The sequence below is a fragment of the Podarcis muralis genome, chromosome 12 (genome assembly GCF_964188315.1).
Source record: "Podarcis muralis chromosome 12, rPodMur119.hap1.1, whole genome shotgun sequence".
In the NCBI taxonomy this organism is placed as follows: Eukaryota; Metazoa; Chordata; class Lepidosauria; order Squamata; family Lacertidae; genus Podarcis; species Podarcis muralis.
In genome coordinates this window covers 52,005,832-52,148,787 of record NC_135666.1, presented here as the reverse complement: position 1 = coordinate 52,148,787, position 142,956 = coordinate 52,005,832, and the positions used below count along the sequence as shown (strand labels likewise).

Here is a 142,956-nt window from a genome sequence, read left to right as displayed (position 1 = left end):
CTTTCAGAAGGGAATCTATTCCCCAGAGGCTCCTGGAGCCACAGTCCTTACGCTTCGATGGCTCCTCTCCTCTGACTGGACAGGCAGGATCACATGAAGATCCTTGCTGGGGGACAAATCGCCCCACACTCTCCAGACTGGCCCTGTCTTCCTAGCTAGGCAGATAGGTGTCCCCCCCCCCAGCGCTGAATAAAATTTGGCAACTTTTACATGTGTTTGGTCTATTTCATTTTTCTTCTCAACCTTGCCTTTTCCCTTCAAATCCCCCTTCCCACAATCTTCGTACAGTGCACCAGAGCAGAGATCCAGAACAATTTACGGGCATCAGCTATACACAATTGTTTAGAATTACATTCCATTGAACAAAGGGAAGTTCCTTTGCAGCTGTGGCTATACCTGTTCCATGCTTGATGTCATATGAAGGCTGAAGTTCAACTCTGTATCACATGACAGATTGAGGTTGAATCCTGACAAGACAGAAGTACTGTTTTTGGGGGACAGGAGGCGGGCAGGTGTGGAGGATTCCCTGGTCCTGAATGGGGTAACTGTGCCCCTGAAGGACCAGGTGCGCAGCCTGGGAGTCATTTTGGACTCACAGCTGTCCATGGAGGCACAGGTCAAATCCGTGTCCAGGGCAGCTGTTTACCAGCTCCATCTGGTACGTAGGCTGAGACCCTATCTGCCCGTGGACTGTCTCGCCAGAGTGGTACATGCTCTGGTTATCTCCCGCTTGGACCACTGCAATGCACTCTACGTGGGGCTACCTTTGAAGGTGACTCGGAAACTACAACTAATCCAGAATGCGGCAGCTAGACTGGTGACTTGGAGCGGCCGCCGAGACCATATAACACCGGTCTTGAAAGACTTGCATTGGCTCCCAGTACGTTTCCGAGCACAATTCAAAGTGTTGGTGCTGACCTTTAAAGCCCTAAACGGCCTCGGTCCAGTATACCTGAAGGAGCGTCTCCACCCCCATCATTCTGCCCGGACGCTGAGGTCCAGCGCCGAGGGCCTTCTGGCGGTTCCCTCATTGCGAGAAGCAAAGCTACAGGGAACCAGGCAGAGGGCCTTCTCGGTAGTGGCGCCCACCCTGTGGAACGCCCTTCCAGCAGATGTCAAAGTGATAAATAACTACCTGACATTCAAGAGACATCTTAAGGCAGCCCTGTTCAGGGAAGTTTTTAACATGTGATATTTTATTGTATTTTTGGTTTTTATGGAAACCGCCCAGAGTGGCTGGGGAGGCCCAGCCAGATGGGCGGGGTATAAATAATAAATTATTATTATTATTATTATGACACTGCCTGCTCTGGGGCACTGGGGAGTGTGATAAGCCACTATCTTCTGGGTGCTTCCTGCATACCATTCCAGAGAAGCCGCTTTGTTCAACAGGTTACATTTGCCTTTGCTTGAAGGCAAGTTATAATACTATGGCCTGTTCAGGTTCTGTAGAGCAACTGTGCCAACAGCTAAATACATTTTTGGTTACATGTGTTAAAGGTTTTCCCCAATGATCTTTAATACTTAAACCATGGAGGTGCAACTAACTGTAGGGTTCTACTGTTGGTATTTTGTTCTGATAAACTTGACACTCATATCTCCACACCAGATAGTACACGTTGGCACTGCAATGGCAGAAATGCTAGAGGAGAATAGTCAATCCAAGTGCCAACACTGTTTCATATCTGCATGATATTTTACCTGTAAATTAGCATTGGAATTATGACCAGTGCAGAATTGGATGGTTGGAAAAAACAACAACACATTGTTTTATAGCTTAACCATGGTTGCTCCCAGTCATTCATTCTTTCATCCAACATCTTCAGTGCAACTCTTTACCTGCTAAAGAATAATGCAGCATCGGCAGAGTTGTTGGCGAGTGCCTCCTACAGAAGGAGGCGGAGTTACTGGAGCAAAGTAAGCATGGACTTTCACATCTGGTAGATGAGCCTGTAGGCAAAAATTAATACTCAATGAAGTGGAACAAGTTACCATGCAACTTGCATCCCAATATAGTAAAACATCTGCTTTGCTGCTGAACCCTCCCCTCCCAACAGGACCCCAACCCTCAGTTCTGCATTGCCTTAATAAATCATGTCCACTTTAGTAATTTCACTAAATTGCCAGTCCTGTTCAGACTGCTTAGGCAGTAGTACGGGACTCCAGTTTCCAGGATCCTTTAGCAAACAATCATTACTTGAATTTTTGCTGGAGCTCATTCCAGAACAATCCACTTTTGTTCATCTTGCTCTGCAGAGCTAATAACTGCTAATGAAAAGCAGCCAAATATCCAGAATTCAGCGGCAACAGTATCAAGGTGATCCTGCCAGCCTTCATCCTAGCTTTATGAACTCACAGGAGAACAAAGTGTAGCTGCAACCAAAGCAGTTTTTCCACCTTTTCAAAAAATTCTGTAACCCACTCTGGGACTTTAAGGTGAAGGACGGGGAATTTTTTAAAATAGTATTTCCTCCCAACCCTTGATAGAGACATCTGAAGAAATAAGCTGCTCATTTTTTTCACAAATCCCTTTCTAGGAAGAAAAATGGATATGCTGCTTCTGTTGCAGATGCATGGTGTTCTGCATAAATTTAGACGGCATTGAGTTAAGTATTGTGCACTCTTCCTGAATGACAGCCTACGAATAGACACTTTATTAAATGATACGACACTGGTCTTGGTGTGTATTAAAAGTCATGCCAGGAGCTACCTTGATATATCAACACTGAGGCTCTGCATCTCAGCACAGTTGTGCAGTACGTACTCTTATTCTTTTGATGCCTGCACGGGTGACTTGCTGACAGTCATATAATTCAATTCTTTCTAAGTTGTGGCAATTTTCAAGATGCTCTAGGGTCACGTCTGTGATTAGAAGGCAGTTGTCCAATTCAAGTACTTGGAGTCTTTCATGTCCACATGTGCTGCTGCTCAGATGCAGAATCCCATCATCCGTGATCAGTTCACAGTGGGACAAGCTCTGTAACAAAGATGAGAAATGCAATGTCATTAATGCATATTTCTGTAACGGGTCAAATCCATCTCCTCTCATTTAGGAAAAGGATTTTTTTTTCTGAGATGGGTGACTCCACTTATTCAGCTGGAGACAGGGCTTACAGAAATGTTTATTTCCCTCAAATTTTGACCTGCTTCAACTGAAGAAAGCAGAATTATCCATGGCTCTTGAGAAACTTTCTGTAGATGAAGTGAAATAGAAAGGCTAAACAAAACAGGATTTTCTACCCTTTTTGCAAGTAAAATAAACAAGTAAATAAACAGGAACTTACCAATGCTTGCAGTTTAGGGCAATGAATGGAAAGTTGTATCAATGTGTTATCTGTTATCTAGAAAGAAAGAAATTATATAGAGAACAGTGTCAAACTCAGGGACAGGCAAAAACACATATCAGGTAGTTTTTGTAGTCTGTAGGTTTTTCTGGACACAGAAGAGCATCATCTTTTAATGATACTTTTACTAGATCTGATTCAAAGGCCTTGTACAAATAGGTCTCACCAGAACACATTCTTCTAGGTCCATCTTTTCTAGTTCATGGCAATTCTAAAAGTGAGGAAAAAAAGCATTCTACCATTAAAAACAAGGCTAAACTGAGAACTTAAGATTTTATAAACTTCCAGTATGACGTGTATACTTTATTGACATGTCAGGGGCTGACTAGATGAGGAACAGTTGGATTCAGACTCCTGGTGGTGGACAACCAGACACACCCCGGAGGGAAGAGCTGGGAGGTACTAGACTGGGAGTTTGGAGGACAAGGAAAAAGGGGCGACAAGCAGGTGCCCCAGCACAAAGCAAAGGCACCTCCTGCCAAGCCACCCCAACAATGTTTCTGCTGCCAGCCTGCCAGCTCCTCCCAATCCCAGAGCACGTAACAAAGCAGAGAGCCAAGCAGAGAAAGAAGGTACCTTGGGGCTCACACAAGAGAGGGGCATGAGACAGAGGGGATGGAGTGAAGTGGGAGGTGCAAGACAGTCTGAGCAACGGCTTGCTATGGGGGAGTACACTGTTGGAGTCTCCATGTTTTTTCTGTTCTGATTTCTTAATAAAACAACTAACTTCAAGTTAGCTGGTGTTGCTTTCTCTTTTCTGCTCTGCAAAGCATGCTACGTGTCAGCTCCCTTGACAATACACGACTCATATGTACTGAATATGAATAACTGTGGTTTGTTTTTCCTCTTATCCAAAACAGGCTAAATACTCAGTGGGTGGAGATACAGTGAAGCAACCCCTCCTTAATCTGGAAAATGTATATTAATTTTGCAATCAGCTTTTTTGAGACCTGAAACAAGGGAACCTGACCCTCATGCATAGTTGGGCAAAAGCAAGGTCACAACCAATTCAAGGGTTACCTAGTCAAACTCCCTGAAACAGACAGATTTCCTCCTTATATGCAGATATGTACTTGTGTAAGATACTTTTTTAAAAATGTGTGGTCAATGTGGTACAAGGGCTAGAGATGTGTCTGGCTGTGTGAAATGGAGTTACAATATCCATCCATTTTTTGAAACTTAATCCACCTCAAAGGGTTGTGAGGCTAAAAGTTCTACTATAAGATACTTAGAGGAAGTATGGGATAAAAAGTTAAATAATATTAACCTTACCTACCCGTGCTAGAAGTGCAAAACCAGCATCAGTGAGATGGGAACACCTTGCAGCCTCCAGAATCCTGAAAAATAAACATTTCTGCAGTTGAGAATAATCAGAAAGAAATCCTTGTGATGACACCAGGAACCTAGCATGTGATTCTATGCAATGGAAACAGGAATAAATAATACATCTACTATCCTAGATTATTTTATTATCTCTGTTGGCAATGAGACTACAAATTTCAAGTTCTGCATGACTAAAATCCTGTTTCTATGGCTGATACACTATAAGAACTGAAAATCTTGACTGAGACCTGAAAACATTTTAGTTGAGTCGGGGGGGGGGATGAAGAAGGCTGAAGTCTGTGACAGCTGTCATGTCTTGTGGATGTGGATGGACAGAGGTCATTATTAGCATTCTCTCATCATTACCAACATTCGGCCACACCTTATTGATCACATTCACAGTTCTGATGACCTGGAATTGACTATTTCTTGGAATTCTAAACTGTTGAAGGCCTGAAGCAACCCAGGGCTATAAGCCAGGTGAAGTGTCTCCATCCATTTTTGTTCCTTTCAAGCAATGAACCATCATGCCATAATGTACAGTCATACCTCGTGTTGCGTTAGGTTCATGTTGCATCTTTTCAGCTTGCGAACACGGGAAACCCGGAAGTGTATACTTCCGGGTTTTGCCGCACGCGCAGAAGCATTCTGTGAGCTTTGCGCAGGAGCAGAAGCGCTCCATCGTGCTCTGCACTTGCGCAGAAGCACCACTCTAGTTGCGGACTTTTCAGGGTGCGAATGGCACCCCAGAACGGATTGTGTCTGTAACTAGAGGTACCACTGTACTTAGTTTTTAAATAATTTTTATTAACAGATCAATCAAATCACAAATCACATTAATTCCAAATTACAAAACCGAATTTTAAATTTTTGTTGGGGGTACCCATGCTTCAAGCTCAGAAAGGGTCCAATCATCTCTTATTTCTATTGCTTTGATGTTCACAGTTCTGTCCATTCATCTCTTTATTTTCCTTTAAAAATCATCTTCCAATTTTCTTACTGTTATCGTATTTTTTTCCCTTTCTTTATAACCTCTGAAAGTCTCCACGAGCGAGTTGAACCAAACCTTGTTATAGTCCTGTGTGGATTTTCACATTAATCCAAAAGACATATTCAAACAGCAAACGCCATTTCGACACTTCCATGAAATACTGTCTCAGCGTTTGCTCTTTAACTTTCGCAGGCCTGTTGTTCCGACATCAATCTTTTCTGGGGGTTCTGCCTGATCAGACACAGAGTCAAGTATGATAACAAAGTCATGGCTTTCTCCCTCTCTTGACCGTCAATCCTACAACAGAGTCTGTCATGGCAAATCTCTTTTAGAACTGCATCATCCCAAAAGCCTTCCATTTCTTTTCCAGATCTTTCCCAAAACAAAGCCTTTAGAGTTAGTGATTCATTTCCACACAGTTCATTAATGTATCTCACTTGTTGTCGATTATTGCAACGGTTCTTCTTTGGGGGGGGGGTGTTAGGCAATCACATAGAGGGGAAAAAGTTCCCCCCTTTCCGCCCCATTCCAACATACCGACATCTTTGATGTAGTCCTCTTTGATTTATTTTCCTGTTCAGATCCAACCCGTCGCTCAGCTTCACAGAGGTCGTTTTCAAATTAGCAATCAATACTCCCTTTTCTTCACTCGAAACATGTGCATTTGCTCTTCTCTAATTATTTATCTTGAGCTCCTGCAACTAGGGTTGCGATTAGAAGCAGCGTCCAGGAGAGCGAAAAACTGCATACGAGGGCTTTCCGTCTAGGGCCCTCACCCCCTCCTTCTTTCAAACTCGGAGGTGATTTATAGGCAACCGCAGACGAGGCAGCGTTTTTCCATTCCACCTGGAAAAACCTCGGGAGGCTAATTACTCCCATATTAGCCTCTTAATTACCTTGTATGAGCCGGAGAGATGGTATTGTCGGCCATCTTCCAATGCGCCCCTAGCGGCCCCCCAGTATCACTGTACTTAGGAGGACCAGATTAGGAGACCCAGTTTCAAATTCCTATTCAGACAAGTAGTTCAGTGGGTGTCCCTGGGTCCATCTCTCTTCCCTCTATCTGATCTACCTTACAGGGTTGTTGAGAGAATAAAGGGCAGATGAACCCTGAGCTCCTTGGGAAAAGGGTAGGATACAGATCTAAAAATACAGCTTGGGTGTACACAATTACTTTCTGACAGGCTGCCTCCTGACAGTGTTTGCTGTCCAACAGCACATCACAATAGTGCTATACCCGTTCGCATCCTGAGTAGAATGCAACCCGCAACTGCGCGGGTCGCGATTTGCTCTTCTGCGCATGATGTCATTTTGAGTGTCTGTGCATGCGCAAGCAGCGAAACCCGGAAGTAGCGCGTTCCGTTACTTCTGGGTCGCCGCGGAGCGTAACCTGAAAACACTCAACCTGAAGCATATTTAACCCGAGGTATGACTGTACTACATTGTAGTGTGCCATTTGTACTAACCTTGTGCTAGCTTTTTGGATGCAACCAATTCAGACCATCTAAGTTTGTGATATATTAACTAGCATTGGAAGAATACTGATGGGATGCAATGAATATTATGTAGTTTAAGCTTGCTGCTTTTTTATTTAGGTAAAGTCAGCAAACAGAACTATCTTTTTCTCTCCTTAAATGGGAAATAGGCTGCTCGTTCACTTCCCATCTTGCATATACCAAGTGTTCTGTTTTTGAATCAGCATCATTCAAAACTATATTCACATCACTGATCTCTTATGCTATTGCGAAAGGTTCTATTGTTACAAGAATAGCTTGGTTCCAGTTTCTAGAAAGGCTAGAATACATCTAGGGTAACTTCAAGGAATCCCAAATAGCCTGGAAGAAGTTGCTCATTGTGGTGGTGGCAATGTTTCCTAGTGATTAGTCTGTTTTTATAACAGAACAACCCTTTTTACCTTGTTATGGATGTGTTTTGGAACTTGATTTTACACTGATGATGTGCTGAAGAAAGAGAGTTTAGAAAAGGAACTTTGGCTTTCACCCAGCATGTTACGTTTGTTGATCCATCCCTTGAAGTAGTTTAAAATTAACAATTTTAAAAACTGAAAAAAGCAGCAGGAAAAGAAGAAAAGTGCAGCCATAATCATCAGGAAATAAAAATTGCAAAACAAAATATAAAATGCACCAACCTTTCTATATTCACCTTAAGGGAAATAATGCAGAAATACATTGCAAAGAAAAATTCACCTCCACAAACAGACCCTAAGAAGAAGTGGGAGGGGAACAATATCAGGAAGAGGGAGATGCACAATAAACAGAACTGCCAATAACTATCATTTTTATTTTAAGACTAGCAAGTATCTGAAATTATGTGGGCAGGAGGGAGAGAGAAGGCCCATGTATTTGAGGGCCTCCAGATGGAGTGGGGTCAACGGCGGAGCATATACCTGCGCTGCCCAGGGCGGGCGTGTTCCTGAGGAGGGCATGGCACAGAGGGTGTCCTCCCAGGCACAGAGGGTGTCCTCCCAGGCACAGAGGGTGTCCTCCCAAGCCGCCCATGGAGGACATTCGGTGCACCGCCCACCCACGACTCCCAAGCCTCTCCCAAGCTGTCAAAACAAAGGGGGAAGGGGGGAATGCTGCCGGCAAAGCTCCCCCCTTACCCCGATGGCTCGGGGTGGGCTTGGGAGTTGTGGCTGGGTGGCGTGCCGAATGTCACCTCCCCCTCAGTGAGGGCACCTGGGGCAGTCCACCCCCCCCTTCCTACACCCGAGTGGGATGGGAAATGCATCTGTGTGTGCTCCCTGCAGAGTCTCATTTAATGGAGACTCTGCTAGGAATGGGAAGTAGGCTTTACCTGCAAGTATACCCATACTGATTTTCTTTTTTTGAGGAAAGGGGGAGGTTAGATGCCTACACCCACAGACACTGCTGGACTCATGAGCCTAACCAACACCACTGCTACTCATCTTACTTTCTGTTCCCGATTTTGGAAGATGTCTTATTTTTCCAACTTCTCTTAAATTATTAGCTTATCCTATAAGATTAAGTGGAATCTATCTTCCCATGCTAAAATTATAGGAGAAAAGCTGTTCCCCCTACCATGCAGCTTGGTTCTCTTTCCACACTGTCCCTAGTGATGTATAAACAATGTTTTGCTTGCCCATCCTCCTAAATCTTTATATGAATGTCTGGGGGAAATGCACAATTACACATTCCAGGCAAAATATACAAAGAAAGCAGAGAAAGATGAGGGAAGGGTTAAAGATAAATCACTACTTGCATATTGTGGTCTAATTAGCAATTCCACACTTTTTTCAAATGGGTGGCTCTGTTAAGTCTATTGCAGCAAAACAACAAAGTTTTGTGGCACCTTCAAGGCCAGCAGATTTATTGTAGAATGAGCTTTTGCAGACTACAGTCTACCTTTGGCACATTTAAGTTAACAATGAAAAATATTAAATCTAATCAGGTCTCAGAAATTTATCTGTAATCTAGGATTACATTTTCTGTTAGTTTTCAGGAATATGCAAATTTCAATATATGTGACTTTAAAAATACTAAAACCACACAGGGGAGTATCCTAGCCATACTTACTTGGAAATAAGTCCTGTGGAACTTACTTAGAATAGAAAGTTGCCTTCCATTGGGTCAGGTCCACCTAGCTCACTGAGTCGCAGAACTTCTCCAAGGTTTCAGACAGGAGTTTTTCGCAGCACCACCTGGAGATGGCAGGGGTTGAATCTGGGCCCTTCCCCATTTTCCTGTTTTGCTTTTCGATAAATACGCATTGGACTGCATCATAGCTGTCACTGAAAACTATTAGGCACCTGCTAGTCTGATGACGATGAATGCAACTTCAAAGCAGAGGGAGACAACCACCACTCAGTAATGTGTGAACTGAATAGTACTCACTTCAGTCTTGGACAGTTCAGACCAAGTGCTACGAGGGAAGCATCTGTAAGGTTTGTACAACCAGAAACACAAAGCGACTGGAGTTGGTGACATCCTCTACAGATACCTGCTATGCCTTCATCCGATATTTGCTGTAGCAAAGAACAGTGGAAAGTTCTGTCATCTGAAGTTAGGCAATTTCTCTTAAGGTGTTATCAAGTTTACACAATTAAATAACAAATGTTAACAATTATCATGCAGTTTGTTCCATACTGTTCATTTTCACTACAAAGGCATGCTAGTCAACTTTTTTATAGATTCCGCTCTATAGTCATCTGGAAAGGAGTTTCCTCAAACACAGTGCTTTATCTTGCAGTTTGGTGCACTATTTCAAAGACTGATTTCCTTTCAACCTTGATAATGTGCATTTTGCTGAAGGAAGCAAGTATACTAGCAGCCAAAAAGAAAGAGAGAAACTTGCGTGCAAACATGCCGAACGATAATTATGTCAAGAAATCACTATTACAGTCAAACCTTGGTCCTTGAACGGGTCCGTTTTCAAAGGTTTGGCTCTCAAACGCCGAAAACCTGGAAGTAACTGCTCCGGTTTTCGAACAATTTTTGGAAGCCAACGTGCCACACTGCTTCAGTTTTGAATTTCACTATTGCACTGAGGCTTCCACTTTCAGTTTTCGGTTGTCAAACATTTCGGAAGTCGAACAGTCTTCTGGAACAGATTACGTTTGACAACCAAGGTTTGACTATACAGTGGTGCCTCGCAAGACGAAAAGAATCCGTTCCGCGAGTCTCTTCGTCCTGCGGTTTTTTTGTCTTGCGAAGCAAGCCCATTAGCGGCTTAGCGCTATTAGTGGCTTAGCGGATCAGCTGATAAGCGGCTTAGCGGATCAGCTGATAAGCAGCTTAGCGGCTTGGGGAAAAGGGGGGGGGGGAGGAAAAAAACCCTGCAGGAACTTGCAAGACATTTTTGTCTTGCGAAGCAAGCCCATAGGAAATTCGTTTTGCGAAGCACCTCCAAAACGGAAAACCCTTTCGTCTAGCGGGTTTTCCATCTTGCGAGGCATTCGTCTTGCGGGGCACCACTGTAGTTCATGATTCTAGGAAAGCAAGAAAACAGCTGGAAAACAATGGGAGGGCACTGATGAGACTTTTTTGTGAGCTCTTATAGAGAAGGGGAAATATGAATCACCTGGCCCCCACTCCACATCTCATTTTTTAAATCCATCAGCAACCATGCTGGGTGATTGATTGATTGATTGATTGATTGATTGATTGATTGATTGAGATCCAGCGCTGAGGGCCTTCTGGCGGTTCCCTCATTGCGAGAAGTGAGGTTACAGGGAACCAGACAGAGGGCCTTCTTGGCAGTGGCGCCCACCCTGTGGAACACCCTCCCTTCAGATGCGAAGGAAATAAGCAGTTATCCTATCTTTAAAAGACATCTGAAGACAGCCCTGTTTAGGGAAGTTTTTAATATTTAATGCTGTATTGTTTTTAACACTTGATTGGGAGCCGCCCAGAGTGGCTGGGGAGACTCAGCCAGGTGGTAAAGGTAAAGGTAAAGGTACCCCTGCCCGTACGGGCCAGTCTTGACAGACTCTAGGGTTGTGCGCCCATCTCACTTAAGAGGCCGGGGGCCAGCGCTGTCCGGAGACACTTCCGGGTCACGTGGCCAGCATGACAAGCTGCATCTGGCGAGCCAGCGCAGCACACGGAACGCTGTTTACCTTCCCGCTGGTAAGCGGTCCCTATTTATCTACTTGCACCCTGGGGTGCTTTCGAACTGCTAGGTTGGCAGGCGCAGCCAGGTGGGCGGGGTATAAATAATAAATTATTATTAATTATTATTATTGATCCCTTCCTTTCCTGCTAGCTGGGAACTGCTCTGGAGCTCCTAACAATGGCGTGGCACAAGTTGTTAGGTGTTATCACTGCTTTGGTGGGAGACGGAAGGTTAATTGTTATGATGTGCCCTTTTGTGTGTGTTGGCTATAATGGATCCATAACTGAGTTGTTTGGCTGAGCACCTGCTACCATCTTCATCTAGGTGTCTAGGGAAAAGAAATCTTGCAGGAACCATAGTAGGACAGCCTCTCTCAGTGATAGAGGGAAGACAGGCATAGCTAGAAGAGGGAACACCAAGATTACAGGTACTTGAGGACTGTGTCCCTCGCCAAATTCAAATAATTATTGACTACTGGTTGTGCTGGCTCGAGTTCATGGTTCCTCATCCGAACGGCCACAAGTTCCCTACTTTTGGCATGTCATGTGCACCAAATTCCTGACCTTGGAATTGATTATTTGCCCCTTCTTTGATATGCCCTAATAACTTTAGGCTCCTATTTTTGATATCTTCTTTTATAAAGTGGCACTTTATAAAAGAAAATGGAACAACCAGGACAAACTGAACATTAGCTGTATGACAATATTTTCAAAACTGTGAATGCATGGCAGAAGCTTGTTTGGTACATGTGTATTCTCAATATTAAACTGTGAAGCCTAGCATTAAAATTTTCTCAGAACAGAACCCAGAACAGCTTAAGTTCGAGAACCAAGGTACCACTGTAGTTTTCATCCTAGGAGAATGACCTTTTCCATCTAATCATAGAAGCTACAAAGTGCAAAGAGAAGTACTTACCATGCATGACTGCAAGTTTAAGATAACCAGTTCATGGCAATGAGTCTCAATGTGGTGAAGCGCCTCATCTACCAGCTGTATTAATGAAGAAAAAATAAATTGGCAGAAGAAGTGGACATAAGCAGTATGGCATGGCAAAATATCATGTCAATAAATGAATACTGCTTTACTATTCAAAAAAAACAACAAAAAACTTTGTCAGATACCCCAATATAAAACTAACTCTTATGGGTTCAACTTGGTACCTTAGCAGGTTTGTACCTGTGTGCATCCTCTAAGAAATAGTGCTTTTAGTCCATTGCACCCTTTCACCAGTGCTTCAATGCCATCTTTTGTAATCTGATCACACCAGGAAAGATTCAAGAGTTCCAGATTTTGGCATCCCTCACTGCAACAAGAAAGAAAACAAAGCATTGTGTTTGAGTAGTTATTATAGCAGCAGAGACAAATTAAATTCTTCTTAACAAATATTAAAGGTAACTGCCAGCCAGCACAGAACAAAAACTTGAGGGAAAGGCCACACACAGTCGTAAAGATTTAAACACCAGCAATACTAGTAATAGGCAGCACCAGTCGATTTCCAGATATAAACTTAAATCATTTCAATGCAAGTTGAATAATAAAAAGCTTTACCTTAAACTTCTCAAAGAGTTGTTTGTGATGGAAATACAAGATGTCAGATCCAGATGTTTTAGCCTGGGGCAAAATTTGCTAAGGCTAAAGCAAGTGCTGTAAAGGAAGAGAGGCACTAAAAATGAATCGAACTAATTTTTTAAAAAAATCAGTTTTCCCATCCAACACCATTGGCTTACCTATCAGTAATTTTTGTGCATCCATTAAGGTTCAAATGTTCAATGTTTCTACAGTTCTGTGCAAATGTTCTGCAAAAGCAATAAAATTAAAAAGCCCAAATAAGTAGAGCACATTTTTATGTACTAATGCACTCTCCCATCAGGCATTTACAATACATCAAAAACACAGTTGGCTGTGTTTGAGATAATATTCAGGTTCTGTCAGAGCTTTCAGGCTAAAAAACTATTTGCAACTTATTAATCTCATATCCATTCCTTTAATTATTATGCCATCATGTGAAGGAGGAAGTGTCTCTGCACAGCTGTTCTGCAATTCCCCAAACAATTAAAGTAAAATGTTAATTACGGTAAGAATTTCTGAATTATTTTAAATGACTTACAGTTTGATCCTATGATGACTGGAGAGAAAGGGACTTAAAATGCACATGACCAGGTTTTTAACATCCCATTCACAACCTTGTTGCCAGACAGTTCTAATAGCAATGTTAGAAACTGAGATATGAAAGCTAGGAGCTAAATGGCACCTTAAACCTAGGTTATGGGTGCAACAACGGAATGTCTAGGCATGCTTTTTTATAAGAAGAATACAAAACCATAAATAAATGAACTGCAGCTAAATTATGATGTTCATTTTTCACATGTTCTAGTCCTTCCCCTGCCTACCCCCCTAATATTCTTAAAAGGGTCTCTTCTCCAGTCTTCAGAGAGTAGCTCAAAGTGGGAAGGGAGAAAATAGTCCTCTTTTCCTTCCACTCTGCAGTTTTAATCTGAAATCTTAAGCACAGTACTGCGCCCAGAAGCTCAGAAACTGATTGCGCTAATGAAATTCCCTGTGACAAAATGCACCTAGAACAATGGGAGTTTCCAACACTGTCTAACAGGTGCTGCACTGATGGGGTCTGGCAGGCCCTATACCCCTGAGACACTGGCATTCAAAAGTTGTACACCCTACATTCTTTCCAGTGATGGTACCGCAGGTGAATAAAATGAGCTTCTAGCCAGGACCTACAGGTTTATTGTACCTTATTCCAGACAAGGGACTGTCACAAAACCAGCTAGCCAGGAAATGTGAGTAGCGGGTCAGTGGCTGCAAGATGTAATGCTTGTGACAGAATAGCTACTTATAGGGATACTGTAGGCAATGCACCTCTCACTGTCTAGTTTGTTCCAGTCAGCAATGGCAGACTCCCTTTCCCCTTTGACTAACCAATTCTGGGTTCAGAGCTCAGCTGCACTGGCATTTTCATCAGTATCGTTGTACTCATGATCCAGAATTGGTCAATGTGGTACTGTGTATTCTACTCAAACACTTGTTGCAGCCTCCACCTTTCCATCATGGTTGATGCTGAAAACTGTAATGCAATTTTAAAAGAGCAACTTTTAAAATATTACTTACTTTAAAGAAGTATCTCCAACCCCAAGACAGCCTCTCAGACTCAGTTGTCTCAGGAACCCACCACATCTTTTGGAAATATTTTCTAAGACCCGGCCCTTAAACAGATGAAACAAATATCAACTTCATATCTAACCAGATGCCTTTCAAGAGGAGCTCCATGCCAGGAAGAATAATGTCTAAAACAGACAAAAACAAAACAAAAAATGTTTTTATTGCTGAAGACCTCAAGCCAACTCTGTTTAAATGAACTGCCAGGGATACTGGGAAGAGCCATACATGGACATGGCAAAATGATCACTTTTAGCATACACAGATTTCTTCAAAAATATATAAAACTTACATGGTGGTGGAAATCTCACACCACCTAAGTATGTAGGCTCCAGTATTGGAAATGCTCAACTAAAGTATAAAGAACCTGCTAAATCAGGGCCAATTTAAACCACAACCTTTCCTCTTTGCCAGGACGGAAATGCCCCATTCTAGATTTCTATATCTCTGAAGTTTAGTTCTTTGTTAACCTAACTGAATCATAACAACCTGGAATCAGGACAGTATGTGCAGGATTGAGATCAATGTTAGGAAGTGCTTTCTGTTGCAACATTTGAGATACAATGCAAAAACCTTTAAAACTCAATGTCCATTTATCTCCCATAACAGCAGAGTGCATCATGATGCAGGCCATGAATTCAAGCAGTACCCAACCTCAAGCCAGAGGGTACTAAAGAATTTAAAGATCTTAAAGAGGGTTAGCCTCTCTAAGAATCTAATGTTATCCACAATGGGATGGAGCCTAAGAGAGGTAGTATGAAGGCAGAGCCTTAAAACAGGCTCAATATGGGCTCAACTTTTGTCAGAGCAAGCCACTCATTCAGAGCTATCTGTAGTTCTGATCTGCCTTGCCCTGTGGGATCCAGCCCCAGACCAGAACAGGACATCGTTAGGCTTCTTCTCTCTCTTTTTTAACTATGTGACTGGTGCAAAGAGGAAAAAGATGCACTATAGCAACAATGATGGAGCAGTCCTAAGCTTCAGTGGTATATGGAAAAACATTTCTTACAAAAAGTTTCATTGATTTCTGTTAAGAAAATACAAAATAAAAGTTTGCAATATTTGTTTTAAGAAAATAATAATAATTGAATGCCTTAAAAGAACTATGAAGTGGAGACAGCGAAAGCTCAAGGCATTGTGTAATCCCCTCAGCTGGTAAAACCTGTAGATTTAATTCTTTTTCAACCTTTTGAGAAAGCTGCCTGCCCATCATTTGTTTTATGTACAGAAAAGTAGTTTTTCATTATTATCCCTTACTTTATATGCAATGTAGCAAAGTAAGAAAATGAAACCAGACATAGTGCAATCAGTGGGCAAGAGGTCAGATGAGGTTTTGCCTGTTGCTCTAAAAAAAAAAAAAGATAATTAAAAGCAATTGACTACTTTCAAATCAAAGTTCAATCAATAATGCTAGATAAAAAGGTAAAATTAAATCAAATCTGTACTTCAAAGTTTCAGTTTTACATTGTTTTTATGATAGTGAAAAACGTTAAGTGTTACGAACCTCTACATCTGTCTGAAAGTTAAAAAGGTCTATTCTTTGCCAGTTACTCCCATCCAGGGCCAACACATTCCAAGACTGAAATAAACAAAGAACACATATATGCACATTATAGATATAGATATATGTATGTATGTAACATAATAACCAATGTCTTTTCAAAACATCACTCACAAAAGGTATGATGAAAGCATGAAGAATTCAGAACTAGGATTTTTCCATGTTTAAAATGGTTCTTAATTGAGGAAAACTACTTTTTAAGCAATATTTTAAGGCCCAGTTTCTTGAGAGATAAATATCCTGTAAGAGTGCAAGAATATTACCTAAATGCAAAGTTAGATGAAATAATACTTACTTGGTATGATAAAGTAGCTAAGAGTGCAACTTGTGAGCCAACTTTTAATTTCACCTCAGTTATGAACTCACTAGGAAGTCTTAAACAAACCACTATTCTCTTTAGCTTATCATTTGCAGATAAATAATAGATAATAATAATAGGGGAAACTGGGAAGGACTGTCCTACAGTTTATTCAAAAGGTCAATCAACTTTCAAATGCAGCCCAACAGAACACCCTTTCGCAGTAAATATTCTGCAGAAAGAATTTAAAACAGAAGCATATCTTAAAAGGCAAAGGTAGGATAATCACGGTAATATGCTACCTTCCAAGAGAATCTCATTCTTTTGTGATTCAATCTCTGCTTGCAATTTGTGTGTGTGTATTCTACAATCACATTTAACCCTGGAGAAGAACCAGCATCTGGTATATACACTTCAGGTTACAGTCTCCACTAACCCAGAAATAGTGCTTCAGGTTAAGAACTTTGCTTCAGGATGAGAACAGAAATCATGCTCTGGCGGCGCGGCAGCAGCAGGAGGCCCCATTAGCTAAAGTGGTGCTTCAGGTTAAGAATAGTTTCAGGTTAAGTACGGACCTCCGGAACAAATTAAATACTTAACCCGAGGTACCACTGTACTGAATAAGCCTCAGGCTCATCACCTACCCTTGCTCCTTCACTGATGCAAGGAGGCGGCTAGAAGACTTTGCTTCCGTTTTTAGTTAATCACAGTTTAGCATTGTGTTTTAAATAAACGGCTGTGGATATTTACTACAGTTTACCAAAGCAAACAAACTTCATATTGTGGCTTTTAAAGTTTGTTTGCTTCAATAAACCATTGCTATTATTAACCACAGTTCAGGATTCAGACATCACACTAAACAATGGTTAATTGAAAAAGGATCCAAACTCCCCCTCATGGTAAAAGAGGAAGAAGGACCATTCAAGCTTTGCAACCAACTCTTTTTTCTGCTATACAGTGAAAACAGTGAGATTCCAAAGACAATTAATGTAAGTGTACATTATACATTCATTTTTTTACTTAGAGAAGAAATGAAATTACAAAGCAAATACCTAGCAGTACCTTAGAAACTTGTGCGCATCGACACAAGGTAATTACATCCAAGAAGGAAAATATTCTATAAGAAAGTAAAAAAGAAAGAAGTAAAACTGTTCTTCAACAATCCAGTCTAACATACTCCTGTAAACATATTAACTCAAGTTAAAAACATATAGATCAGTCAGATCAGAGTAGTATTTGAAAGCTGCCAACCAAAGATGTTTTAAAGGCAGTTATAAGAACTTTTCTCACATATAATTACACAGCTTGAAGAATGTTACAGCAAGGTGCAATACAGGGGTAGTCAACCTTTTTATACCTACCTCCCACTAATGCATCTTTCTTGATAGTAAAATTTCCTTACCGCCCACCAGTGCTAGATGGCTTGTGTCGCAGAACCCCCTACCGCCCACCTAGAATCCTGAAACACCCACTAGCGGGCGGTAGGGACCAGGATGACAACCCCTGGTATACCATATACCTCCAATATATATATTTATTCCATACAATTCTGGATAAGCTACTAGATTTTATTGTTTTATTGTTGTTAGCCGCCCTGAGCCCGGCTTCGGCTGGGGAGGGCGGGATATAAATAAAATTTATTATTATTATTATTAGATAAACTCTCTTTGAGACCTTTCTGTTCCCATCAATCTAAGGGTAAGAAAACTATGATTAGGAAATAGCCTACTAGATATTGTCATGTAACTCAGGACCCTTCTGCCAAACTATGCTGTTCTGCGTGCTTAAGAAGAAAATCAAAGTCTCAGCTGCCACATTCAGTGCACAAAGTTAAGCCACACAGAAGAGTCTAGAAGTCCCACTTGATTGTATCAAGCAAAGGAGAGGAATAGAACTTTTTTTATTGTCACTGGTACCTGTAAATGCAAACCAAAAAACAATTTCGCTCAGCAGAGGTTTATGGTGGATAGTTGATTTTAACTTTGGAAAGAGTTATGAGAACATTATATCTGCAGCAGCTCATACACTCAATATGAAACTCATATTTCATGCCTATATTTTATCTGCTACAGGGGTAATAGCAGCTTGAGAACAATGGTGTATGGAGGATGAAAGAATCCCCTTCTTCCACTGCTCTGATCAAAATTGCAACTTTCCCCCCTCTCCACTGATGCTTTAAAATTTAAAAGGGCAAAGTATGGGGGAAGTGAGCCAAGAGATAATGGAAATCCAGCATCAACTCCAAGTGGACACGAGTAGTCGATTCTCTGTTAGTTCTTATGCAAATTCCCTCCCATTCCCATGCCATAATAAAAAAATATCCTGTATTTACCAACTTTTCTAAAGTTTGATTTTTTCACAGAAAATTCCAAATTGACAACAATGAAAAAGCTATTGTTTCCTAGCCGCATTGGTAACGCGCTTTTAAAAAACTATACTCAAACTACATACTGACACATTTTTGCAACAAATGAAGTTAAAACTAGGCATGTATAAGTTTTTATAAAACTTAGATTTGAAACGAATGAAATCCATTTTATAAGCAATAATCAGATTAAAACTATAAACTTCTAATGTAGAATTACCTTAAAAGGAGTTCTTTTGGTAACTTTCTGTTAATAAGAGCTTCATCATCATTTGAGAGTGCCTAAAAAGAAAGAGAGAGAAACCACAGTATTTTGGATGACTGTTCCTTTAGATCAGTGGTTTCCAACCTTTTTTGGGACATGCCCCACCTAAGCATCTCTAAAATCCTGATGTCCCTTCTGTGATATGTAATTCTTATTCAAAAAGTGAACTATTCACATGGAGGAAGCCTAAAAGGCCATTAAAAGGTAAAAGGAACCCTGACCATTAGGTCCAGTCGTGGCCGACTCTGGGGTTGCGGTGCTCATCTTGCTTTATTGGCCGAGGGAGCCGGCATACAGCTTCCGGGTCATGTGGCCAGCATGCATAAGCCGCTTCTGGTGAACCAGAGCAGCACACGGAAACGCCGTTTACCTTCTCACCGGAGGAGTACCTATTTATCTACTTGCACTTTGACGTGCTTTCGAACTGCTAGGTTGGCAGGAGCAGGGACCAAGCAATGGGACTGATCGGCAAGTCCTAGGCTCTGTGGTTTAACCCACAGCGCCACCCGTGTCCCTTAAAAGACCATTAACTTGGTCTAACTCATTCTTGCCCCCCCCAATCAAATCGGCCCCCTGTGGGGTGTGTGCCTCATGTTGGGAACTATGGCTTTAGATCATGATGCCCTACAGATTCAGTTGTACTCTAATTTTCATTAATCCAATGGCTGATTGTCAGAGATGACAGAAGCTGTATGCCAACAATATCTGAAAGGCATCACACTGGCTATTTCTGCTTTAGGTGAGCCATGTATTTTTTTTTTCTAATGGGAAATCAACAAGACCATTTCAAGCAGAGTTGAAATGAATAACTTTGAGATCAAGAAAAAAATAGATATAAATATGGAACAAACATATGTTAGTCAGTTCGTAAGTTTATTGTTTTAGCCAAAGGCTGTGACAAACTTGTAGAAATAATAATAAAATAATACAGAACACCCATAATATATAATCCAACATCTATGATATAAAAGAGAGAAGATACCAGAGACACCAACAAGTCTAAATCTAACTTAATTTCAGATTAAACCTCCGAGTCACCAAAACAATTTATAGTGATTTTATCTGACTCATTTTTCCTGATCTTTTTTGTATCCAGTGCATAAATGGCCGCTCTCTGTGTTACGAAGCTTTTATTGCCATTCAAAAGAATTGAAACATTTCTGCTGGGGAACACCTGCTTGCTTCTGAGAATGAAGGTTTCAAAAAAGGGTTTTCTTGGGTCTCTATATAAAGAATAGGCTAACAGATAATGAGTGATGTCTTCCACCTAAGGCTGACCACAAATACAAAGCCAATCTGCATATGGAACCTGTGGTTGCCATCACTTGGAAACACAGCTCAATAAGGATATTTTAAAGGAAACTGGTGAGAGTTTGGTCAAATAACTAGCTCTAAAATGCTGTTCTCAGGTGTGGGGGGAAATTTGGTGTTCCTAATTAGTTGCAGGTCCCTTCTGGATTCTAACCAGAAGAGCCAATCCCTAAATTGACACTTATTCAATGTCAATGCAGAGCTCAGTTCTGGAAAATAGTAATAGTCTAAAACAAATTGACAAGCAGCTTTTTATATTTAATTGGGAAGCAGCTATCAGGTTCAGAAGGCCACCTCCATATTACCTCTGTTGCCACCACCAAAGTCCACATTGGGTTCCTTTGTAATCTTTGTGCTGATAAAAGAAAGTATCAACTTTTAAGTTTCATAACTAAATTTAAGTGTGTTCTCCCTTTTGCAGCAGTGGAAGCATGAACACTGCTATAAAACATAAATATCGTAGCACAAGCATTTGTGAAATTATGCTATTAGCCAATTCCACCCCCACCCCCTGGATACAATTCCCTATTATACACAATGCATTTAATCCTCTTAAAATAGTAACGTTTAGGGTCTGTTTGTTTTTAAAGGATTCCACATACTTATCCCCCCCGCCCACCCCAATGGCAGTTTTTGAGAGGGTGCCAACTGGGAAAAGTCTAGAAATTCCCTAACTTTAAAATATTCATTTTAACAAACTAATGGAGGTCTTTATATGTGAAAGCTTGAAAATCACATCAATTGCAGTGATTGCTTTGATTCAAAATTGCTGAGTAATTCAACAGCTTCATTACTGTGAATAGGTTGGTTGTGCTACTCTACTATAGCAAACCAAGATTAACAAATGTATCGTGACAAACATTTCTGGGCTAGAGATAGTCAAAGTCATTTATGCCATGTCCCTGAAAGATTATGCTGCAACAAATTTGAATTTTTAGTGTTTTATGGTTTCTGGTATTAGCACAATTTCCTCCAAAAATTACCCAAACTACATAATTTATTTTAAAATTTAAGACAGGGTTAAATGGCACTGAAAAACGCTTCTTAAATTACTTATAATTACTTCAAGTTATGAAGACAGGAGTGTTCTATGATATGAATTCCCTGGCATTTTGAAGTCAATTTTTTAAAAGCTGAGGGCTACAGTACAAAACCTGGATCTGTGTCCGTTTCACAAGCAGAGAAAGAAAATTGACAAAACATCTGCAGCAAGGCTTCTCTTCCCTCCACTTTCCCAAGGGGGACTGGCTATAACACTGGCTTACAGGAGGATCACAGACTTGAGAGTGGTTGGAAAGCATTGCAGAATACTGCTTTACATATTGAACAGCTTACAGCTAGAATAAATAATAGAAAGAAAAGAGCAATTCTAACCATTGTTGCCTGGAAAACTGTTCAGAGGGTAACTATTAGAAGAAAACAAGCCTAGTTTCCCAAATGATTAACCTCAGCATAAACATGATCTAATCCCTGAAGTTTTTAAAGATAACCTGCTGTATAATAGAGAATTTTCTTCCAATTACACTATTCCTTTCTAGTTTTATATCATCAGTGATATTCATATGGAGAAGGGCAGATAATTTACACCAAAGGGGATGTACAAGTGAGGGGAGTGAAATCTCCTTCCCACTTTGCATCCCCATATGCCATTACTTCCTCTTCTCTTCTCCCCAGGCTCTCAATATTTTCAGCATAGCAGCACGACTGGAGTTAAAAATGCCCTAGTTCATAGACTATTCATTTTCCCCACTTAGCACTGAAGTGATCACACATGTCTGATTCATTTGTGTAAAAAGTGAGTAGCTATGGTTTAAATTTATCAAAACGGTTATGTGGTTAAGGCAAGCTGAAGCCCCAAATCCATTATCTCAGCAACTTTATAGAATGTCCCTGTATATTATATTCCCAAAATAAAACCTTCCATATATTAACCACTAAGGACTATTTGGTCAGCTTTAAAGGAGCCAAGTAGGATTTTAACCTTTTTTTTTACTTTGACTGTTGACTGTTGGTCAGGGTCTATGATCTACTTCAGTCTATCGGGGCTGCGTGGAGTGGGGTGGAGGTAAAGTTAGTTCTGGTCAGGGAATGAACTAGACTAAGCACACCAAGACATCACTGTGGGTAAGGACTGCCCCAAATCATTCTCTCAAAGCTTACCAGCATGAGGGAAAGTGAAAAGAGTATTAACAGTCTTATTGCTCTCAAAGGCTTAGCACCTTAAATGCCACAATGCTCCAGGAGTCTCTTCAACATCCACAAAGGTGTTGGCAGACAAGATAATGGATCAGGTTGCTAGGAGCATTTGCTAGGAGCCATTGTGAGGACAAACAAGCAAAGATGCCAACAGGCAATACACTGGACTGTTCAGGGCTACATAGTTGTTGCAGGTATGCTAAAAAAAAATAGTCCCAGTTTCACTCCATATTTGCCTGTCTTCAGTCCAGTTTGGGGTTGGAGTCAAACAAGACTCCTACAAACAAACAAAAATACAGATCACTCCAAGCTGTTTTTTGCCCTCAGTTGAATATATGTACAGTGGTACCTCCGGTTGCGGACTGGGATCCATTCCAGAGGTCCAGCTGGATCCCAAGGTTTTCGCAACTGGAGACTGTTTCTGCGCACACGCACTCAGTGATAGAGCGCGTCTGCGCATGTGTGCGTGGCAAAAACCCAGAAATATACTTCCGGGTTTACCGCTTACATATCCCAAAGTTTACATAACTGGAGGGATACGTAAGCGGAAGTACAACTGTGTACTTTACACAGGGTAAAATAGCAGCTTGCCAGTTGTGTGATGTAGACGGGAAAATGTGGGTGGAAAGAATCATATCTATCCCCTACAGCAGGGGTCTTCAAACTAAGGCCCGCAGGCCAGATCTGGCCCAATAGGGTCATGAATCTAGGCTGGCCGGCCAGGACAAAGCCTGCTCAGTCTCCTCCCCCATCTCAGCGAGAGGCTGGGTCTCCCTCGCTCCCTTCCCCACCTAGGGAAGCCGCTCTCGACTCTCTAATGCGCAGGTGTGCCGGCAGAGCCCCTCCTGCCCACCAGAGGAGAGTGCTGCCTGAGACCAGAGGAGGCTGGAGGCCAGGGGCCGCCGCCTCAGCAGCCACCCATGGCTCCCACAGCAGTGGGGGACTGAGCATAGAGTGACGTGGGAGGGAGCAGCAAGGGGGTCGGCGGGGAGTTGTGGCCTCCTCCCTCTATTAAGCAGCAGACCGAACAGCTGCTGAGCTTTGCGCGACTAGGCTGCCAGCCCCCTGCCCGGCAGCCTCCCCTTTCCCCTGACAGCTCTGGGAAGGCCTTTGAGCTTCGCGCCGCACGCCGTTGCCTCACACTCCCAGGCTGCTCTCTGGGGATGGGGGAGCTGCGCAGCTCCGGGGATGTTGGTCGGAGGCTAGTGACAAGAATCCGCTGCCGAGAGAGAGGAGGGGGATCGAGAACTGGGGCATCGGGAGAGGACGAAGGTTGCCTCGAGTGGAGGGTCATGGCAGAGGGCAAAGGAGAGGCAGCAGCTTTTCTCTCTCTTCTCCCCGAGGTTTTGCCAAGAGCCTGCAGCCAGCAACTGGTGTCCTTGGACACCCCCGGGGCTTTACTCGCCTCCTTCTCCCCCCGGCAACCACGTCTCCTTCTCCCCCCCCCCAAACTCGCATGTAAGCCTCCTAGAGCTCAGGAGGCACATGTATCCCCAAAGAAAGAATTGGGGAATGGGGATTTGTGTACAGGAGAAAGATTTGTCCCCTGTTCTCTCTCATGTTTTTGCTTGTGTAAGGCTGGGGGTGTGCAGCGGCTGCCATGTGGGGAGAGCTGGGGGGAAACTTTCTGTGAACAAATCGGCAAAAAGCTGTAGGCTTTTATTGCAAACACACACCCCCACACACACAATTACAATTTAATTGTTGATGATTTTCAGGGAATCTGGGTTCCTGAGTTTTCCAAACACAGAGAGTCCTGGAATGCAGACATCTCATTCTTTCTTTAAACAACTTCAGTTTTGGCGCAGTTGAAAAGTTTATGTTGATTAAAATCATTCTTCATTTTAAATATTGTATTGTTTTTTCCTGTTTTTTGTGCACTACTAATAAAATATGTGCAGTGTGCATAGGACAGTGAATTGTCCCCCTGTTTAAAAAGTCTGAGGACCCCTGCCCTACAGGCTGCACAGAAAAAGCATTTTGGTTCCTGAAATTCATTCCTATTGTGCAGATGAATCATAATTAATATAATTCTACAAGTTGTAGTATTACTGTGAGAAAGCAGTCAAGATCCAATGATCCCCAGGCATGTACCTCCAGATGGTGATGTCAGGCAACACCCTGGCATCAAGTGGCTTGGTCTCAAGTGGCCAATAGTCAGGTCAGGTGCACACAACACTGCACTCAACATTAATTTAATCTGCTTATAGTAACTGACAGGTACTTCAGTCATACCAGAACCTGTTTTGATCAGTGAAGAGATTTGGTAGAATATTGTCAGCATTATCTTTTCTCTTCATACGCTAGACTTTTAAAAAAAAGAATGCTGAAATACTAGTAAGGAGCCTGGAATATCCTAGAGTTTATATCTACTCTCCTGTCCCCGCCTCCCACCTCAACAGCACAACTGCATCTTTTCAAGCATTTTATTGCTCTGGTTCAGTTAGCTTTCAGGGCTTAGGATGCATTCAAGATGCAACAAGGCAAGACAGCAGTTCCATATAAAACAAGAATAACAGTAACCCTCATGTGTTTCTCCACCTAAAATTGCTTTTTCAGATTTTTCTCCTCATGGGAGAAGTTTACTATGTTAAAATGACGTTTTAAAAAATGATTAAGGGTGAAGTGCAGAGGCATCTGCTCCTTTCTCCCACGCACTGCATTTAAAAACTTTGACAGTATGCGTGATTCTGCACAGGGATCTGTTGCTGACATGAGTTTGCTTAAATGTGGGTAATGCTTAATCAAAGATATGAATAAGCAACTATGCTAAAAAAGGAGCAACAGCTGATTCTAGCTTCCTAATGAGTGTGCCTGTATGAGGTTTTGTAAGTTTATATTCAATGTAAAAAAAAGAAACAGGTTGATTTAAAGATGACAAAAAACCAATAACAATAAACAACCAACCAAGAATGCCTGCACAAAAATAATTTTGGGGAGAAATAAATCTTGCCAGATAGCAAAAAAGACAAGAGTAAGTATCAAGTGAACCTCTTTGGGGAGAAGGTTCTAAAGGGGAGGGGGTCACATCCTAGAAGATCACTGCCATCTGCCTCACTTTGGATGAAAGGCACCCAAAGAAAGACTTCCAAATATTTTCAGTGTACAGACAGGCTCCTGTTGCAGCAGGTGCTCCCTTAAGTTTCCAAATACCAAACCCTGTATCACTAGAAGCAAGCACCAGCATTTTGAATTGTACTCAGAAGGCTGCTAAAGAACTGGAAATATGTGTCCGCACTGACTGCTCCCAGCCTAGTAGCAAATACCCAACACCCATGCTATCCATTAACCAGCCTTTTTATTGGCATCTCATAAAATGATTACTCAACAAACAGGTGACTTAAATAGGGAGGCTCTCTCTCTTTTACTAATCTCATTTATAAAGTCCACCACCTCTGGACCATTCAGAGTCAGAGTTCAGGAAATGTTTATCTTTTCTTCCAATGTTGGAAAAGACCATTTTAACTGCAGAAACATCTGCATTTTATTTAAATGCATGAACTTGATGCAATATCAGAATGAAGTTTCCAGTGAACTGCTTCCAGTAAATAACAACGGGAATGTTGCATGCTTTATCAGACATGGGGTGACAATACTTGTAGCAGACCAAAAATGAGCGAAGAAAGCTGGCAGCTACAAACATACAAACCGCTTCCCCACATAATACAAACTGTTTTGATTTCCAGCTGTACTTCAGATACAGTATCTATACTGGACAAGAACAAAAAGTTTTATTTGATGCTGCTGTTTGCCGTGCAATAAACGTCCACACATGCACACAAGCTTTGTGAAAAACATACAAAAAGGTGCACAGAAAGGTGCAGGAAACTACTCTCCTAAAACTCGTGCCACACTCAAAAAAACAAGGTTGGGAAGTCAACGAAAGCCATCTTAAAATTCCCTTTGCTGATGCATCTACCACACTCCACCCAGGAGCGGAAAAAAGGAGGGGGGTTCATCTCCTGTCGCCGGAGATCTTCCTTTTCCTTTTCCCAAGTCCTCCCTACAGAAAACAGGCGCCAACTCCTAGGGGCAGAGGTTCATTCGTGCCCTCTCCCTCCCTATAAAATATTTTATTTCCACCCCCCCCCATTGGGCATTGCCATTCAAATGGTGTGGGTGCACCTCGTCATGCGATCGATAATGCAGGGCGGGGCTTCCTCGGATATTGTATTCTAGTTGGCGCCCCTGCTAACAGAGCCTCAGAGACAGGGTGCCGGGCGGTGCCTGCCACCCCGCCCTCTCCCAGCTGCCCGTTCTCACGTGCGTGCACGCGCCGCCGCCACCACACAGCGACGCTGCCCCGGAGCTCGCCTTTCGCCTCCACAAGCACCATTTTTCCTGCCGGGTCCCTGCGGACGTCCCCACCCGTCCCCCTCCATCTTAACGCCGCCCTGCAACGCTTGTGCCGTGAGGCGGGGAGGACGACGCCCGCTCCTCTCCCCCTCCAGGAACCCCAGCCGCCGCCCTCCACCCACCCACCCCGTCCCGGACACCGTCTCCACAAAGCCGCTTTCGAGCCCTTCGCAGCCCCCCGACCCCAAAGAGCCGCCGCCCTGCCGCGCCCCTCCCTCACCGCCACCTTCCTCGCACCCAAACGCCGTCCCCGCCGCCTCAGACCCCGCCCTACCTACAGCCGTATCTGTATATCTCTACCTATCTCCGCCCATATCGAATCTCCACATAACGGCCCGCCTGCTTTCCCGCGCGCGAGGGGCAGGCGGCGGTTTAACGGCCCGTCGGACGGGAGTGGGGGGGGGGAGAGGTGAGGAGAGACTAAAACGACCCACCATTGTGAGGCAATAGCGGGCCGCCGGTTGTCCCGGTGACGAAGGAGCCGCTCGAGAGGCCGGCCGACCGACCAACCAGCTGAAGCGGCGGCGGGACCTGCGCTCTGCTCTCGCGCGCCGCCCAGCGAGCGAGCGAGGGAGGCGGGGAGAGAAGCCGAGTGAGAGGCGGCGGCCGCCCTGAGGCGCGCGAGAGCGAGGAGGAGGAGGGACCTTCGCGGATTGGGGGAGCCGGCGGCACGTGACTCTCCGCCGGCGCGAGCCGCTCGAAGTGGGCGGGGCTTGCATGAGCTGCGGGGGAGCGGGGGGGGGGGGTAGAAAGCGGCGCTTCGCTCAACTACCTGTTCCCGGATGTTGAGCCCTAAGGGGCGCTTGGTACCGTTAACGGAATGCGAATCCAGAACTTTCCTGGAACGCTACACTTCGGAACGCGGGGCGGGGGGGGGGGGGGAGCCGGTGATATGTCGGAATGCTCCCTGTAAAGACGGTGCGGGGGGAGGGGGAATTATGTGGACCAGCATTCTGGCCCTCATGCGCTGTTTTCCTTAGGGAAGCGTGGGGGGGGGGGGAGCCCTGCCTCGGTCTTGCCGTCCGTTGCAATGGGGCCGGCCCCACCCGCGAAGCAAAGTGAGGCGGCCCCCTCTCAGGCAGGAGAGGCAGCAGGTCCGGCCTCCAAGGAATGCCGTGGATTTATGTAGACCGTTCACCCATTATTATTATTATTATTATTATTATTATTATTATTATTATTATTATTAGCACAATTCTTGATTACTATTATTATTATCATCATTATTTATTATTATTTATTATTACCATCATCACTATGATTATTACAGTCGTACCTCGGGTTAAGTACTTAATTTGTTCCGGAGGTCTGTTCTTAACCTGAAACTGTTCTTAACCTGAAGCACCACTTTAGCTAATGGGGCCTCCTGCTGCCGCCGGAGCACAATTCCTGTTCTCATCCTGAAGCAAAGTTCTTAACCTGAAGCACTATTTCTGGGTTAGTGGAGACTGTAACCTGAAGCGTATGTAACCCGAGGTACCACTGTACTATCATTCTTTTTTTATTTTTTATTATTACATTTATTTATATTTAATTTGTATACCGCCTTTCATCCCAGGACACTTCGCAGCAGAATCATGCAAAACGAGAAGACAAAGTACCATGCAAAACCAATCACTCTCACCCACCAAAACACATTTAAATAGCCATAGAATGTGAATCAGCCCAAGCCAGACTTACCTGGTTATTCCCGTTGTAGATCTGGAAGGTTGCCCATGAGGAGATGCACAAGGAGATCCTCACTCTTGCCCTAAAACAGGGGTCGGCAAGATTTATGGTACCTTGCCTGGCCCGGTTCACTCCAGCGGAGATCCCTCCATGGACCAGATTGTGTGCACGCGCAATTTCTGGCGTCTGCACAGATGCGATTTCCAGCATCTTCATCTGCACGTGCAGACGCGATTTTTAGCGCTGCGGAAGTGAGTCGCTGCGCTGCACTGGTTTAGTGCAGTGCATGGGGACTCGCTGAGCGGGCGGCTTTGTTCAGGAGTGGCTTGTTGGCCGGTTAAATGACCTCCATGGGCCACTTGTGGCCCATGGGCCTTAGGTTGCCTACCCCTGCCCTAAAACGACATATCTTTTCTGTCTCAAAGCAGTGTTTGGAGAGTGCCATTTGAAGCAAAGACATGTCTGAGGAGGGTGCTCAGCCTTTCCAATTGTTGCTTCTTTTTAACTGCAGCATCAAACCACGCAGCCTGTTTTATTCCTACCGAATCCTCAAGTTCCAAAACAACTCCAGATGTTTTGCAGCATGCCTGCTGGTGCAAATCTCAACACGGTAATGAATTATTCCACCCCCCACGCCCCTGCCCCTACTTCAATCCAGAGCAAGAAATATTAATGCTCATGTCATTCAGTCTTAACCGTAATGCCACACAGAACCCCCCTTTGTGTTGAGACGGAATAAAGGTAAGAAACAGTTGCTGGAAGAGGGCACCCTGCCCTCTCTGGGTGGTTCATGCATATGTATGGGTGTCTGCATGCATGTACACGGTTGCAAGGGGTGTGGTTTTATAGTGTGTGTGTGTGCTTGTAGCATATGCATCTCTACATTTGGTTGTGGGGTTTTGTGCGGTTGCAGGGATGGGAGTGTGGTTGCAGGATGGGTAGTCAACACAACAGTTTCTCAGGTTTCCAAATGTGCTCACATTCTCCAAAGGATGGCAATCCCTGGTTTCATCACTGTACAGTACTGTCATCTTCCACAACTAAAGGAATAAACATTGTACATTTGTTGTTGTTTAGTCGTGTCCGACTCTTCGTGACCCCATGGACCAGAACACGCCAGGCACTCTTGTCTTCCACTGCCTCCCGCAGCTTGGTCAAACTCATGCTGGTAGCTTCGAGAACACTGTCCAACCATCTCGTCCTCTGTCGTCCCCTTCTCCTTGTGCCCTCCATCTTTCCCAACATCAGGGTCTTTTCCAAGGAGTCTTCTCTTCTCATGAAGTGGCCAAAGTATTGGAGCCTCAGCTTCAGGATCTGTCCTTCCAGTGAGCACTCGGGGCTGATTTCCTTAAGAATGGATAGGTTTGATCTTCTTGCAGTCCATGGGACTCTCAAGAGTCTCCTCCAGCACCATAATTCAAAAGCATCAATTCTTCGGCGATCAGCCTTCTTTATGGTCTAGCTCTCACTTCCATACATCACTACTGGGAAAACCATAGCTTTAACTATATGGACCTTTGTCGGCAAGGTGATGTCTCTGCTTTTTAAGATGCTGTTTAGGTTTGTCATTGCTTTTCTCCCAAGAAGCAGGCGTCTTTTAATTTAGTGACTGCTTTCATCATCTGCAGTGATCATATAACCCAAGAAAGTAAAATCTCTCACTGCCTCCATTTTCTCCCTTTCATGGATCACTGCCTTGTTGTGGCGAAGGGGCCTGAATAACTCAGAGAAGCTATGAGCTATGCCGTGCAGGGCCACCCAAGGCGGACAGGTCATAGTGGAGAGTTTTGACCAAATGTGATCCACCTGGAGCAGGAACCGGCAAGCCATTCCAGTTTCCCTGCCAAGAAAACTCTATGGACAAAGACAACAGGCATATAAAAGCATTGTACATAGCAACCACTAGATGGGTCCCTCTGCAAACATCGGCATACAATACTGGCAAAATTCTACTTTCAAAATTTAAACTGCATGCATAGCTTATGATTCTGCTTAATTTTACTGAAGTTTTGACAAGCAACTGTATTTAGTAGATAATTTTATTGTGGGACTAGTGCCCCTCATGTATGTGTTTTTACAGCATCCAAACAACAGTTGTTGGCATCAAAATATCAGCCCTTATTTTCTTCCCACTTAATCCAGATTCACCCTTTACTCAGATAATTTTTCCATCACGTTGCCATACATCTGGGTTTTCTATGACATTTTGCCATTTTAGCAAAATACCCCCAACGTCATTTTTACACCCCAAAACCAGGACATGTCAGGAATTTTCCTGACATATGGCAAGCCTAGTTTTGACTATACTGTACACAATTTTGGCTTTATGAGCTATTCCCAGAATGTCAGTTGAGAGTCACCTGTACAACAAATCTAAACAATAATCAAAACACAAAAACTGAAAGACAGGAGGAACTGAAAGGTAGCAAGAACTTAAAATCCAGGAAAAAACAATCACCAGGATTGTGATTGTGGCTAAAAATGACTGAGGAAATAGATAGATCTTTGCCTGACACTGAAAGGACAACAATATAGATATCAGCAGGATCTCCCTTGGGGAAATACTGTATTCTGATGTTAGGGCCCCACCACTGAAAAGGCTCTCTCCTTTATCTTTTTCTATCTTTTACAAAGGAATGCTTTTTAGCACACTAGCAAGAAACCATTACCTGGCTGTGATTTGTCCTACTTCACTTTCCTACTTACTAGCATAGAGCTGTAAAGCTAGCTGTTATGTAGGATCCACAATATTATGTCACAGTGTATTTTCAGCCCTAACAGAAGTGTTCCTATTCACGGTTTCCAGCCAAAGGAATCTAGAACTTACAAGAGGGGGAAAGTTTCAGAAGAGGGGAAAGGAAAAATTGCACTTTCCCCCCCTTGCAACCTCCTGAAACCTTCCCCCACTGTGCTATAAATTCAAATTCTGTATTTCTTTCCTCTGTCCTCCATTTGTCCAATTTCCCTCAATTGACTATGAGTGGAAACCTGCATTTTTATGTTGATATAAATGTCTGGTTGTTAGTTCAAAAGGGGAAATTAGTTCTCCTCTCATTTACACAAAGTTGTTGTTTCCTAGAAGTCTGTCTTTTTTTTGACTACTAGGAAAAAAGGAGAAAGAAATATTCAAAAAGTGAAATAAACTAGATTTTTATTTAATATTTTACTCCTGCCTTTCTGTCAGCTGCAATAACACAGAGAGAAACAACCAGTAAGTCACATGAGTAAAGCCAGACAGAAACAACTGCTGTACCTATTACTGCTGTGTGTGAGAGAGGCTGGAAAGACTTCAACATGTCCAAAAATTATTATAATAACAAAAGAACAAGCTATGAAACCAGAACTGTAGTTTTAAAAACTCTACCTTCCTTGTACAAAGGATTATTTTTCATCAGAATACATGTTGTGTAATTTATTCCTTCATTAATTGCAATATTAATGTCAAAACCTCAACTTCTTGATAAAAATATATTCAGTAGTCCCATAATAATTCAATGGACAGTTTTTCACTGTGATGCAATAACAACTGCCACTCCATTCCGCTGAATGGTTTGTCTAGAAATTGCTCAATTTTACATAACTATTCTCCTTTTAAAAGTGCATATGTGAAATAAATTATACTAGGGAATGCAGCTGTCAAATATTTATTTAGCATTTTAGTTCTTGAAACTCTCTTGCCAATCAGATAAAAGTCATTTTCAATTCTTTTCCCCTGACATCATACTCCTAGTGTGCAAATTCTAGACACAGAAGTAACAACTATGTTGGTGTTGGCTTGTTGTGAAAATACGCAGGAATTTTAATATACATTTTAATGTATTCCAAAAGTCAGATTAACCACGGCTTAGTTTTGCCCTTAACAGAAAGTACTCGGTGTATTATGCTATTTATAATTCAAGCTAAGTCTGAATGTTGGCTAAACTCAAGAGCTTTGAATAATAATAGGGGCAGGGAATGAGATCCAGCAAGTGGGCCAATATTTATTTTGAATGAATGAAATACTGTAGATCATTTATAAAAAAATCTCTCATGAGGTGTTATGTAATGAAGATCTGCCATTCTACAAAAGAGCCGTGTCTTCAGAGAAAGAAGAACCTCCCTGAGATGCCAGCCATACTGTAGTTTGCTGGTGGTCCCAAATTGTCCCAGTATGGCCAAAACCAAGACCATCTTTTACCTGCCCGAATTGACAGATACAGCAATAAGTGGCTTTTGGTATCAGCCTAATAAAAAAATGTTTCCAAAGATCTTTCTACACCTCAAAGTGAGCAGTTGTGTTCTGTCTCAGACCTGGATGTTTATTCTTACATTAAGCAGTGTATAAATTTTATAAATCAATAAAACTCCCCCCGCAGCTGGAAATGTAATCCTTTGGGAGGGGATCTGATAGTCCAGCACTTGTTGTGTTTCAGACTTGATCCACAGTTCCCAGTCTCAGATACAGGTCCAGAGAAAGACCAGTTCACACTGCCCTTTGCATTACTCTCAGTATACACAAGTACAGTGGTACCTCGGGTTAACATAGCTGTCAAGTGTCCCTTATTTGAAGGGACAGTCCCTTATTCCAGCGCCATGTCCCGCTGCTGTCCCTTATTGATTGATGTCCCTTAAATGTCCCTTAAATTTCAAAGGAAGCAGCTCCTCTCCCTCCCTCCCTGCCGGCCAGGGAGGAGGGAGGCTCCAACTGTGTTGCTTGGCTGTGTTGCTTACCCAATAAGAAGTCTAAGAATGACTGGGGGGTGGAGCTTGCATGCCTTGTGTGTGGCTAGTTAATGCAAGCTGAGGGGGTTTCTGAATGCTGGACGCCATTTTGTTGCACGTGCTGCTGCAAATTTTGCAGTGCAAAGCCAGGCTGGGGAGCCATCTTAAGTTGAGGCTGCATAGGCCTTGTGGTGCATGTGATTCAGATTCTATTCAGTTGAACTCTGGTTACAAAGTTGGTTGGACAGTGTTCTTGAAGCTACCCAGCATGAGTTTGACCAGACTGCAGGAGGACAGGAAGACTGGAGTGCCTGGAACAGGTGAGGCTGCAGGTCCCTTATTTTGGCTGCTGGTCCCTTATTTTCAAATCTGTAAGTTGACAGCTATGGGTTAAGTACTTAATTCGTTCCGGAGGCCCATTCTTAACCTGAAACTGTTCTTTAACCTGAAGCACCACTTTAGCTAATGGGGCCTCCTGCTGCCGCTGCACCACCAGCGTGCAATTTCTGTTCTCATCCTGAAGCAAATTCTTAACCCGAGGTAATATTTCTGGGTTAGCGGAGTCTGTAATCTGAAGTGTATATAACCTGAAGTGTATGTAACCCGAGGTACCACTGTAGGACCTTTGTCTCTAAGAAACGCTGCAGGAACACCCTGAACAGAAGATTATGAACACAACTGCTTCACATCACTGTGTTATTGGACCAGAACTGTCAGTTTTAAGACCAGCCACTTTACCGGCTAATGGCTGAGCTATTAAGTGCTCAACTACACCATCCTGTGTCAATATACCTGGGAGTGAGAGCCACCAAATACAACTGGGATTACTTCCAATGAAAACTACACAGGATTGAGATGCAAGTCTGCAGTCTTGGAGTAAGAACAATTGTGCTGTTAATGTCCACGTTGCTATGCCATCATTTCCTCTATTTCACATCTGGTTGTGACTTGTTCTAAATGGGTTTGCGTTTGAGCTTTACAAACCCAAAGCACATGCAATAAGACAAAAGTTAGAACGAATACAACATTTTATATGCATAATTGAAATAAACAGGGAGTGAGTTTTCTGATAACATGCTGTGGTACACAGGGCAAACAAAATGGAAGTGGCGAACAATATATAGGAGCAATTAGAAACTTGTTTAAATATGAAAACTAATGTTCATATTATTCCAGTGGCTGCAATCCTATACATGGGGCAAATCCCATTGAACTCAATAGAACATATTTGTGGGTAGACATAGTTCATTAGTTTCACGGTGGAATCCTATCCGGCAGAAAAAAAATCATACTAGGATGAAGCAGTTCCAAAATGTAATCTTTTATTAGGATATACAGGTATTTTTTACATCATATAAAAGAAAATAAACGTCAAGGAGCTGGTTTCATAGTAAATTAAAAGTCTTTGGTTTTGGCAGTATTGAAAAGTATTCTTCAAAGCTCACACACACTTTACATTTTCTTTTTTAAAAAAACATTTTAAATATGTCTAGCTTTTGGTGAGGCGTTCCAGACAGTCTTCGCTTTATTTTCTTGGGACTAGCCAGTGGTCCTTCATTGAAGTGTGACTTTTTACTGATGACATTGCATTGCTGTGATTTATATGAGGTCATGATCTGTCCCAAGATGCGCTTGACCTTACATAACAGTTATCAGAACGCCATCCTGCCCCGGCATCGATAGGACCACAACACAACCACCAATGTTTGCCATGCCACCCACAAACAGCACATATGCCCTTTTTTATTATGCCTTTTTTTAAAAAAAGCCAGTTCCCCAGATTTTCTGGTAGCTCTGCGTGTTATGGCTTTTCATTTAATTGGGTGAAAACACTGCATAAATAAAATAAAAAGTTCCCTGCAGCTACCCGACTGTTCTGACTTCCAGACGTTTTAAAAAAGCTTGCCTGCATCTCCTTCCTATAGGTTCATAATTCAGATCCGATAAACAAAGACACCTTTCATTCCCACCCACCCCCCAACTCTGTCCTCTAACTTCAGAGGCAGGGGGGATGTGGAGGGGAAGATTAGAAGCTTCGGTAGAACTGCAAACAATTTCATATCCCAGTGTACGGTAGGTGCATAATAAATTCGTACAATAAATGTACAGTGTTAGGAGAGTTTTCACCTGGGCTCCATATTCCTGAGGACTGGGGTAAGGTGACTTCACTCTTAAGTGGTCTCTTTCCACCCACCCTCCTTGATGTATTTTAAATTAAGCAAGCAAGGGAGCATACTTAACACTTCTTAAAAGTTAAGACATAACTAAAATTTGTCAGAGGATCCAGAGTGTGCATTCTTGCTTAAGAACTGAAGAAGTGCCTTGATAGAGCAAGTCAAGGTTGACCCGCTCCCATAATCTGTGCAAATTTCCCAGCAAACCACAGGAAAGCCAGCAAGTTGTTGTGGTAAAGGTACCCCTGACCATTAGGTCCAACCGCGGATGACTCTGGGGTTGCGGCACTTATCTCACTTTACTGGCCAAGGGAGCTGGCGTTTGTCTGCAGACAGCTTCCAGGTCATGTGGCCAGCATGACTAAGCCGCTTCTGGCGAAGCAGAGCAGCGCATGGAAAAGCCATTTACCTTCCCGCCGGAGCGGTACCTATTTATCTACTTGCACTTTGATGTGCTTTCGAACTGCTAGGTGGGCAGGAGCTGGGACCGAACAACAGGAGCTCACCCCGTCGCAGGGATTCGAACCGCCAACCTTCTGATCAGCAAGCCCTGGGCTCTGTGGTTTAGACCACAGCGCTACCTGCGCCCAAGTTGTTTCAGGGCTCTAGGTAAATGTTTCACTGTCTTTGGCTATTGCAATTACATTTACATTAGATTCGCTGATCAGAAATACAACCACTTGCCCACCAAGACCAGTAGCCAACTTCTGTGAAAATGGATCTAGATATAATTTTTTTCCTGAATACCAGAGCAGGGAAACACCGCTAAAATGTAATAACTGCAGTGCAGTTGTGTATTGTGGTCATAGAATCATAGAATCATAGAATCATAGAATCATAGAGTTGGAAGAGACCACAAGGGCCATCGAGTCCAACCCCCTGCCAAGCAGGAAACACCATCAGAGCACTCCTGACATATGGTTGTCAAGCCTCTGCTTAAAGACCTCCAAAGAAGGAGACTCCACCACACTCCTTGGCAGCAAATTCCACTGTCGAACAGCTCTTACTGTCAGGAAGTTCTTCCTAATGTTTAGGTGGAATCTTCTTTCTTGTAGTTTGGATCCATTGCTCCGTGTCCGCTTCTCTGGAGCAGCAGAAAACAACCTTTCTCCCTCCTCTATGTGACATCCTTTTATATATTTGAACATGGCTATCATATCACCCCTTAACCTCCTCTTCTCCAGGCTAAACATGCCCAGCTCCCTTAGCCGTTCCTCATAAGGCATCATTTCCAGGCCTTTGACCATTTTGGTTGCCCTCCTCTGGACACGTTCCAGTTTGTCAGTGTCCTTCTTGAACTGTGGTGCCCAGAACTGGACACAGTACTCCAGGTGAGGTCTGACCAGAGCAGAATACAGTGGCACTATTACTTCCCTTGATCTAGATGCTATACTCCTATTGATGAGGCCCAGAATTGCATTGGCTTTTTTAGCTGCCGCGTCACACTGTTGGCTCATGTCAAGTTTGTGGTCAACCAAGACTCCTAGATCCTTTTCACATGTACTGCTCTCAAGCCAGGTGTCCCCCATCTTGTATTTGTGCCTCTCATTTTTTTTGCCCAAGTGCAATACTTTACATTTCTCCCTGTTAAAATTCATCTTGTTTGTTTTGGCCCAGTTCTCTAATCTGTCAAGGTCGTTTTGAAGTGTGATCCTGTCCTCTGGGGTGTTAGCCACCCCTCCCAGTTTGGTGTCATCTGCAAATTTGATCAGGATGCCCTTGAGTCCATCATCCAAGTCGTTGATAAAGATGTTGAATAAGACCGGGCCCAAGACAGAACCCTGTGGCACCCCACTAGTCACTCTTCTCCAGGATGAAGAGGAACCATTGATGAGCACCCTTTGGGTTCGGTCAGTCAGCCAGTTACAAATCCACTGAGTGGTAGCATAGTCAAGACCGCATTTTACCAGCTTCTTTACAAGAATATCATGGGGCACCTTGTCAAATGCCTTGCTGAAATCAAGGTAGACTACATCCACTGTGTTCCCTTCATCTACCAGGCTTGTAATTCTGTCAAAAAACGAGATCAGGTTAGTCTGACATGACTTATTTTTCAGAAATCCATGCTGAATATTGGTGATCACAGCATTCCTTTCTAGGTGCTCACAGACTGTTTGCTTAATGATCTGCTCCAGAATCTTCCCTGGTATTGATGTCAGACTGACTGGGCGGTAATTATTTGGGTCCTCTCTTTTCCCCTTTTTGAAAATAGGGACAACATTTGCCCTCCTCCAGTCTGCCGGGACTTCGCCTGTTCTCCAGGAATTCTCAATATTTTGCTTGATACTTCTATGCACAAAACCCCAAAATATTTGGCAAAGTATTTCATTTCAAATTGTGTTTGGTGCATGTTGGTTGAGCAATGTGGGGCTGCTGTCAGTGTAAACTGTTAATCAAGCATTCTGAAATGATCAGTCAGAAACTATGCATAAGTGTCTCAATTTGCATTCAGTATGTGTCCAATATGTATTTTGTACATAGTAAGGACGCTGAAATCCACCTGTTCTTAATTCTAAGCCACTTGGAGCAGGCTGTAGTTTAGCACTAAAGGAACAACAGTCTGTACATGCTCAGAAGTACCTTTATCTAACCTTACTTCACATCTGTCCCATTATATATGATCATTTACTGATGTGAGATCAATGAGGACCTGAAACAATGCATTTCTATGCTAGGACCTACATTACTGAATGCCTTTTCCAAGGAGATCCATCAAAAGACATTCCTCTGTGAAAAGATGAAAACTATTATTTTCTTTGGGGCTGCTTTTCCCTTAGGAGATCATTTTGGGTTCAGATATAACATCGCTGGGGGGAAATGCAACCCAAATAGGTGAACCGCCCAAGATGCTGAAAAAATAGGTTTGTGATCATCACTAGAGAGCAAACTCTGATTTGTACAAACCATAGTTTGCTGGGGTTGGACAAAACATAAAAAACAATGGTTTGTTGAAGCTGGTCTGTGGGAAAAATCATCAATATACAGTATTTTCTAGGAAACTACAGGATAAATACTCTTGTGCACCACCCTGATGTCCGAGATGTGCAAGATTTCAGAGGTTCCATGGTTTGGATTCCTCGGAATGAGGGACATCAATGACTGTGGTGTCTTTGTGATATATGGCTTATTTGCACATATATCCTACCTGATGATGGAGGGGCTCACAGCACTAACATCCCCAGAAGGTCTTCCTTCTCCCTTAGCTATATATATCCTTGGATTCAAGCAGAAATCAAGCATGTCTCTCCCTCCCAGGCTTCTGCCTTTAGCCTGCTTCTGGCTCCCCTCTCTCACACAACTCTGCTCTGGCTTTTGTCCTTTTAACTACTAGCTAGTTTGGGGGGAGGCAGTGAGAGATTTTACTTTCTTGGGCTCCATGATCACTGCAGATGGTGACAGCAGCCACGAAATTAAAAGACGCCTGCTTCTTGGGAGAAGGGCAATGACAGGCCTAGACAGCATCTTGAGAAGTAGAGATGTCACCTTGCCAACAAAGGTCCGTATAGTTAAAGCCATGGTTTTCCCAGTAGTGATGTATGGAAGTGAGAGCTGGACCATAAAGAAGGCTGATCGCCGAAGAATTGATGCTTTTGAATTATGGTGCTGGAGGAGACTCTTGAGAGTCCCATGGACTGCAAGAAGATCAAACGCATCCATTCTTAAGGAAATCAGGCCTGAGTGCTCACTGGAAGGACAGATCGTGAAGCTGAGGCTCCAGTACTTTGGCCACCTCATGAGAAGAGAAGACTTCCTGGAGAAGACACTGATGCTGGGAAAGATGGAGGGCACAAGGAGAAGGGGGCGACAGAGGACGAGATGGTTGGATAGTGTTTTCGAGGTTACCAGCATGAGTTTGACCAAACTACGGGAGGTAGTGGAGGACAGAGGTGCCTGGCGTGCTCTGGTCCATGGGGTCACAAAGAGTCGGACACGACTAAACAACAACAACAACAAAGTTTTGGGGGGGGGGGAGTTGTCATCTGGCACAGAGCCACTTCCTTTGTTACCTTAACAGCCCATACTTAGGGTCCATTAATTCACCAAGAAGCTATTCCAACAATTGAATCCTTGCTGGATCCAAGAATTAGAAGGCATACGGCCTAACCCACAACCCCCCAAAAACTCACAACAATACAGATGTTGGCTAACCAGCCGCGGAAGAGCGCTATATGCAGACTAAATGGGACTGTGTACACAGCCTTAAAGCCAAGGATGCTGAACTTTCTCCATATTTGGGTGTCTATCACTTGAATAGTCTGGGATTTGGAAGGAGGCGCTCTCTATATGAAGTCAGCTCCTGCTTTGGGTTGTTATTCCTTTCCTTGCCCTCTCGGATTTTCTCGAAGGCTCACGCATTCCTTGCCAACCTCACATTTCTTAGGGGGGGGAAGAAAAGTCTAAAGAAGCCGTGGCAAGGACGGAGGGGAATATGAAAAACATTATTTCCGAGCTCTGCTGAGTTCCAACAGAAACAGCCATTTATTTTGTCCGTGTGTTTTAACCAAAAGGATTCTGGCAGAAGTCAGGGTAGGTTTCCTTTTTGTGAGGGGGGTTTTCCTTTGGGCAAAAGGCAGTCAGTGCAGGGAAGCAGAAAAGTCAAATCTCGGAGAATGAAGATCTAGAAAAGAGGCTACTAGAACTGGCAATTGCTTCTCCTCGCCGCACACCAAGTCTGGCCTGTTGGCAAATTTGTGCCCCCACCTCAACAAAACTCCTTCCTGTGGCCAGGTGTGAGAGCCATTGTGGCATAATGGTTAGAGTGTTAGACTAGGAGCTGGTTCAAATCCCCACTCAAGAAAAAGGTAGTATATAAAGGTAATAAATAAATAAATAAATAAATAAGGCCGTATATATGTACCTATGGTTATTCATAGGTTCAGGGGTGATTGCTTACTTCTGTACTATTCACATGTGCATTATGTACCCTAGTGCACTCCATACTTTAGTTGCCAGATGTGCACTCAAAGAGTCGACTGTAGAGTTGGAAGGGTACCCTGAGGGTCATCTAGTCCAACCCCCTCCAACGCAGCAACCTTTTTGCCCAATGTGGGATTCGAACCCATGAGCCTGAGAATAAGAGTTTCGTGTGCTGCTGGCTGAGCCAGTCAGTTCTCACGTGCAAGAAATGTAGCCAGCTTCTCCCCATCTGTGTAGGGTGGCCATCCGCCCAGAATTTCCCAGACGTATCCAGAATACAGTGGTACCTCAGGTTACATACGCTTCAGGTTACATATGCTTCAGGTTAAAGACTCCGCTAACCCAGAAATAGTGCTTCAGGTTAAGAACTTTGCTTCAGGGTGAGAACAGAAATCGTGCTCCGGCAGCGTGGCAGCAGCAGGAGGCCCCATTAGCTAAAGTGGTGCTTCAGGTTAAGAACAGTTTCAGGTTAAGAACAGACCTCCGGAACAAATTAAATTACTTAACCTGAGGTTCCACTGTACTGCAGTCAGCAGTATGGGAGAATCCGGACTTAAGGTAGCCATGTCGGCAGTGCCAATTTTGCAAAAAAAAAACACGCTCCACAACTTTACTGTCCGGATTTTCACCTTTTGAAATATGGCAACCCTACCTGTGGTCAATGGGACACGGGTGGCGCTGTGGGTTAAACCACAGAGCCTAGGACTTGCCGATCAGAAGGTCGGCAGTTCGAATCCCGGCAATGGGTGAGCTCCCATTGCTCGGTCCCTGCTCCTGCCAACCTAGCAGTTCAAAAGCACGTCAAAGTGCAAGTAGATAAATAGGTACCGCTCCGGCGGAAAGGTAAACAGTGTTTCCGTGCACTGCTCTGGTACGCCAGAAGCGGCTTGGTCATGCTGGCCACATGACCCGGAAGCTGTACGCCGGCTCCCTCGGCCAATAAAGCGAGATGAGCGCCGCAACCCCAGAGTCGGTCATGACTGGACCTAATGGTCAGGGGTCCCTGTACCTTTACCTGTGGTCATGTACACAGGTAGTCTCATGGGGGTGTGTGCAAAGTTAGTGCGAAGTTTGCCAGTGTGGTGTAGCGGTTATAGTGTCATACCAAGACCAGTGAGATCAGAGTTCGAATCCCCACTCAACCAGGGGCTGGTCACTTCCACTCAGCTCAACCTACCTCACAGGGATGTTGTTGTGCAGATTAAACGAGGGCGAGAGCCTTGAAGAAGAAGGAGGGAAATAACTAAATAAATAAGTAGGTTGGGGTATGTTGTAACACAGAAAGAGGCCGTGACCATGGCTGGACGTTTTTTCCAGCAGCTGCAACCATCGAAAGGTCAGCTGGGGTCCCTATGTAAAGTAAATTTGCCCCCCTTTGATACGAATATTTCAATTCACGCGTGTGAACGGCTCTTCCCGGATTAAGGCTGGGACTTTCCTCCAGCTGCTCCCTTCGTCACCCCTTTCCACCCTCCCTCTCTTTTCCCTTATATGCGTTTGATTATTATTTTTCAAATTCTTAAAAAAAAATAAAAATTTCCCCCTCTGATGTATGCAACATTTACTGACAGGGCAACGTGACTTTTCACACCGGTTCTCCATGGGCTGGAGAAAAGCTCTCTCCAAAAAAAAACCTCAGCTGGCAGATCAACTCGCGCGCTCCCCCTTTCTTGCCCGGGGCAGCCTTAGGGAGATCTCCTCCTCCTGTCGCTCCATCCCCAAGGCGCCAGGATCTTGCAACTTGGATCCCTCCACCTCCGGATCCTTCAAGCTCAGAGGGGCTTCTTTGCGGGCGACCTTCCCTCCTCTCCTTGCCATGGCTCTAGCTCCTACCAGATCTCCTGCCACTTTTGCCCAGGCTGTGGGATCCGCGCTCCTCTTCCTCCTCCTCCAAGACGCCTCTGTCGAAGCGGATGGTGAGTCCTGCTCAGACCTCGCTTGTCGCTCTCCTGCCATCCCCAGAGTGCTTAAGGGTTTGTGGATCGCTGCCGGGGGGCGGGGGGTGGGAAATCGGGAGAAAGGATCTGCGAGATTCAAATATCTCGCAGTCAACGTTGCACGTCGCCAAAAGCAAAAGTCTTTCAAAGCCTAAGATAGGGTTTTGGTTTTTTTAATGCCCTGTGGGAAAAGTCAATCAAAACTTTATAATGCAATTCTGCAGCAGGACTGATGCTAGATTTGGAAATGTTTCCCTACAGCTTTGGCTTTTGCACATCGATTTGCAAAAAGCATTTTGGGATGCTGGGTTTTTTTTTTGTGTGTGTGTGTGTGTTTTTGTGGGGGGGTTATTGCAGGGAAAGTGGGTGGAGACACAAATCAGTGTGTGGTACTGTTTACTCGCATTGCTTTTTGGAAGAAAGAGAAGGGGTCGCCTAGAAAAGCATGCACTGGATATTGAGATGCATTTATGAAAGTTTAAAAAAAAAAAACAAGGTCCAAATATTAGCAGCGTATTCCTCTTTAGGCTTTCTCCTGTCAGTTTCACCTCCTGTCTCTGCTGATATACTTGGGATAAGACTGAATGGAAGAAAAGGACCCACAATGTGATGGTGTTGCAGCCATTTGGACCGGCATAATTTTCCCTCCCTCACACTCCCCAACCCCTATTAACGGTCCAGGCATATATATATATCTTTTCATATTCAAACTGCCTAACGGATTCATTTACCGGTTGCTGTGTGATGTGAAGGGAGGGGAGGGGAGGATCCCACAGGGAAAGAGCAGAGTTTTTTGGCCAGAGCATTCACTGGGAAGGTGTGTGAATTTGAGGTTTGCTGAGGCTGAGTCCCTCGGACAGAAATGCAAATTCCTTTCCCTCAATTCTCCTTTTAATTTGACGGAACTGCACAGGGAAATTAGAATCAGTGGCAAGGCATGTCATGTTCACGTTTGGGAATTTCATTCTGCCACTCAAAATTGAGTGTGGGGTCTGAACTTTTGATGCCAAAGTCATCAGGTCTTTCGCCCCAACTCAACCGTTTACCAATTTTTAAAATCTATTTTAAAATCTGTTTCTATCTATTTTTTATTTGTGGGTGTGTGACTATATAGATATAGATATAACTAAGTAATTAGAAAAAAAATATCATGGTGGTGTAGATTAAAATCACCAAATTATAAAATATGGAACAACTGGCCAACGCTGAATCAAATTAATGATCTAAAAATGCTTGTTTTCAGTTGTTTAGTAGATACTGGTAGCTACTGATTAGCCCCAACTGACTTAAGGTCTTTCCAAACTTACCATTTATAGCAGAATAGTTCCTGCTTTTCGTGAATTTTGGGGTATGTTACTATACAAAGGCAGCACAATTCAGCTAGTATTCCAGAGTGATGTGCTCAAAAACTTTCTTTTTAGTCTACTGACTTTTGTGAACGATCTAGAATGGATCCTCAGAATTCTCCTTTGTGTATAAGCATCCTCCTCCTTTGAGTGGCGGTTGCAGGGTGGTTTGAGGAGTTTGGATTTGATATCCCGCTTTATCACTACCCTAAGGAGTCTCAAAGCGGCTAACATTCTCCTTTCCCTTCCTCCCCCACAATAAACACTCTGTGAGGTGAGTGGGGCTGAGAGACTTCAGAGAAGTGTGACTGGCCCAAGGTCACCCAGCAGCTGCATGTGGAGGAGAGGAGACGCGAACCTGGTTCCCCAGATTACGAATCTACTGCTCTTAACCACTGCACCACACTGGCTCTCGGATTCAAAGACACTGGCTCAGTTGTCTTTGAGAGACAACTGATTCATGCCACTGTCAGCGAGGTGTCAGTTTATGAGCCCAGTTCAGAGGAGACATATGACAGATAGATATGGTACTCCTCATGCAGACAAAATGTCATCACAATAACCAGGCTTGCCATAGCTCAGGCAGACATCTAGTTCCTCTTCTAATCTCCTGTATCTCCACAAATGCAATAATGTGGAGCACAAGGCAGTAATTAATTTAAGAAATCACGAAAGGCCTATGTTTGTGCGCATGCTCATAACTCCAATATATCAGCCGAGGGAGCATGAGGGTGCATTAGGGGTGTCGCTACAGCCTTTTCTCAATTTGGGCGCAGACCACCATTGGTGCAGAAAGGGGCTTGGACTAGATGACCCTGGGTTCCCTTCCAACTCTACAATTCTGTGAGTCACTCTCTAATAATGGGAACATTAGGTGCAGACACTCCGTGACAAATTCACTCTTAAAAATGTCAGATCAAACAGCAACTAGAAATTGTGTTGGAAAGACCCTGAGTTTGATGTCCGAGTATGCTGTCGTCCAAGTTTTACAGAACTCTTGTCGGGTGGGGCAACTATAAGTTTTGAGGGGGGGGGCAATTATAAACAGGAAAATAACATGGTCTGAGTGTTCATCCCTCCTCCCAGTATAAACTGGGATTCCCCACAACTTTTGCTAACATAAAAATAAATAAATGATAGGTTATTTTCTTAATGGTTCTGCCTCATCCTATCTAGTTTGGCCTTAGAGACAGACAGGAGTGCAAATTGCTACAAGTCGCTATATCTCTTGCCCTTTCTGACTGCTTAGTAATTTGCATTTCTGATGCTTAATACATGTTCTGCATGCTATGCCCAATACATGGAAGTAAATTCCCATAGAATCTGCCAAATAGATATGCTAAGAAACAGGACCAGTTGCAATCTATCAATTTCAGTGGGGCTTTCTTTTGGATTGCGACTTCTGGCTGCTGTCCTTATCACATTTATTAGGGAGTAATTTTCACTGTATGCAAAGAAACAAACTTAGGGGTTATCTGTTACACAAGCACTAAATAAAAGCTTCAGAATATATTTCCTTTAGGGTGCAGATTTATTTACTACGCAAAGAATGACAAAGCGTGAATGGAAAAGGTAAAAGTACATTTCTAGATTCATAAAACTTTTCGTTTTAATATGTCCTTTTCTGATGAAGCCACAGCATGAATTCTTCTGTTACAACTGCAGTCTATAAGGCTGTATGCAAGAGACCAAGGACATCCTCCAAACTGAAAGGTTTTTATAAGCACAATGTGAGTTTTTTTAATGGTAATCTGTACAAAGATGAGACAGATGGGTTCTCTAAAGACTTATTTCTTCTTTCACTTATCGTGCTATAGAGTTTTATGGTAAGTCTTGGCTGACTCGCTGGAGGTTACTACAGAGTTGTTGGGTTTTTTTAAAAAAAAATGAGTGTGAAATAAAATTGTAGGGATTGTAAATTCTGTTCTCTTAGGACATTTATAGTGAAATGCCAGACTTTTGAATTTTTATGAATGGGCTTCATAGTCTTACTTCTGTGCAGGGGGATTTGTTTATGTACCCAAGACAATAAACGCATGTTAAGTCTTTTGAAGGTCATAAAAAGTTATTCCAATTATGTCATGACAGTCATAATTGTTCTGAGTCATATAAATTGCATATACTGTTCTGCCGGGGCAAATAGAATAATGAAACAAATGGAAATAGAACCTGACTTTGAGAATCTAGGTGTAGTAGGTGGTTGTTGTAACTGTGCCGATACCAGAGAGAAAAACATGTATATCAGTTCATGCATATCACTGTGCGCAAGTACACATTGACCCTGACAATCCATGAGGGTGTGTGAAGACATCTCTCACTGGGCTTGCCCCGTTGCCAGCCACATCCTAAGTCTAGAAAAGGCATGCCACTAGAGATCCAGCAACTACACTGCAGTTTTAGGCACCTGAGTAGAAAAAAGGTTGTGGCTTCTTGTTTTCCCCAGTCTCCTTCAGCTCCCTTCCAACACCTCAGAGTGGTTGGGTGGTTGAAGCAGTAATCCCTGGTGAAAGGAGGTTGCATTTTAATGTTTTCATGTCGTATTTTAATCTTGTTTTTAAGTTGTATTTCAATCAATTGTTTTTATACCTGGTGTCAGCCGCCCTGAGCCCAGTCTCGGCTGGGGAGGGCGGGGTATAAATAAAATTTTATATTAGTAGTAGTAGTAGTAGTAGTAGTAGTAGTAGTCGTAAGTGCTACAATATTTCAGACCATCAGTTGTCTTGGGCAACCACCTTCCCCGGCTGCAGCCTATTGTAACGTTACCAGATTTTTTTCAATGAATCCAGTTAGTTAGTTAGTTAGTTAGTTAGTTAGTTAGTTAGTTAGTTAATTACTACACGTTCAGGACATTGATGCTGCAGCAATGGTGGTGGCAGAGGGGCGGCCGCCACCTTGACCTCAACTGCCACGTTTCCCCTTCCTCCGAGGCTTCTATCTCCCTTCTCCATGAGCCTGGCCAGCCCCTGAGTTGTTGGTTGTTCAGTGGTGGTGGGGAAGCGGTGCGCAGTGGGTCAGGCATGGAAGGCGGAGAAGGAGGGCCAAGAGCGGCGGCAGTGAGGCTTGGGCAGCGCAATGCCTCCCTTCCCATCGGAGCAGCCCTAATCCCATTCCTACTTGTGTGCAAGCTGGAGGAGGCGGGGATCCCTCAGCTGGGAAGGGAGGCTTCCCCTTGCCTAACTGAGAGATCCCTGACCCCTCCTGCTTGCATGCAAGTAGGAGTTGGGAGGCTGCTCCGATAGGCAGCATGAAGCCTCCCTTCACAGCTTAGTTGCTGGAGTCAGGGAAGGTGGAGGCAGCCCAGAAGCTGCCTCTTAGAGCCCCTGCACCACCATCATATGGGGACTTCTGAGCAGCTCCTGAAGCCAGCCAGAGCCAACTGCTCCGGGCTGCTGAGACTGCCACTGCTGCATTTCCCAGGGACATTAGGTGAAATCCAGGGACATTCCGGGGATGGAATTTGTCCGGGGACTTATTCACAAATCTGGGGACTGTCCCTTGGAAACGGGGACGTCTGGTAACCCTAGCCTATTGGCTCTGGCCAGATCCTCTGAAAAGGAGTAATCTGGAGTTGTTTGGGGCCCCGCCTTTGCCTTTTAACATTACATTTCAATGCACCTACCCAGACCAGCTCCATGGACTTAAAAAACAACAAAATTTATCTACCGCTTGCTTGTGGTGTGTATGTATCAAAATACATTCTGATGATATGCACTGTCCAGACTCTTTATATTTTTTAAAAACAACAGCTTTCCTTTCATAAGCATATAACTTGGAAGAACATATTTACAATCTCGTGCACAGGTTTCACCCTATTAATGTTCAGGGATCTTCTCTGTATGTTTCACTTCAGACAGATCACGCAAACCCACGCTATTTTCAGCGGTCTCCTGAGAAGTCTCTCTTGGCAGCCATTCTCCTTACACACACACCCATGCACACACACAGAAGCAGAAAATGCAGTTAGACCAAGTCATCTCATGCTGCGCTGTGTCTTTTGAATTGCAGGGAAATTGTTTGCCCTTGGTCCCAGGAACGGCTCCCAGAGTCTGGACTTAGCAATGGCTAAGGAATCATGCGGTGCAGTAGGAGCTCGATTAGCCAGCAGAGAAGAACTAAGGAGAGCCATAAGAGATTGTTCCTTTGCTGTGTGTACCAGGGGCTGGCTGGCAGATGGCACGGTCGGGTAAGGAGCATTAAAATAAATAATAATAAAGTTTAATTTATACCCCACACTTCCCAGTTCAGAAAACCGGGCTCAGGGCAGCTAACAACAAATTTAAAACACTTAATTGATGCAACAAAAAACAGCATAAAATACAGTATAACATGTGAATAACAATAAATTCAGAATTAAAAAATCAATTTAGGGGGGGAAATCCATCCAATAAACATTAGATGATCACTAGGGCTAGATGGCTAAGTTAGTCCCACTTGGGCCAGCGAGGAGACCAGGGGAGAATTAACTGTGGGATCCCAGAGCGGGTAATCTTCATAAAAAGGGGGAGGGGGAGGGAAGGAAGGAATGGGAATAAAAGATCAGGCTAAGTTCAAATTAAAAGCCAGGTGGAATAGTTCTGTCTTACAGGCCCTGCGGAAGGAAGTTAAATGCTGCAGGGCCCTGATCTCATGAGACAGAGCATTCCACCAGGTTGGAGCCATCACTGAGAAGGCCATGGCCCGGATGGAGGATAACTTCCTTAGGGCCCGGGACCTCTAAACTATGATTATTCATGGACCTTAAGGTCCTCTGCAGGGCATACCAGGAGAGGCGGTGAAACCTCCTCTAACCAACACACACGACTTATCTCCAAATAACATGGTTGGGCTACTTTGTCAGGGGCAGACTTTGGCCTTCCAAATGTCAGCGGTGCCCTGTGTGAGGCCAGAATTTGACATGCCCCCCACCCCCGGCCTCCTCTCACCTTTCGTTCAGCTCAATTCACTACATCATAGTTGTAGGCTTGGCACCCAGCACAGACACACAGCCCTAAATCCGCCTTTGACTTTGTAATAGTAGAAGTAAGAAACACTGATTTTCAAGAGAGCATTTTGCAACTCAAGGTACCTGCTGCTGCCCCCCCCCCCCCCGGATTTGTCTGAATGTTCAACCTTGCAAATTATGTTTAATATGGCCTATAAGCCCTATTTGCTTCCATTAGCCAGGTGCTTTATGAATTTGACTGTCAGATGTTAAAAACGAAAGGCGTTTGAAGTGCAACTGTACTTCAAAAGAAGGTACGTTGCTTCAAATGGGGGGGAATCTTTCTAACAGTACCCTGAGAGTTTTCACTTGCTTGGCATATCTCCCCTACCGCACTGAAAAAGCAAAACACTTTAGGCTACCACACTCTTCAATGATATATTTCCACTTACACATTCCAAAAGAGTCCTTGCAGATGCACTTATTTTTTGCTCTTATGTCCAAAGTGTCACCTCTCTGGCAAAATTCGATCGTGCTCGAAATTTAATAACCAGGGCAAAGATGGAGCTAAGCGGTATGACGCAGGATAAGACTCCCAATAAAGGAACTGGAAAAAATAATGATTTCATTATCTACCACATTAAAATGTGCTTTGATACCGCCATGTGTTGATGAACCTGGAGTCTTAGGGAAGTTTCGTAACGGCTGACCAAATCATGGGAGATTCAGCACACGAGAGAGAGAGAGAGACTTTTAAATGGGTGTTTCCCTGGATGTCCGGATACAAGAGCGTAGGAGTGCGTAAGCACCTTTAATAGTTGCCATTTTTAAAGATGCAGGAGTCATTTCCACTTTTGCATCTGGTCATCCTAATAATGTCTCCTGCTCAGATGTAGAGAGAAAGACAGCCTGAAGCATGATGGTATGTGCTTCGTGCAATTCAGAAGGAGCACAGAAAACCCCACAGAATGTGGCATTATGCACAAAGGTCAGCTGCTTGCGAATCTCAGCTTTTATTTATTTGTTTTTAAAAACCCTAAAAACCCAGAGAACACTTAGCTTCTAGCTCAGTGTTGTGACCTGCCCTGAGATCTACAGGTATAGGGCGGTATGCAAATAAATAAATAATAATAAAATAATAATAGCTCCAATCTAACACTTGAAAGTATGCAAACAATGGGAACTGAAGAATCAGAAGCCGGAGGGATCACTGAATAATGCTTCCATCGGCTGCATCCGAGGGCTTTAGTGCCCCAGCAGAGCTCCTTGGCCTTCCTCATGGCGAGAACAAATTGTGCATTATTATTATTATTATTATTATTATTATTATTATTATTAAAAGTCACGCATATTGGTTTATTTGCATCATTTATACAGATCTTAGAACTTTTAGTGCAGAATTTAGGTTACCCTGCTGCAGAATATATTTCTTTTTTTAAAAAAGGTGTAGAGTGTAGTGGTACCTCGGTTACAGACACTTCAGGTTACAGACTCCGCTAACTCAGAAATAGTACCTCAGATTAAGAACTTGGCTTCAGGATGAGAACAGAAATCGTGCTCCGGCGGTGCGGCAGCAGCAGGAGGCCCCATTAGCTAAAGTGGTTCTTCAGGTTAAGAACAGTTTCAGGTTAAGAACAGACCACCAGAATGAATTAAGTACTTAACCTGAGGTATCACTGTATGTTGCTCAAGCCTGAGGATTTCTCAGTCAGACAGGTGCTAACATACTCAATAATTCTTCCTAGCTGCTATCAAGGGAGAGAATTCAGAGAGCCCCACTGATGCTTTGCCTATGAGCAATTTTGAACAATTCAACATAAAAAAAGTTTTAGTAGAGACTTGCATGTAACATCAGCGGCACTTTTCACATGAGCCAGCCATGCCTTGGCTATTGGTAGCTCAGTATGATATGTAATGGCAGTCAAACCAGAGTCATCCCAGTTTAAATTCATGGCAATCATCTGCCCACCTGTCAGGTGTGGTCTATGGAGAACTGGACACAATTCAGAGCCTTACTAGCCCAGCTGCTGATCATCTTTTTGTCTCCTTCCTCTGTTTTAGGACAACTGTGTGCAACAGGACAGGCAGCAAGCCACAGAGCGTGAAGATTATTGATGTCCAGATTGAAATGGATCCCTCTCCAAGTGGCAGATATGATGCTCTTTGTGTGAAAGTTGAAGGTCAGCATTGGTGGACCACAGAAATAATCACTACGGCAAGCCAAATCAAATATTTTTTCTTGTTCTTTCTGAAATGTCCATTAACAGTTGGGAAGGAATAATTTGCCACGGGCGTGAAATAGCATGGGAACAAATTGCCTCTTCTCAGCTCTTGCTAGAATATTTGTCGTGTTCATAAAAAAAGAAAAGGAAATATAATCTAGAAGCAGAGAGGAGTCTCCAGCGCTACAACCCAGCAGTCGCTCACAGTCCAGCCTGTGTTCCAGATCACATTGTGGCACTAAGCAGAGAACAAGTGTGCTGTAGCAAAGGATTTATAGAACAAAACCCCCTGACGTTGTATCTGCATCTACTAAAAAAACAAAAAGAAACAATGCTCCAGCATAACATGAATTGCACATCATGCAGAGTTAGAATCGGTGACCTATATCAATTATGCAAATCTATTCATTTTGCATAATTGATTAAGCAAAGGAATACACAGGATATTGAATCTGAACCCCAGACGCTTGCAAATCCAACTCAGATGCCCCTTTCCCAACTTTTGAACTTCCATCAGGGATTGCCTGCATATCTTTAAGCAGCAAGAAACAGAAACTTTTAACATGAAAGGTGATATTTTTTTCTGACCTGAATCCTGTGTTCATTACAGCCATTTCTGTGGCTTGCAAATGCTCCCTTGTCTGGTTGCCTGGAGGCAATTTCACAGGTAAATTGCATGACTGGTTGAAGACAATCTACAGATTTTGCTGAACTCTTATTTTCATTGGAGCTTTTGGAAGATGATAGGCCTAATTTCTGAAAACATCACCAATTGTAACATACGTTTGGGTGACTAGACAGGCATAGTGAAATTGTTCTCTCAGCCTCACTTTGCATAAATACAGGGTACACCTATGTGCTTATTTAAGTTTTATGTTTCCGGGATATGGAACTCCCTGCCACAATATCTCTGAGTTTCTTGATTCATTTTATTCTGTTCAACAAGCTTATAAACCACTTCACAGCATAAAGCCATAAAAATGGTGTACAGGGTAAAAACAGAATAAAGCACAGAAACTCTAAAAGCGATAAAATCAATCCGGCAAACTCTAAAAGCTCTTTGAGTTCATCAATACAAACTTTTCTCCTGGTTACAATAGGCTTAGTCATGAGATGGACACCAGCACAGAAGAAAGGTTGAACTAATATTGATTATTATAGGGATATTATGTACGAAAGGAAATACAGTGGTACCTTTGGTTGCGAACGGAATCCATTCCGGACCCCCGTTCGCAACCTGAGAAGAACGCATGTGCGGGTCGTAATTTGCCGCTTCTGCACATGCGTGTGATGTCATTTTGAGCGTCTCTGCATGCGTGAGCGGCAAAACCCAGAAGTAACCCATTCTGTTACTACTGGGTCGCCACAGGACGCAACCTGAAAAGATTTAACCCAAAGCGTCTTTAACCCGAGGTATGACTGTACAGTGGTACCTCGGGTTACATACGCTTCAGGTTACATACGCTTCAGGTTACAGACTCCGCTAACCCATAAATAGTACCTCAGGTTAAGAACTTTGCTTCAGGATGAGAACAGAAATTGTGCTCCAGCAGCGCGGCAGCAGCAGGAGGCCCCATTAGCTAAAGTGGTGCTTCAGGTTAAGAACAGTTTCAGGTTAAGAACGGACCTCCGGAACAAATTAAGTACTTAACCCGAGGTACTACTGTACTAACACTTACATTTGGGTCTTAAATGTGATTTATAATAGTTTATGAAGTCCTAAGAGTATCTGAAGAGGGACGCGGGTGGCACTGTGGGTAAAAGCCTCAGCGCCTAGGGCTTGCCGATCGAAAGGTCGGCGGTTCGAATCCCCGCAGCGGGGTGTGCTCCCGTTGTTCGGTCCCAGCGCCTGCCAACCTAGCAGTTCGAAAGCCCCCCCCCCCGGTGCAAGTAGATAAATAGGGACCGCTTACTAGCGGGAAGGTAAACGGCGTTTCCGTGTGTGGCTCTGGCTCGCCAGAGCAGCGATGTCACGCTGGCCACGTGACCCGGAAGTGTCTCTGGACAGCGCTGGCTCCCGGCCTATAGAGTGAGATGGGCGCACAACCCTAGAGTCTGTCAAGACTGGCCTGTACGGGCAGGGGTACCTTTACCTTTACCTTACGAGTATCTGATTATCCCAAAACTCTCTCTCACAGGACAGCTAAGTCCCAACGTCTAACTTTCTAACGTCTGTCTAACTGACAGTTAACTGCCCTTCTTCCCCGACTAGAACCTCCAAGCCATCAGAGTCTGCTGTTTCCCAGAACAAACTAGATCCAGACTCCATCTATAAATCTTAAAAGAGGTTGTTTCTCCCCTTTCAGAACTTGTTGTAGGTCTGCTAGCACCGAAGGAGAAAGCCAGGAGTGGGCATTTAGACTGAAGATACATTGTCCCCTGCTTTTCCCCCTCTGTAATTGTTCTTAGAAAGAAACTTTGGAAAGACTTGTTGCACCGATCGCCTGAACTTTCCCTATTCCCTCCGTGTTTGAGTGATTCATTTGGCTGCAAGACAAACAAGTCTCTATTCCACAAGTTGACTGCAACTTGTTACCATTGCAGAAAATGCAGTGGTTTAGCCCAGGAATGGAAATTCGGATTTTGCCAGGTGAACGTCTGGCACAAATTCCTCATCAAAAAATGACGGATTATGTAACCTGGCCTTCTCTTAGCAACAAAAGAGGCGGGGGGAGAATCACCAGGGGCTTTTAAATACAAACATAAACCACATGAATTTAGGCTAAAATAGCAAACAGAACCGAGTTTGTTCTGTACAATGCTAGACTGTTCGTAAGGCTTTCCCATGACAGCTTTCGTTTCTGCAATTTTTATTTTCTCCCGCCGATTTTGAGCATTGAGTTTAGCGGACAGTGAATTTCCAGTTATCTAGTAACATCAAGTAAAGTCATAAATTAAGTTATTCGAACTAGCCCTAGATTGATTTTGTCATCAGTGGTATACGAGATGGGCTTTATTTGGCTGGACTTGCACTCTGGAGTTTATCTCCCACAATATCATCACCTACAAAAATCTGTGAAACCCCACTTCTCCCAGGTTTCATTTCCTATTTAAAAAAATAAGATGAAAATGTGCTGTAGAGTATACAAATGGGACCTGAAACAAAAGATTGCAGCACCGAGTCCGCTGAGTCAGGCATTTTAGTCATTAGTCATTTTAGTCATTTTAGTCCCTTTTACATTCCCCAAGCCCTTCAGCTAACCAGATACTTAAATGTGTTTGCTTCCTGCTTGTTTATCTCCTCAGGCAAACCATGTGGAGACCCCCCTTCCTTTCCTCACACAGTTCTCCACGGCCACACCGGGTTTGAAATGGGTGACGAGCTGCACTACGTCTGTGCTCAGGGATATGTCATGAGTAACAAAGATGCTGCTTTTACTCTGCTCTGTCACACCTGTGGGGAATGGTTTGGTCAAGTCCAAGCTTGTGTCAAAGGTGAGTTCTATCGATTCAGGATTATCATATCTTAATTTTTTTTTTATTGTACTTCAATGTCCTCATGCAAACTTGCAGTGGATCTCCACTTACAGCGTTGTCAAACGGGATCTGATGACAATGTACATTGTCTGTATACAAATTATTATTATTATTATTATTATTATTATTATTATTATTATTATTACACCCCTGCCCATATGGCTGGGTTTCCCCATCAACTCTGGGCAGCTTAAAAAACATAATAAAAACATCAAGCATTAAAAACCTCCCAATACTGGGCTGCCTTCGATGTCTTCTAAAAGTTGTGCAATTCTTTATCTCCTTGACATCTGAAGGGAGGGCTTTCCACAGGGAGGGTGATCACTGTTGAAGAAATAAAGACATGAAATAAAACTAAAACAGATAAACCACAGGTATGTGAATACAGTGGTACTTTTGTTTTCGAACCTAATCCGTTCCGGAAGGCCGTTCAAGTTCTGTAACATTCGAAAACCGAAAACTCAATAGCCAACAGCTAGGCCTCAGGATCTTGCACTCAGTGGAAGCTGCGTGGCATGTTTGACTTTTGAGGCATGTTCGAAAACCAAAGCATTTACTTCTGGGTTTACAGCGTTTGAAAGTTGAAATGTTTGTCAATGGAGACGTTCGAAAACCGAGGTACCACTATATATGCAAGGTAGAGACTAAAATTGTATATACCATAGACATAATGTCTCCTGAAGTTGTTAAACTACAAATGCCCATTGTCCCTGACCATTGGTCACCCTGGCTGGGGCTGATGGGATTCTAAGTCCAACAACATCTAGAAGGTTATATGTTTCTACATCCCTGCTATACATGCTGGGGGTCCTGTCCTCTGTCCTCTCTAAGGGCTGGGCAAATGAGCCAGAAACCTGGTGTTCAAGGCTGCAACCCATGTTAGAAACCATATGCTGGGGAAAGAAGACAGCCTATTCTAGACACTGCAGAGGGCTTCCCCTGTGTTGTGATGGTCAACTAGTCTCAGTAGTTATTTACACCATGGCTCAAGCTTTCTCTTTTAACAAGTGATCTTTAGGACAGTATAATCACGCAGCATCCAAGTAACTATAAAGGGGCAACGTGAAGAGGACTCTAGTATGTTGTCTCACGCAGAAAGGTGAGTCCCTGTTAGCATTTGTGAGAAACAATGACACTTGCAAGTGAAATAACAGATCTTGACATGAGATATGGATTGCGCCAGCTCGCCACTGTGCGCTGAAAAGCATCATCATGCAAAACACAGCTGAGCTGGACCACCCTTAAGCAGCTGAAAGCCCTAGTGTGGAGAAGGTATTCTGTCTCTTGACAGATGATATCTGATGTTTCCATCAGTGATGTCCTGGGTGCTTAGTTCACTGACACACTGCTGTATAGTGAACCCTCTCTAACTGGTTGGGCAGTGTGTTATTTCCAGAACGCAGTTGCTAGGCTCAAGCCAAATGCCTCATGCGTCACAAGTTGCGAAGCAATAATACAGGTTCTTGGAGCAGTTTCCTTGACAAACGACAGTTAGAGGGTATCCAGAACATTTCTATATTAGGTAGCGGAGGAACACGGCTCTGGGAAGGAGGAAATTAAAAGGGGAGCAGAAAGAGTTCGGAGAAGAGATTGTATAATTGATCCTGAATATAAAATATATAGTGCGCAAGGGAAAATTTGAGGACAAGGCGTGAATGAATAAGGGGCAAGATATTATTTTGGATCTGCCATGTTGTCCTCATATAGGTGTCAGGATGCAGGGCTGTCTTACCCATAGGCACTAGGGGTGCGGGGCACCTAGGCGCCAGGCTCTTAGGGGCACCAGGCCGAGAGTCTGGGGCCTGAGAGTTGAGTCTGGGGAAGAACCCGCCCATTGGTCGGAGCACGCTCTTCTGCTGTGGGTGGCTCTGTGCTGTGAGTTTGGGGGCGACTGAGCCAGCGAGACGCTGAGGTTTCTGCTGCCAAAATAGCTCCTCCTTCATGGCCTGGGTAGGCCGGGTCTTCCTGTTATATACCTGCTGGGATTGACAAGGCATATGACCCTCACCTGAATCTCATTTAACTCTTTGGGGGGAAATTAGCATCAGGTGTCATGTGCATGGAAGTTGCCAAATCAATTAACCAACTAGGGTTACTGTTAATAGCACCAGTTTTCCTATAACTTGATATTGCTGGATAGTTCTGCTGAACTGCAAAAGCATTTTTAGTTTGCTTTCTGTTGCCACCCTGGAACTTTTCTTTATTAGTGCCACTTTGTTTTGTATGATTCCTTGCAAATGAAGGAAAATAACTTTTCTCCTTGTATATGTTGATAATATGTTTTTGGTTACTGAGAACAAACAAGAGTGTACAGAAACAAGATTGGGTGCAGGCCTGGCCAGGACATAGGCGTGACACACCTGTGACACAGGTGACCTGTGTGCTTGTTTGCTTGACTAACAGCTGTTGGGAACTTCAAGGTCCCTGCGCTCCCTTCTTATGGTCTTCATATTGGACCTGGAGACTCCAATAGAGAGCATTCCATGTCAAGAAGGAGGGCAAGTGGGCACCCTATCAAATGACAAGGCAGGAGCTACATGGAGCAGGGCCTTTTCACTGTGGTGCCCATTGTATGGCTCGCTCTTTCTAGACCTGCTCTCTTTTGGCCTGTATTTTGGAGCTTTACAATCTAGGTAGACTTTGGAATAACAGGTTGACAAGTCTTATCAGTTGCTGACGTATGAGCGGATTTTATTTGCTAAATATTTGCTGTTATTCTGGGTTCCTGGTGCACCAGGGTTTACACCAGCATAATAGAGTTGGCCAGGACGAACGAAGGGATACAATTTATGAGCTTTCTCTATTATCTGCACAGCAGGGGGTGTTCTGTCAACAGTGCAAAGGCTGAACTGAAGCGTTTACTGCTGGTTACCTGCTTTCAGCAATAGGGGTCGCTGTTTGGTAGTACCCAATTGGTTAGCTGTCAGATTCTAAAGCTTTCTTAAAAAAAACACACCATGATCTGCTTTTTGCCCCTGGGCAATTTGGCTCCAAGGACCACACATTTGCTCCATAAGACACACAGACATTTCCCCTTACTTTTTAGGAGGAAAAAAGTGCATGTTATGGAGCGAAAAATACGGTACCTTACCCTTGATGGACTGAGTTGATTATGTTTTATTGTTAGTGTACTGACAAAGCTTCCTGTTGGGGTGGGAGTATTGCTCTGAATTATAAAAATATTCATGTTTTATATGGCTAGTCTTTTTCCTTTATGGTAATTTTTTTTATGCAAATTGCGCCGATACCTTCTGAGGTAACCAACGGCTAAATCATCATCAGAATCAACATCACAACAACAATTTCCACCTCTTGCTGCCATCCCCAACATTTCCAGTATTGAGTAAAGTATTTGTTACATTCAGAGTAAAGAAAGGATGAGTCCCTGGCAGCTACTTGAGTTACAGCCTAGAGTGAAATCTGGCTGGCATAGTTTCACGCTGCTTTTATATAATACCTCAGTGAGATTTTAATAGGGGTGAACATGTGGAGGTTATTCAGAACTGTCTCTGAACTCTGACATTCTCCCTAGCACCTCAAAGCAGGCAATACTTGTTGAGAAGGGCTGAGTTAGTCATTCCACTTAGCGGTCTAATAGCCCTTTAAATTAGATTTATGTAATTATGAAAGCAATTTTTAGTCCTGTTTCCTGTCTTTTGCTCTGGAAGTCTGTGGCTTCAAAAATAGTAGGCCAAATCAGTGTAGGTTTTGGCCTCAGCAGAACCAAATCAACATATGCCAGCTAAGAAATGACCTTATAAAGCCACATCCTGATACCAGCATTTATTTCTAAGAAACATAAAAATAACTTAATCCAAATGGTACAGTGACTAGACTTGCAGACACAATAACTTTCATAAGAGTTCCTTTGCTTTCCTCTCTATTTCTGTTACGGTGCACAATGCTGTTCAATCGCTAAAGTCTAGGATTGAAAGAGTATATTTTAGAATTTCCTTGTCAACATCACTGTATTTTTTCTCTAAAAAGTTATTTCTGGCAGAACTTTCTGTCTTCTTCAGGGGAAAAAAATTATGGTAGCCATGATACAACCAAGACAAGTAAAACAGAACAAGCCTTACAGTTTGGAAAGGAATGAAAGTGTGTATTTGTTAGAATGGTTGCTTCAGGATATAAGACGCTTGGAGAGTTTATTGGACTAGAATGTTTCAGGTTAACAGGAAAAAAGAGAGAGGGACCACAATAAAAATCCTATTTTTGGTTATTCCAGGGTTAAACCGCAACTGCAAAGCTCATTATTAATTCTGTTCTGTATAAATTCTACTCCCCAAATATGAAATTCAGCAACCAAACTATGGGTTGTATCCAATTAAGTTATATTCAAAGTAGACCCGTTGAAATTAATGGACTAAGTTAGTCATGTCTGTTATTTTCTGTGGGTCTGCTAGGACTAACATTAAATCCTCTGAATTTATGTTTTATTCACATTTACCGGTATATACTTTTATATTGCTATTCTGGTTTTAGGTTGTGTTTTTGCTTTAAGGTTTCCATTGTATGATGTTTGTTTTTTGGACTATACCATGCCAAAAGCACTGTACAATTGTGGGTTTTGTTTTTCAAACGTCCGGCAAATAAAGACTGGAAAGACTGGGGAAATGGTGTTGTGGGATGAAAATAAAGCACAGCTCAGGGTCTGGTTACAATGACACATGAAGCAGTTACTGGGTGTTAGCCTGCCTGGTTTCTATCACCCAGGCTAGATTTCTTTCAGACACTGGCTCTTCCTTTCACAGCAGTCAAATTCCTTGATCATTTCTGTGATCACAAAATGGTAGAGCCTCTATGAAAGATCATGGCAGACCAGAGATGTAATCTGAACAAGGGACCTCCTCCAGCTGACCTATTTATTGAGCATTCATCCAGATATATGCACAACTTACTGTCTTGTGAACTGCAATGAAATGGGAGAGTTATTGCCAGTGCTTTTTTCTGGGGGTACACAAGGGTACGCATACCCCTAAACATTTTGTGAATCTAACGGGAGAAGAAACTTAAAATCTTTAGTTTCTTCTCTGGCACAGTGAATCGTCAGTTCTGTTGCTACCATCAATGGCGGCCTCATTTCCTTTCCCAGTCTTTCCTGAGTCTCAGACGGAAGCGAGCGTTTAATGTGTGAAGCAGTGTGGAATGTGGATGGTTGGTGTTTCACTGATGAAAGCTCACCCTCATTGAGGGGCAGTATTTCAATATGAGTAGGAAAATTACTAACTAGTTTTCATCATCATGAGGTAATACATGTTGTTTGTACTACGTCCATTTACTGTATTTATTTCACCCGATTTGAACTATAAAATGGTGATTTCCTTGAGTCAAAATGAGAGTACCCCTAAACATTTTTTTAAAGAAAAAAAGCACTGGTTATTGCCAATTCAGATGGAGGTCTCATCTAGATGACTCTGGGATGCACATCACTTTATCCATAACAGTTTACAAGCAAAGCGCATCACACTCAGTATTTCACTGATATTTACTACTAAATGCAAAAATGTCTGGAGTAAATGAAGTGCAACCATCCTAGTACAAATCCTACCCGCATTTTTTCCTTGCAAGACAAGGCAGGAGCCAGAAAAACCCCATACTGCCAGAGTGGTATATCCCTAGCATAAAAAGGTAAAGGTAAAAGACCCCTGACAGTTAAGTCCAGTCGTGAATGACTCTGGGGTTGCGGCGCTCATCTCGCTTTACTAGCCGAGGGAGCCGTTTGTCCGCAGACAGTTTTTCCGGGTCATGTGGCCAGCATGACTAAGCTGCTTCTGGCGAAACCAGAGCAGCGCACGGAAACACCGTTTACCTTCCCGCAGGAGCGGTACCTATTTATCTACTTGCACTTTGACATGCTTTCGAACTGCTAGGTTGGCAGGAGCTGGGACAGAGCAATGGGAGCTCATGCTGTCGCCGGGATTTGAACTGCCAACCTTCTGATTGGCAAGCTCAGTGGTTTAGACCACAGTGCCACCCACATCCCTCACATCCCTAGCATAAAAGGATACTAATTCCCCTTCCTCTCCTGTCATCCCTCTGGGATGGTGAAGAGGAGAACCCTCTGGGCAGGATCACATAAATGCCAGCTGGAAAACTGTAAGCAAAGATGTTTAATACTCTCTGCACATGTCTTCTGTTTGACCTTTTTCGACAAATCCGGATCAATAGATGAAAAAAGAACAAGCGAGATGAAAAAGAATAAGTTAGAAGTTATATGGTAATTATTAAGATGAGTTGTAATATTAATTAGGAGGGAAACAGACTGGATAAGAAAACACTTGTGGGGAAAAGAAGGGATTGAAAGCATACTATTCCTGCTGCCTAAATAAGTTACATAACTCCTACAGGCTTTTGGTTTGGTGCTTGTGCATTTTAGTTCAGAGACCTGATTGTACAGTTGAGTTCTGGGGATAATTTGGCACTTGGAATAACATTTAGAAAGTAGGCTTTGGAGACAAAGGACAACCTGGAAATAGCAGCAGGGAATGGACACTTTCCGCTATCCTCCTCCCAGAGCATTCATCTGCCCCCACAGCTTTTCCATCATCAGGAAAAGCCAGGAGATGCAAACAGTCCAATTGTACATGTGAGAAGATGTCCCTGGGCCTAAGCCAACTAGCACTACCTGGCCCTGGGTGTTTCATGAATGCCAGAAACTGCATTACCTTTCGCTCCTTTCGCTTGTCTAAAAGTGACTATTCAACCATCCTACCATACTCACTAATGCAGACCCAGAATCATAGAATTGTGGAATTGAAAGGGACCCCAAGGGTCTTCGAGTCCAATCCCCTGCGATGCAAGAATCTCAACAAGATCATACACGACAGATAGCCATCCAACCTCAGCTTAAAAACCTCTGAGGAAGGAGAGCCCATCACCTTCTGAGGGAAGTCCATTGAACTGTTGAACAGCTCTGACTGTCAGAAAGTTCTTCCTGATCTTTAGTCTCCTTTCTTGTAACTTGGATCTGTTGGTTTGGGTCCTAGTCTCTGAAGCAGAAGCACCTCAGTTGTGATTCAGTCCTACTTCTGGTTTCACCTCCTGTGCCATATAAGGCATTGCCTGTCTATTCAGGACCACATTTCATAACACTGGGTTGCTAGGTAGCACACATGTTGGGGGGAGGGGCTGGGGCATTGTTCCCTATGGAACCTTCCAAGAGCAGCAGTTGAAACAGGCATATGTGAGACCTGGAGAAAGGACACTTCACATCATTTTCTACCCCCAGCCTTCATAAGCCTTTAAAAATAATTTTATCCTGTTATGATGTGAGGTGGTGAAAGAGCTTTGTGATAATCTGGTGCCAGAAACCCCGCCCCCTTAAATTGTTATTTTGCCTTTTCAGATGAAACTGAGGGACATATCGATTATGAAGACAATTTCCCCGATGACCGATCTATTTCTACCGAAGAACATGAAGACAATGCCAAAGAGGCAGAGGAGAAGGGAAATGAGCAAGAGAAAGCCACCCAGGATGAGAAGAAGACCCAGTTTGCTGACGACGACAACCACATTGGCGTGAAAACTGCATATAACAAGAAAGGCACCAAAATGATATATGAAGGTGAGGACTTCCCCATTGGACCTGCCATTGTGAACAATGATACAAAAGCAACAAAAAGTACAGACTCTCATACAGATGAGTCCTGGCTAGATGGTTACCCAGTTACTCAAGAAGCTGTAGAAGAAATCGACGAGGAGGAAGGGGATAAGATTGATGGATCTATGGGAATGGAATATGACATTACCACTGACCAACTGAACCATGCTGATGTCAGGAAGACAGGCAGCAGCCCAGAAAAGGTTTTTGTGCAGGCTGGGACAGTCCAGTCACTGACACACTCTGGTGGGACTCTAACACCAACCATTGTTCCAGAGAACGTCAGTGTAAGCAAAGATGACAACACCAGGTATGTCTCAATGACACCTATGAGACTCATCACACAAGAGTTGTCATCCGTAACCACAGCCACGAGCTTGAATTTGGCCACACTGGAGACTTCTACAGTTTTCCATCTCATTGACCCCATTCCCTTGCCAGAGGAAGTCGATCTGATGACTTCCTCCATGCAAGTAGTTACTACTATACCTTCTCAAAATAGCTTTACTGATACACCAGATGTTGTTGAGGGAGAAGCTTTGACCTATGGACTTGGTGGGAAGCCTTTGAGCACTTTTGAACCATGTGCGGGAGCAAGTTGTTCCAGTTCTGATAAAGATCCCATGATAGCCATTGGGGTGACTGTTGTATGCCTAATTGTGCTTGCGTTCATCTTGGCAGTGTGGTGCTTCAAGAAACGGCAACAGAAGACCTCTGTTTATAAGTTGAATGGGAAAGATCATGCTAGGCACCAGCTGCAACAGATTGAAATGCAGAAAGTCTAACCTAGCTGTATACATTATTATTGGAAAGAAATGCATGGAGGAGAGACATGGAAACTGACCGAACAAATGGATACTAATGTCCACTAGTTCAGAAAGAAGACCTGTGTATGGAACACCAGGACCTGCACTAACTGAAATCACAACTTATTGTGATATCGGGATTAATTTGGATATCTATAGTTTTTAACCAGCTTGAGGATTGCCAGGGCTGATTCACAGAAGCATATTTTATCACTTGATGACTGTACATATAAGGCAGTGACTTGGTTTTCTGAAATCAGTAGTCTGTGACAGACATGATGGACAGAGTTTTCTTATGGGTGTGTAGTGCCTATCCTAGATGCAAGCTAGTCAAGTGGCAAGACCATCATCTGACAACTGACACATCAAATCCCTTAAGATGGCAGGATGGACTTACAGTACCTGCTTCTTGCATTAAAAATGTCAATGCAATTATTCTCTCTGCTGTGTTAAAACGGGTCACACAGCCCAATGACACATTTGAAAGAAGCTCTATAGAACAGGGAGACAATCTGTGTGCAAAGTGGAGGGGATTTTTTTTTTTAACTATTTGCCCTTTTTAAGGTAAGGATAAATTAACACATAGACAGTTGTTACTTGTCATGTTCTATGGATTTACAGATAGAATTTTTCTATCTGCATTGTTTGACCACTGCTCCAGTTTATTTCAGTGGATTTGTACTATAGCAGCTCTACCCTTCAATGGATTAACTGTGTGTAGGGGGCTGATCACAATGGACTGTTAGCTAGAAACATGACATTATTGAGCTGTTTGGATTTTATTAGTTGTTTTAATATCTAGAAAGAAGAGTCCTTTTCTATCTGTAGGAGAGTGTAGACAGAGAGAGGATCATGTTTGAATGGACTTTAATCAATGATATACAACTAGAAATCATTAATGTTTAAAAATAAAGCAACATTGTCAATATTCCACCCAGGCCTCTTGGACTCTGTAGAAGTTCTCTCTTAAGAAGTAGACAGAAGATCTCACACCACTTTGCCTGCAAACTATCAAAGACTATTTAGGGTTTTATTTTCCTCCTAGGGCAATGCAATCTTTGCAATAAAATTGGGTGTCTAATAAATTAATTAATTATGCAGCCAACAGCGCATGGGCTTTGGGAGTGCACTTGCCATCTTACTTCATAGAAAGTGAAAACTTCCATTCTTTAGTGGGTCGGTTTAGAGTGGGCGAAGTTCTGATGTAGACAACATACATATCTGTTGCTAAAGATGCCGTACCATGACAGACTAAAGATGGGTTCAAAAGTCACACCATGGCTAAGGCAGCAATCTGAACTCCATTTACTGGGGATGGGTGGCGCTGTGGGTTAAACCACAGAGCCTAGGGCTTGCCGATCAGAAGGTCAGCGGTTCGAATCCCCGCAACAGGGTGAGCTCCCGTTGCTCGGTCCCTGCTCCTGCCAACCTAGCAGTTTGAAAGCACGGCAAAGTGCAAGTAGATAAATAGGTATCGCTCTGGCGGGAAGGTAAATGGCGTTTCCGTGCGCTGCTCTGGTTCTCCAGAAGCGGCTTAGTCATGCTGGCCACATGACCCGGAAGCTGTACACCGGCTCCCTCGGCCAATAAAGCAAGATAAGCGCCGCAACCCCAGAGTCAGTCACAACTGGACATAATGGTCAGGGGTCCCTTTACCCTTTAGTTTACCTTAAGCCCTGCTGAATTCAGTAGGACTAACATCTGAGTAGACATGGTTAGGCTCATGCTGCAAGTCATTATTTCCCCTAATATATTGATGCCTATTATAAGGCACCAACAAAATGCCCAAGAAAATGAAGCTGAACCCACTTCTGAAAGCATATACTAGTCCCCATTATTAATATGCAGTTACCCGCAGCTGCAAATGCAGCAATACATAAATGGTTCTGTGAATGTTATGTGTGAATGCACAAAAAGAACAAAAATATTTTCGGTATGGTGACTGCATGCATGGCCAATTCTACCATTTCATCTAGCAGAAGACATTGGGCGGGGGCTGGGAGTTTCTACTACTAATTTGGGAATGTTTTCAGCATGATATTCAAATAAAAATTATTAATATACTCTTATGTTTCTTAAATGTCTGTCATTGTAAATTATTCTATTGTCCTGCACTGACTTCGCAAAAAAAACACCATTTTGTTTGTAACTGATCTAAACAGTTTTACTCTACCTTGCCGTGAAGGAATGCAACAAACCTGAGCCTATTGCAAATTTTTACTTAATTAGATAGATGAAATATTGTGACTGACTGTGAGGAATGTTCCAAAGTGAGGAAGTGTTGGGGAGAGCCTCTCACTTTCGTTCTCGGCCTGCCATTCAATTTCAATATTGTTCCAAGTATTTCTGAAGCAATGCCATGCAATTAACATCAAGACCTCTAAAATGTGTATGCTTGCTACAATCTTGGGAGATTTCCAAGCTGCAGACTGCAGAATGAAAATAACACTGCAACCTTAAACAGGTAAACTCGGAAGTAAGACCCACTGAGTTAAAGGAAAGTGCGTACGTTAGAACCTATGTCTCATATACTTGGAGAACTCCATATGACACAGATGACAATGAAGACATACGCTTGGGGAAGAAGGCTTTTGATTGTGGCCAACATACGAAGCTGGTATGAAATCATACTGCTTAAATTGATTTAAACTTGTCCTGTGATTTAACAGGAAATGCTCTGGGCTTTAAATTAAGATACCCAACTCTGCATCATGTTCTTAAATGAAATAATGCTCACTAAAACTCTTTTAATATTATGCTCCCGCAATGAGAATGTCAAAAATAAATGGAATGATATTTTGTGCAAATTGTACAGTATTCTTCGACAAAATTCTTTGTATTACTCACCAAAAGGCCAAAGAGATACATTAACAGGAAGCTTATGAAAAGAATGTAAATAAATGAGCAAGAAAGGGAAATGGTCATGTTTATATGCATATGCTGTGTGTTTTCAACAAAACCAAAACAAAATGATTGTGGAAATACCAATCTTTCCTTCAAATCTGTTGTTCAGAAAGAAATGAAGGAGCATTATTATGATTAGATGATTAGCTGGTTCCATTTATAATATTTTTGCATCTGTTTATCTGTGAATTGCTTATTGGGAAGCTATTAAGAAAAGGATAGCCATGTAAAAAATGACTTAAAATAATTTTAGTAAGATGACTGCATCAGTCCATCAGCTACCTTGAAATTTAACAGATTTTACCAAGCTGAGGTGAGGGGTAAGAGAAGGAATACATATCTCTGTGGTTAGGAAAAACCAGAAGGAAAGGAGGAGTTACTTACAGGAGTGATTTTCAAATTGTATTCCATGGAATCTTTAATTTCTTGGAAGCTTCAGCGATTCAATGGCATAGTTCATATGTAATGTTAAGCCACAAGTTGTGTCACAGGCAATCAAACAATCAATGATGGCTTGCTTTTCCCAAACTTGTTTTGTTTTCCAGCTGCTCTTGCCTTGTACTTTTATGGTCTAGCAGGTATCTGAGGTGGGGTGGCCAAACAAACCAAGGTTAAGGAAAGGTGCTGGATTTGTACCCTACGCCAAACCATAGTTACAAGAAACCAAGGTCCATAAACCAACAACAAATTATGGCTTTTGACTGTGGTTTGTTGGTCATAAACAAACCATTGCTAAGATACTGGGCAGGGTGAGGGTGGTTAAACAAACCATGGTTTAATAAACTACAGCTTAGCATTATGGGTTAACTAGGCCAATTATAGTGGATAAATTGCCCTAAAAGAACATGTTACGATGTACCCTGGGCATGGAATGCTTATCCAAAGTCTAATTCACACAGACATGCATGTTGCTTTGCATTTGTATACTAATTACATAATAAGCAGTTGAATGTATGAACTGACGTCACTGAAAAGCCTAGGAAAAGTCAGATCACATCCAGCAACTCCCTACATATCTCTGCTGGGAAACTGTTCCCTGTTCGTTGTTTAGAAGTACACTGAAGGTTTCCACAGAATGCTCACAGAAAGATGTTGAGTTGAAAATTGTGCCGTTTCTCACAAGTTTTCAAAAACGCATGTACTTGATAAGCTCACAAATTCCAAGCACAACAGCAATTTAAAATGCTATTTGCGGAAACTAAAATATTCCCGGATACAATATATTGCTCTTGTTTCCTGACATCTGGATCGCCATCCGTTTTTATTACTGTTAATTGGTTGATTTGTGCCAATCACTCTTATTCTTTATGGTCAGAATGATTGTCACTGCATGTTCCATAATATTATTCTCACTTTTTAAGTTTTGACGACGACTGCTAAGCTGCATCAGTATTTCAGTGGTCTGCTCTTCCAAATTTTCTGGTGCGCAATCTTCCACCATTTGTGGTTTTCTTGAGCACTTACTAATAGTGGTATATGATTAAATTTATTACATTGTGGAATGTCATGATCAGTATGTGTACTTCTTCCATGGGAAGCCACAAAGAAAGAAACTGGCTAAGTTTAAAAGGCAAATTAAATACTGTGTTCAAACATGCATATTTTAAAAATATAAACTGTAATTTCATTGCTCTGTAAAAAAGAAGTAGTGAAAAATACACTGTATTAACCATTTAATGTGTTGGTGTACCTAAAAGCTGCATCAAAGTGAATGTGGGGAGTATAGTTGTGGGGCAAGGGAAGTAAATTAAGGCTTAAACATATACGCATCCTAATCTAACAAATAGATTTATGCTTAAACGTCAGAAAATACACATTTGGTTTCTGTACACTTGAACTGACTCCAGAACAGAGAAGTGAAAGGTATTAAAACCTCTCTAGGTTGGGGTAAGGTAATTAAAATTTTAAAAAACCCAGCTCCTTACTTAAAAGCTGCTTATTTATTTTAATACTTTGACTGAAGGCACTGAAGACAGTTGATGCCGAATGCCGGTTTGCTGGGATGTGAGCTGTGATTTACAAAACTCCTTAGATGATTTCTTGACTTGGCTTTTCTTTAGCATGTAGCTTAAAATTCCCCACACTAGGTCATTCAGCCCTCAAGCCACCAGAAAAATGAAGTTGCTGTTTAAAGGATGGCAGGCAACCAAGAGTTCAGACAGTTGCTATGAAGGATTAGTTGTGGGTTTTTCTCGCTGCCCTGCTACAAATGGCATCACAGCTCTATGTTCAAACATTATTAAATGAGAATGTTTTCTCTGGCACAATCTGCTTCTCCCTACAGTTTATGCATTGAGATATATATATATATATAGAGAGAGAGAGAGAGAGAGAAAGAGAGAGAGAGCAGCTTTACTTATAGCATACATTAAAACTTAAAATACATTTCCATCATACATTGCACTTCAGCTGTTTCGTCTCTTATTTTTATTCTTTAAAGCTGTAACTTACACAAAATGGTGGGGATGAATCGCCCCAGCATGAGGGGTGTGTTGAATTTTTCAACTTCCAAAAATGAGGGGTGCTAAAATGTTGTAACATGACTTGGGAACTCAGAATATATTTTGGTTAAATTAATATAATTTGGGACGCGGGTGGCGCTGTGGGTAAAAGCCTCAGCGCCTAGGGCTTGCCGATCAAAAGGTCGGCGGTTCTAATCCCCGTGACGGGGTGCGCTCCCGTCGTTCGGTCCCAGCGCCTGCCAACCTAGCAGTTCGAAAGCACCCCCGGGTGCAAGTAGATAAATAGGGACTGCTTTATAGCGGGAAGGTAAACAGCGTTTCTGTGCGCTGCGCTGGCTTGCCAGATGCAGCTTGTCACGCTGGCCACGTGACCCGGAAGTGTCTGCGGACAGCGCTGGCCCCCGGCCTCTAGAGAGATGGGCACACAACCCCAGAGTCTGGCAAGACTGGCCCGTACGGGCAGGGGTACCTTTACCTTTTTAATATAATTTAGTCTCCTTGGCAAGTAAAACGTTTGTAAAATTGCGCAGAAATAATTTAAAATCATTGCCAAATACTTGTGGTTATATTACATTATATATTAATATTAATATTTATATATTTTTACGATTTAGCATTACCCGGCAGTTTCAGAAGGTAAAATTTAAATTCTTTGGTTTTTCTGAAAGCGGTTTATGTACTTCTTCATCAAACGTAGACTGGCCAAGCTAAATGTTGCCCAATCACAAAATTAAGAGCAGATTTGAATTCCTCACCCCATCGCGTGGATTCGAACCGCCGACCTTCCGATCAGCAAGCTCAAGAGGCTCAGTGGTTTAGACCACAGCACCACCTGTGTCACTACACTCAAAAACATATTTTAAGAGCCCTCACTGCAGAAATCTGCAAAAATTAAGTTCCACCCCCTAAAATGACACAGCCTATCAGCATCCCCAATCTCTGATGGAGCCCAGTTTATAATATGAAGGAATTCACCGTCCGCTACAACACCACAAACAGACACTCCTGTAAGAATGCAGGATTTAGGTGGCAATGGGTTCAAGTTTCCAGCATCATGTTTTTAAGTTTCTTCAGCAATCATTGTGACACCCAGGACTCAGCTATACAGCTGCAAATAAAACACTTTAAGTGTGTTTTAAGTGCGATATACAATCTGACACTAGATGGCGATGATGAGCCTTATGGAAAATTCAATGTATTTTTAAAAAAACGCTTTAAAAGAAGCATTTTCAGAACAGTTTTTATATGGGTGTAGATTTTACCCCAGTCTGCTTTACATATTGTACTGCTATCATCTTAATCTTGATTGAAAGGCTAATCTAGCTGTATGCACAGAAGCACAGAGGTAAAGCACCAGCTAAATGGAGAATGCAAATCAGGGTGGATAAAAATCAATGATTTTTTAAAATCAGATTTTTAAAATAAAATGCATTTGGAGGAAAAATCTTTCTAAAGATGGTTTTCTATTTAAGTTATATGATAGTCCAAAGGCTATTCATCAGGAAATAAGGATTTGTTTTAAGTTTTTCATGTGTGCTAAAACTCAGTCTATGGTTTGGTTTTGTTTTTTAAATCATTTAACCACATCAGTCAACAAACATGGATTACATATGCTATAAAGTTATTGTTTTAGTTAAATAACTTGTTTAAATTGTTATTAAGGAAATGATTTTTCTCCTTCCAATAAAGTACAGCAGAAAAGTTGTCCAAATATAGTTCACTTATTAAACCTCACAATAATTTCATAATTGTCTGTCAATGTCTTTCTAATAGTATAACCAAATCAGTAATTTTTGATGTAACTGTAAAAGCTACTCTGAAACTTTATTATTCCAAAAATGAAACCTTCATCTGGTTGTAAATATTAAGATTATACCAGCAAGAATGAATCTTTCTGTAAAAAAATAAATGATTTAAATGAAGTCTTACTGACTAGTGATTTAAATTGTGATTTAAATCGATTTGATTTAAATCAAATCCACCCTGATGCAAATTCGTCTTGTGCATGTGGTTCCTCTCAGAACTGACAACTGGGAGAGGCCCTGTTCAGTTGGTAGTCTTTCCAAGCTCTGTGCTCTGAAATCCTTTAAATTAGAGATTCCAGGGGTTGAACCCGTAACTTTCTGTATACAGATCCTATGCTAACGCCCTACCTTAGGTGCAGCCTGTCTAAAAGGGGGATTTGCCTGCAGCCCTGGCTTCTTGGTTTGTGTTCTGTTAGATCAGGGGTTGGCAAGGTTTACCTTACCTGGGCCGGTTCACTCCAGCCGAGATCCCTCTGTGGGCGAATCGTGCACGCGCGTTTTCCGGTGTATGCGAATATGCGATTTTCGGCGCTGCGAAAGCGAGTCCCCGGGCTGTGCTGGTTTAGTGCAGCGCACGGGGACTCACTAAGTGGGCAGCTCGGTTTGGAGGCGGCTTGTGGGCCGGTTAAACGACCCCCATAGGCCGCTTGTGGCCCATGGGCCTTAGGTTGCTGACCCCTGTGTTTTTCAAGAGCTCAGGGCCTCCATACACACTGCCCAGACTTGCACCTCAGAGAGGTGACTTCAGTGCTTCAAATCAGCAAAACAATGCAGGAGGAGCTGTGATAAGTTGCCCGTTTCTGCAGCCACAGCTGGCGCTGTGATTCTCCAGCGGTCTGACTTCACACCCAGAGATGCTCTCCATCGTCCCTCAAGACAGATGGATGCCAACGACAGTCACCCAGAATACAAAATGATCAGATAAATCACACCTCGTCATCAACACTCATACATTGCAGAAAAAGGGCTGATAAATAATTCTTTAAGGCACTTTATTGTTTCAGGAAGCGGCACTTGGGTTGCCCGAATCAAAATCGGGCACAAAATACAGCACCAATCTCACAATGAACAGGGACCAAAACTGAAATGAAATGAAACAACATTCCTACTTTAGACAACTCACAGTCTCTAGATAGCAGATGAAATTAAAGAGCAGGATGAGAGGAAGCCGGTTAATAATAATAAGAAAAATCACAGGCGTAGTACCGTAAAAAAGCCACACTCCAAATATTTTGAAAGGTGAACTGAAATTAAGAAGAATGTAAAAATATTTAGGAATCCCAGGGACTCTTCCCCTAGAGATCAAAGAGTCACAAGATCTTAAACATCCCTCATTACTAAATTCATTTACAGTGGTACCTCTGGTTAAGTACTTAATTCATTCCAGAGGTCTGTTCTTAACCTGAAACTGTTCTTAACCTGAAGCATCACTTTAGCTAATGGGGCCTCCTGCTGCCACTGCGCCGCCAGAGCCCGATTTCTGTTCTTATCCTGAAGCAAAGTTCTTAACCTGAAGCACTATTTCTGGGTTAGTGGAGTCTGTAACCTGAAGCAGAAGAGTTTGGATTTGATATCCCGTTTTAACACTACCCGAAGGAGTCTCAAAGCAGCTAACATTCTCCTTTCCCTTCCTCCCCCACAACAAACACTCTGTGAGGTGAGTGGGGCTGGGAGACTTCAGAGAAGTGTGACTAGCCCAAGGTCACCCAGCAGCTGCATGTGGAGGAGAGGAGACGCGATAAATTTGGGATAGCCAGATGCAATAGAGAACAGAGTTCCTATACCTTTTATCTCAAGATTAGGAGAGGAAATCTATGCAGGTGATATTTGCATGATAAGCTACACCTTTTAATTTTTTTTATTATTAAATTTGTTAGTCCTTTTATCTTGCCCAAGGCAACCCAAAGTGACTTACAGCCAATCCACCAATGAACCCCCCCCCACATAGCGACATTAAAACCGGGGGGCGGGGGAAAGAAAAATAGCATTAGAAACCTCCCACTTGCTTCCAAAAGGCCACAGATAGTTGAAGGCCAAAGGCCTGGTTATAAAGGAAAAGTCTTGCCTGGCAGCTAAATGATGGTGCCAGGTGAACAGCCCTGGGGAAAGGATTCCACATATACCTGTTGAAATTCCTCTTCTACACAACTATTAAAGGTGCAGAATCCCAGTCCTCCTTTGTTTCTGACCACCCTACAAGCATTTCAAATATCAAAGCACAAAAAACAAAATGTTGCTTAGGCATGAGAGGTTCTGATGAAAGTGTTAATAGCTAAGCAGCTACCGTGGTACCTCTGGTGACGAACTTAATTCGTTACAGAGGTCCGTTCTTAACCTGTAATCATTCTTAACCCTTTAGCTAATGGGGCCTCCCGCTGCCACTGCTGCACGATTTCTGTTCTCATCCTGAGGTAAAGTTCTTAACCCGAGGTACTACTTCTGGGTTAGCGGAGTTTGTAACCGGAAGTGTTGGTAACCCGAGGTACCACTGTATAATGGTTGTTCAACTGGCACTAGAAAAATGAGGGGACATGGGCCTAGATATATATACAAAAAAGCTCTGTACCCAGGCTTCCACTAGGAGGCACTGTTAGGTTTGCCAACCAGCCAGAAAAGAAGAATGGCCTGCTGCTGTGCCTTTTATAGCAGTTTGATCTGCAGAAATCAGTAGGTGATGTTTTCAGAGTTTGGAGATAAACATTATCACCTAAAAACGCCTCTACATCAAGCTGGAGTTAAAGGCAGAGAAATAGGGGCTAGGGTTTTTTTTAAGTTAGCAACCCTGGGTGAATTTCCTACGTAGTTAAAGAAATAAAGTAAATCCACACACAATATTACAATAAATAAATGTTTGCACCATAATAATTACGAGCATAGGTCTGTAACATGTTCCACACTGAAGCATCAATAGGGAGGGGACTTAGATAAATGGCATTGTTTCTGTAGGGAAACCTGATAGGATAATTACTCCTAAACCCGTTGTTTGCTCTGGTGTACCAGAGTACTGAATCTGGTCCCATAGATGTAACTGATTTTCATTCCTTATTCAACAAGAATCACCATTCAAATAAATGGACAGGTATAATTAAGGTGAACCAGTCGTGCAAGTAAACAATTGCTTGCAGGACTTGATCCTAACGGAAGTTGCTCCTGCCACGATAGAGTCCAAACAACTCTTACCCACGAGGACAGATGTGTTTCTGTGCATTTGATCCATGAAAGACAGCTTGGTTCTAACTATGTTAATCTCCAGCAGCTAAAAAGAGCCAGCGTGGGATTTGTTTGTAAGTTCCCAAGCGGGGAGGAGAATGAGTTTTGATGCTGTATACATCGCGTGAGGGGTGTGTGAGAGAGATGTATACATATGGCAAGTATGTCTACGCATTCTGTCATTCTAGTCACACACACTGCTCAGGATAAATAAGGTTAGCCACGCCTGGTTTAAACACAGTATGGTCACAATCTTGTTTTCTCCAGGGATCTCACTAAGTTGATTTAACTACTTCAAAGTACGTGCTTTCAGCTGAAGGGCGATTTGAGACTTCATAAACCATGGTTTATCTCAATTTCTAGCCGTGGTGCTCTCATGGTTTATCACAAACCATAGTTTATGAAGCTGGGAGTGTGTATCATGTGATGTTCTTCTCCCTCCCTAGCTCCTTTCCTCTCCTTTTGTTGCATGCTGACTTTAGAACAAAGACCTGAACTGTATTAAACCAGGATTCCATATTACAGTGGTACCTCGGTTTACAAACTTAATAGGTTCCGGAAGTCCATTCTTAAACCGAAACTGTTCTTAAACCGAGGCGCGCTTTCCCTAATGAGGCCTCCTGCTGCTGGTACCCTTCCACCGTTCGGATTCCATTCTTAGACCAAGGTCAAGTTCTCAAACCAAGACACTTTCTGGTTTTGCAGAGTTTGTAAACCAAATTGTTCTTAAACCAGACTGTTCTTAAACCGAGGTACCACTGTATCTTCTAATTCAGGCTGAATGTCAATCAACAAACCAGAATAAGCCACCGTGTGATGGAAGCAGTGGAGGGGTGATTGAGGAGGGCCTAGTTTATGGAAAGCCATGGTTTGACTGAGGTTATGAAGGGGTCCACTGTGTCAATTTGTCAGAATAAAAAAATAAAAATGCTACGTGCAAAACAACATAGCATCCTTTCAATGCTACTCATTTCTCATATTATTTGATTATATTCTATGAAAATAATGTTTGTGCTTCATCCAAGCTGCGATGAATTTGCTGAGCTAAATGAACAGAGGGGATCTTTGTGATAGCTCAAAAATAGCAACAATATTTTTTAAAAAAATCATGTTAAAGACGAAGGGGATACAGGTGCACAACATGACGGAAAACTCACGGGAGGATGCAAGTGGCAGAAGAGCAAGTTTAGGAAATATCTGAGGTATTTTTAAACTCCTGAGTAAAGGTGACACATGGAGATATGAAGGAACAAGGGTGAGCAGTCACTTCTTAAATCTCTTTTGCCTTTTCAGTTGTTAAGAGTCACTGTGTTCCGCCATCCACTTCCAAGAGTTCATCAAGGAATTCTACTACTTCACCCTAGAAGAGATTACAACAGAGGATAGGTTAATTCTGTGCCGTGCAAACCTATAGGGAGAATTTCTTTTTTTTACAAGTATCAGGTAGAGTTGAAAATGTAGCCAGCTAAGCCTAGTTCAACCGGATAGAAGTTTCTCCTGATTAATAGCTCGCTTGCTTCTGATGATGGACCTGAGTGGATCATATTTTCCCAACCTTTAGGAATGAATGAATAAATAAAATTAATAAAATAACTTCCAAGATGGCGTGACTGACAGCTGGTCTTTGCGGTGGATATGCCCTTTTACAATAGCCTACTGCTGAAAACAGAATTGCAGCTAATTCCTGGGAAGCCGCAGACACAAAATACAGGATTATCCCGGCTTCCCATTGGACTCACTGGAATGCCAAGAGTGAGCAAAAAGGGCAATATTTGCATCTGTAATATAGACAGATACATAGATATAAGTGTTCACATTTTGGTTTATTTTGTATGGGCCTATGGCCGTAATAAATACAGTGGTACCTCGCAAGACGAATGCCTCGCAAGACAAAAAACTCGCTAGACGAAAGGTTTTTCCGTTTGCGAGTTGCCTCGCAAGACGAATTTCCCTATGGGCTTGCTTCGCAAGACGAAAACGTCTCGCGACTTTGTTTCCTTTGTCTAAATAATAATTCGCAAGACGAAAAATTCGCCAGACGACAAAACTTGCGGAACGAATTAATTTCGTCTTGCGGGGCACCACTGTATTATCTATCTTTGGTTTATTTTATACCTGCAATTGCTTTTAATTGTTGCATATCTGGAACTGTTTTAACACATTTTTTGTTTTATGGTTGTAGCTGTTTTGTTTGTTTTATAATTGAATATGCTATAGTTGTAACCCACCCTGGTAAAGGGCAGCTAACAGTCTAATAAATAAAATGTTCACTCATTCATTCAATTTATAGGCCACTTCATATAAAAAGATCTCTAAGCAGTTTATAAAGTAAAAACCATACAATCCCATAGCTGAATGAAATATGTATGATCAATATCACAATAAGATGGATGGGGTGACATGCTATTGCTCCTTTCACCACAAGCTTGATGGCCCTTTGGTAAAAGTGCGAAATGGTCTCAACAGCTTCTGAAAGGACAACTGTTTGCTTTGTGTTCAGCTAACTTGAAACCTTTTAAGAAGTTAGGTCAATAAATATTCTCATTGCCAAATATTATTTACCAAAATTAAGCCGTTTGCTGTAACAGAAACGCTGCAGGCACGCATAAATATTTGTGGAAGGAGAGATTACTGTGAAAATAATGAAGCTTTTTTTCAAACTAGTGAAAATAAGCACTGACGTTCTCATTCGGCAACTTTGATTTGTTTTTCCTCCCAGCACGGAAGCATGTGCAAAGGTAAAAACAATCGCTTGTTTTTCTGCACGCCTTCAGGAATTCTACAGGAATTCCTCATAAGATGCTCTTGCAACTCTGTACCTGTTATGCAGTTTTTCCTGGTGCGACTGATCAGGGGAACCAGTGTTCCAGTCGAACCAATAATTGGGTCGCTACATTCTTAGCAATGTAAGCACTAATGTAAAAAATCAGAGCAGAACAACCCATTGACACTGGGATATCGCTTGTTGCGGGCTGGTCAAATCAGGATGATACAGATAGGAGGGTTTGCTGAGGACCCGAAATACGGGGCAGCTTGATAGTGAGGATCCTGAGTGGGAGGACCTCTCTCGCTTCACCTGTCTCTGCAACGAGAGCCACAAGCCCTGCCTCCCACTCCCTAGCTCTGCCACCTAACCTGGCGCCATCAGACATTGGGAATAGCGCTGCCTCTCCAGCCCTGCCAGTCTCTCTAGGGCAACTCCCTTATCCGCTAAACCCAGGAAGTGCCAAAGGAGAACAGAAGGCTCTGTCTGCTAGGCGTAGTAAGAGACTGCAGAAAGTTGAGGCTACCCCATTACTATATATAGAATAACAAGGGTGTGTGCCAGTCGGATCAATGTCTAAAGCATTGGGAGTTTGATCACCTGCCTTTGCTGTAGTTGTACTTGGAATGAGTATTTGCATTGCCTGCAGTGTATATGATTTGCATATCTTTCATAGCAATCTAAACATTAAAGCCTTTCGAAAGAATCCTCCTTTGAGTCTTTGTTCTCCAGCAAATGCGAGCACTGCTAGACAACCCTGTTTTTCCTCTTTTCCCTGTAACGTTTAAGTACGGTTACCTGTGTCATTTCCTCATATTTTCTTGACTGCAGCAGCTATTAATATACGGAAGCAGGGAAACGCATTATGTGACAATGTAAAAACATAGGCAATTCTGCCAAAACTTTACGGAGAGGAGGTCCTGAATTCAAGGGCAGGCCTGTGTCAAGCATAAGGTCTAGTCCTGCCCTCAGAAATTAAAAGTTTTCCAACAAAAATACTTTGGGATCTGTTGTTTTGTAAAACAGTTTCTCTGCTCCATATATTTTCACAGATATACAGGGTGAGTCCTTTAAAAGAGGCGCCGTAGATACAGAGTACAGTGGTCCCTCGGGTTAAGTCTTAATTCGTTCCGGAGGTCCGTTCGTAACCTGAAACTGTTCTTAACCTGAAGCACCACTTTAGCTAATGGGGACTCCTGCTGCTGCCGCGCCGCCGGAGCACGATTTCTGTTCTCATCCTGAAGCAAAGTTCTTAACCCAAGGTACTGTTTCTGGGTTAACGGAGTCTGTAACCTGAAGCGTATGTAACCTGAGGTACCACTGTACACATGTTCCACGGGGCCTCTTTTAAAAGACTCACCCTGTATATTCTGGACCACAGACAGTATCTAGATGAAAATGCTACTTTTGATTCATTGATATGGTAGTAGAATCAATCCCACTCCCTCATTAAAGGATGAGAATTTGCCATCATTTTCCCATTAGCACTTTCATGATGACGCAACACCACCCCTCTCTTGGGAATGCAAAATGGAAACCGAGTAAGTAATTTGCAACCAGCCAGCAAATACTTCACAAGTATCGACTCTGCAGAAAAACAGCAAAGCCAAATTTGCCTGGTGCTGATTGGCCAGCCATTTATATCAATCACAAAGTCATTTCGTCCCGCTCAGAGCAGTCACAACGCTACACTGTGCAGGTTAACAGTGCAGGAACACAAAGGGAAGAACACACACTACAAACCAAAAGCACACTGGTCAGTTAACCTTCGACATGGGGTGGTGGACAGTATTGTTTCTGGACGCTCTAAGTGTGCCATTACAGGAACAGAAAGTACCCTGGAGCAAAAAATACTGGGCCTGCTGCCAATGTACATGGCTGATGGGGGAACGACGACGACACGGTAGTTCAGGAAGATGCGCAGGTCCCTATTCACAGAGAGTGGGTGCACATCGCTGATGTGTGTGGTGGTGGTGAAGAGATTGTCTGCTGATAGTGATTCTCTTGCTGGTGGTAGTTGGTGTATGGCCCTGAATTGACAGGTTCTGGGAGCAGAAATGGGCCAGCCATCTACCTGCCCCCCCCCCGAGCCATCCCATCTTCTACCTGGGCAACAGGTAGCGGCTATGCCACTCTAGGCTGGCCCTGGGGTGGGTTAGAATTGCTCAGACACAGCCAGGTGAGTGGTATTTATGAGCCTAGACCATGGGTAGGCAAACTGAGGCCCCGGGGCCGGATCCGGCCCAATCGCCTTCTAAATCCAGCCTGCGGACGATCCGGGAATCAGCATGTTTTCACATGAGTAGAATGTATCCTTTTATTTAAAATGCATCTCTGGGCTATTTGAGGAGCCGGCCTTGTGTTTTTACATGAGCAGAATGTGTGCCTTTATTTAAAATTCAACTCTGGGTTATTTGTGGGGCATAGGATTCATTATTATTTTTTCAAAATATAGTCCGCCCCCCCCCCCCAAGATTTGAGGGACGGTGGACTGGCCCCCTGCTGGAAAAGTTTGCTGACCCCTGGCCTAGACTATGCCTCAGTTCCTCTTCTCGCAGGCATTGCTACCGAGCTGGTGAAAAACCCCACACTCTGTTGTCAACCTAAGTACATGTGGAAATTGCTTTTCTTACACCAAACCTGAAACTCTGATTGCTTCCACCTGCTCCCCAAAATGCCAAAAATACTATGCAAATCAGGACGAATGCGCATTTTTAGCTAAATGACAACTGCTCTAGCTTTTTAGTGAAGTGAGTGCTACGGAAACAAAGATGAAAGTCCCTGTCTCACAGGGATCCCTTATAGGGATGCTGGGCACCAGTTAGGATAGGGCCCCCTGGCATGCCATGAGATGCTGCAAACATGGCCCTATAGACAAACACTGTCCTCGCTGATTCATCTCATCGGCAGAGCCACCGAGGAGGCTAATGGAGAGAGAGATCTAGATGACAGGGAGTCTGGTTCCATTGCCACGGCAACAGAGACATTTCCTCCTCTGCTAGGATGCCTGGATAACTCAGGTGGGGAGGGGAGCCTCACAAGCCTATAATAAGCCAGCCAGGCACAGGCAATTTTTTCCTTATCTGGAGATACAACAAAAGCGTCACACGCTTAGTTTCTGCATGTCAGGCTGCTTTTGTCAGGTCCCAGATCGCAAGGTGGTTAGATTGGTCTCAACTAGGGCCAGGGCCTTTTCAGTACTGGCCCCGACTTGGTGGAACGCTCTGTCACAAGAGATTAGGACCCTGTGGGACTTGACATCTTTCCACAGGGCCTGCAAGACAGAGGTGTTCCGCCTGGCCTTTGGTTTGGACTCAGTCCGACCCTTATGTTTCCCTCCCCCTTATGGTTTTGATCTATGAGCTACTTTTAAAATGAGACTGCATTTTAAATTGCATTTTAACCTGTATTTTAAATTGGTTTGTTTTTCGCCCCTATTATGTTTTTACTGTAATTTTACTGGTGTTAGCTGCCCTGGCTCTGGCTGGGGAGGGCGGGGGTATAAATATTTTTTTTTAATAAATTATTATTATTATTATTAGAAAGCAAAACAAACTAAAAAAAAGACAGCCCTACTAACACATTACAACTGGCCTGAAATATCCTTAAACCACCATTAATTTTACTTAAGACAATGGTATTGCTCTACTCGACTTACTTCATCATCATCCATCACGTGTTCTTTAGCAAATTCATACATTTCCCTCTGAAGTGTTGTTATGTTGTAATACCGAACAGCTTCCTAGAAAAAGAAGGGCAAAATTCCACGTCACATTAACAGCAGAACAGTGCCTAAAAGCTCCTTTTTAGCACAGCCTCATGCATTGCATGGAAGAAACATTTCTTACAGAATCATAGAACTGTAAGAGTTGGAAAGGACCACGGGGGTCATCTAGTCCAACCCCCTGCAGTGCAGGAATCTTTTTGCCCAACGTGGGGCTTGAACCCACGACCATGGGAATAAGAGTTTCATGCTCTACCAACTGAGCTATCTTTTCCCAGCACATCTAGTACCCTCGATGACTATACCAGAGAGGGCTCTACAATTTTGGGGCTAGCCTAGTTTTCCCCCTCCCCTTCCGAAGAAGCCTTTACAGTAGATGCTTGGGTTGCGAACGGGATCCGTGCGGGAAGCACGTTCGCAACCCGCAGCGCCGCATGTGCGAGTTGCGATTTAGTGTTTTTGCACATGCGCGAGCGCCCAAACCCGGAAGTAACCCGTTCCGGTACAGTGGTACTGTGCTGGTCCCGGGGGAAAGGTTACTGGTATCGTAGTCAAAGTTCAGTCCTAAGTCACTAGCCTGGTAATAGTCCACAAGGTGCGAGGCGAGATCCGAAACAGGGAGCCGGGCGGGGAACAGGAACACTGGAGGAACAGGACTGGATGCTGGCCGAAACAGCTCTTCAATAATGACGTTGCTCCCGCAACCTGGGACCGGGCTGACTGGCCTTTATCTTCTCTAAGGCCAGGGGCAGTCCCGGCCCCCAGAAGCCCCGCCTCTCCTGGCCTTAAGGCAAGCACTCCTCCTGGGAGAAACCAGTTCCCTTCGCCTCTCTGCCCTAAGCCTCTGCAGTTCAGGAGAGGCCGAAGGGTTACTGGGTCCTGGGGGAAGCTCACCTGTAGACACTGAGTCCTCAAGCACCTCTGGGGCCAGAATGGATTCACCTGGTGCCTGCTCCTGAGGATCTGGCACAGGTGCAGGCTCCTCAGAATCTAGGCCTTGCCCCAGTTCAGCCGGCCCTGGAGGCGGGGACTCCTGTGCCGGCTGTGATTCCTCCGGTTCACTCTCAGAATCGGAATCCCAGGCCATCACAGGTACCTCGGGTTAAGAACTTAATTCGTTCCGGAGGTCCGTTCTTAACCTGAAACTGTTCTTAACCTGAAGCACCACTTTAGCTAATGGGGCCTTCCGCTGCTACCGTGCCACCGCCGTGCAATTTCTGTTCTCATCCTGAAGCAAAGTTCTTAACCCGAGGTACTATTTCTGGGTTAGCGGAGTCTGTAACCCAAAGCGTCTATAAGCCTAGGTACCACTGTACTTCCGGGTTCGGCGCGGTGCGCAACCAGAAGCGTCTGTAACCCGAGGTATGACTGTACCTCTTTTCAGCAAGACAGCATTTTGCTGGCCTTTTCTACAGGAAAAGCCAGCAGGGAGCTTGGTGGCTTGGATACTCCAAGGCACCTCAACTTCAAGCAGTCAAGGAAGCTCCTTACCAGCCCCTTCTCTGAGAAAGCTGGCAGGGAGCATGTTGGGCACCCTTGCCTCTTGAGCAGCTACAGAAGCGATTTGATCCACCATGAAGCTGGAAGGCATTCTCATTCAACGATCAGGAAAGGCCCCACCCACCAGCACAGCTTCAAAGTCGGAAGGAAGGTTGGTTGCTCCTCACAAAGGCAATGGCACAGCTCCCATGGCAAGCGTAAAGACTGAACATGTTGTAGCATAACTATCGAAAAGGCTGCAAGGCTGAATGTGCCAACTGCGACCGGTTCAACAGTTCAACTTACAGGTCTAGGCTGGAAGTCTTCATCTGTGAGTCCCCATTTGTCTTTATGGTACTGATAATAGACTAGATTCTGTTTCATCACTCCGTCCGTCTGGTCAAAGAGCAGGTAGCTAACAACGCACGAGGCGGCATTTCTCAGATCGTTCACTGAATGAAGATTAAACAAAAGAGTCAGCTTCTCAGGAGACCGTTAGGAAACAGCTGTTGCTTCTTGCAATCTGAGCGAGCAACATTTCTTAATTCGTAAAATCTGTACGCGTGGCGAGCCTCAAAATCAGAATGCAAGGAGTTGTCTTCCTTTCCCTTCTTTCTTGGGTATGCAGATAGAGAACTCTTTTCTCAGAAAGCGTTAATTCCCATTATTTGTGTATTATGTGTGCCAGAAATGGGGAAAAAGAGCCTTTCTGCTTCCAGTTTTGCAAATATAAAAATAATTAGCAAAGCCAGGACTGGGTGAGGACTTTCAAGGTCCTGTGCAGATGCTGGACACCTATTTTAAATATATTATAATGATAAGAAGCAGCTTTGCTAGCACAGTTTTTCTTCTCCAGTGAAGAGAAACGTTTTAAATAAGTGAAATGGGCATATAAGTTTTTTAAAAGATAGAACCAAGCCCAATTTCAGGAGAGCGCAAAATCTCTTACTTACGTTTATAATAGGCAAACTGCAAGTAGTGATACATAGTTGCTACAAATTTCTCCACAACATAGCCTCCTATGACTGGCGTGAGATCAATTTCGCACTTCAGTTTGCACTCCAGAACTTCAATGTAGTGATCTGAAGAAGAATGCACACACGTTTTGAGCATTACACAGTTGTTTCTTTAATTCAGTTTAGCAGCCGGCAGTCCTGCCATAGAAATCTGTGCGCTGAATTTCAAAAGTGTTCTGCTACTTTAGCTCCAAGATCAATGCGTACGTTTTTCAGCATGCAGGAAGAAACCCCTAACAGATAACTATTTTATAATAAAAAGTTGCATACTGCTCCCAGTAAAAATTTCACTTGATTGTAGTGCCACCTACAGTAATTGCTAATTTATTGCTAAATCCTGATATTAACATCTTGGCGTTTCATGGCTTTGTTTACTAACTGGGGTGGGAGGATAAAATAGGCTAACATTCTGTTTAGTCACAGAGAGTATTCTAAAAAGCAGCTACATGTTATCTAAAGTGTCAATGCAGGGTTGTTGTTGTTTTTTTTAAAAAAAGGAATGTCATCTCCAGGCAAGGTCCTCTGATCAACCCTCATATGGCTCTTCTTCACAAAGGTTAGGCTATGTATTGAACTGTAAGGGAAAACCCATGGGGGTAGAATATCTTGGGGGAAGGATTAAACCCATCAGCACTTTCTCATCCAATCTTCCATCCTCTCTGCAGCTGCCTTTCTTTAAAAACAAAACAAAACTTACAGTATCTGCATTTGCACATACCACAACGGGGCTGGGAAATTTTGGACTCCACAGTCTAGATCAGCCTCAGGGGCCAAATCTGACAGGTGGATGAATCCCTCTTCCATTTAAACATGGGACTGAGAAGACAGGCAGTGGATGGGGTAGGTGGAAAGGATGGGGTAGGTGGCTTCAAAGAGCACCTTGCAGCTTTAAGACAGCACCCACGCTCCCAAGGGGAACCTGGAGACTGTCAAAGAGTGCTTTGCAAAATCACCTTTTGAAACAGCCTCCCTACCCCTCCTTTAAGCTATCCGGCAGGTCTCCTCCACCACTCTGATGTTTAAGGTAGAATGGGTGGCTGCTTCAAATAGCACTTTTGCTGCACTTCTCCTTTAAGTGGGCAAGTGGCAGTAGAAATGTGGCAGTCCTCCCCCCCCCCCGCCCACCCCCACTAAAAAGAGAAGGCAAATGGCTTTAACTTTGTTCATCTACTGTTGAACAGAGGGATTAAATCTTGCTGCCTAGGCTGCATGATCCTGTTCTCAAAAGGATGTCAACCTGGGATGTCAGCTTGTGGGTGGGTGGGGTGGTTTGTGGAAAATGGACTCAGGGGCCAAATCAGACCCTGGATGGGCAAAAATTGCCCCATGGGCCGGAGGTGCACCCCCAGACAAAATACTTAGCTCTAGGGGCTGTGTAACAAGGCTTTCTTGCTTTAATGTCACTGTGTTCCTCAGTTTGATGCAGATAATTATATATTACAATGCATAATTTCAATTATATTGGTCAGAAAACAATGAAAGGTTTGCTACTAACTTCAGTCAAGGACTGATTTCCCAGATTAATTTCCTGGGTGAAAAAGCTTACTAAATTCAGATTTACAGACATGAAACCACTTGCTGTGTGGTCATCTGCTAGTCTTGCATGACATAATAAATATTATTATTTATGCAGAAAGGTGATTTAATATAACTCTAACTCTGAAACACGCATTCTATCCGTTTTCCCATAGTTTATTATTTCCCATAGTTACCCATCTATATGATCATCTGGAAAACAAGCATGTAGATTTGACACCACCTGCTATGTTATGAATTCTCTCTCGCTCCCTCCTTCCATAGCAATCTCCTACTGTTTAAACACACACCTCTGACAGCTAGCATTATCAGAAAGGAAATCCACAAACAGCACATGTCAAGTAAAATTATTTTAGGAGACCAAGGTATCCTTCAAGAACCCCTTCCCAAATGCTGGCACCCAGCTCAACACCTACCTGCTATGGACAGATAGAACTCTTTGAAATCCGTGATCTCCCGGGAGCCTTCACAGGCAGCTATGCAATCATCATAGGCTTTGTAGAAATCAGGAATTGCCAGCTCCATGTCTGTGATGGAAGTCCTCCAATTTTCTCCATTGTAGGCCTTTACTGCCCTGATAAAGAGATTCTGAGGAGACCAGGGGGGAAAACACTGTAAGGAAGTAGCATAGGTTTGTTTGACTTGATTCAAGGCTGCATTGCTGTGTCAAAATGGACAGCAGCCCTGGATGGTTAAGTCCAGCTGAAGGCGACTATGGGGTCTCGCTCTGAGGCTGAGGGAGCCAGCGTTTGTCCACAGACAACTTTCCGGGTCATGTGGCCAGCATGACTAAACTGCTTCTGGCGCAAACGGACACTGTGGCGAGTGCCAGAGCACACAGAAACACCATTTACCTTCCTGCCGGAGTGGTACCTATTTATCTACTTGCACTGGTGTGCTTTCGAACTGCTAGGTTGGCAGGAGCAGGGACAGAGCAACGGGAGCTCACCCCGTCTTGCCGATTTGAACCGCCAACCTTCCAATCAGCAAACCCAAGAGGCTCTGTGGTTTAGACCACAGCGCCCCCTCTTCCTAGTTTCATTGCCACCACCCAGTCAGAGTCCTTTTTTAGCTGCATCCTCGAATATACATTCTCCAATTCAATGTGACCCAGTTCACACATAATGCTAAGCCAACCATGGATTAGCGTGAACAAGCAAAGGTGCAGGTTTCCAGAGAGAAGACTGGGGCTGGTGCACTCCTCTTCTCGTGCTGAAACACTCTGTGGGGCTAAGCTATGGTTTCGCTTGATGTTATGTCTGAACCCAGACTCATGGTTTGCCTCACTCCAGAAGAACCGCGAGCTGTAGCCACAGTTTCTTCTTGGTTTACCATTCACGCTTTGTCTGGGGGAAACAAACCATGAGTTTGGGTTTGAAGCAACACTAAGCCAAACCATGGTTTAGCCCTGAATGGCGTGTCAGCAGCAGGACCAGGGTACAGAGCACACTGGCTGTGTGTGGTGGTGCAGAGCAAAGGGAGGAAAGACTTCATCCTACTCTCCTACTTATTCCCCTCTTCTCTGTGAGTTGCAGCAGGATCTTAGGACTGGCGTGAGTTGTGAAGGGATGAGGCAATATGGGCAAGCTGTGTGGGGATGGGGATTGGCAATGGGGTGGCAGCAGTGGATAGGCAAGATGTGGGGTTTGAAGGAGCTGTAAGGGGATGGGGGGGTGAGGTGTAGAAAATTGTTGAGCAATGCAAGTAGTGGTGACAGCCCCTAGTCTATATAATAACCCAAACCCTCACTGTCTTCAATCTCCCTATTCACTCTGCCACAACTTTTTTCAGCTGTCACTTTCCAACAGTCTCTCTTGCAGCTCCTCCCAAGATTTCAAAAGCGCTTTCGATACTTCAGTTCAAAACTATTACTTTTGCCAAAAAGGTACATGATTCTAAGTTATTTTCCCACGAATACAATACTCCCACAAATAAAATGTTAAATATTTGAGCTTCCTCGGTCTGCTCATATGTAGTCATGCACAATGAATGCAAAGAGTTCCATGCGCAAATACAGTATCTAAAACATTTGTCTTTGTGAAATAGTTCAAAAAGTGGCATATTTGTAAACAGGCTGTCTACACTTTATTAAGGAGGGAAACAATCCAATCTGAAAGTCGTATTAGCACAACACTGCAACAGTGGATAAGAAGTGATGTTCTACTAAACAATTGGGCAGAGAAAGGAATATTGTGCAGAAGGAACAGAGGAATGGCTAATATGATTGGGATCCTATAAACAATGACAGACTCTACCTTACATTGGTAAAGTGCTGAGCACCGAATTCTTTAATATTTATTTCCAGGTAAGCATGGTTAAGACTGAGCTGTAAGAGGTACAGCAAGTAGAACGAAAAACTATAGGCAAAGTAAAATTAGGAGAACAAACAGACCTTTTTTACAGAGCTCTTCAGGATAATAAATAGGATGGGGAACATACCTCATATGATTTCATTTCCAAATCTTTAATATGGTCCTCAGCATCAGGCATGCTTTTGTAGTATGCCATATTCCTTTTCATCATCTCATCTTCAGGATGTTTCAGGAGAAATGTGTGTGCTGCTGCAATGGCTTTTGGGAAGTTGTTTGCCTAGCCAAAAAGGATCAAGAAAAAGAGACTTTTGAAACCATCACTTACATTTTATAAACTTTTCTCCTAGAGCTTTGATTTCATGGCATTGTTCTCAAGAAGACCGATGTCATGAGCCTAGGTGCCAACTCCTAAGGTTTTAATAAAATAAAAATGGAAAGCGTAATGCTGGTGGTCAACAAGAGGTTTAAAGACTCTCTCAAGGCAAATTTTTTTAAAAATGTAGTATAAAAACCGACAACTGAGAAACACTGGCCTGCGAGCACTCCAATTGGAGAGCAGCCTTTACCAAAGGTGTCATGGGCTTTGAAGACACTCAAACTCAGGATGAAAAGAAGAAACGTGTTAAGAGGAAGGCATGCTTGGGTGATCAACTCCTGCCCAGAAACCTGTGGAAGGACATGTGGATCCAGAATTGGCCTCCACAGTCACTTACGGACTCACTGTTAAAACATTGTTTATGGAAGACAATCTTACTCGGCTACAAATGATCGCCAAAGAGATGAAGTAATTGAAAACTAATAAAATTATTGACATATCTATGATGTCTTGATGATGCTTCTGAAAACGTATTATGGGAAACTTTGGGAAGTTTTAAAATACTGATGTGACCATTGTTCGGGGCTTCATCTTTGTGGCAGTGGAAAGTCTTGTTGCAACAATAATGATCAGGCCTACTGACCACTGTTTTGCTTCTATCTCCTGGCTGAAGTCTCTCCCTTGTGACCCCCTGACCTGAACCTATGGGATCCAATTACGGGATGCTCAATAAACAGATTTTTTTTTTTAAAAAAAATTAAATCGGATTTTTTTAAAATTTAAATCGGATTTTAAAATTAAAATGCTTTGGAGGAAAAACCTTTCTAAAGATAGTTTTCTATTTAAGTCACATTATGGTCCAAAGGCTATTCATCAGGAAATAAGGCTTTGTTTTAAGTTTTTCATGTGTGCTAAAACTCAAGTCTGAGGTGTTTTTTATTTAAAGAAAAAACCCGTTTAACCACATGAGTTAACAAACATGGATACATATGCTATAATGTTATTGCTTTAGTTAAATAAATCATTTCAATTGTTATTAAGGAAATGATTATTTTTCTCCTTCCGATAAAGTGCAGCAGAAAAGCTGCCCAAATATAAGCAGTTAACTTATGAAACCTCACAATAATTTCATAATTACCTGTCTATGTATTTCTAACTAGTACAGTGGTGCCTCGGGTTAAGTACTTAATTCGTTCCGGAGGTCCGTTCTTAACCTGAAACTGTTCTTAACCTGAAGCACCACTTTAGCTAATAGGGCCTCCTGCTGCCACCGTGCCGCCGGAGCACGATTTCTGTTCTTATCCTGAAGCAAAGTTCTTAACCTGAAGCACTATTTCTAGGTTAGCAGAGTGTGTAACCTGAAGCATCTGTAACCTGAAGCGTATGTAACCCGAGGGACCACTGTATAACCAAATCAGTAATTTTTGATGTGACTGTAAAAACGACTCTGGACATTTATCATTCCAAAAATGAAAACCTTCCTCTGGTTGTTGCAAAGATTAAGATTATACCAGCAGGAATGCGACTTTCTGTTAAATCAAGTCTTACCGACTAGTGATTTAAATCGTGATTTCAAATCGTGATTTAAATGGGTTGGATTTCAATCGAATCCACCCCTGGTTCCCACCGCCCGGGCCCCTCGCTCCGAGAAGCGGGCAGGCGCTACCTTGAAGTAGGCGAACTGCAGGAACTTGTAGGGCTCCAGCTGCTGGAACTCGGCCAGCACCTCCCGGCTGGGCTGCGACTGGCGGAAGGCCGGCAGGCCCTGCTTGCAGCGCTTGAGGCACTGCGCGCGGCGCAGCAGGTCGCCGAAGAAGCGCAGCTCCGCGAAGCCCTCGAAGCGCCCGGGCTCGCCGCCTCCGCCGCCGGCGGCCTCATAGTCCCGGGCTCGGGCCGAGCTGCAGTTGACGTGGCAGAAGGCCTCGCTGTCCCTCAGCAAGCGGTGCAGCCTCAGGCTGACCTCGAGGTAGCTGACGCTCTCGGGCCACTTCTCGGCGCCGTACTGGTCCAGGCCGTAGCGGTAGGCGGACTCCAAGGGCATCAGCTCGTCGCGGGGGAAGCTGCGGAAGCTGTAGCGCTCGAATTGCGCCCGGCAGCCCGGGGCGCGCAGGCAAAGGAGCAGCAGCAGCAGCAGCAGCGCCGGCGCCGCCAGAAGCAGAAGCGGCGGCCGCCGCGCGCAAACGAGGCGCCACATCTCCCTCCTTGAAGCTGGCGGGGAAGGCGCCGGACACACCACGTCGCAAGAAGAAGGGGGGAAATTGGCGAAGAGGAGGAGGAGGAGGAGATGGCGACGCCTCTCTCCCACCGATTCGGAGGGACCAGGCGGGGAGACGGGAGGTCTCCTCCTCCTGCCCGGCTGAGGGGCGGCGACGAGGGGCGAAGGGAAGCCGCTTCCTCAGGGAAGGGCTGAAGGGGTACCAATTATTCCTACCCATGGATTAAAAAGGCTACAGGGCAATATATATATTTGGTTTTTCACATTAAAGTTTCACAATCACATATCCAACCAACACACAGCATTAAAAACAAGATTCCAAACAATCTCCTGGACTTCCCTCCTCCCCTTCGTGGGTCTCATTGCACATCATTTCCTCCTGCGTCTTTTATAACACTCCGGATCTTTTACATCTCCGTTATATCCAATATTCACCATTAAACGACAAGGGTTATTCCAATCCTACTAATGGTTTTTGCTGTTTATGGTGTTTAAGATAAATGATAAATTCTCCCCCATTCCTTATCATAGCTGTCAACATTTTCCTTTTTTTTAAGGGAAATTCCCTTATTCCGAATAGGATTCCTTGCAAGAAAAGGGAAAAGTTGACAGCTATGTTCCGTATTAAATTTTTGGTCTTCCTGATTTCTGATTCTTCCAGGTCATTTTTGCCATTTTGGCATAATCCATCAAGTTAATCTGCCATTCTTCTCCGGTTGGGACTTTATCTTCTTTCCATCTCTGAGAAGTGCTATTAAAGCGCAGCCACTTCGGGCTGAACTGACGTTCCCAACTCACTCGACATTTTGACTGCGGACATTAATAATGCTTAGGTTTCAGTTTAGTAATGTTTAGCTGTCTAAGAGGCATGTGGCCTGGGAGAGCACCTCTGTGGATTTCTGCAGAAGGCCCTGTGAAGTGTTCATCCTGATGTGCAGGGGGTATGTTTGGTAATCAAGGATTGTTCAGAGTTACTTCCCAATTTGGAAGCCTTTGAATCAAATCAAGAATACACTACAGCTGAGTTTCTAGACTGGTGACCGGGAGTGGCTTCCAGGCATAGCTGTCAACTTTTCCCTTTTCTTGCGAGGAATCCTATTCGGAATAAGAGAATTTCCTGTAAAAAAAAGGGAAACGTTGACAGCTATGCTGCCAGGACCATATAAGGACCTACAGGATCTTCATTGCCTCCCAGTGCATTTCCAAGCACAATTGAAAGTGTTGGAGCTGACCTTTAAAGCCCTAAACGGCCACAGCCCAGTATACCTGAAGGAGCATTGTTCACTGTTCACCCATTGTTCATTGTTCACTGAGGTCCAGCTCTGAGGGACTTCTGATGGTTCCCTCACTGTGAGAAGTGAGGTTACAGGCAGCCTCCCATCAGACTTTTAGAATATGGTTACCAGATTTCCCTGTTTCCCAGGGATAGTCCCAGGATTTACAAATCTGTCCCCAGACAAAATCCGTCCCCGGATTCCATTCATTGTACCCGGATTTAGATTTTAAGTGTTGTAGATTTAGTAGTAGGGAATGAATGTTGTGTAATTGGTTCAACAGCACGAGACACATCATATGAGGACTTCCGGCGAAGCAAAATGGTGAGCACCACGGCAGTGGGCAGCTCCTGAAGCCAGCCAGAGCCAACTGCGCTACCAGGCTGGCTCCGGGCTGCTGAGACTGCTGCTGTTGAGGGGGAACCAGGGATGCCCGGCACGTCAACTGGGGAACCGCTGACACCACCCCGCAACCCAAATCGAGCCAGGAGTGACAGCACCTGGCCACCCAGCTGACTGCCCAGTGGTGCTCCGGGGCCAGAAAACCCTGGAGCCAATGCAGGGAGAAGGAGAAGGAAGAGAGAGAAAGAAAGAGGAAGGAGAAAAAAGAGGGGAGCCCTGACCTTGCTGCGCTGCTGCCACTGCCACTGAGGAGAGGTAGGAGAGCACCGGGAGGGCAAGGACACGTGGCTGAGCCCAGGCCTGGTCTGAGCCTACTCCACGGCACCTAGCGCTCCAAGAGAGCAAGCTGGGACCCAGAGGAAGGCCACACAACAGAGGAGACCACAGAAGAGAAGATATTCTTAATCTTTTTAAAAAATAAAACTTTTTTCTTTTGGTATGTCCCACAGAGAAATTTACGGCCTGCAAATAAAAACATCCTGAAGATCCCAGGCCACAGAGAGGTTAGGCTGGCCTCAACTAGAGCCAGGGCTTCTCGGCCGCGGCTCCAATCTGGTGGAACACTCTGTCACAAGAGGCTAGGGCCCTGCAGGACCTGACATCCTTCCGCAGGGCCTGCAAGACAGAGCTGTTCCACCAGGCCTTTGATCAGGGCACAGCCTGACCCCCTCCTCTGGCAATCTGCACAGAATGTTGCTTAATGGTTGCCATTAATTTGATTTTAATTAACTTTATAATGAATGTTTTTAGAATGTTGGATTATTTTGATTGTTGTTAGCCGCCCTGAGCCCAGCTTCGGCTTGGGAGGGCGGGATATAAATAAAAATTTATTATTATTATTATTATTTTCAAAAAAAAGTATCCCCAGATTCTTTGAAAAAAACATGGTAACCTTATTTTAGAAGATATCTGAAGGCAGCCCTTTATCAGGAAATTTTCAACGTCTGATGTTTTACAATTTTACACACACACACAAAAAGCAATGCAGGAATTTTACTGCTTTCAGTTGCAGAATAAAAATGTGTCCGTCCCCCCTTCATTGCAATGGTATTTTATTACAAATGCCTTTTGGGTGATTTACGTCCTTCAAGGGCAGCATCGACCACGAATAGACGTGATGGAAGAAAAATAATGAAGCTGGCAAATGGTTTGAAAACCTGCGTCACCTTTTCCTGAATTCCTTTTCCTCCCTCTCCCCTCCCCACCTCTTCTTTCCTTTTTTTCCCCCGCATTGCAATTGGCTGGTTGGGGGAAGCCGAGGCGGAAGCTCCAGTCAGCTGACTCCGAAGTCAGGCGGTCGGAGGGCTGAAGCTGGAACGACCTTCCTTTTTCCATCATCTGGGTTTTTTTTGGTTGCGGCAATGTTTGCTCTGCTCTTACTGCAGCTTCTGCATGCGGGATTCGGATCGCCTGTAAGTTGATCTTGCTGCTGCTGTATCCCCCTCCCCGTTTCCCCGATCGTAGCCTTGGTTATTTCTTGCGCAGGAGAAAGGCACTCTTTTGCATTTCCGCGCTGGGCTCCCCGGAGCAGTGGAGGGTTGTGGGTCTGCTGCGTTATGGTGAGCGCAGTGCAATTCAATTCCACGCACCGCCATCTCTGAATGCAAGTGGGTCTCCTGTACGATGAGGGCTGGGTCGGGGGTGTGAGGAACAGGAGGGAACCGAGCCTTAGCAGATGGATCTGCGAGGACTGCATAGGGTTTTGAGCAGAATTGTGATTGAGGAAGGGCACAGAAAATAGCCAGAGTTGCAAAAGGGTGTGTTTCGCTTCGTCTGCTTTGCTCTGTGTACATGAAAACACCCTTATCTTCGCCTAGCCCAGAGATCCACACAAGCTCCACAATTGCTGCTACTGCTTTTCCTCTGTTGCTGAACTCCCAGAGTGCTCTATAAAACGAATTTACTCCCCTGTCTCTAGCAAAGGAAGGGAGCGAGCCACGAGTGGACTTTGGAAACCAGGTGACAGGTTGAAAGACTTCCTGTTGCATTTTATGTGAAATAAATCAATGCTAGCCAGTATCGCACTGTATAAGGGACAGGGTGGCGCTGTGGGTTAAACCACAGAGACTAGGACTTGCCGATCAGAAGGTTGGCGGTTCAAATCCCCGCGACAGGGTGAGCTCCCGTTGCTCGGTCCCTGCTCCTGCCAACCTAGCAGTTCGAAAGCACATCAAAGTGCAAGTAGATGAATAGGTACCGCTCTGGCGGGAAGGTAAACGGCATTTCCGTGCGCTGCTCTGGTTCGCCAGAAGCGGCTTAGTCATGCTGGCCACGTGACCTGGAAGCTGTACGCCGGCTCCCTCAGCCAGTAAAGCGAGATGAGCGCCGCAACCCCAGAGTCGGTCATGACTGGACCTAATGGTCAGGGATCCCTTTACCTTTTACCTTATCGCATTGTATGGTAGTCTGGGAGAGAAGTTCTGGGACCCTTGAGCTTCATGTAATCTCAGGATTTACAAGTGTTTGGGTGGTTTTTTTCCTGGCAAATGTCACGTTTTGCAGCAGAACTGAGGGATCAGCAAAACCACGCAGGGTTTGTCAATTCCCCATGTGCTTTACTAATCCAGAGGTCTAGCTGGGTAGTCTCAACAGACTGACCAATGTAGTTCCAAACACCTTGTGAGGAAGTGCCCCTTCTTTAAGCTGCTTTCCTCCCCAAGCTTCCTATATTGGAACTATGGCTGATTGAGAAACTACCTTTTGGAGTTGCATTCCTTCTTAGTTCTTCACCTGTAAAATGATTTTATGGCCCTTTGCACATTCTGTATTTTTTGTGATGTTACATACTTTTTAAAATTTGAGGTAATTTAGGAAACTTTGAAAATATGTTCTACCTAAATTGTCACATGGCTTTTCCTTTCTAGAATTGCATGTCTGCGATAGATTCTGTGATGTTTTTATATGTTTAATTGTTGGTTAAAATCTGTAGCTTCCACTTTTTAAAATATTGAATTTTGTTTTGTTCTTCTGTATTTGTGTAGTCCTCCCTGATTCTTTGGTTCAATTTATTTTATTATTTATTGGATTTATCTACACAGGTCTTTATCGTTCTACTGTGTTGAAATATTTAAATAATAATGCAGCTCATTAGGTAAAGGGACCCTGACCATTAGGTCCAATCGTGGCCAACTCTGGGGTTGTGGCGCTCATCTCACTTTACTGGCCAAGGGAGCCGGCGTACAGTCATGTGGCCAGCATGACTAAGCCACTTCTGGCGAACCAGAGCAGCGCACGGAAACGCTGTTTATCTTCCTGCCAGAGTGGTATCTATTTATCTACTTGCACTTTTGACATGCTTTCGAACCTTCTGATTGGCAAGTCCTAGGCTTTGTGGTTTAGACCACAGCGCCCCCTGCGTCTAATGCAGCTCATTAGCAGTAACATAAAAGGAAACAAGATATCTGTTCACCTGCTACTTTACATACAGTATGCATTTTTTAATCCAATATTATGTAACCTTTTGCTAGAGGCTATTAGGTGTTGCTGTCAGTGATTAGAATAAGCAAGCAGGCAGTGTTGTAGTTTTTAACAGCAACCAACTTTGACTCTTAATAGTATTTGATGTTGCACATTGCTATTTCTAGCCTGTTTACATGGACGCAACCACAGCATAATTTTTTCCTACATTAGTTTTAGGAACAAGAATTGCCGCTTTGTTAGTACAAGTGCATGTTACATTATCTTGCTTTCATGAGCTTTGCTACGATGGAAAGTATAATTTTGGACAATCCAAAAAAAACCATTGGGATGTTTGGGCAAAACAGTAACTAACAAACAATCTTAAGGTCCCCAAAGCATTACGCATGGGAAACAATAGCTTAAACAAAGCATCCTTGTTGAGAAGAGTGGAATCACAATGGCTACAACCATGTCAAAGATCTGAACTTGTGAATTACAAGCATACTCTTGTCTGCTATATTGCCTAATTGTAAGGAGCAGTCTTCTTGTTCAGAGCCGGCCCACCCACGACACTAGATGAGGCAGCCGCCTCAGGCGGCAGAAATGGAAGAGGCGGCGCTCACGTGAGCACATCGCCCCACCGCCACTGCAGAAGCAACCCAGGTAAGGGAGGCTTCAGCAGTGGCAGAAGGGCACTGTGTTCTCCTGGAAAGGAACACAGGAAAGTACTTCTCCTTAAAGAGCAGCGCTTTCTGAAGTTCCCCACCCCTCCCTGGCACAGCCTGTTGGGAAGGCAAGGCTTGAGGAGATGGAGAGGGGCTTGCAGAGCCTTGTGCCCCCTTCCATCATGGGGGTGGCAGGGGAAGTTCTGCCTCAGGCATTGACAGGTCTTAGACAAGCCCTGATCATGTGCCACAAATGAGACCACAAAAAAGTTCACGATTACAAGATTTTGTCAAGATTATACTGGCCAGGGTGGACAACATAACATTTGTGTTTGTGTGACTGATGTGTTCGTGATTTATTTTTTTTAAGTTTTCTGAGTTTGTGCCATTTGGGATTGTGTTAGCTGATGCTGCAGCTGCTGTGGGACAAAAACATCATGCAGGGACAGGAATTGACTCACCCTGTGTAGCAATCAGCCCTTTCCTTTCTTGCCTCACCTAGCTGTGATGTGTCATTTTGGTGCCACTGCTAACCAGGACCATCTGAGCAATATGAGATGCATTCCTAGAGCATCCATTGTATCTGTATCAGTTTGTGGTGCTGAACCCACAAAATGAGACAATATTTCCGAAAGCTGAGTAAACTTTGAGGGTGGGAACACTACTTATGAACTGCTAGCTATAGTTGAACTGGTTCAGAGAAGGATCGTTTCTGATTCTTGTGGAAACTGGTTATACACCTGATGCCTATCATTTACAAAGTAAGAATACATTGTGGACATAAATGTGCTGCACAGAGTCGCTGGAGGGTTCTTCTCGGAAGTCAGCTGGTACGGGTGAGTACTTCTGAGCCCCAAGGGAGGACCAGGGGAGGAGATGGCTGAACTCCAGGATGTGCCGTTCAGGATGTGGAGTTCAGCCATCTCCTCCCCTGGTCCTCCCTTGGGGCTCAGAAGTACTCACGCGTACCAGCCGGCTTCCAAGGAGAGGCCTCCAAGGGAGGGAACATTCCAGAGCCCTGTGGCCAAAAACCACCCCCTTGCTCCTCTGGACCAGATCTCCCAGTTCTGGCCAGTGAGCTTCTCAAGCGGCACAATAAATGTGGAGGTTTCTGAAGCTCAAAATTCTGCTGCTGCACACGCAGTGGTACCTCGGTTGTCAAACGTAATCCATTCCAGAAAACTGTTTGACTTCCAAAATGTTCGACAACCGAGGCGCAATGAGCGGTCGGCAAATTCCATTGAGAAAATGGAGAAATGGGCCTCAGAAGTTGTTCGACTTCCAAGGCGCGTTCAAAAATGGACGCATTCACTTCTGGGTTTTCAGCATTCGTGTTCCAAATCGTTCAGCTTCCAAGATGCTCAAAAACCGAGGTTCCACTGTACTTCTAATTCAACGTGTTTTGAAAATATTTTCAAGACAGTAATAGTTTTTTTAATGTAGTGTCACAATTGCTGTGTATCATTGGTTCCTTTTTCCTGGTTTCTACACTAGGGAATGTTCTTTATTATCCAGAGCTGATGGTATTACTGGGTTTCAGACCAAGAAATCCCTCCAGAGCTACGTTGTTGCCTGCTGGAAAATATTGTAGGAGAACAAGGAAGAATCTGGGACCATTCAAGAATAAAGATGATCTTCAAACAGTTGTCCCTTAAAACTAAGGCTGCAGCAGTTGCTGGAATTGTCTTCTTCTCCATGATAGCATCTCGGACACTTTTGGCTGACAGGATTGAGGAGAAGCGTTTGAGGTGGCTGGTCAGACTGCAGATGTTACTATTTGCTAACGCCCTGATGTTCATAGGATCGCTTCACATATGGAGAAGCCTTGTGACCGTGTTCTACAGATCACCAACTCCCATGTTGTCCTGTTTCACCTTATGGAAAACAGCTGTGTTAATGTTCCTGATTTTGGCACACTCGAGCTTTTTTACAGTTCTTCTGCTTGTTGCAGAGGAACCATATTTATTTTCTTTAGCTGCTCATACCTGCCTTGGAGGGTACATCCTCCTTATATTCTGCCTCTTTGTCCTAGGCTCCTTGGAACAAGTTTATAATCACTTGCTCCAAAGGCAGGCAAAGATGGGCAGTGCCAGTAAAAATGCCAAACTGGCAATAAAGCCAGCTCTAGCAGTTGTGTTGACAGTTGTGTTGACTGTTCTGGGACTCCTCAATGCTTCCCAGCCACCTGCAGTGAAGTCAGTAGTGATTCCTCTTCACAAACTGCCACTGTCTATGGACCAATTGAAGGTGGTCTTGCTTTCAGATATTCACCTGGGGCCAACCATTGGCAAGACCAAACTGGAAATGGTTGTAAAAATGGTTAGGGCCTTGAAACCGGATATCACGGTGATTGTGGGTGACTTGACTGATTCTGACGTGGAAGGCCTTGGGCATGCTGTGAAACCTCTTGGCATGCTTAACTCCCCACTGGGAACTTATTTTGTCACAGGAAACCATGAGTACTATACCTCTGATGTCAACAGTTGGTTTGAAGTGCTGAGATCACTAAACATCCGCCCTCTGCATAATGAGAACATCAAGATTATGTCCCCCAAGGGTAGGAGCACCGATTGGTTTTGTCTGGCAGGGGTAGACGATATTGAGGCTACTGCAATGCATTACCCTGGCCATGGGATGGATTTAAATAAGGCTCTTGGAGACTGTGGCACAGATCATGCCATCGTTCTTCTTGCCCACCAGCCACTTGCTGCTAAATGGGCTCTCCAAGCTCGGCCAGATATAAATTTGATCTTGTCTGGGCATACTCACGGAGGGCAGATATTTCCTCTGAATATTGCTGCCTATTTCTTGAATCCATTCTTTGTTGGCTTGTACAAGGTCGGACAAAACACTTTTGTGTACGTTAGCCCAGGGACGTTTTATTATGGAATGCCAATGAGATTGGGAAGTAGAGCAGAAATAACTGAGATAATTCTGCGTTCTCAATCATCAGCATGAAATAATTTATTTCATTTGGCTTGTGCAGTGCATCTTCTTGTTCATAAAATGCCACGATTTCTCTGGGATCCTGCTGAGCAGGTACAAAATTTAATAGCTTATTGGGATGCTACCTTTGAAACGCCCCTGAAACTTTAATGAAAACTCTGAGAATAGCCTACGTTTGGGGTGTGTAACATTGCCCCAGGTAAGGTTGTGAGACAAGTTGTCAAACCAGAATGTTGTGTTTTTGAAAATTCCTATTAATTTATGCTTTTGTATGGTGGCACTTTCATATTTATCCAGAGTTCTTGCATTGATTTTTTTATTGGAGTGTTGTGTTTTGATCTGTGAATTGCTGTTGAAATTGTTGAAATGCATTAAAAATATTAAATTAAAACATACTCATTGTTGTGGCTTTGGGCGTGTTGTGTATTGCTTCTTCTGCTTTGTGTATTGTGACCTACTCTGAACACAATCTCCTTTTGTGGAAAGTGGTATACAAATTAAAAGAAGACTCAAATCTAGCCCTGACTACAAAGAGGAGTCTCTTCCCCAACGACATACATTCAACTTATTACTAAACTGAAAACTATGGAGAGACCTGGTCTGAATAGAGATATTGGATATTGGATTCTTGTCTCATGACATATGCTAAAGCTATTTTTGGTCACCTGCTTACTATCCCTTGGTTTTTCCTGCAGGACTAAGTGCAGTTGTTAACAGTCCAACAGTTTACCATACCCATTGAGTCCATCACCCATCTCCTACTGCCCTTCTGAGAAAAACCCCACCCCACCCCACCCTCCCACTATATATAAGGGTCTGGTGACTTCTCTTTCAGTGTATCTGAAGAAGTATGCATGCACACGAAAGCTTATACCCAGAACAAACTTAGTTGATCTCTAAGGTTCTACTGGACGAATTTTTTTAATTTTTATTTATTCTGTACCTGCTCATCCCAAGTGGACCTTGCAGTAGGATTGCTATCTTGTCATGCTGTGGAAGAACTAATTCATGCTGTGGAAGAACTTAAATGAGACTGTTTTGGTGGAATTAAAATCTTATTTTAGTACGCGACCCAAGAAAAGAACTTGCAACTTCTGCCTGAAATAGAGAAGTACGGTAGAGTGATTAGTAAGTAGATATTTAATTATATAGCACTGTCCGTGTGCATGGTGGTGGATGGAATGCAAGAGGAGGACAGGTCCCTGACTTGAGTTTACAGTCTAAAAATCAGTACGGGGAACAAGAAATAAAGCAGAGTCGGGGAAATGGGGAAGGAATCTGTGATTATTTCAGTTATGTTTACACTTAGCTACCTGTAGGGCATGGGAACTAGGGGATTGTTCCAAAGATTTCATAGAAAAGTTGGCTTTTAAACCATGAGAGGTGGCATCAGTCAGGTGTTCTGAGAAATGGGTTCAAGCTAAACTGGGCAGCGAGGGCGGAGCTTTTAAGGTTGGTGGGATGTGAAGAGCAAGAGATCCAAGACAGGAGAAGATCAGGGTTGGGAGAGAGAGGATGGCTAATATAGACCTAAAGGCATGTACCTATAGAATAGGGTTATGGAAGAAAAATATTAAAATAAGAGGGTTGAAAGAAAAAGCGGAAGGTAGGAATGTACAGTGGCACCTCAGGTTACAGATGCTTCAGGTTACAGATGCTGCAGGTTACAGAGACTGCTAACCCAGAAATAGTACCTCAGGTTAAGAACTTTGCTTCAGGATGAGAACAGACGTTGTGTGGTGGCAGCAGGAGGCCCCATTAGCTAAAGTGGTACCTCAGGTTAAGAACAATTTCGGGTTAAGAGTGGACCTCCAGAACGAATTAAGTTATTAACCCGAGGTACCACTGTAATTCTTTTTTTAAAAAAAGAAATGCTGATTTTGTAGAGATAATTGATTTATAGATGTTTCTTTTAGGATTGAATAGTTCAGTGCTGGTACACAAAGCTAATGATTTGGCAGAAATAGTGATGCCAGGGCACGTGTTATAATAAATATTCCCTAGCACAGAGGTGGCTAACCTGCACCCCCTAGATATTATTGGACCCACAACTCCCATCAGCCCCAGCTTTCATGTCCAATGTAACATTTGGGGGGCTGCAGGCTCCCCACTTCTGCTGTAAAGGTTAAAATTGTAATTTTGGTAACGTTTGATCAGCACAGCGGTGTGTTTTGGGTCTTGTATGTGTGGTGGTCAATTCTGAATTGTTACAGTGCTGTTAGTATTTTGCGTTAAACGAATAAATTCTAGACTGGAGGCTGGAAATTGTTGGTTAGAGGAAAGCGTGCCTCCCTCTCCTAGCATGGAAGGGCCATGTCTCTGCTTGTGTTAAAAAATAAAATAAAATAAAAATTGATTTAGGATTAAGATATGTTGAATTGTAGAATACTATGGGTTGAGATGATGATGAAAAGGAAGGAAGTTAGTAATTTGAATTAGTTAATTGTATTAGAAAATGAGTATTGGAAAATTGCTAAAATGAGATTTAATGAAAATCAGTTAGGAAGGATTTGAGGAAGTCACTTAACAATGGAAATTAGCTTGGATTTTGATTGGAAGAAATTGTCTACGTTTGTTTGTTTTCTATATGTTTTGTTTCTTACGTTATGTTGCATTTGTTAAAAATTTGGAAAATCAATAAAAAAAATTGGGGGAAAACTTCTGTTCTTTCCCGAAAGCTAAAGCTCCTGTCCACCTAACGTATCTTCACAGGTCACATCCCAGAGAAGCTTTGGGATCGATTATGCCCACAACTGCTTCCTCAAGGATGGGAAACCATTCCGTTACATCTCGGGCAGCTTCCATTACTCCCGCGTTCCCCGGTACTACTGGAAAGACCGCCTCTTGAAGATGAAGATGGCAGGTCTTGATGCCATCCAAACGTAGGTAGCAAGAGTGGTTCTCAGGCAACCATTAGAAGGGGTGAGGCGTCCTCTGAAGATGCAGCCCGAGTTATGTATTGACTTCATTGGCAAAGAGCCAGAAGGTGTAGCAATACAAGAAACTCATTATAGTTGTAGGAGAAAAATTGGCTGGAGTCCAGTTCACGAGAGATGTTGCCCGTTGCCCAATTAAAAGGTAGCCAGGAACACTTTCTGAAAGCGGTGTAATACAGTTGTTTACTCTTGACTTCCGTTTATTCCAGAGCAAGGTACTGCTACCTAAAATGAGCAGATATATACCGTATTTTTTGCCTTATAGGGCGCACTGGCCCATAGGGCGCACCTAGTTTTTTTTGGGGGGGGGGAATAAAGGGGGAAAAATTTATTTCCCCCCCAGGCGCAGGGCTGGGGCAGGGGAAGCCCAAGCTTCCCCCACCCCAGCCCCCAGAACAGGCTGCTATCCGCAAGCCTAGGGAGCCCGGCGGGAAGTCGCGCCAGTCTCCCCAGGCTTGCGGATATCTTCCCAAAGCCCGGGGCGCGTGGCTCAGCGCGCCCCAGGCTTCGGGCTGCAGGCAGCTCCCACCGCCAGCCTCCAAACCAGGTCGGGGAACAGCGGGAAGGTGCGCTCCGCCTCCCCGCTGTCCCCCGAGCTTGTGGGGCTGGCGGTGGGGAGAAGCGCTGCTTTCCCCACCACCAGCCTCCAAACCAGGTCAGGTTTGGAAGCTGCTATCCGCAAGCCTTGGGAGCCTGACAGGAACTCTCGCAGAGCTCCCACGGCTTGCGGATAGCTTCCTGAAGCCTGGAGAGCGAGAGGGGTCGGTGCGCACTGACCCCTCTCGCTCTCCAGGCTTCAGCGAAAGCCTGCATTCGCCCCATAGGACGCACACACATTTCCCCTTCATTTTTGGAGGGGGAAAAGTGCGTCCTATAGGGCAAAAAATACAGTATGTGCATCCAGCTTATTGCTTCTGCCTTCCTTGTGCTGTGGCAGTTCAAGATGTATTGGCGCAGTCATGCATTTCTGCCTATTTGCTTCTTCGGGGGGGGGGGGGGAAGCAGAACAGTATGCTGTGCTTTAAAGTAAGTCAAAACGCTTCTCCGGGGTAAAAGTTGCTTTCTGCAACTTCCATAAACTGCAAATTAAGAAAGGTTGGATGCACTTGATCATTCTGCTTATTATTATTATGACATGGGGAAATTCTATGCTATTTATCAAGATTTACCAAGCTTTGCCCATTTGTTCTCCAGACTATTTTTGCAGCTTCAACAACTAGAAACTTGCTGCATCAAAAAGAAACAATACAGTGGTACCTCAGGTTACATACGCTTCAGGTTACATACACTTCAGGTTACAGACTGTACTAGTGTTCGTGTGACACTGTACTGGTGTTCGTGTGACACTGAATTCTATGTCCCATCACCTTTCCTTGGTGACAGATTTTGTTCTGATACCTTCTCCATGAGTAACGGCATTCTTATTTAGAGCAGATATAATGACAAACCTTTTTTAGTGTTATGCTTTTGTGAAAGCCTTGCTGCTTTTGCATCTCTAAAACAGCAATATCCCTGTCAACAGCAATATCCCTCCCAAAGTGTGATTCTAAGATAGAGCCACCAGAGAGAGCTAGATTCACGTGCTCTGACATACTGAAAAGCTTGTCAGAAGTAGCCAGCAGCACAATCGCTTCATCATGCATGAGAAAAGCACAGTCTGTACTAGGGGCCAGCAATCTTTTTCAGCCGTGGGCCGGTCCACCATCTCCCAGACCATGTGAGGGGCCAGACTTTATTTTTTTGGGGGGAAATGGAACGATTTCCTATGCCCCACAAATAACCCAGAGATGCATTTTAAATAAAAGCACACATTCTGCTCATGTAGAAACACCAGGCAGGCCCCACACATAACCCAGAGATGCATTTTAAATAAAAGGACACATTCTACTCGTGTAAAAACACGCTGATTACCGGACCATCCGCCGGCCCAATTGAGAAGGCGATTGGGCCGCATCCAGCCCCTGGGCCTTAGGTTGTCAACTCCTGGTCTGTACTGAAAGGTTCTCATGCGCGAGCCTTGTCAAAGCAAATGGCAACCATACAAGAGCTTTGTTCATGTTAGAGTTGTGTTTCAAATCGATGGAAAAACAAATCCTTTAGCTTGGATCCAAAGAGCCACAAGCAGAGGAAAAAGTACTGTGTGCAGTTCTGTGCACGGAAGCACAAATCAAAACACACAAGCATGGCGCACAATTAAGAGGGAGAGGCATGCTTTTCACATGCAGGAGAGTCTTTGCATGAATTCCCACCCAACTCTGAACCCTCTCGTGCGAAGGCCTGTTCATGCATTCAGAAAAGGAACATCTGCACTTCATATCCCACCTGGCTGTTAGGTGTAATTCCTTCAGGTGCAATTATATTGCTGCTTGTGTCATTTTTGTAATTCTAACGTAAGAGGCGTATGTGGTATTTGCAGGTATGTCCCGTGGAACTTTCACGAAGTTGAGCCAGGAGTTTACAACTTCGCTGGTGATCGAGACCTTGAGAGTTTCCTGCGGCTTGCCGATGAGATTGGCTTGTTCGTCATCCTGAGGGCTGGGCCATATATATGTGCAGAATGGGACATGGTAAATATTTATCCTCATTTGTTGGTGGGGAGGCCAGAGGGCATTGCACGAGAAGACGTGTTATCCCACGCTTTCCAGTGTATTGCAAAAAGTCTGATCTTTTGCAGAAGCAGTTGTGTTGCAGGTTTGCTGCGCAAGCTTTCCCAATCGGCTATAACTGCACAGCCTGAATTTGCCAGGGTGGCATAGAATCCCAATAATAATAATAATAATAATAATAATAATAATAATAATAATAATTTATTTATACCCCACCCATCTGGCTGGGTTTCCCCAGCCACTCTGGGTGGCTTCCAACAGAATATTAAAATACAATAGTCTATGAAACATTAAAAGCTTCCCTAAACCCAAGAATAGTGACAGTCTGGAAGCGCTCTTGTTTTCACGTTTGACTGACATTCACAAGATAATGGACATGGAATACTGTGATGCCCTAAATGCAGCTTGTCTGCTCGTTTCCATCCCAAAACTGGTCCAAACCCACCTGCTCCTTCAACTATAATCTTGGTTCAGTTCCTTGGCCATGCTGGAGTGCGACAAAAAGAAGAGAATCAAGAAAACCCCCTTTTAAGTAGTGGTTTTAAGTCAATACTGGAATCAGTGTTGTTCCCCAATAGTTGCTTATATGAGTTTGGGTGCTAGGATTTTCCTGCATAACGTAATGCTATCATCAATCATGGTATTGAGCAGTACAGCTGGGCGATACCTGGTTTTCAACATCATGATACAGTGGTACCTCGGGTTACATATGCTTCAGGTTACATACGCTTCAGGGTACAGACTCCACTAACCCAGAAATATTACCTCAGGTTAAGAACTTTGCTTCAGAATGAGAACTGAAATCATGTGGTGGCAGCGGGAGGCCCCATTAGCTAAAGTGGTGCTTCAGGTTAAGAACAGTTTCAGGTTAAGAACAGACCTCCAGAACGAATTAAGTTCTTAACCCGAGGTACCACTGTATATCACCAGCTAAACATCGCAATACTCCAATATATCACAATGCCTGAAATAAGGATGAAGCTATGTAGAGGCACTGTCTGGCTTCACACTTCCCCCCACATTGTGATTTTTACATAGCACACACACACACAGTATATTGCCAGGTCAAAAATTATTAAACCAATATAACGATATGGACTTCAAACCAGTTTTGGAAGATAAATTAATATATCACCCAGCTTTTAACACCCATCATGATTTGTGATATATTGCTGGGTCAAAAACTATGAAATCAATATCATGATACGTACTTCAGACCAGTTTTGGAAGATAAATTAAAATATCTCGTCCAGCCCAGTTTGGCAGATTTTAATTTAAAGGATGTGATCTTGATAATGTCAAAGGGAACAGAGGCAAGCTGTTCTGCTCCATTTGCCCTGGTAGATTTTTAAGACCCACTTAGTACCAAACAGGGAAGGGCTGCCCGACCAAAGCCTTCCTTACATCGGTTGCATGGCACTGCCCACAAAGTGGCAGCAGCGGGTTCCCTGCAAAATCTCACGAGACCTTACGAGATTTGGCCGACATATTGGTGAAAGCTGGCGCCACTTCGCCGGTGGCGGAGGTGCCTCTTAGGCTTCCGCTGCCTAAGGTGGCAGCCTCAGCATGTTCCATGTGTGTGCCAGCCCTGATACCAGCCTCCTCAAAGTGTCGTGCTGTGCCACCTCTGGGGGTGTGGAGCCATTTGGATGGCCCTCAAAATCCTTTGAAGAGGTCTCTGTCCGTTTTGATGAAGGTGGGGCAACACAACTCTGCTGGGGACACAGCCATGGCTTCATGTTGATTTTAGGGTTCTTTTACCCTGCTCTGAGCACTAGGCCACACAGCTCATAGATCTGCATTGTTAGGTGGTAGACTAGGACTGTGAATTCAGCATAGTAACCCCAAGATAGTGGAACCCCTCCCAACTGAGATTAGAAAGGTACCTTCCTTCCTGTACTTCAGATGCGTGTCTAATACTTCCTGCAGACATTTTAAAATAATGTTCGGTTTTATGATAAAAAAAATACTGCTTTATTGTCCCACTTTCTTTGGATTGTCTTAATGTGACCACTTAGAGTTAATTTGGATATGCAGAAAATATTAAAAATAAATTTAAGGAACCGCAGAAAGAGGGGGAAGGAAGTCAAGTTTGGAAATGTTAAAATGACTGTAAGATTATTGAAATGTATAAACCTGAATATCACAAATTACACACACACACACACACACACACACATATAAATAAATATAAAATGAACTCTGATGACAAAAAATGTATACCACTTAGAAATTTTAATAATTAAATTAAATTATAAATATATAAATATATAATTTATATATAAATTATATATATACACACACACACACACACACAAATAAATAAATATAAAATGAACTCTGATGACAAAAATGTATACCACTTAGAAATTTTAATAATTAAATTAAATTATAAATATATAAATATATAATTTATATATAAATTATACACACACACACACACACACACACACACACACACACAAAAATAAATAAATAAATATAAAATGAACTCTGATGACAAAAAATGTATACCACTTAGAAATTTGAATAATTAAATTAAATTATAAATATATAAATATATAAAATATATATAAATTATACACACACACATATATATAAATAAATATAAAATGAACTCTGATGACAAAAAATGTACACCACTTAGAAATGTGAATAATTAAGGAGTATAAAAATGCCTTAAATGAACAAATAATACTATTCCTGCTGGCTGGCTATTATAGTAGATGCTTCCAGCGGATGGAAATCCATCTATTTTCTGAGGCAAGTATCTTTATATGGTTTTGCTTTCCAAGTATATTTTATAGTTTTCTTTTTTCCTTTCTAGGGAGGTCTACCTGCCTGGCTATTAGAAAAAGAAACCATCGTCCTTAGATCTTCTGATGCAGGTAACAAGTTCAAGAAAATGCTCAGTGTTCAATATCAGTACTTAAGATGACATTGCTAGAAGTCAAATGTGAAGTTCATACCTGTGAGCCACTTGCTATCCTCCCTCCCCCATGTGATCTCATGGCTTACCTCAGGTATGTGATTAAGCAGAGAAAGGTAACTTTATAGTTCTCTATCCTATATCCAGGGATAGTTGGAAATGATGGCATGAAGGGGAGCACATGGAAGACACACCTTGAATGTGTGAATCAGCCCATAAAATGCTCTTAACACATTTTTGGGGAGCAGTGATGGAAGAGTTTAAGAGACAAGCAAGGGCTACTTCCATTTTTGAGCATATAAACCATGACTGTAACTCAGTTCTGGCCCACACTTTAAGCAAAACATGGAGGTTTCTGGTTTGGCAGAGAGCCGAAGCAAAGAGAAACATGGCGGCCTTCATGTTAGCAATTCCAGGGATTTGAATGATTATTTATATTTGTGTACATTTAATTATTTTATAGACATGCAAGAACTAAACAACAGGGAAATAAACACATTTTTCATAAAACAATTACTGTAATAACTTCCAATGTATGCAATCTCTCTTTTATATTTTTCCAGATTACTTGGCAGCTGTAGAAAGATGGATGGGGGTCTTACTACCAAAGATGAAGGTTCATCTTTACCAGAACGGAGGCCCAATTATTATGGTGCAGGTAAAATTATGAAATTGAAATAAATGCATGCATGGAATTTCCTATAATATACATGAAAACGGGGAAAAACCCAAAAACCTGAATGCTGTTAGTGCATTTATTTGGAAATGTATCTTTTTAAAGCATTTTCCCACTTGAAAGGTTGTTCATGGTATACTCATTTTAGGATAGAATAATACAGCAATGTCCAACCGGTCAACCGCAATTGACAGGTAGATTGCTACGGTCCTCCACGCCGATCACGGGACTAAAAGAAGAGACCGCCTGGTTGCTCCTGAGTAATCATGACACGCCTTGCCCTCATATCTGCCTCACCCCCTAAAAACAGCTCAACAACTCTGGTTACTCCGCCCTTTAAAAAGTTCAACAAATATGGGCAATGACAATGGGTGGACCACTGCCAGTTTTATTAAAGGTAAAGGGACCCCTGACTATTAGGCCCAATCGTGGTCGACTCTGGGGTTGCGGCGCTCATCTCGCTTTATTGGCCGAGGGAGCCGGCGTACAGCGGGTCATAGCTAGCATGACTAAGCCGCTTCTGGCAAACCAGAGCAGCGCACGGAAATGCCATTTACCTTCCCGACGGAGCGGTACCTATTTATCTACTTGCACTTTGACGTGCTTTCAAACTGCTAGGTTGGCAGGAGCTGGGACAAAGCAACGGGAGCTCACCCCGTCACGGGGATTCGAACCGCCAACCTTCTGATCGGCAAGCCCTAGGCTCTGTGGTTTAACCCACAGCGCCACCCACGTCCCAAGTTTTATTACTCCCAGTTTTATTACACTGGGAGTAAATCTCAGTCTCTGTAGAGTTGGACGTGCCTGGAATAATATATTCAAGTGATGCGGGATTGGGGAGGTATTCAGAAACCATATGGTACTTATGAACAATTTCATAATCGTTCATGTCCAAGAAACGACTTGCTTCAAATCTCAGGCATAATGGACAAGACTGGGGGTTGTGTAGCGTCTGCAAAAGCTGCTGTGACTGACCAGATTTGGGTGGTTGACCAGTGGCTCTTTAGATGGTGCCGGACTGTAACTCCTTATCCACTGACCATGCTTGCTGGGACTGATGGGAGTTGGAGTCTAGAAGCATCCGGAGAACCACAGGTTAGGCACCCAAGAGATGGAACATTTACACCAGTCTTCTTGAGAGAGTACCCCAGGACTGGCATTGCTTCATTTGTACAGTCAGGACTTGCCAAGAATTAGGAATAAAGATCTTATTTATTGACCGTGGCGAGAATGACCATAGCCAGTACATGGAAAACATTACAACGGTTGACCATGGATAAGTGGTTTGAAGCAGTCTGGCAGACAGCTTTGTTGGAAAAGCTAACATGGAAACTGCAGGTAGCAAGAGGCTCAAAGAAAAACGATAACTTCTATACAGTATGGGGCGATTTTATTGAACACACAGGTAGTAAGGCCCATAGGGGAGTAGAGTTTTGGGTGGGTAACGCAGTTTGGAATACTTGAAGCATACATTTTGACCTCTCAGATTGTTGCAGATATAATGTGTTCCTTCCTTTTAATGAGACTGGACCACATGATGTGTTATTTTGTGGTTTTTAAGATTATGAGAAATATATGCTACTTTAAAATTTTAAAAAACATGCAAAAAACAGTCCTATTGAGAATGTGGGCCACACCACCTCATTCCTACAATTTATTGCATTCATATATGTTTAGATCTCATTGAACAAATGGCTCACTTGCACATAGTGGCATCTAGATGGTTAGGATACTTCGCAGTGTGTTTGAGCCCTAAATTAACATACACCTAATCTAAGACTCTGGTGAGTAAAGAAGACAGAAGAGGGACTATTTCTACCTCTCTTCTCAACCTCAAAATGGAGGCCTCAGAATGTGGTTAAGCTGCTTCCAGTCAACCCAGGAAGTTGAAACTTGCTCTAACAGCAGTCTACGTTTCACTGATTACTAGGAAAGCCTTAAAAATTGGAGCATTTTTGCATCTAATAGTCAAAACCTGAGACACGAAGTTTTCCTCACCAGGGAGCCATCACTTCAGCACATATTGAGCCTAGCAGAACGTGGTTATGAGACTCCATTGGTTTTTCACACACTTCAGGCCGACCAAGGCTACAATCCTATATACACATTTTCTCGAAAGTAAATATCATTGGCATGCATAGGTTTTCTTACAAAATGCAAGCTTTATTTACTAGTAGCGAATAAGCTTTTTACTTTTCTTCTAAAATGGCTCCACGTTAATGCAATGCAGTATTATGTATCACAATCAAATGCAGCAGCAGCTCTGATAATTCAATATAGGACTTTAAGAAAATAGATCACACTGAAAATTACTCCAGATATAATTGCTACTGCTAGACATCTTCCTGGGTCCACTGTTATGTGAGTGGCACAAATTGCTTGCAAGGCAGAAGTCTGATGAGGAGATCACTATAAATTAGTATTAAAAAGCAGTGTTATTGAGTAGTATTTTAAGCTGCTCACATGGATTTAAGGCAAGATTTTTTGTTTCCTATGAAAAGAGGGTATTTAAAGCAGTTAGCGTATCTTGGGGACATCATAATAAAGACTGCTACTTTGGAAAAATGTTCCCCCAGAATTCCCAAAAAGATCTGCGGGAGAGGTTTTTAATTGTGGAAATATGATCTTATTTTAGGGGTTTTTTTGTATGATTATTTGAACTTCGCTTGTTTTTCTACACATTATAATATTTCTATTTATCGGTTAACTTCCACGCTAGTTGACGGATGTCAGCTGTTTTTCCTTACTAATTTTATGTGTATGTTTGGTTTAGGTTGAAAATGAATACGGAAGCTACTTCGCCTGCGATTTTGATTACCTTCGTTACCTGCAGAGCCTTTTCCGTCAGTACCTGGGGGATGAAGTGGTGCTGTTCACCACAGATGGCGCAAGCAAGTTTTTATTGAGATGTGGGACTCTTCAAGGCCTTTATTCCACTGTGGATTTTGGACCAGGTTGGTTGCTGTCTTGGGCAGCGCAACTAACTGGAAGCAAGCTTGTGGGAAATTTACTCGCAAGTACGGTGGAATTTATTCCCAAGTAAAGATGCAGAGATTTGGGCAGATATATATTTTTTCATTATTATAGGAACATAAGGAGCTACTAAGACTAGTGGGATTCAGTTACTGGCGTGCTGAAAATCTAGGTTGTGCAGTACACAACAAACCTACTTCTCCCAAAGAGTGGTATTTCTATAAGGAAAATAATGGGGAAATGCACATTTGAGCACCATTTAGATGTTGATCTGCTTTTCCTTCATTGGAATTATACCAAAGTAGTCCACACCTATTGGGACGCGGGTGGCGCTGTGGGTTAAACCACAGAGCCTAGGACTTGCCGATCAGAAGGTTGGCGGTTCGAATCCCCGCAACGGGGTGAGCTCCCGTTGCTCGGTCCCTGCTCCTGCCAACCTAGCAGTTCGAAAGCACGCCAAAGTGCAAGTAGATAAATAGGTACCGCTCCGGCGGGAAGGTAAACGCCGTTTCCGTGCGCTGCTCTGGTTCGCCAGAAGTGGCTTAGTCATGCTGGCCACATGACCCGGAAGATGTATGCCAATAAAGCGAGATGAGCGCCACAACCCCAGAGTCGGTCACAACTGGGCCTAATGGTCAGGGGTCCCTTTACCTTTACCTTAGTCCACACATGCACACATTTGAATCAGTGCACATTATTATTATTATTATTATTAAAAAATCTGGCAGGTATGGTGGTTTCTCCGTCATGGATCCTCCATTTTAGGATTGCTTTTCCTAAATATTTTTAATATCTCTGACCCCTGACCCCTTTTGTTTATTCAGTTTATCAACTTTGGCAAGACGTGCTCGTCCTGCTGTTTGGGTTTACTCTAGAGAGAGGGGCTGACACTGGGGAATTTTGAAAACTTCTTCTACCAGCGTAATATGCAGAGTTAAATTATTATAGTACGCCTTTCACCAGTATATTCCTAGTCTGTTTATTCACATGATGACATTCTGGGGTGGGTTTCTTTGCATTGAGCTTAACCTTATGAGGGTTGTTTAAGTCCCATACTTGATAAACCTAGATACCCAAACGAATGCCCCTGTTATGAATGAGTGTGCTTTTTGTGTTCTGTTCAACAAGTCGCCTCATATATGTCTCTGTTGTGTTCAATTGTGCAAGTTTTTTTTTTAGCTTAACATAGTTTCCCAGCCTTCTCTTCTTCTTTAATTTGCTGTATGTAGTTATAGCCAGGCTTCCCTGTCATTCTTCTTGCACCTAGATTCTGTCCATAGTTTTCTTTAGAAAGTTTCCTGTCATAATTGATGGACTCTAGATTCCCTTTCGCAATTCTGTGTAGAATGTAAAATGCGTCTTTATTGACAGCACATGCGACTTTGTGTAGATACATTGTGCGCAGGGCTTTTTTTCCCAGCTGGAACTTTCCGGAACTCAGTTCCGGCTCCTCTCAGGTGGGCACCATTGCGAACAAGACAGACATTAATGGTGAGTTCCGGTACCTCTTTTTCTAAAAAAATAGCATTGGTTCTGCATTAAGAAAGGCACACTTTCCCATTTAAACAGGGCCAGCTGCAGGGTGTATTACAGATGTAGTAGCAGAGAAACAGCAGCATAGGAATCAATTTTGACACCCTTTTTTCTTCATTTCTTTGCAGGTGCTAATGTCACAGCGTCATTCTTAAATCAGAGACACGCTGAACCTAATGGCCCCTTGGTATGATTTCGCCCCTTCCCCTTATGTTCATATAATACTGCTGATATGACTGCATAACAATACAAAGGTGGTTGTAAAGGTAAAGGGACCCCTGACCATTAGGTCCAGTTGTGGCCAACTCTGGGGTTGCGGTGCTCATCTTGCTTTATTGGCCGAGGGAGCCGGCGTACAGCTTCCGGGTCATGTGACCAGCATGACTAAGCCGCTTCTGGCAAACCAGAGTAGCGCGCGGAAACACTGTTTACCTTCCTGCCGGAGCGGTACCTATTTATCTACTTGCACTTTGACGTGCTTTCAAACTGCTAGGTTGGCAGGAGCGGGGGACTGAACAACAGGAGCTCACCCCGTCTAGGGGATTCGAACCACCGACCTTCTGATCGGCAAGTCCTAGGCTCTGTGGTTTAACCCACAGCGCCACCCGCATCCCTAAAGGCGGTTGTAGTAAGTTGTTATTAGTAATAGGTTGAATTGAAGTACCGTAGGGTATACCAGATGCATAGACATATTTAAGTATTTTGTTATTCTTTTAAATGCCCCCAAAAAACTTGTTACGGACAAAATACAAGGCAGCAGGGATAATAAACTGAGGGAGTTCAACATACATAGATGGGGAAAGTTTATGGTGGATGAGGAAGAACTGCACTTCAAACAAACAAACAAACAAACAAACAAACAAACAAACAAACGCAAAGCTTAATGCATGGGATTCTTTTGTATCTTCAGCTTGAGGTAATCTTTTGTCCAATGTTGGGCAATTGGGTAACTGGTTCAAGTAGTCTGAGAAAGCAGGGGCTCGCTTGATGGGTGGGTGGTATCACCCATGGAAATGGATGAAGCGGCAAGTTGATTTCCTTCATCTCACGACATCAAAGTCCCAACTCCTTGTCGCAAGAAAGAGCCGACTAATATTCAGATTCTGCATGGTCCAGTGAGATACTGCCGACATATCCAGGGTGGAATGGAGTGGCCGTTGTCAGAGTTTGGGATCAACAGGGATGACTGCTTCAGGTGGCCATCTAGAGCCAATGGAGTATGTGACTTGGACTAGGGAAGCCCAGGTTCAAATGCTTGCTCAGCTATGAAGATCACTAGGTGACCCTAAGCCAAGCACAGTTCTGTACCTAGGCTCCTATTGTTTGGGTCAGGGTTTCCCTCTCTTGGGTCTCCAGCTGTTTTGGGACTGCAACTCCCATCATCCCTAGCTAGCAGGACCAGTGGTCAGGGATGATGGGAACTGTAGTCCAAAAACAGCTGGAGACCCAAGTTTGGGAAACCCTGGTTTGGATAAAGCAATATATAGGTGTGGACTAGTCTTCAGGAATCTACTTTCTCGTTTACGATAGCACCAAGGTTCACAGTCTCAAGTCAAATGCAAAGTAATGGACAGGAGGTTGGTGCTGATGCAGAATGGTGACTTGAGTGGGGTGGGGCAGAGACCATCAGTTACATGCGACACCCTATGAGGCATAAAGTTCAAGGACCGCCTCTTCCATATAAACCTACCTGGACCCTGAGATCATCTTCTGAGGCCCTTCTTCGTGTGCCTCCTCCTCGAGAGGTCCTGAGAGTGGCAACACGAGGACGGGGCCTTCTCTGCAGTGGCTCCCCATCTGTGGAATGTCCTCCCAGGGAAGTTCGCCTGGTGCCATCATTATACATCTTTAGGCGCCAGGCAAAAATGTTACTTTTAAACCAGGCCTTTAGTTGATCTGATTGACACCCTATGCAATTTTATAATGTGGCTCTTTTTTGGGGTGTTATTGGGTTGTTTATTTTGATTATATATATTGTGGTTTTTATGTTGATCTTTTCTGTGAACTGCCCTGAGACCTCCGGGTATAGGGCAGTACTGTATATAAATAATAATAATAATAATAATAATAATAATAATAATAATAATAATAATAATAATAAAGTTAGCGTTGCCTGCATTTGCTAGTAGAAATATACATCTGAAGAAATACAGGTCAGAGAGTCCAACAGCTTAATATAGAGGGGATGGAGGACTATTTTGCTATTGCTATTTTAAACCATTGGGAACTAGAAACCCATGTCAATTTACTGCCAATCATCCTGCCGCAGACCAGTTGATCCTGATCTGCTTACATCTCACTACCCCTTCCTTTCCCCTTTGGTCTTGTAAGAAAGGCAGGAAGCGACTGATAAATGGTGGTGATAAATACGAGCCAAACCACAGGCTATGTAGGAAGCACAGACACATCCTCTTCATATGGTCATTGGTCAGATCTTTAATATTAGCAAGTTTTCTTTGCTCATTACCACTAGTGGTAACATGGCACATTGTGCCACCTTGGTGTGCATGGCAGCCAACAATGTAAGAAAATAGCTTTTATCACCGACACACTGCGGCTTAGATGTCTTTTTAATTTTAAAAAATTCTTTTTTTCTCATTCTACAATGCAATGAAATTTTTAAAAAATTAAATAAGAGCAGGGTAGATTTTGTTAGCTGCTTTTTACTGCACGAGCTATATAATTTCCCTTAAATGCAAAACTTCTTCCATCGTTTTATTTCTTCTTTCAGGTCAATTCTGAGTTCTACACTGGCTGGTTGGATCACTGGGGCCACCGTCATTCCGTTATATCATCATCACTTGTAGCTAAGACTCTTAGTGAAATTCTGGCACATGGAGCGAATGTTAACATGTAAGTTCATCAGCATCTATTTAAATGAGAGCTTGGGTTTTTAGTACAGCATCTTTGACTGCCTATTTGCCTCTCTTTTCAGGTATATGTTTATAGGAGGAACTAATTTTGGTTATTGGAATGGTAAGAAGTGTGTGTTGCGTGTGTGCGAGCACTTATTTTTTTTATAATCACAATAGCTGGTTTTTATTTTATTAAGCTGTTTTGGGTTATCTCAAGTACTGGATTATTTTTTAATCTTTGAAATAAAGGAAAAAGGATTTGAAGATACAGAAGGCAAAAGGGACCTTCTGCAAAAGGACCTACTTTTCTCCCTTCCCTGAAACAGGGAGCAAGGAAACATTATATGCTAAAGTGGTAGAAGGAGGTCTTACCATATAGTGGGTCATCATAGCCTCAGGGCCTACTTTCAGTAATACAGTATGGGTCAGATAAAACAGAGGAATAGCCAGACAAGTGAGACGGCTGTATTTATTGCCAGCTTAATTTATGACAGTGGCTTGGGAGAAAGAGGTCCTTCAGATTTACATTCAGCCTCTGAATACTTGGGTCATAGTTTAGCCTTTCCATACTGGAAAAGCCAGCAGCGTCCACTGTTGGAAGACAAGACAGCAGTGCATATGCACCACCTTGGAAATGTAGGAATGCAGCTGATTTCCCTAAATCTGCACATCTTTTTTATTAGGCAATGCAGATGTTTGGCCTTGAGAAAAACAAGCCTGCTGTGGGATAGTTTTGAGAAGAGCAAATGTATTGTAGGGAGCCGCCCAGAGTGGCTGAGGCAACCCAATCAGATGGGCAGCATATAAATAATAATAATAATAACAACATTATTATTATACTTCCTCCTGTGTTCATTTTCCTCCCTGCAGGAGCCAACATGCCTTATGCAGCACAGCCTACTAGCTATGATTACGACGCCCCGCTGAGTGAAGCCGGAGATCTCACGGAGAAGTACTTTGCTATTAGGGAAGTCATCGCCATGGTGAGTGTCTCCCAAAGCATCACCAAAGTATCTATTCCTGCATTAGCCTTGGCTTCCATTGTGTCACAAGGGCTGAAAATGATGGCTGCTGCTTGATGTTTTTGAACTCTGTGGCGTCCAGATTCAGTGGAGCAGGAATTCCCAGATTTGATTACGCATCTGAGAGTTAAGCGAAGTAGAGCCCATGGAACGTAGTCTAATTTTACCAATTAATTTTTATTGATTTTTCAAATTTTCAGCAAATCCATGACAAATTGAGCAACTTTAATGCAACTTTTTCAAAAAACAACTCCCCGCCCCTTCTTAGATGTGCGCATAATTAACCCTTATTGCTGCTTATATTTCATAGTTATCTTTACTTCACATTCCTTTTTTTTCTTTTGTCCTTATCCATCAGCTGTCTGTTTGTTAATTCCTGCTCGTACCTTAGTTAACATTTCCAATATTATCGAGTGAGGATTACTCCTCCATTTTTTAATCCACAGTAGTTCATTAATTATTATTTCTGAAATAAAACTTTCCTTTCCCTCCATCTGTGCATATAAACACCTAATAATTCCCCCTCTGTAATTGTTTTCCGTTTGATTCTTAGCTGCCCAGATCTTCATTAGCGTACAGTCCATGTATCTCTTCACAATGCTTTTCATCTGTTGTCGGTTTTATAGTTTTGGGGTTGGGTTTTCAAGGACAACCATCTTGCTTGGCATTCATTCCCACAGGTGGTGTCTTAACAACCAGCCCATAAGATCAGGGAGATGTATAGATGGAACATAGTCTAATGGCCAACATCCCCCTTCTGTTTGGGATTTTGTGTGGACTGGGTTGAGTACCCAAACTCAATACAGCCCACAGTCCATAACTTTACCTACTCCTTTGTGGCTTAGTGTGCAAGAGGACCGTACTGAGAAGCCGTATGTTATCTAATCCACGTAGTTTTTAATGCCACGTAGAGCAAGTGTCATTGCCTGAGGCTCATACAGACAATAAATGCAGTCTACTGGAGAGTTCTTTTGCAGTGCTCCCATTTCTTTCAGTGGAGTTTGTGGCGTCTGCCCATTGTTTTGAAAATGTCTGTACAGGGGGAGAAAAAGGGTTAATAGGTAGACTAATAGAAAAGCCAGAGGCGGAGCATACCTGTTTATAAAAGGACTTAGCCTGAGGTTTGGAGTGGGTAGTTGGTTGGAGTTTGGTTGGTTGGTCGGTCGGTTGGGAAAAGGCAGTTGGGAAAGCAGTTGGCAGACAGTTGGAAATAAAGAGACAGCTAATGCAGTTGGTTCTTGTGTGAGGGGAGGTAGAAGAGTTAGAGACAGAATAAAACAAGACTAAGAGGGTAAAGAGTAACAACGTTTTGAATGCAGTTAAAGTTTATTTGTGTTTGCAATAAACTGCACTCTTCTTTGTTAAGAACCTGGCTGAGACTAAGTGATTTACCGGGGAGGACCTGGTTGGTGGCAGCGGATTAGTGGTGTACGGGTCAATAGTCCGTGAGACGACCGGGGGCTCCGTACAAACGCCACAGAGTTGTGCAGGACAGAAGCCAGTTGTGCTTCTGAAAAACTGCACGTGGGCGACCACCGCTTCTCAGCTGAGGGAACGCCGCTTCCCAGCTATTTGACTTTTCCCACAACGCTGAGCAGGGCAGATCGGCCGCAGCGAACAAAAGCAGATCCTTCTGAGTCCTAAAGAAAATTAGAAACCAAGCGAAGTAGAGGAAAACCGCAAAGGAAACAGGCAAAAAGGTCCAGCGAGGAAGCGAAAGAGGGAAGCCCCTCAGCTGCGCCGCGGTTTATATCTCCCGCAGCCACGCCCCCTGCCTGTACTGATTGGCCGGTGGGGGGCATGACGCAGCTGGGGGTCGGCGCGAGGGGGGCATCGCCCCTCCGCCCCCTAGCCAGAACACTGTGAGGACCCGGATGCCCAGCCGCAACACCGCCCCCCAGGGAAGGTGAGCAGACTTCCCAAAGGATTCCGCCCCAACCATTTAACTGTGCTAGAAGCAGAAACTGCGGAGAAATCGCCAACGCCACAAACCAAACAAGCTGCTGGAGCATTTGTTCAGTGGCTTCAGAGCAGTGTCTCTTCAATGACATGATGCATGTGCCTGTGGAATGAGGCAGTTGGTTCTTTAAATCACAAAGCTTGCTTTTTTTTAATTTTAATTGCTTGTTCTTGTTTTAGTACAAGACAATACCACAGGGCCCTATTCCTCCATCGACCCCCAAGTTTGCCTATGGAGAAGTTCCGCTGAAAAAGGTAGTGGATATTGTATAGTAGATTAATATGCCTAAGATGGGTGCTTCTGCCTTGTGTTTATTAGGGACAATTTTTGCAAAAGGCTAAAATACCCATTTATAATATAATAATAATAATTTCGTATTTGTATGTCGCCCATCTGACTGGGTGGCTTCCAACAAATGAAAACACCAAACACAGAAAAACATCAAACATTAAAAACTTCCACGGCAATTTTGTAAATGTGATAGAGGTGGGGGGGGGAGCACACCTCTAAGTTGGGGGTTTGATTTTGAGCTCGGAAATGGGTATTTGTAGCTTTGTGACTGAAGCTGAGGAAATTCATTTAAGCTGTTCCTTATGGTGACATTTGCAACGTATTAGTTGAGAAATGCTGCCGAATGTTCCATTAGGTGTAGCAATTTCTGGGAAATCCGGTTCTTGGAAGGAAGCATGTCATCAAGATCGTAGAACCATAAGAAAGTACACCTATGCTATGAGGGTGGCTATAAAGTTGATCGTAAAATTTGGGGTGCTTTTATGATAAGCAGACTTTCTCACCATACCCATAGTTGCTATATTAATGTGGGATGGAACTGGCTGGTGAATCTGCGTGAGAACAATAAGAGGAGAGCAGCAATAAGCAAATGGCTTAACTTTCTCTTCTTTCTCCCACGCGTGTTAATAGATGGCAGTGTTAATAGTTCTATTTTTTACAATTATTTTTTTTAATAAAAACCAACCCCACAATGTTATGTATTTTGCTGTATTGCCTCTCTGAGCCCAGCTTTGGCTGGGGAAGGCAGGATATAAATAAAAATTTATTGTTACTATAGGTGGGGACCGTAAGGGATCTTCTGAACGACCTTTCACCATCGGGACCAATTAAAAGCACCTACCCTTTGACATTTGTTCAAGTGAAGCAGGTAAAAGTTGGTCGTGAAAGAGTTTTGAGTTAGCATTTTGCACATTGTGTGTAATTGTCCGTCCCCCCCCAACAGTTACCTAACAGTTAGGTAAGCACTAATACAAACTTTGAAAGTGAGTATGACTCACCTAATCTTAACCAAAATAATTGAACCTTCAGTAGCTAATGTATCTATTTTGATTTGAATTCTTGAATTCTTGAATTCTTGAAGCCCTTGCATGAAATACATGGAGATGTTTAAGTTAGAGGTATTTGTAATCTGATTCTGACCTTTCAGAAGTAACACTTTCTTCTCACGGCTTTCTCCCCACTTTCTTCTTCAAGTACGTTGGGTATGTATTATACAGAACTAAGCTACCAAGAAACTGTACTGAAGAACCGCTGTATTCAATACTTAATGGAATTCATGATCGCGCTTATGTCGTTGTGGACGGGGTAAGCGAAGAACTTCCAGCTTTCTTGTTTACCTCAGCGACGCTAGATAACTGTGGCTCAGGGTTTCCCAAACTTCGGTCACCATCTGTTTTTTTGGACTACGATTCTCATCATCCTTGATCACTGGTCCTTGATCACTGAGTTTTGTTTTGTTTTGTTTTGTTTGTATGATTGGGAGTTTGTTTCCCATTGTGAGTGTCCCACACCAGCCCATCTTGATGAGCAGGATATGCCGAAAGAACAAGCCTATGTCCCTGTCAGGAGCTCGTCCTACACTCGAGTAGGACCCTGGCAGAGACACATGCCCGACTGGCATGTTCTCTTCTTCCTGGTCGATCATTCGGTTGCTTCAAAAGCTTTCTTCTGCCCGAACATCACAGCGACCAATTCCAACCGACACCGGCACACTTAGAGAGCCGCAGAGTCTTCGCAGCTTTGCGTACCAGACCTCAGCAACTCAGCATTTTGGCTAATCTACAAACATCCTGTCTCTGTCACTTCCCAGTCTGTGGAGTCAAAACACATACCGTCATGTGACAGACAACAATCCCATGAATGCAATCACAGAGCAGGAATTCTAACAGTCTCCCTCTGTGAGTTGAAGCTGCCGAGGTGGCAGAATGTTGCCAGCGCAGCTGTGCTGTGTTTCTGAGGGGCTGTGAGCACCTTGAGAAGCACAGGATGAGAAATAGACACCCCAGCTCTCCTCTCCAGCTTGGAGCTAGAGAGGCAGTGTGGGTGGGAGTGAGTTTCCCCCCGCCATAGAGGTTGTGCTTGGAGGTGGTTAGTGGGCCTTCAAAGTGCCATGCCACTTCAGAGGTACTTCAGAAATGCAGTATTGCAGCATGAACGATCCCCCCCCCCCCGCCCTTCTCTCTAGGTCCAGACTTCTGCTTAAAAGTGCATCACAAGGTCAGGACCAAAACGCCATCCCTTGAGAAAGAGTTAGGTTCTTTTGAGCACAATGCCCGCCAAGATTTGAAGGCACCTGCGTCTCATGGTCGGCTGCGGCGCTTACCAGGCCCCTTGTCACTAGCATCACTGCAGTGTGTCTGGAAGGTGAGGAGCAAGATCAGTGTGTTTCAAACGCACTGTTGGCATTTTCACCACGCAGACCTCAATGGTAAGGCGCAGCAATGCTCGTGATAAGAGGTCAGGTACGTGCACACAGCAGAGGTCTGCCTCTCTCATGTGCACATGAGTATATCTCTCATGAGTATATCTCATCAGCTGGTGGCTTAAATTGCAATTTGTGAACCATCTCCATTGAAAAGTATTGCATTCCAAGTGATGTTAACCTGAGAGTTTTGTCTCCAGCATTGGAGATGTGAAGTCTGATTCATGCGAACAAATAATTAATCTGATGATGCAGCCACTGAGCGATGTACGAACTCCTTGTCAAATATATTCAAATACCTTTTAGGTTTCAGATGGTTAGACACTAGTGAGGGCAACATGCTGCAGCCCATTTTGTTCCACGTTACCATGTGCACAGTAAAATGAAGAGGCATAAAGACTCACTCTGTATTTGTCTGCTTTGGCTTGCCTACCACAATTCATAATAAAAACCCATGTGGAATAAGGTTGCCAGAAGAGCCAAAAACACACCAGGATTTTGAGCTAGCATAAACTTAGATTTTGAAAACTTGCATTGTTGAACAGTTCCCAGGCTTTTTGCATAACCATGCAAATCCGTACTATGCGTTGACTGCAAACTATTGACCTCAGAGCAGCAAAAATGTTTTTACTCCATCTCTCCAAAGACTCGAGGCAGCGAATAAGAAATAAAGCCTAAAGTCACACAGCCCAAATACCAGCCAATAGCATTGAGCTTAAAATATTTTACCCACACAGTATCACTTCTGTTGTAAGCAGATACCCTCATGAACAGATAATTTTGCACCTGCTCCTCAAAGCTTAGAGGGGTGCATTTAAAGAATATTTTATCAGAGGTTCTTTCTTCACTGCCATGGGGTAAAGCTGTCCTCTTCAGTGGAAATGTTCTCACATCACAGCTTGTGTGCTTTGCTTCTCCTCCTGAAATGTGGGTGGTTGGGGGGGCACACAATCACTGGCTTATAATTGCGTCTGAAACCAGAATCCATGTTTTGGTTGACTCCAGAAAAACCACAATGGTTAGCCAAGGTTTGTTCTTTGCTTATCAGTTGTGATTTGTTTGAGTGAAACAAAGCACAATTCCTGCATTTGACGTAGCAGAAGGACAGGGATCGCGCTTTGCTTCCCTTGGGGAAGAGCAGAACAGCATGAAGGACAAACCATGATTTATTGTGACCTGCAAATTGAGCTGATGACAAAGTTGTAGCCTTGCACATCAAAGGCACACAAAGCAGATAATCTGCGGTTTGCCGCCATGGCTAGAAGTGAGTTTTCAAGCTAGTTGAGCCTAGCCATCGATAACGCTGGCATCACTGCCAATTTAGTATGGCACCATGGTTGGCTCTGAAAATGGAAACGAAGTTCAGTCGGAGGGGAGAGGAAGGCACATGGAAGCCTGGGAAGTGCTCCTCCTCCACATATTCTAAGAATGGTTGAAAAAGTTATGTCTGCACTGGGCCTTGGAAGACCATGTACAGTAGTGGAGTGGGAGAAGATATTGGGGAAATTTAAGCACATAATTGTATGATATATACTAGGGATAGTATCTAAAAGGGCTGGGTGAAGCAACTCTCTAACTTGATTCCATCTAAGGGGTTGACTCTCACACTACATTTCACCTGCGTGTTTAACTTTTTTTGCAGATGGGGAAAAAACACCATCAAGAAAACAATGAATTGTTTCAACACTTACTTGACTACATTACAAATCTTACAAGCTTTAAATCAGCCATTTAGACTTCCTGACCACAGAGGGTGGGGAAATTTTAAACTTCACGGGAACTGGTTGTTCTGTCATCAGGGAGGAAAAAACCCTGAAATGTCTTGAATCACTTTGAATGAGAATTGCGAAGTTCAGCTGATTCAAATTATGAGTTAGCACACTTGGGGAAAATTGAATTCTTACTAAATCCTCCTGCAAAAATACAGAAAACATCTAAAAATAGGGTCTTTGTAAAATGCATTAAAGTTGTTTGTGTTTTCCGTACCCTGTTTCAGGTTTAGATTTTAAGTATTGGTATTATTTGTGCAGATTCCTCAGGGAGTTCTTGAAAGAAACCGTATCGCAGAGCTAAATATAACTGGGAGCGCTGGAGCGCATTTGGATTTTCTGGTGGAAAACATGGGCCGAGTAAATTTTGGAAGACACAACAATGACTTCAAGGTACATCTCCGTCTTCCTTAATTATACAGCAAAATGTAACATAGCCCATTAATCGCTTTTCGAGGGTAGAATAGGTGACTTTGTGCTAATGCAAGCAAAACCTTTACATGCAATGTATTTATAATTAATTAATTAATTCAATTTATATACTGTCCTATACCCACAGGTCTTGGGTATTGAAAGGGGCCTCCCTTTAGAAAGTGGGAGTGCTGCTTGGGTAGTTTGGGCTTCTCTGTGGATTTTCTGGCATGGTTCAAAAGGCTTCCTGTAGAAATACACATTTATCTATATATTGAGATCAGCCACAAGGCACAGTATGGACCTTTGCCCTTCCTCCCCGCTCTAATGATTGCAAAATGGGAGGTTGTATTCTTCCCATTCTCATTGTTGTTACTGACTCGCTGCAGAATAATTTTCTACCTCTGGGTTCCTTAATGCCACTCTTTAGGGAACATTATGAACCCATGTTGATTTGAAGACCGCCTAAGAGCGAGCTGCCTCAAGGATTCCTCTTAGCGTCCGCTCACATGTGCTTATTTTCCACACGCGATCTCTCGCGTATGTGACATTGCTTTACCCCGAGCAAGTAGCGTGCTGAATGGTCCTCATTTTGTTCATCCCTGCTTTGAGCCAAGGTCTGATTGGTAAATCATGGCTTATTTGGAAGAAAGAAACCACAAATGCTGGTTTTCTTGCCACATTAAGCCCAGGGTTCATAGTGTGTTGCTCCCAGCTCAACAATGGGAGCACAGCAGAAGTGCTGCTCATTCATATTGAGGAACAGTTTATGGCTTATTGAGACACGTGAGAGCTACAAATGTGTGTGAACGCTTCCTTTGTTTGTTTTGTTGTTTATTACTTACACCTATAGTCCACCCTTCATCCAACGCTTCCAGGGCAGGTTAGAAAAATATCACAATAAAAAACCCAGCTTACATTATAATCAAAACATGAAACCACAAAACCTCTGTGTGGATGTATGTAGCCTGCAGTGGCCATTAGCCCAATCTGTAATTGTGGCAGCATTTCCCCACAAAAAGCAATTACAAACCTAGACAGCATCTTAAAAAGCAGAGACATCACCTTGCCAACAAAGGTCCGTATAGTTAAAGCTATGGTTTTCCCAGTAGTATGGAAGTGAAAGCTGGACCATAAAGAAGGCTGATCGCTGAAGAATTGATGCTTTTGAATTATGAGGAGACTCTTGAGAGTCCCATGGACTGCAAGAAGATCAAACCTCTCCATTCTGAAGGAAATCAGCCCTGAGTGCTCACTGGAAGGACAGATCCTGAAGCTGAGGCTCCAAGACTTTGGCCACCTCCGGAGAAGAGAAGACTCCCTGGAAAAGACCCTGATGTTGGGAAAGATGGAGGGCACACGGAGAAGGGGATGACAGAGAACGAGATGGTTGGATGGTGTTCTCAAAGCTCCCAGCATGAGTTTGACCAAACTATGGGAGGCAGTGGAGGACAGAAATGCCTGGCGTGCTCTGGTCCATGGGGTCACGAAGAGTTGGACACGACTAAATGACTAAACAACAACAACAACATCACCAGTTTAATTCTATAGAGCAGGGTTTCCCAAACCTGGGTCTCCAGCTGCTTTTGGACCACAATTCCCATCCTACCCAACCACTGGTGCTGCTAGCTAGAATGATGGGAGTTGCAGTCCAAAAACAGCTGGAGACCCAAGTTTGGGAAACCCTGGTGTAAAGCAGGGATGGGAACCTGTGGCCCTCCAGGTGATGTTGCAGTCGAGCATCCCCAGCCAGCATTACCAGTGGTCATTTGAAGCCACCACAGATTCCACTTCCCTTGTGGAAGGTAAAAAGGTAGAGGACCCCTGGATGGTCAAGTCCAGGCAAAGGCGACTATGGGGTTGCGGCGCTCATCTTGCTTTCAGGCCAAGGGAGCCAGTGTTTGTCCACAGACAGCTTTCCGGGTCATGTGGCCAGCGTGACTAAACCACTTCTGGTGCCAAGGGACACCGTGACGGAAACCAGAGCACACGGAAACACCGTTTACCTTCCTGCCACAGCGATACCTCTTTAACTACTTTTACTGGTGTGCTTTCGAACTGCTAGGTTGGCAGGAGCTGAGACAGAGCAACAGGAGCTCACCCCATCGTGGGGTTTCGAACCGCCAACCTTCTGACCGGCAAGCGCAAGAGGCTCGGTGGTTTAGACCACAGCGTCACCTGCGTCCCTTGTGTAAAGCCTGTCTCGCACTGTGGTTTCTCTTTAAGAACCCATATGCCAGAGGGGTCTGATGCCGAAAATCAAAATATCTGAACTGGTCTTTAGTTCAATGAAGGGGAGTGGGCCAGTCAGATGCAAAAGAGGAGAGGTTTCCTGTTCCTGACACATTCCCTCTTCTACACCCCATCAAAGGTGAATTCTTTTGCATCTGGAAGTTATCTTTGGTGCTTCATTTGAGAAAGCCCCCTATGATGTTACAATGTGCTGCAGTGGAAAAAACTTTTCAATCTATTATAATTTTTTTAAGAGGTTTAAATAGAAGTTCTTTAGTGTCTAAAACTTGCATACAGGATGTGGAAACTTGTGCATGTGAAGAATTATGTATCATCATGTTTATAGGTGAGATCAAATCCTAGATAAATTTTATCTTGCAAAACATCTCTAAAAATGGAGCTTCAGAAAGGAAGTTCTCAGGTACAGAGCTGAGAGCTTTAGAACTTGGCTCTTCTCTTTGTAGATCTTTGAGCAGGTCACTTTTGAATGTTCATCTTGACACCTGTATTTGCTATTCAAATAATGCAGCTTCTGAGTTTGTGATACTGACTTCTGGTTTAATTTGCTCTTAAAAGTGAAATGAAGTTGCTACAAGTTTGAGAAAGGTTGATGAAATATAGCCCTGGTGTTTTGTTGAATGGCAGAAAGAGGTGTTTTGTTGCAATTCTTGTTGAATGGCAAAAAAAGAGAAAGATCTGCTTATGTGACAAACCTGTATTAGCATTAGCAAGAGAGTGTTTGGTCTGACACAGTTTTTGGATAGACAGCGTTACTTCTTAGATTCTACATCTTTTTCCTGGAGCAAACCCAGGAATTCATTGCTGGGACTAGCTTTTCAGTAAACATGTATAGAATTTCACTGGTTGTATAGTGCTTTTAGCTGATGACAGCATTCAGACCTGTAAAGTTCTGAAGAATAGCAATAATTAGCTGGAAAATAACTTTGTAAGCACACTGCAAAATTGAAGTAACTTGTAGTTTGTTGTAAAGGTTCCCTAGGATGGTTGTTTCTGCTTTTTAGTGTATAATTTGAGTTCCCAGTTTAGAAACCCCTCGTGAAGTACAAAAAATAAAACAGAAACAGCACAACGTGAGGCCGATTAAAACAAGACAACCTTTTATTGAATGAAGTGATTTCTCCTTTTTAAATGTTATTTTATAGCCAACACTAACAACAGCGAGAATCTTTTTAAAGGCTCATTTCTGCTTTCCTCTCTCTGATTGTATTTATGATTTCCTCTTTCTGATTATATATTTATCTGTTTGCAGGGCTTGGTTTCGAATTTAACTCTGGGCAATGAGACACTTGCCGACTGGGAGATATACCCCCTGGACATAGACACAGCCGTGAGCCAGGGTCTTAAGAACGAGAGGTCTGGTGGAAACGGATCGAGCAATGAAGAACCTTCTTTTTATACTGGCAGTTTTTCTATTCCTAGTGGAATCCCTGACTTACCTCAGGATACGTATATTGCATTTCCTGGGTGGACAAAGGTACTTTCCCCTCCCTTTCTTTCACGAAAAGTTCAGTAAATATGGTTGCTAACTTCAAGGCCCTGTTACTTAACGAAAAGTTCTTAAAAGATACAGCGAGAGGCTTTGAGTCAGAGTTTGTTGACAGAGTTGATCAGCGCCAGACCTTCCATTGGGCAAACTGGAGTGACTGCTTCAGGTGTGGCAAAGGGGCATCCAATTGCCTTGTCTGGCTTTCTCTGGCCCTTCCGCCTATCTGCCTTGAAGTGAGGCTCCCCACCTCCTCCCCCCTTGCCAAGGGGTTCCGCAAAGCCAGACATTCAGAGTGGGATAGCTGCGGAAGTGCCTGTGCCACGGTTGCAGTTGGCCGCAGCAGCTAATGATGCCTAAAATTGGGCAAAGGGGATTGTTTAAAGTTACATTCATACCTTGGTTTGAGAATGGCTTAGTTGGCGAACAAATCAGCTCCCAAACGCTGAAAACCTGGAAGTAAGTGTTCCGGTTTTCAAATGCTTTTCAGAAGCTGAATGTCCGACGCGGCTTCCGCTTGTGTGCAGGAAGCTCCTGCAGCCAATCGGAAGCCGCGCCTTGGTTTTCGAACGTCTCAGGAATCGAACTGACTCCCGGAACAAATTAAGTTTGAGAACCAAGGTACCACTGTATTGTACAGTGGTGCCTTGGGTTAAGAACTTAATTCATTCCGGAGGTCTGTTCTTAACCTGAAGCTGTTCTTAACCTGAGGTACCACTTTAGCTAATGGGGCCTGTTGCCGCCGCCGCGTGATTTCTGTTCTCATCCTGAAGCAAAGTTCTTAACCCGAGGTACTATTTCTGGGTTAGCGGAGTCTGTAACCTGAAGTTTCTGTAACCTGAAGCGTCTGTAACCCAAGGTACCACTGTAATTCCACACTCCCTGCACCCTAATTTTAGGCATTGCCATTATTAAAAGCAGTACCAACCTTCACCCCCCACTTCCTGCAGCTAGATATAAAAGCAACACAAAATTAACATCTAAGGCAAGAGGCCTTTTCCTCCAGTTGTTGGGAAAGCTTGTTTTTTTAACAACAACAACTTTATTCATAGGCTGGACATCTGGCTGGGTTGCCCCAGCCACTCAGGGCAGCTTCCAACAAATTAAAGCACCATAAGACATCAAACATTAAAAACTTCCCTATACAGGGCTGCTTTCAGATGTCTTCTAAAACTCAGATAGTTGTTTATTTCCTTGACATCTGATGGGAGGAAGTTTCTACTAAGAAGGTCCTTTGCTTGGTTCTCTGTAATCTCTTTCCCACAATTGATCCCTGTCAGTGTAATTATTTGAAACCAACAATTTACAAAAGGTTCACAGGCCTTAACTTATTAATTCCTATAAACGAGAACAAATTCTTATTAGAGATGTCCTCCTCCTAAATGTACCTCCCAGGGCCCCTTAGATTTGTGGGAGAGGTCCTGGGCTGCCGCTTTTCCGTACAGAGGTGAGGGCCACAAAATTTTGGGTCCGCCGTGTAAAATGCTGTAACAACGCTATAAAGTGCAGTCCTGACAAGGGATGGCAGCTTCCGTTACTGCCGATCCAGTAAAAAACTTGAGCTTTAAATAATTTTTTAGGTAGATTGACTTTTAAATGGCTGTGTTGGGTTTCTTTTACAGACAGACTGGCTATTCTTATGACTTGTGTAGCTGTGGTTTTTTTATTTTTGGTTTTTCTGTAGCGTTGTGTGCTGAATGCATAGCACAGAATGCAGCATACTTTAGCCTTGAATACAGAAATAAAAAACTGGCGCTGCTAAATATTTTCCTCAGAAAACCTCTTCCTGCAGAAGAGAGAGTGGTTCATTTTAAGCCTTGGCAAAGCAAACCACAGCCAGAGATGCTTTTGATAAGGATGTTTCTGAGGCTGAAACCCATTCACACCTTGTGGAAAGTAACTGATAATTATCTCAGCCCAGAGCTACAATCGGCTCTTAAAATGTACAAATAAAATGTTTGGGCAGAGTGGTTTTGGAAAAAAATGTGAGTGCTTTTTGCAGAGGTAGATGTGTAGCATGAGTTCATCAGTGGGATACATTTTTAGACCATGCCAAGCATGACTCCATATTTCCTCCCCACTTCGCATTTTACCTAATTTTTGGCCTGAGGCGGTTATGCTGCAGGCTTGAATACTGATGCCTAAAGATGGAATGGACAAAGCTATTCTGCAAGCATTCATTATAGCAGAGCCCTTTTAATGCCACACTTGTGTCAGTGCAGTGCAAAATGAATTTTTAAAGAGAGCACTGAATTCTCAGTTAAGGATGTCAGGTTTGCCAAATTTCCGGAGTCAGTTTCTTCTAATGGTTTGTTTCTTTGCAGGGACAAATCTGGATCAATGGCTTTAACTTGGGACGCTATTGGCCAACCCGTGGACCTCAACTAACACTGTTTGTTCCAAGCAACATCCTTGTTTCATCCTTTCTAAACAACATTACAGTTCTGGAGTTGGAGAAGTCTCCATGTGGCGCTCAGAAGTGTTTTGTAGAGTTTGTAGGCAAACCCGTTCTCAATGCAACTCTTCACTATGAAAGCAGTACCGAGAAACTGTTCACTAAAGATTTATGTCCGAACCATAGATGATTGTATTAGAATGCCTCTTTACTTAGTTTATTCTGCAGATCCTTCATTTCCAATGCTATTGGTTGGGGGGGGGGTGGAAATCAGTGTTTTTAAAATCAGTGGAAAGTGTCAAATTTAATTCATTATTTTGAAAGTGAAAATAATGCCTTCTTTATCTGCAACAAAAAAAATTATTCCTATGCATGCCAAAGGGTTTCAACAAACAAACAGGCAATCAGTTTGTTTAATAAATTGTTGAACACGTATCAGAATCAGATCTTTTTTCCTTATGAAATTTGGGGTGCTGCAATTTTACCTATTGCCTTTGCAGTCAGACCACTAATGCTTAGATTCATAACTTGATGGAAGTTGTAAAAGGCTGAATGACTTTTGCTACATGAAAGTGAACAAAACATTTTAGGGGCTCATTTGACCACCATTTTGTTTAGGGTTACAATTAATATTTTTTACCAATTTTTCCACATTTGAAAGAATATGCATAAGAAACACTTGGGATTTCATAGGAGTCGGGCTATGGGTGGTGAGCCTTAAACATTTGGGCAGAAGCTGGTTTTAATCACCCAAATTTCAGCATCTTTTTTTTCTTTTCTTTTTTTTACTCCTGCCACAAAGTTTGGGCCCCACTTCCAAAACTGAAAATATCATAAAGAGTTATAAAATGGGGAATGCCAACATGGTGGTAATAAATAATAATAATAATAATAATAATAATAATAATAATAATAATAATAATAAATTATTTATACTCTGCCCATCTGGCTGGGTTTCCCCAGCCACTCTGGGCGGCTTCCAATAAAACACTAAAATACAATAACCTATTAAACATTAAAAGCTTCCCTAAACAGGGCTGCCTTCAGATGTCTTCTAAAAGTTTGGTAGTTATTTTTCTCTTTGACATCTGGTGGGAGGGCGTTCCACAGGGTGGGTGCCACTGCCGAGAAGGCCCTCTGCCTGGTTCCCTGTAACTTGGCTTCTCGCAGTGAGGGAACCGCCAGAAGGCCCTCGGCGCTGGACCTCAGTGTCTGGGCAGAACGTAGAAACTATTGCACTTGGAATAGCTTTCATTGGCACCCCAGACTCCAAGCTCTTGTTTTTTTTTTAAAAAAATAAGTCTGTAGCCCTCCTAGAACAAAACTCATGAAGCAAAATGTGATGGTCCCCCTTCTGTGAAATGAGCCTGCCTCACTTCCACTGAGTGAAGTCAGAGCTGTGATAATGAGTTGTTTGGATACCAGGTTATAGGAATCTCCGGAGTCCTAAAAAGCTGCTGTTTCCTCCTCTGCTTTGATGTACTTTTCCTGCTTATGTCTTTATTTTCTCGTGCTTAGCATCTCTGCCATTTCCCCTCCTGTTTTCCTGAGCAACTAGGATGCATCATTCCTGTGGTGGATTTGTCTGAGATCAGTCCCTAGAAGTTATTTTCTGCAAATATCACCACCGAATAAATGTGGGTGGATGTTAAAGGATCCCCCTCGCCCCAAAATGTGAAAGTGAAAACTTTTTGTGTCACTTGCTATGCAGGAGCGAAAGAGCAGACACTCCTTAGGAATTCACTGTATTGTTAACTTACACTACAGTGGTATCCATGTCTACGCAAAAGTAGCTCAATATTTAATGGGTTTAGGGTTTAACAATAAAGCAATGAACAGGGTGGTGATACAATGACTACTGCAATTGATGCAATATAATATCACCAAGGCATCTGTAAACAAACAATAAAGGTCCATAAAAATGGCGAAAATAGTTCCTTTCCCAAATCAGTTTTATCTGAAACAATAGCAATCGCCGTAAATAAAGAGTTCACTTGTAGTATGTCAGTGGTTCAGTGCTCATTTCTTCTCTTTCCAAAATAGATTTTATCTTGAACAATTGCAAACACGGTAATAAAGAGTCCATCTATTGTGTTTTCTCTTGTTCAAGAGAAAACTGATTGGGGAAAGAAACTACTTTCGCCATTTTTATGGATGTTTATTGCTTGTTTACGGATAGTTGCCTTGGTGATATTATCTTGTGTTGATTTGGTTTAGGGTTGGCATTGGGTGAAAACAGAGTTCTTGCGCCTTTAACAGCTGTATGGCAGGCAGAAATTCATCATATGAGCCAACCCATCATTTGCGATCATCATCTGAGGTCCTTCTTTGTGTTCCTCGTCCTCAAGACATCTGGAGGGCAGCAGCACGAGGACGGGCCTTTTCTGTGGTGGCTCCCTGCTTGTGGAATGCCCTCCCCAGGGAGGCTCACTTGGCACCTTCGTTACATATCTCTAAAAGGTAAAGGTAAAGGTACCCCTGCCCGTACGGGGCCAGTCTTGCCAGACTCTAGGGTTGTGCGCTCATCTCACTCTATAGGCCGGGAGCCAGCGCTGTCTGCAGACACTTCCGGGTCACGTGGCCAGCGTGACAAGCTGCATCTGGCGAGCCAGCGCAGCACACGGAATGCCGTTTACCTTCCCGCTGGTAAGCGGTCCCTATTTATCTACTTGCACCCTGAGGTGCTTTCGAACTGCTAGGTTGGCAGGCGCTGGGACTGAACAACGGGAGCGCACCCCGCCGCGGGGATTCGAACCGCCGACCATGCGATCGGCAAGTCCTAGGTGCTGAGGTTTTACCCACAGCGCCACCCGCGTCCCCTCTATCTCTATCTATCTCTAGGTGCTGGCAAAAGCATTTCTCTTCTCCCAGGCCTTTGGCTAATTAAATCTACAGCCTTTTGAACTGTGAGGGGTTGTTGTTTTTGTTTGTTACAATCAATGGTACGCATTTTTGTGTTTTTACATTGTAAACGGCCCTGCGATCCTCAGGTATATAAATTTAATAAATAAATAAAGCCAGGCTACACATTTTCCAATATGGAAGTAGAATTATGGGGGAAACTTTGCCATGACTGCACTGCCTCCCACAGTGGCCATGTTGAGTGGGAGCCATTTTTTGACTGGCGCCCACAGCCCACTGATCCAAAAAGATTGATGGCCCCTCATCTAGTTTCAGAGTACAATGCTGTGCCAATTTGAAGTTTTGAACTTTGTTTTGAAAGTTTAGTATTCATTAGTGTTTAAGTGAGTAGTATATGTGGCTGTGCATCCAGTAAGCATATTGGATACAGTCGTGTGTAAATTGGGGTTTATTTTAGGTGGTTCCAGACTGCCTTATTGCCTGTGAAAGAATACCCTTGTCTAGACATCTGTTTCCCTGTTTCCAGAATAAGTCGCTCCATATGTTATCTATCTATCTGTCAAGTGCTGCAACTGAGGTATTAGTTACTGTTCCACACAACAGTGCTCCTCTGTGGCCTTTCAAGTTAAAATTTCCAGGGAAAAAAGACACATGAAACCAACTCCAGTATAGGGTCCAGTTCTTGAATCTTGTTCTGAAGCTGATTGTGTGCCTCATTTACCATTTAGACAATACATTTCTTTTCTTTTCTTTTTAGACGTTAGAGGACTTGGCATAGCATAATCTGCTGAAGTCATAATGTGAACCATGGCCCTTAGCAGACAAGCATTGCATGGCCAACATATTGTTGTTTGTGTTACTACCCAGGTGGACTCATAGGGAAACTTGAGTGGTTGTTATGATAACTGCAAATTCCTGGAAGATGCTTTTTCCAATTCATACCAGGATTTCTGAGAGAGGGGGACATTCCCTTTCTTGCCAGCTTATACATTTGCTTAGCTCTGTGCTGGATGGTAAAGATGCCTCCATTTTTGCAGTGCCTTAGCAGTGCTAAAGGGCTCTGGTATGGAAATAACCTCTGTTTCTGTCCTGATAATATCAAAGTGCCTAATCATCATTGCTGCAGGAATTTGTATTGTCCATAATTTGTATTGTCCACTGTTGTTGTTTTTTAAAATTTCTGTAACAGCGGTTGGCTTTTCTGGCTTTTATAAGGCGAGTCTTTGCATAATAATAGTAGATCAACATTGCGACAATAAAATATTTTTGTAAGAGTTTCTAGTCTTCTGGTTTGAATTTATCCAAAACTGCAACATAAAATGTGGTGGCTTTTGACAGAATGATTTCCAACCACCCCATAGTAATACAGTGGTACCTCGCAAGACGAATGCCTCGCAAGACAAAAAACTCGCTAGACGAAAGGTTTTTCCGTTTTCGATTTGCCTCGCAAGACGAATTTCCCCTATGGGCTTGCTTCGCAAGACGAAAACGTCTCGCGACTTTGTTTTCTTTGTCTAAAAACAAAGACATGTTTTGTTTATAAAGTTAATTTATTTTCCCTTCAATTTTTGAACTGCTCTTTACAGTATGTGTGACTTTAAAGAGCAGTTAATAAACTGTTGTTGTACCAAATTTGGCTTTGTTTGGACTTTTTTTGACCATAGGAACGCATTAATTGATTTTCAATGCATTCCTATGGGATTTCGTGCTTCGCAAGACGAAAAATTCGCTAGACGACAAAAATTGCGGAACGAATTAATTTCGTCTTGTGGGGCACCACTGTAATGTTGTATCTATCTATCATCTATCTATCTATCTATCTATCTATCTATCTATCTATCATCTATCTATCATCTATCTATCTATCTATCTATCTATCTATACAGTATCTTAGAACCAGGCTGCATAAAGTGAGGACACAGGGAATGACCCACTGCACTTTTAAGAAGCCTAAAGTGATTTCCGTTATTCCCTACGATGCAGAGTTTATTTTCCAATAACAGAGATGGACATACCAAGTCCCAGAAAAGTGGTCGCTTAAATCAGTTAAGAATGCACATGCACCTTCCCCAACAGCTAGGGTAATGTTATCAATCCTAGACAACTGCTATAATTGACAAAGGAAGCAACTACAGAAGTCTTTTTTCCTCCCTCTTCTCTGGATATACAGTGGAAGGAAAACTGAGCATCACTGCTGCCTTTGATTCTCACTGTGTGTCCAGAATCCGGATGGACAGAATCACTTTTAATGAACCGAGCAACTGGCTAGAATATTGCCTGCGTGGTCTTTCCAAGCTAAACTAGAGACATAACAGTGTGAACCTAACCCTTTCTACTCAGAAGTAAATCCTATCTAATTCAGTGTGGTTTACTCCTAGATAAGTGGGGAGTAGGATTGCAAGTCCTAATCAGGTTCCTCGGTTATTGTAGCAGCTGTAGACAAGCTTGTGAGGCTGCCAACTCATGCGTACATCCCCACCCCTGTATTTGAATACTGCATAGGGAAAAGTTCCATTTTCAGTGAAGTTGGGTGGGTTCACGATAACCCTAGAATAACCTTATTTGTCTGAAGGCACATTTGCTACACAGAGCTAGAAATCCGTTCTCTTGGTCAGCATTAGAGTAGTCCTCAGCAGTGGAGCGGTACGTGCCAGAAATACTCCCATGTGGTACCTTTTTAAAAAAAAAAAAAATCTGGCTACAAAGAGTTTCGTGTACAACCATTCTGTGTTGCACCATTAGCTTCTTTGTGAAACTGCAGAAAAGAAAATAAATCAGTGGGATAGAGGGACATTGGTAACTTCACCAGTGCTATTTTTCTAGAAAAAGAGGTGCCAGAACTCACCATGAACGCCTCCCTTGTTCTCTATTGCCAGTGGCACCCACCTGAGAGGTGCCAGAACTGAGTTCCAGTGAGGTCCAACTGGGGGGGAAAGCCCAGGTAGATTTCATTTTACGCTGGTTTTATACACGTGATCACAGCTTTATGTGGATCACAGGAAAATTTAAAAATAAAAAGGGGCAGGGAAGCAGGGAAAACCCACAAGATCTTGTGAGAAACCCTTGTGTGATGTTCCCAGAGCCTGGCAAGGAAAGCAAGGGCTTTTAAAAGCTCTCCACCATGCATGGGGGGCAAAGCCCACTAAGCACTAGCTTTGGACGTGTGTGTGGGGGGGGGGGTCACATGGGACCTTTCCGAGGGTCATCCAAGCTTTCCACAATTACCTATACGCTTGATAGCCAGGAACCTAATGCTAGCATAAGATGAGATCTACCTGTATTGTTACAACAGTTACAGGCCTGTTTAGGTGGCAGGTTCTGGAAGAGAGAGAGAGAGAGCAGGACTGCTTTGAGATTTAATAGGTGGGGCTTGGATCAGGCAAATTTGAATCTGATAGGCTGGAAGTTTCTACCAGTTGGACAGTTAACTGTCCGGGAGAGACCGTTGGAGAGCAACAGAGTGAGAGGGGCACAGTTAGAAGCTGGTTGGTGAGAGGAGGTGTGGAAGTAAATTGGACAGGGTGGAGTATTAGAGAAATTGGCTTGTGATGTGGGAGGAGTGGAATGAAGCCATTGATGGAGCAATGATGTGGCATCCTGAGCTGGCAGAGATAGAGTTGAGAGAGAAAGGACTCTGTGTACAATCTGGAGTGAATTTAGAGGGGAAAGTTATCAAACCTCTGGCGCTTTTCTCAGAAAAAAAGAATGGAAGAAGCGTAAATGGTAGGGATTTCCCCCACAAAATCAAGATGGAAAGCCACGTCAAATAAAACAGGAAATGGGATCAGAAGATACGGAACTAGGGCAAATTAATGAATGCATAACAAGAAAAGAACTATGGAATAGTGTCTCGACATATGATCATGACAGAGAGACTATTCTGTGGACAAAGATGGAAGGATTTATTGTTCAGTATGGAGGAATGGTTGTCAAAGCTATTGGAGGCAAAGTTGATATACAGTGGTGCCCCGCAAGATGAATGCCTCGCAAGACGGAAAACCCGCTAGACGAAAGGGTTTTCCGTTTTGGAGGTGCTTCGCAAAACGAATTTCCTATGGGCTTGCTTCGCAAGACGAAAATGTCTTGCGAGTTCCTGCAGGTTTTTTTCCCTCCCCCCCCCTTTTCCCCAAGCCGCTAAGCCGCTTATCAGCTGATCCGCTAAGCCGCTTATCAGCTGATCCGCTAAGCCGCTTATCAGCTGATCCGCTAAGCCGCTTATCAGCTGATCCGCTAAGCCGCTTATCAGCTGATCCGCTAAGCCGCTTAACAGCTGATCCGCTAAGCCGCTTATAAGCTGATCTGCTAAGCCGCTAAGTCACTTAACAGCTGATCGCTAAGCCGCTTATCAGCTGATCCGCTAAGCCCGCTAAGCCGCTAATAGCGCTAATCCGCTAAGCTGCTAATGGGCTTGCTTCGCAAGACGAAAAAAACGCACGACGAAGAGACTCTCGGAACGGATTCTTTTCGTCTTGCGAGGCACCACTGTACTTGGAGAAAAAACAACGCTGACATTTGTTAACAACAACCACAACAATTCCACTCATAGTTGTCATGTACTGTCGATGTTAAACAGCATGGGAGATAAAATAAAACACTGGGGCACCCCATACTGAAGGCTCTTGAGGGCCGAATAACACTCCTTAGGCGCAGTTCCTCTGAATACGATCATCCAAGTTGGACTGGAACTATGGCTAAGCTGTACTGTCAGCACCCAACTTGGACAGCTACTCCAGAAGAATACAATGGTCAATGGTATTGGAAGCCACTGGGAGAACAAGGAAAATTAATAGGGACACACATCTCCTGTCTCTCTCAAGAAGGCCACCATATAGGCAGTTTCCATGTCAAAGGCAACCCTAAAGCATGAAATGGATCTAGAAAATCAGTTTCATCCAAGAAAGACTATGACCATGCACTCAAGAACTTTGCCCAAGAACTAGTCATTAAAAACCTTGTTTCTACTAGGTTCATGACACATGTACAAGGAATCCTACTCCTGACACCACCATGAAAATGATTTCTTGGTAAGGTACAAATTGTTGCTTCCTCCCAAACTAGCTATATGTTAAATCGATAACAGGAAGGTTTCTCTGAAAGCTGCTTGTAGTGGTTTAGTGTTGCCAATATCTGTTTGTCATTGTTAATGATATGAGCATACAGCAAATCCTACAGCAAAACTGGCCCTATGTGTTATTTTAAATAAACAAGCTCTGAATAGCGTTCATTGACTTTTCCCGGTACACAGACATTACAATGAAGTTTTACTGAAAACCAATACACGTTGATTCATGGCAACTGAAAATACATAGTTTTAATTTAGCTTTCTAGCCCATCTGTGTCCAAATTTCAAATAATGAAAATCAGACATAGGCAAACTCCGGCCCTCCAGATGTTTGGGACTACAATTCCCACCATCCCTAGCTAACAGGAACAGTGGTCAGGGATGATGGGAATTGTAGTCGCAAACATCTGGAGGGCCGGAGTTTGCCTATGCCTGATGAAAATAAACTCCAGATGGTATAACATACAAAATGCTTAGATTATAAACCCAGCAAGATTGAAACACTGTCCCTACTAGAGAAGTCATTCCTTCTCTCTTCCACTAGTCTAGACAAACCAGACAACCTCCCCTCCTTCCTAAACTGTAACCTGAATTACTCAGCCAGCCCGCTTTTACAGTAAATGTTTGATGGCTGTTGCTTCTCTGACTCAAAACACATCTTTCACTAGCAAGGCGTTGCCTGCTCTCGAAGAAGCCAAATAAATGCCACTGGTTGTTAGTATAATTATGCTGATGTATTTCTCGAATAATGTTGGTGTGTCTAGCTCTGTCTATCTTACATTGGTAAGACCACAAGTGATGTTGGTTGAGATGCTGTCAGGACGCTGTTCCCGGCTGGTTTTCTAGGAAAGTATAAAGGCAAGGAAAAGTTCCTTACCGTTTTTTCTTATTTCAAACTCAGAGAGAGAGACTATAGAACCCAGCCTCTTGGATTGTTGTCCTGAGTGAATTTCCACCCGCTGTCTCTCCCACTTCCTCATTCATCATCCTCATCACCTCCTCTATGGGTGTCACTAACTGCCCTCTGTCTTCGAGCTCTTTGCTCTCCTACTTTTAAGGCTCGCTGGGTTCTGGGAGAGGGTGGGTCTGGAATGACGTGTCAGCCAGCTGCTGCTCCCGCTCTCCCATGTTTTACCAACTTTCGCCCTCATCTGAGCTGTGACTTCCCACAAACCCCTGTTGTAAACCTATACTGTCTTCCTCTTCCTCTTCCCTGGAAGGGTCAGGATGAGGAAGTGGTCTCCACCATTCCTCCTCCTCTGCCCAGTCCCCGACAGATACCCTTGTTTAAAAGATTTAATACATGGGATAGCACAACTATCATAGCCCTTCATATTTATTTCCTTAACTGATTTTCCTTTGCATCGCATGGTGCTAATATAACTAGTACGCGGGTGGCACTGTGGTCTAAACCAGTGTTTCCCAACCTTGTGCCTCCAGCTGTTTTTGAACTACAACTCCCATCATCCCTGACTAGCAAGACCAGTGGCAAGGGATGATGGGAATTGTAGTCCAAAAACAGCTGGAGGCACAAGGTTGGGAAACACTGGTCTAAACCACTGAGCCTCTTAGGCTTGCTGATCAGAAGGTTTGAATCCCAGTGATGGGGTGAGCTCCCATTGCTCTGTTCCAGCTCCTGCCAACCTAGCAGTTCAAAAGCACACCAGTGCAAGTAGATAAATAGGTACCGCTGCCACAGGATGGTAAAAGGTGTTTCCATGTGCTCTGGTTTCCATCATGGTCCTCTGTTGCACAAGAAGTGGTTTAGTTATGCTTGCCACATGACCTGGAAAGTTGTGTGAACAAACACTGGCTCCCTTGGCCTAAAAAGCAAGATGAGCACCACAATCCCATAGTCGCCTTTGACTAGATTTGAACCGCTGACTTTCTGATTGGCAAGCCCAAAAGGCTCAGTTGTTTAGACCACAGCGCCACCCACGTCCAAGGGTATTGAATGTTATACCCATCAAGAAGCTACAAACATTAGCGTTAGGAGAAAGCAAAGAAGGTAAACATAAGATGCCTATAGATTCAGGTAGATAGCGTTGTTGGTCTGACGCAGTCAAAATATATTTATTTTTTTTTATAAAAAATGTCCAGTCGCACTGGACATTTTTTAGAGCCCGACTAAGTTGGTTGTTGGTATAAGCTTTCGTGTGCATGCACACTTCTTCAGGATGTCTATGTATGAGAAGTTGCATAAAGAATCATGGCAAGAAAAATTGATGGACTATGCGGAACTGGCAAAACTGACATATAAGCTACGGGACAGGGAGAACTGTGACTTTAAAGATGAATGGGAACCCTTTACAAAGTATTTGAAGACGCAACAAAGTGAACTGGACTCCTTGGCTGGCTTTGAATAAACATTCATAAACTTTTTATTGATAATAATCACCTAAATAGTTTGAGGATCTATACAACTTTGTAACACGCAGAAAACAGCATTCTCAGAGAAACCAAAGACTGGAACTGAGGGAACTGGGGGGTGGGGGTGGGTGGGTTTTGTGTGGAAGGGTGGGGGGAGGAAGGAAAAATGGGGGGGAATATGGATGATATGTTTTTTGATAACATGTTTTTTTTTAATTTTGAATAAAAAATTTAAAAAAGAGAGAGAGAAGTTGCAGTCAGTGTTCTTTATTTTTTGTACAAGTTAGCTGAAAGTCAGTACAATTTAGTTTAAAGTTTTAGTACAAGTCAGTTGTTTATAATTTTGTTTTTAAAAAAGTTTAAACTTGTAGCTTATTTTTACACCAGATGTTGGGAACTGCTGGCCCTCCAGATGTTGCTAAACTACACTTCCCATCTGCCCCAGCAAGCATGACCAAGGGCATGAGTTGGTGGGAGTCCAACAACATCTGGAAGACCAGAAGTTCCCCACACATCCTACATGGGGTTCACAGGGGTTTCTTATACAAGTGTGCAGCTAGTCTCATACCTCCTTAACTTCAGCTTTTCATCAACATCAATTGCTCTCATTCCACTCACCCGATGCCCTTCCTTCTCACGAAACAAAAAACTATGCCAGTCACTTAGTTCAAGGTGTTTGTAATTCATTTCCCATTGTTCTTGCACAAAGTCTGGACAAATTCATCCATAAATCTAACTTTTTCATGGCATTTGCTTAAGAAAGATGGCAATTATAAGTAGGCAGAAGCAGAAACGTTTGTGAATAAATGTTCATTCAACTTATACTTTTCTTGTGTTATCAGTTCATAGGTTAAAATAAACAATTCTGTTGAACGACAGGAATGCTGTCTATGAGGAAATCACTAAATATGTTTAGCTGTTTATTAATAGTATTTGTTTTTAAGTGAACACAAACAATCAACATTTCTTATTGCGGTTTCTGAAGAGGCAATCTGGGTGGTGGTGGAGGAAGAGAAAGATCAACTATGCATGGAAGAAAGTCTTTGTGTGCAGAGCCAAACTGCGTCCATAGAGAGAGGATCTTGTACCAGTTCTACGGTTATTTCTATGGACTTGTCCACACCAGAGCAAAATATGGATTTCCACTGGCCTATCTCCTCATTGATATAGGGGTGTCCACATGACATCATCCCCATGCCAGTGTTATCCCAGACCTTGTCCCCTTTAAATGGAGGGTTTCCTAATCCTTGGCAAGGACAATGCCTCTTTGAAACATATGTTCATACAGTGTTCTATGCTTAAATTTTGGAAGAAAGTGCTGGACTGTGTAACTATGACTATGCAGAAAAAGTTAAATCTTTCGTTGGAGAATAGCTTATTGAACTACCGTACTTTTCCATGTATAAGACGAGGGTTTTTTACTCTAAAATAATGTTAAAAAACGGGGAGGGTCTTATACACGGATAGTGCGCTGGGGGGACTGGTGATTGGTTGCAGCCATGAGCAGGATCTTGTCAGTGGCGATTTGTTGGGTGATTGGTTGCTGTGGCAAGGGCTGCTGTGGATTGGCTGCCACTGTGTCAGTTGGGCATGAAACTGCCGGCTGCTGTTGGTTTTGGCAAGTCCCCTAAAATAGGGAACATCTTATACACAGAAAAATACAGAATATACCTGCAGTGTGGAAATTATCAATGGGACAACGGAAATGGATTGTCCATGCCCTAATGGTGGCCAAGAGATTGATATTGAGGATTTGGAAAAAATAAAGGTATGGCAAAGGTAATGGGACCCCTGGCCATTAGGTCCAGTCGTGGCCAACTCTGGGGTTGCGGCGCTCATCTCACTTTATTGGCTGAGGGTGCTGGCATACAGCTTCCGGGTCGTGTGGCCAGCATGACTAAGCCACTTCTGGCGAACCAGAGCAGCGCACGGAAACGCCGTTTATCTTCCTGCTGGAGTGGTACCTATTTATCTACTTGCACTTGACGTGCTTTCAAACTGCTAGGTTGGCAGGAGGAGCAGGGACTGAGCAACAGGAGCTCACCCCGTCGCGGGGATTCGAACCGCCAACCTTCTGATTGGCAAGTCCTAGGCTCTGTGGTTTAAGCCACAGCACCACCCGCATCCCAAAGGTATGATACCCTTCAGTCAATGAACTGACGATACGACATCACTTGCAATTCATGAATGGATATTTGGAATGAGCTTATACAAAATGCAGCAGGCTCTTAACATTTACATAAGCACTAGGACAATAACACTGTACCAATTTATACAAGAATGTATGAGAATATCTCTCAGAGAGAGCGAGAGAGCACATATTTTCACTTTTATATGTATCGTTGTTGTTGTTGTTGTTGTTTTCCCTCTCACTTTTCCTTCTTTTTTTCTCTGTAGCACTTTATTTCTTTTAACTGAAATAACTTCAATAAAAGTCCAAAATGGCCAACACACCACCCACACCAAGGGGGACAGGTTAGGGACAACAGGGGAGTACATCATGTAGATGGCCCTAAATTAAGAGGGAGACAGTCTAACCTGGAAACAGCGGCAATACCTAGTGAGTCCTATGTTCCCACGGACTTGCATTTAATCACACACCTATGCAAAAGAATGCAGTTCATATTTTGGGCAGTTCAGAGGTATGAATAAGTCGACAGTTTACAGAGCTAGCATGGGCAAATAAAATAAATTTAGATTATACAGCCAGACCTGAGATACAGAGCAGTTCAGATCACATTTAGAAGTATTATAGCTAATAACATAATAATAATAAAAAACACAACCTGTTAGAGTCATGTTAAGCTGTAAGGCAATTTTGAGATGTACAATCTCAGAATTGCCTTACAGGTTAACATGACTCTAACAGGTGGTGTGTTTTTTTTAGAAAAAGAATAAACTATGAGTGGTTTAAAGCGATCCTCTCACTGAAAGGAGGTGGGTGGAAGCCCAAAAAGGACTTGGGAAGTAGATCTCATGTGATGACTTCAAAAGAAACTCATAAGATGATGAAAAGGGATGGCAGAGAAATGTGATTCAGTTTGCATTGAAAGGCGAGTTTGAAGAATTTGCACTTTCCGAAATAATATGTCAACTGAAACACCACTATCTCTTGAAATTTGCCCTTTTTTGAATTTTGCAACACGGTTCTCCAGCTAAGAATGTGTATAAAAATTGAATTCAACAATTGGGTACTGGGGAAAATTCATGCCAAAATCCTGATGAATTTTCACGAGTACTTTCTTCCAAGGCGTTTCTCAGAACATTGTGGAAACCTGGAGAAGTAGACTTAAGATAGGAAAAACAATAAACAGAGATTGAGAAATTTGCCTATCCCTAATGCTCAGGTGCTTAAGTTGACTGCAGAACTGAAATGGAGTAAAATGAGAATTCTTGTTCCCAAGATGGCTCCCTCCTTTTTCTTTTCCATGTCCAAAGCTTTACGATTAGGCTGTGCTTATTTGTCATCACACAGCCTCTGGTTTCCAGCAAAACAAACTCACAATTGTTCTGATACCTGAGATAGCATCACATTTTGGCCTGATCTCACACGAGACCACCTCAGGCTTTTCAGAGGGGCTCTTCATCACTTGTGGACTGAGTGTAGATTGAGCCTGATGACTCGGAGGTGAATGTATCGGGGCGTCCACAAGATTTGCAAAATATTTTCGAGAAGACACACTTCTTAAAGAACAATCTGATGTACTTCTTGAACTTCTGTCCCATGAAGAAGTAGATAACAGGATTGAGACAGCAATGGAAAAATGCTAGAGTTTCAGCCACCTGAGCTGCGTAGTCCAAGTTTTTGCTGGTCAGGCATCCTTCCAAAATGCCCACTTCAGCCAAACATTGTAGGAATTGTACAATGCTGTAAGGGGTCCAAAACACAAAAAACACAATCATAACAGCAAAGATCATCTTTACAGCTTTCTTCTTCTTTTCATTTCTGCAGTGGAGCAAGGTCATGACTATCCTTGTGTAGCAAAATAACATGACAATGAATGGCATCAGAAGGCCTAAAATGTTGATCTCCAAGGAGGTGAAAAGGTTCCAAGTTGTGTCGTTCCTGGGATATTCTGCCCTGCACATGGTGTAGTTATAGTAGCTAACAGACTTGCTAAATATCAGCTCTGGAACAGACGCCGTGATGGCCACTAGCCACACAACAACACTGGCAAGGCTGCCGTAGCTGACGGTTCTTGCTTTCAAGGCAAACACGACGTGAACGACGGCGAGATACCGGTCGATGCTCATGAGCATAATGAAGAAGATCCCGCTGAAAAATCCAATCTTGTACACCCAAGAGACAAATTTACACAAGCCGTCTCCAAACACCCACTTGTCGGCCACGTAATACGACCAGAAGGGAAGAGCAAAGACGAAAAGGAGGTCAGAGATGGCAAGGTTGAGCAGGTAGATGTCCGTCATGCTTCTCAGCCTCTTGTATTTGAACAGGACCAAGACAACGAGGGCGTTCCCTGCCAAGCCAAGCAGGAACACGAGTGAGAAAAACGTGGGAAGGAACCAGGACTCAAAATGCCTCACTTCATCTTTTCTGCATGGTTCAGGATCATCTTCGTAGCTATAATAGGTGGAAAACGATGCGTCCCACACTGTGGCAGCCAATGCTTCGTCAGTAGAGGTCATTTTCTTTTTGGTACCTAAATAGAAGGATGAAGTGAGTCCAAATTGAAAGGTTCCCCCACCCAGGGTAACGTACAGCAAATCCTTGTCTGTTCAGAAATATAACCTTATTGAATGCAATGGGGCTTACTGCTAGATAAATGGGTTTATGGCTACAGCCATAAATTGCAATTCTGTGCACACCTTTCTAAGAGGTAATCCCATGGAAAGTGGAATTTACTTCTGTATAAACTTGCTAAAGATTGCACTATTAATGATTATTTTGAGCAAAGATTTAAAAAACAGAATGAGAATGCAGGAGTGAGAAGCCTACAGCTCCACAGAGAGCTGATTGCCAGGGATTCCTAAGGATTTCTAAAAAAGAATTTAGATTTTTAAATATTTCTTTTAAATAAAACAATGGAAACTTGGCAATACAGTGGTACCTCAGGTTACATACGCTTCAGGTTACATATGCTTCAGGTTACAGACTCCACTAACCCAGAAATAGTGCTTCAAGTTAAGAACTTTGCTTCAGGATGAGAACA

General features: G+C 43.3%; 6 protein-coding genes across 13 annotated transcripts in view; 3 read left to right on the top strand and 3 right to left on the bottom strand.

Annotated features, from left to right (window-relative positions):
• FBXL2 (F-box and leucine rich repeat protein 2) overlaps positions 1-27,425 on the bottom strand; it is a 31,747-nt gene extending 4,322 nt beyond the window's left edge. For 2 of the 5 annotated variants that reach the window (XR_013390257.1, XM_028750695.2), the window contains exons 1-15: positions 20,530-20,791; positions 18,869-18,930; positions 17,346-17,400; positions 15,929-16,003; positions 14,377-14,471; positions 12,981-13,049; positions 12,802-12,897; positions 12,430-12,556; positions 12,169-12,243; positions 9,534-9,664; positions 4,621-4,681; positions 3,511-3,555; positions 3,285-3,341; positions 2,765-2,977; positions 1,840-1,950 (exon numbers count right to left, since the gene is read on the bottom strand). Coding sequence is in view for 3 of the 5 variants with exons in the window: in XM_028750695.2 (XP_028606528.2) it covers positions 1,843-1,950; positions 2,765-2,977; positions 3,285-3,341; positions 3,511-3,555; positions 4,621-4,681; positions 9,534-9,664; positions 12,169-12,243; positions 12,430-12,556; positions 12,802-12,897; positions 12,981-13,049; positions 14,377-14,471; positions 15,929-16,003; positions 17,346-17,400; positions 18,869-18,930; positions 20,530-20,556 (1,296 nt within the window). In the remaining 2 variants the exon portion in view is untranslated. Of the gene's footprint in view, positions 1-1,839; positions 1,951-2,710; positions 2,978-3,284; positions 3,342-3,510; positions 3,556-4,620; positions 4,682-9,533; positions 9,665-12,168; positions 12,244-12,429; positions 12,557-12,801; positions 12,898-12,980; positions 13,050-14,376; positions 14,472-15,928; positions 16,004-17,345; positions 17,401-18,868; positions 18,931-20,529; positions 20,797-27,210 lie in introns of those variants that run through there. The other 3 variants (XR_013390258.1, XM_077916436.1, XM_077916437.1) reach the window with 3 other exon arrangements.
• A 13,959-nt stretch (positions 27,426-41,384) lies between these two features.
• Positions 41,385-65,360, top strand: SUSD5 (sushi domain containing 5). 2 transcript variants are annotated; one of them, XM_028750021.2, is made up of 5 exons: positions 41,394-42,152; positions 47,525-47,702; positions 50,502-50,620; positions 53,909-54,097; positions 61,488-65,360. In XM_028750021.2, exons 1-5 carry the CDS (start codon positions 41,789-41,791, stop codon positions 62,525-62,527), a joined length of 1,890 nt encoding a protein of 629 aa, XP_028605854.2. In that variant the 5' UTR covers positions 41,394-41,788; the 3' UTR covers positions 62,528-65,360. The 2 variants fall into 2 exon arrangements, with proteins under 2 accessions (XP_077772559.1, XP_028605854.2); XM_077916433.1 differs by lacking the exon at positions 53,909-54,097 and having other exon boundaries at positions 41,385-42,152.
• Positions 65,361-70,694: 5,334 nt separating this feature from the next.
• Positions 70,695-88,404, bottom strand: CRTAP (cartilage associated protein). Its single transcript, XM_028750923.2, has 7 exons — positions 87,743-88,404; positions 85,888-86,037; positions 83,865-84,036; positions 81,850-81,978; positions 81,203-81,348; positions 79,352-79,435; positions 70,695-74,289 (listed from the first exon to the last, which is right to left on the bottom strand). The coding sequence occupies exons 1-7, from the start codon at positions 88,268-88,270 to the stop codon at positions 74,233-74,235; spliced, it is 1,266 nt and encodes a 421-aa protein (XP_028606756.2). The 5' UTR covers positions 88,271-88,404; the 3' UTR covers positions 70,695-74,232.
• A 2,845-nt stretch (positions 88,405-91,249) lies between these two features.
• Positions 91,250-131,630, top strand: GLB1 (galactosidase beta 1). 2 transcript variants are annotated; one of them, XM_077916432.1, is made up of 17 exons: positions 91,275-91,379; positions 97,935-98,105; positions 99,690-99,859; positions 102,330-102,480; positions 105,347-105,407; positions 106,012-106,106; positions 108,898-109,078; positions 110,759-110,817; positions 113,362-113,483; positions 113,566-113,606; positions 114,356-114,468; positions 116,647-116,721; positions 117,537-117,626; positions 117,953-118,063; positions 121,211-121,342; positions 124,863-125,087; positions 127,421-131,630. In XM_077916432.1, exons 3-17 carry the CDS (start codon positions 99,828-99,830, stop codon positions 127,679-127,681), a joined length of 1,749 nt encoding a protein of 582 aa, XP_077772558.1. In that variant the 5' UTR covers positions 91,275-91,379; positions 97,935-98,105; positions 99,690-99,827; the 3' UTR covers positions 127,682-131,630. The 2 variants fall into 2 exon arrangements, with proteins under 2 accessions (XP_028605955.2, XP_077772558.1); XM_028750122.2 differs by lacking the exon at positions 97,935-98,105 and having other exon boundaries at positions 91,250-91,379.
• On the top strand, positions 91,251-97,378 carry TMPPE (transmembrane protein with metallophosphoesterase domain). Of its 2 annotated transcripts, none has more exons than XM_028750124.2 (2): positions 91,251-91,379; positions 95,526-97,378. In XM_028750124.2, the coding sequence occupies exon 2, from the start codon at positions 95,661-95,663 to the stop codon at positions 96,987-96,989; it is 1,329 nt and encodes a 442-aa protein (XP_028605957.2). In that variant the 5' UTR covers positions 91,251-91,379; positions 95,526-95,660; the 3' UTR covers positions 96,990-97,378. The 2 variants fall into 2 exon arrangements, with proteins under 2 accessions (XP_028605957.2, XP_028605958.2); XM_028750125.2 differs by having other exon boundaries at positions 91,260-91,379; positions 95,572-97,378.
• Positions 131,631-140,141: 8,511 nt separating the features above from the next.
• Positions 140,142-142,462, bottom strand: LOC114607611 (C-C chemokine receptor type 4-like). Its single transcript, XM_028750969.2, has one exon. The coding sequence runs from the start codon at positions 142,430-142,432 to the stop codon at positions 141,356-141,358; it is 1,077 nt and encodes a 358-aa protein (XP_028606802.2). The 5' UTR covers positions 142,433-142,462; the 3' UTR covers positions 140,142-141,355.
• Positions 142,463-142,956: the final 494 nt, after the last annotated feature.

Coding starts and splice junctions, on each gene's coding strand:
- GLB1 (XM_028750122.2), top strand. CDS start 91,329: ATGTTTGCTCTGCTCTTACTGCAGCTTCTGCATGCGGGATTCGGATCG. Junction 91,380..99,689: donor ATGCGGGATTCGGATCGCCT/GTAAGTTGATCT, acceptor GTATCTTCACAG/GTCACATCCCAGAGAAGCTT. Junction 109,079..110,758: donor CACTGTGGATTTTGGACCAG/GTTGGTTGCTGT, acceptor ATTTCTTTGCAG/GTGCTAATGTCACAGCGTCA.
- LOC114607611 (XM_028750969.2), bottom strand. CDS start 142,432: ATGACCTCTACTGACGAAGCATTGGCTGCCACAGTGTGGGACGCATCG.
- SUSD5 (XM_028750021.2), top strand. CDS start 41,789: ATGCAACATTTACTGACAGGGCAACGTGACTTTTCACACCGGTTCTCC. Junction 42,153..47,524: donor CGCCTCTGTCGAAGCGGATG/GTGAGTCCTGCT, acceptor TTTGAATTGCAG/GGAAATTGTTTGCCCTTGGT. Junction 50,621..53,908: donor TCTTTGTGTGAAAGTTGAAG/GTCAGCATTGGT, acceptor TTATCTCCTCAG/GCAAACCATGTGGAGACCCC.
- TMPPE (XM_028750124.2), top strand. CDS start 95,661: ATGATCTTCAAACAGTTGTCCCTTAAAACTAAGGCTGCAGCAGTTGCT.
- CRTAP (XM_028750923.2), bottom strand. CDS start 88,270: ATGTGGCGCCTCGTTTGCGCGCGGCGGCCGCCGCTTCTGCTTCTGGCG. Junction 84,037..85,887: donor TGGAAATGAAATCATATGAG/GTATGTTCCCCA, acceptor TGGTCTCCTCAG/AATCTCTTTATCAGGGCAGT. Junction 81,979..83,864: donor GTTCTATCTGTCCATAGCAG/GTAGGTGTTGAG, acceptor ATTCTTCTTCAG/ATCACTACATTGAAGTTCTG.